This window comes from Augochlora pura, chromosome 10, assembly GCF_028453695.1.
Source record: "Augochlora pura isolate Apur16 chromosome 10, APUR_v2.2.1, whole genome shotgun sequence".
Taxonomy (NCBI): Eukaryota; Metazoa; Arthropoda; class Insecta; order Hymenoptera; family Halictidae; genus Augochlora; species Augochlora pura.
Window position 1 is genome coordinate 11,277,548 of NC_135781.1, and position 144,179 is coordinate 11,421,726.

The 144,179-nt window shown below is 36.6% G+C and overlaps 11 protein-coding genes and 4 long non-coding RNA genes across 25 annotated transcripts; 10 read left to right on the forward strand and 5 right to left on the reverse strand.

Annotated features, from left to right (window-relative positions):
• Positions 1-787: 787 nt before the first annotated feature.
• On the forward strand, positions 788-2,497 carry LOC144475553 (uncharacterized). Its single transcript, XM_078191552.1, has 4 exons — positions 788-989; positions 1,606-1,775; positions 1,851-1,988; positions 2,063-2,497. Exons 1-4 carry the CDS (start codon positions 899-901, stop codon positions 2,324-2,326), a joined length of 663 nt encoding a protein of 220 aa, XP_078047678.1. The 5' UTR covers positions 788-898; the 3' UTR covers positions 2,327-2,497.
• Positions 2,498-3,831: 1,334 nt separating this feature from the next.
• Edc3 (enhancer of mRNA-decapping protein 3) lies at positions 3,832-6,802 on the forward strand. Its single transcript, XM_078191549.1, has 6 exons — positions 3,832-4,056; positions 4,251-4,418; positions 4,526-4,776; positions 4,891-5,039; positions 5,130-5,390; positions 5,470-6,802. The coding sequence occupies exons 2-6, from the start codon at positions 4,261-4,263 to the stop codon at positions 6,061-6,063; spliced, it is 1,413 nt and encodes a 470-aa protein (XP_078047675.1). The 5' UTR covers positions 3,832-4,056; positions 4,251-4,260; the 3' UTR covers positions 6,064-6,802.
• Positions 6,803-6,935: 133 nt separating this feature from the next.
• Positions 6,936-19,011, reverse strand: Mapk-ak2 (MAP kinase-activated protein kinase 2). 2 transcript variants are annotated; one of them, XM_078191551.1, is made up of 9 exons: positions 18,633-19,011; positions 16,287-16,581; positions 11,764-11,903; positions 11,616-11,680; positions 11,431-11,538; positions 11,252-11,350; positions 11,083-11,158; positions 10,797-11,007; positions 6,936-10,548 (listed from the first exon to the last, which is right to left on the reverse strand). In XM_078191551.1, exons 2-9 carry the CDS (start codon positions 16,440-16,442, stop codon positions 10,309-10,311), a joined length of 1,095 nt encoding a protein of 364 aa, XP_078047677.1. In that variant the 5' UTR covers positions 16,443-16,581; positions 18,633-19,011; the 3' UTR covers positions 6,936-10,308. The 2 variants fall into 2 exon arrangements, with proteins under 2 accessions (XP_078047677.1, XP_078047676.1); XM_078191550.1 differs by lacking the exon at positions 18,633-19,011 and adding an exon at positions 17,598-17,738.
• On the forward strand, positions 16,570-18,566 carry LOC144475556 (uncharacterized). Its single transcript, XR_013494887.1, has 3 exons — positions 16,570-16,813; positions 17,238-18,354; positions 18,452-18,566. It is a non-coding gene; the product is annotated as an uncharacterized LOC144475556 (long non-coding RNA).
• A 752-nt stretch (positions 19,012-19,763) lies between the features above and the next one.
• Positions 19,764-24,294, reverse strand: LOC144475549 (orphan steroid hormone receptor 2-like). 2 transcript variants are annotated; one of them, XM_078191545.1, is made up of 8 exons: positions 24,202-24,294; positions 23,984-24,091; positions 23,759-23,914; positions 23,404-23,668; positions 23,066-23,328; positions 22,802-22,998; positions 22,449-22,726; positions 19,764-22,368 (listed from the first exon to the last, which is right to left on the reverse strand). In XM_078191545.1, the coding sequence occupies exons 1-8, from the start codon at positions 24,262-24,264 to the stop codon at positions 22,109-22,111; spliced, it is 1,590 nt and encodes a 529-aa protein (XP_078047671.1). In that variant the 5' UTR covers positions 24,265-24,294; the 3' UTR covers positions 19,764-22,108. The 2 variants fall into 2 exon arrangements, with proteins under 2 accessions (XP_078047671.1, XP_078047673.1); XM_078191547.1 differs by having other exon boundaries at positions 19,765-22,368; positions 23,066-23,313.
• An 11-nt stretch (positions 24,295-24,305) lies between these two features.
• LOC144475554 (microtubule-associated protein 1 light chain 3 alpha) lies at positions 24,306-31,601 on the reverse strand. Of its 2 annotated transcripts, none has more exons than XM_078191554.1 (5): positions 31,261-31,601; positions 30,783-30,945; positions 30,519-30,690; positions 28,303-30,387; positions 24,306-24,320 (listed from the first exon to the last, which is right to left on the reverse strand). In XM_078191554.1, the coding sequence occupies exons 1-3, from the start codon at positions 31,301-31,303 to the stop codon at positions 30,528-30,530; spliced, it is 369 nt and encodes a 122-aa protein (XP_078047680.1). In that variant the 5' UTR covers positions 31,304-31,601; the 3' UTR covers positions 24,306-24,320; positions 28,303-30,387; positions 30,519-30,527. The 2 variants fall into 2 exon arrangements, with proteins under 2 accessions (XP_078047680.1, XP_078047679.1); XM_078191553.1 differs by having other exon boundaries at positions 30,506-30,690; positions 31,261-31,594.
• A 360-nt stretch (positions 31,602-31,961) lies between these two features.
• On the forward strand, positions 31,962-91,778 carry LOC144475548 (dual specificity tyrosine-phosphorylation-regulated kinase 2). 3 transcript variants are annotated; one of them, XR_013494886.1, is made up of 3 exons: positions 31,962-35,919; positions 78,428-84,344; positions 85,685-91,778. XR_013494886.1 is itself a non-coding variant. In XM_078191544.1 (2 exons), exons 1-2 carry the CDS (start codon positions 34,789-34,791, stop codon positions 79,613-79,615), a joined length of 2,319 nt encoding a protein of 772 aa, XP_078047670.1. In that variant the 5' UTR covers positions 31,962-34,788; the 3' UTR covers positions 79,616-91,778. The 3 variants fall into 3 exon arrangements, 1 of the variants encoding a protein (XP_078047670.1); XR_013494885.1 differs by having other exon boundaries at positions 78,428-84,104; positions 84,172-91,778; XM_078191544.1 differs by having other exon boundaries at positions 78,428-91,778.
• A 10,758-nt stretch (positions 91,779-102,536) lies between these two features.
• LOC144476296 (uncharacterized) lies at positions 102,537-104,114 on the forward strand. The gene is made up of 7 exons (XM_078193024.1): positions 102,537-102,636; positions 102,713-102,899; positions 102,974-103,102; positions 103,163-103,348; positions 103,425-103,692; positions 103,769-103,958; positions 104,031-104,114. The coding sequence occupies exons 1-7, from the start codon at positions 102,537-102,539 to the stop codon at positions 104,087-104,089; spliced, it is 1,119 nt and encodes a 372-aa protein (XP_078049150.1). The 3' UTR covers positions 104,090-104,114.
• Positions 104,115-104,122: 8 nt separating this feature from the next.
• LOC144476295 (small ribosomal subunit protein mS37) lies at positions 104,123-106,012 on the reverse strand. 2 transcript variants are annotated; one of them, XM_078193022.1, is made up of 3 exons: positions 104,931-106,012; positions 104,635-104,767; positions 104,123-104,572 (listed from the first exon to the last, which is right to left on the reverse strand). In XM_078193022.1, the coding sequence occupies exons 2-3, from the start codon at positions 104,762-104,764 to the stop codon at positions 104,340-104,342; spliced, it is 363 nt and encodes a 120-aa protein (XP_078049148.1). In that variant the 5' UTR covers positions 104,765-104,767; positions 104,931-106,012; the 3' UTR covers positions 104,123-104,339. The 2 variants fall into 2 exon arrangements, with proteins under 2 accessions (XP_078049148.1, XP_078049149.1); XM_078193023.1 differs by having other exon boundaries at positions 104,635-104,781.
• A 90-nt stretch (positions 106,013-106,102) lies between these two features.
• Zw (glucose-6-phosphate 1-dehydrogenase Zw) lies at positions 106,103-116,074 on the forward strand. 2 transcript variants are annotated; one of them, XM_078193020.1, is made up of 7 exons: positions 106,103-106,243; positions 113,089-113,213; positions 113,507-113,874; positions 114,105-114,703; positions 114,912-115,117; positions 115,210-115,370; positions 115,449-116,074. In XM_078193020.1, the coding sequence occupies exons 1-7, from the start codon at positions 106,225-106,227 to the stop codon at positions 115,540-115,542; spliced, it is 1,572 nt and encodes a 523-aa protein (XP_078049146.1). In that variant the 5' UTR covers positions 106,103-106,224; the 3' UTR covers positions 115,543-116,074. The 2 variants fall into 2 exon arrangements, with proteins under 2 accessions (XP_078049146.1, XP_078049147.1); XM_078193021.1 differs by lacking the exon at positions 106,103-106,243 and adding an exon at positions 110,949-111,107.
• Positions 116,075-116,569: 495 nt separating this feature from the next.
• Positions 116,570-120,944, reverse strand: Strip (striatin interacting protein). Its single transcript, XM_078193019.1, has 12 exons — positions 120,915-120,944; positions 120,392-120,813; positions 120,190-120,309; positions 119,537-119,820; positions 118,967-119,459; positions 118,736-118,889; positions 118,496-118,650; positions 118,174-118,418; positions 117,864-118,091; positions 117,618-117,789; positions 117,342-117,546; positions 116,570-117,262 (listed from the first exon to the last, which is right to left on the reverse strand). The coding sequence occupies exons 2-12, from the start codon at positions 120,392-120,394 to the stop codon at positions 116,997-116,999; spliced, it is 2,325 nt and encodes a 774-aa protein (XP_078049145.1). The 5' UTR covers positions 120,395-120,813; positions 120,915-120,944; the 3' UTR covers positions 116,570-116,996.
• Positions 120,945-122,330: 1,386 nt separating this feature from the next.
• LOC144476361 (uncharacterized) lies at positions 122,331-126,169 on the forward strand. 4 transcript variants are annotated; one of them, XM_078193185.1, is made up of 6 exons: positions 122,331-123,118; positions 123,205-123,615; positions 123,700-125,459; positions 125,567-125,656; positions 125,729-125,816; positions 125,914-126,169. In XM_078193185.1, the coding sequence occupies exons 1-6, from the start codon at positions 123,067-123,069 to the stop codon at positions 126,054-126,056; spliced, it is 2,544 nt and encodes an 847-aa protein (XP_078049311.1). In that variant the 5' UTR covers positions 122,331-123,066; the 3' UTR covers positions 126,057-126,169. The 4 variants fall into 4 exon arrangements, with proteins under 4 accessions (XP_078049311.1, XP_078049310.1, XP_078049309.1 ...); XM_078193184.1 differs by having other exon boundaries at positions 122,331-122,546; positions 122,663-123,118; positions 123,205-125,459; XM_078193183.1 differs by having other exon boundaries at positions 123,205-125,459.
• Positions 126,170-126,931: 762 nt separating this feature from the next.
• LOC144475828 (uncharacterized) lies at positions 126,932-129,002 on the forward strand. The gene is made up of 3 exons (XR_013494930.1): positions 126,932-127,054; positions 127,658-127,717; positions 128,577-129,002. It is a non-coding gene; the product is annotated as an uncharacterized LOC144475828 (long non-coding RNA).
• A 2,011-nt stretch (positions 129,003-131,013) lies between these two features.
• Positions 131,014-132,359, forward strand: LOC144475876 (uncharacterized). The gene is made up of 3 exons (XR_013494936.1): positions 131,014-131,143; positions 131,615-131,674; positions 132,030-132,359. It is a non-coding gene; the product is annotated as an uncharacterized LOC144475876 (long non-coding RNA).
• Positions 132,360-134,044: 1,685 nt separating this feature from the next.
• On the forward strand, positions 134,045-137,378 carry LOC144476588 (uncharacterized). The gene is made up of 5 exons (XR_013495050.1): positions 134,045-134,059; positions 134,141-134,152; positions 134,776-134,846; positions 135,402-135,462; positions 136,214-137,378. It is a non-coding gene; the product is annotated as an uncharacterized LOC144476588 (long non-coding RNA).
• The last annotated feature ends 6,801 nt before the right edge of the window (positions 137,379-144,179 follow it).

Genomic DNA, 144,179 nt, shown 5'->3' on the forward strand with positions numbered 1-144,179 from the left:
TTGAAGAAAGCAAATGACAACACTGCAAAACATAATTAATTAACATAATAGTTAATAAAACTTTAAAGAGCAATTAATTATGATTTATAGAGTCGTCATATATATATTTATATATCATATTCATGCAATAAACTTTCCTGAACAATGATGTGCATTTCGATGGGTTTTTTTACTTAATTTTACCACAATTAGTTATTTTCGACTACCCTATATTCTGCATATAAGAGTGATTTAGTTCACCTTTTTACCACTATGCGGTGATAGTGTTTCGATACCCTTAAGAGGCTCTTTTTTTGAAAAATCATCAATTGTGGTATAAAAACGATAACCGACGTTTACAAAGAATTTAAAAATATTATTTGAATGTTCTTCTTATTATGGAAATTAAAAGTATACTTTAGTTTAATTCCTCCACAAAATAGCGACTGCCCCGCCATCTCTCGGTATAATCATGAAACCCTTTGGAGGCAACTTTATCTAATTACGCGAAATACGAAAGATCAAGTGCACGGAAAAAGAAACTTTCCAGCTCGGGATAAATAAATATTGTTGCGACAACTGTTGCTGCATGAATGCGCACAGAAGAATATAAATAAGAAGAGGCCTAAGTATTTTCCGGTGTAGCTCGAATAACGAACTTTCCGTGGCAAATGCCGTCATGTGATTGGTCGGTTTTGAAACGACAACCAATCCCGCGAAGAAATCCGGATGCGTTAGCGAACACGAAGGGACAAAGGACGCTGTCGTACGCAAGCAGATAGACGCCATGTTCATTTGTCAACGGACGTCAAGGTGTGATCATCGGAGGGAACGAGGTTGCTTCGATGAAGTATAAAAATTAATCCAGTGCTTGCTCGAAATTACTGTACAGTTCGCGTGTATTCGGACCCGGTTTACGATGATGTCGTCCACGGAGTCGCGAAAACGCAAACGGGAAGAATACGAAATGCAGCTGTTTGGCTTTCATTCAAGATCCGTGTACGCTACCAGTAAGGCCGCCGCCGGTTTTGATTTCTTGTCCGAATGCTTTTCAGATTATACAGCATTTCGATCGCACAGAACATTATATTCCGGTCGTTGGACGGGTGCACTCCAGTTTCATGTGGATTCGATCATGACTAGAGTCACACTCGTCCATTGCTTGGAATACTTTCACCGGCCCATCGCGGACCAAGTTAATCACAAAGGCAAACGCTTCTTCTCTATCTTTCTTTCTCGCTCACTCGTTCTCTGTCTCTCTCGCTCTCCCTCTCTCTCCCCTTTTCTTTTTCTCTTCTCTCTTACGCTTCAAATTGAAGCAAATAAAAGTTGACCTTGTATCGAAATGTATACACGTCGAGTGAGTTTCGTTTGTATCTTGTTTTTGTTTCCTCTTGTATTCGATTTCTCCATATAATGGGGAGTGCTAAAACATTTTAACACGAGCAAATGTAGTGACGAATCTACCGAGCCGTTTTTGTTGTATGAACCGCTTCTTTGTTCAAATTTTTGTATAACTGCTGAATTATTTAAATAAAGCTGTTCATGAATTTTGTATTGTTGTAGTTTTGTTTTCTTTTGCATAGTTTGTAGATTGTAAATGTATTCTCTATTGTATTCTTGCAGTACAAGACCTTATCGTTAAAAGGATTTGTAACACTGCTGAAAAACTCTGTGTTACTATTGAGAAAAAGTATAAGCTAGATTCAGACAATATAGAGCTACTTAAAAAGATAAAGAAGAAATTACAGAGAGCCTACTGTAAAGGAGCTTTGTTACATTTGAAAAGTGTTGAGGTAATTGTTTTAGTCTAACAAGAAAACTGATATAGCCTTCCCTTATTCTATTCATTCTTTATTCCTCATGTTTAGGATATTATAAACAAATCCGTTGCTGTACCAAATAATATTTTGCTGGATGAAGACAAGTGTCAAAGGAGGCAATACACAGATACAGAATTTAATAGTATAAAGGATAAATTGGAACATTTGCAACAAAAAGCAAAAAGAGTATGTATTTACAACCATTCAAATCTATTAAAAATATCATATCTGGTAAATATAATTTTATATAAACGTTTCAGGCCACCATTTTAAACTCTGCACTAAAGGAAGAATTACAAATTGTGGAAAAATATCAAATATCTGAAAACAATGTGAATGAAATTTGTAAGATTGTTGAAACTGGACTTACATGTCCGGATATAAGCAATGAAGCTTATCAATTGGTGGACGATTACAAAGAATTTTACACAGATCTATATGGTGCAATATCAATTTCAGAAAAATTAAAATATAATACGATAGAAAATCTTCACTGCGAAGAGATAGACTTAAATAACTTGTGAAACAAGATAAGCTAAGGCAAAGAATATTCTATGTTCAAAAAAATACTTTGGACAGTAAATGTACATATTTAGTACGACATTCTGTGAATGTAAATTGATACTCATATATATTGTATTTTTAATTAATTATAATTTGTACAACATACAAATAAAATCTTTTTATGATACGTATACGATTATTTATAAATTATAAAATTTATGAAACAGAGAATGCACATTTCAATAATTATTTGAACAGATTAATTTCACACTGAAGGCTGAAATTATATCAAGCGCATTATTCCGTGTTTCTTATGCTATGCTCAACATGAAATCATGAGAAATTTCCGTACAATAATTTTTGAGCCTACAGTTATTAATAATCTTTGATTATCTAAAATGTGTTTACATAACAAACTGCAAATTAGAAATGACTTAAAAATAAATTGAACATGTATACATAAGTTCTTATGTCCTAAAATAAAATTGAACAAATAATCGAAAACCTTGAAGAACTCAAATAATTACAAGATTAATTTGCCGTTAACTCGTTTTTCTTTCAGAGTAAGGTCACTTACACAACTCCCTTCATCAGTAGTAAACATAGTGGGGATTTAGCAGTAACATAGAAAATTTTTACAGAAACGAAACTCCAACGTTTTTCAGAAACTAACTACAGTAATGGGTCCTACTTTTGCACAGCTCCAAGCCGCAGCTCGTTCCGTTAGCGAGTGTACCTATTTTCTTTGCTCTGATTTGTTGGCAATTTACGTTTGTTGGTGTAACTTGTTCGACATGAAATTGTGCTGATTTTACGTTCTCTTGCTTACTCGCTATTTTCCCTCTTTTTCTTTGACTGTGACGGTAGCACTGTCTCACCAGTAAATGGCCAACCAATTGGAGTAAAGAAAATTTCTATAGTTACCCTCGCTAACGGAACGAGCTCCGACCTGGAGGTTTACAGAAGTAGAAACCATTATGGTACATGTTATCCTTAATTAACTACTTAACATTCCTGAAAAAACCCTACGTATAAATAATAAAAGGAGAAAGTGTATGAACAAATAGGCATCGATTGGCAATACTATAAGTAACTAATTCTACCAAAAAATTTTAGAATTTCTTATATAACTAGTTTAGTGTAAGAAAATCCGTTATTATTTAATAAATTAATTTTATGTTCTCAATGAAACATGTTTTATAGAGAAATATTAGCTATATATGTATATATACATATATGTATGGTATTAACACTTTAACTGTATCACAATTGGTTTTCTCAACAAATTAAGTCTTTTTAGTTAAGGTATGTTATTGAAGTAGAAATCTACGAAGGAATTAAAAATTTAAATTTGGATGCAAGTTAAGTATTTATTTAATACCGGATATCATTTTTGAGAATATTTTAAGGATTTGCTAGAAGCCTTAAAAAGTTTTAATATTTTTTGTTAGATATGAATCGATTGTATGAATACGCCAATGGTATGAAGTTATATCAGTTTTCCGTTGCATGTTGTGTTTGTAGTCCCATGTCCTATGTAGTCCTTTATAAACCGTCCGCGGTTAGAGTAGGGATGAAAATGCATGAAAATTTTATGCTCGTACATATTACACATTGATGAATGTAATGTTATACTTATGTTTTGCATCGTATCTTTAAAATAATTACGGCATTTTAAATTCATCGTAATACCGTTAAAAGGAACAATCGTTTTTAAAAGTTCGTTGTGTTTACGTATTACTTGCGTTAGGTACGTATGTTTTCCATTTTCTAATAAGCACCGATTTTCTATAGCGAATAATTTATAATTTTCGGCACATTTGGTAATCATATTATACGAGCCGTATTTATAACTGGTTTCTACACGTATTAACAATTTTATTATAAATAAATGCTGAGAATAAACTAACTCTTTTTATTGATGAATTTTACATTTAAAAACAGGGTAATCAAGATGTCAGAAGAATTTGTGGGTTGCACAGTCTCTGTGAAATGTATTGAGGAGATTGGAATATACCAGGGACGAATAGTTGATTTAAATAAAGATTATGTTACGTTATCAAAAGCTTTTTGTAACGGAGTGCCTCATTCATCATCTGTAGTTGTTTTAAGGTAACATCTTCATATTTTCATTATAAATGCAAACAGTATTCAGAATGAACACATTTACAATTTAAATCGTTTAGAGAATAAACATACTTATCATTTTATATTTTTAGTACAAAAGATATTATAAATGTAGAAATTATATCAATCAACGATACAGGATCCAATTCAAATGATAATAATCAATCGCAAAATAAAGTAACAGTGAAGAGACCTATCGCTAAAAGAGCTGGCAGATCATTTCCAGAAAGTGGACCATCATGTACTGAGTCAACATCATCCCAAACACAATCCAATTTTAAAAAACCTGATGCAAATGTCCATTGCACCACGGAACAAGCTACGAATGGAAAAGTTTCATTAGGTAAATAGGGTAAATGACAATAATAAGCACAAAATTACTGGCAAATAATAGAGATCTTTTATAATTTAAGGAGAAACACTTTATTTATATGATACATATAAAATATATTTTTAGCTGAATCTGCTAGTAAACCAATACAAAAAAAACTGAATCACAAACAAAGAGCCTTAGAACGAGATGAACACACGTTTGGTACACCAATAGATCAATCACTGAATCAAGACTTTGATTTTGAGAAGAATTTAGCATTATTTAATAAAGAGGTTTGTTTACAAATATACGAAATTTATAAGAATGATATATGATAACAGTTTTGTTAGAACAATGTTAAAAGTTCTACATTTTCTGTACAGGCTGTATGGCAAGAAATAAATTCTTTGAAGCCTGATCTTGTCAGGCAATCTGAAAATAACAAGAGTACCACTGGAAGATACAGACATGACGAAAATGTTATTGTTTCTAAACCGACCGTTTTCAGACAAATTATAGTGCCCAGTCCTAGTGGTAAAGAATACGTAACAGATAATGGCTTGATTATTCCCAGTATAACACTTAGTCTTCATCGTCAATTAATGGGAGCAGCAGATCGTTTTGGAATCAGTTGGGAACGTAGGGTATGTGTTGAAGAATGTATTAGAAGATAAAAGGATAAATAATAATTTAAATAAATTTGTTTTTGTTTATTTTGATTAGGTGGAGCTTTTCGGTCGCGCTGGCGCAGAAATTATATTGCAGTTACTAGGAGGAAGTCATCGACTTAACCCAAACAACGCACATCAATGGCCAACAGTCGTTGCTCTATGCGGACCTCATCGTTCTGGTGCTGTTGGTGTAAATTGCGCTAGACAATTGTCTAGTCATGGCGTTAAAACAATAGTATTCGTAGAAAATTCTGAAGATTTCTCCCTTTTGCAAGAATTATCTTTATACAAATTGACTGGAAATAAGGTAGAAACTAAAGTTAAGAACTTACCATCGGTAGTAGACTTAATACTAGTGTCTCTTTGTGATGAAAATTCTCCAAGAATGATTACACCTATAGCCAGATGGGCAAACAGCAATAGAGCACCTATTTTAGCCATTGAACCGCCAGCTACTGGCACACCGGGAATTATTAGTAAATTTAGTTTGCTTGGTGGATTACCATTGTCCCATAGTGTTGATAATGGCAGATTATACTTATGTAATCTTGCACTTCCAAACAAAGTATACGCGGATGTCGATATATCATACATGTCGCCTTTTGGACCTAAATTTGTCATTCCTTTGCATTCTAATAATTCTTAGTAAATTTATATAAAGGACGATACTTCTAATAAAATATTTTAATTTACTGTAACTTTAATTTTATATCTTGCGACTATAATACAATGTTCACTTTAGCATGCGTCCAAATTTATTTATATAACAAAAATGATGATGTCGCATTTAATGTTATAATGTTGAAATATAATTTGTGTATAGACCGTTATAACTTATATCATGTGTAAAGTCATATTTTTAATAGCATAAGTGTACAAGAAATTAAACAGGCAAACAGAAAACATACAAATAATAACTACAAGTACAGTAGACGCAATAAATTTAGCGGGTCCTAAACATAAATTGTGATGATTTGATATTATACATGTTTGGTCCATCTCAATAAGTGTAAGTATTGTTTGCCATTACAACACGTTTATAATATTTTTTTGCTAAATGTAACTAGATAAATGGCATCACTCAGTTGCAACAAAAATAAATCTGGCGTTATTTTAAATTTTAAGAACCTATCTTAAAGAAGTCTGTTATATTTTCAGATTTTATCATGTGATATACTGACATACAAAAAATTTGTCATAAACTTTGTTTTAAATGATTTATCTTATAAAAGTGAACTAGCATTTAAATTCACCGTTAACTTTTTCAGTAACCATTAGAAGGCACGTGATACAAGACAAAACACTGAATCGTTCAGGGCACAAAATAAAACATGGTTGATTATTGTGTTTTAACACCTTACTTGTCACTGTAATTTACATTTAGAAAATTGTTTTACTTCTACCAGAACGTACCGTAAACGTGGTTATATATTTTATTATATTTTGTGCCCGACTGTGTATTACAATTTAATGAAATGTTGTTTCAACTATAATAATGAAACTAAAACAGATGGTTATAAAAAACATTTGTACAGCATTTATTTTAACTATAATTAGCTTAAGTTATTTATAATTTATATGTAAATACATGTTTATATTTTTGAGAAAGTATTTTTGACACGTAATAACGATAGTTTTTACACATGGTAATGCAATTTTTCAAACGTTCATAAAAATCGAACAACTTTGATCAAATGGATCTACTCAACTAGCAAATGGATCGTGTTTACACAAAGATAGCTATATTTTAATTACATACACAAAGAAGCGTGATAGATCAATTTAAATGATAATTATTTAAATTTTTATGATACTATTGTAACAGGAAAATATACGGAAAAAGTGTAACTAAAATTTTGTAGTACCAGTGATGCTATATTTGTTTTCTTTTCACGTAACCATAACTTATAGAATTTCCGTTATAATTTTTAACGCTGAAATAATACCGTTTTATTAGAATAATATTACAAAGTTGCATTAAACTAATAAGTTGATTTTTTTTTTAATTAACTTTACATTGTATATTTATTGTCAAGTTTTATAAATGCAATGCATATCAACAAACCTAAAGTCGTGTATAAAAATATTTTAGCAGTCTCTAGTTCAGCTCGAATTGAATTTAAATTTAATTTTTATCTATTGTACAATTAGTTTAACGTCTGAAAATTTGTCTATCACAATATCATCAGTTTAGTGACAACAATCTTAATAGAATCAAGACAATGTAACGACTTTTATACTATACGAGAAACCTATATGTATATAGGTACAGGGTGTTCAAAATTATTGTAATTCCGGAAATGAGAGGTTTTTAAGGACATTTCCAATAACTTTTTCCTTTGCGAAAATGCAATCCGCGGCTTTGTTAAAGTGTTATTAATGAAAAACAGTATCGAATGAGAGGCTAGCGCTGCGATAATTCAACCTGTTGCTACGCGCGCGAGCCAGCAAGGTGAAGCCTACTTCACTCCGGGGCACGACGGAAGGAGAGGGCTGTGCTCAGGCTTTGAGCCGCGTTCGAACAAGATGTTCAATCGATGAAAAATAGTTAAACTTCGCATCTAAGAAACCGAAGTATTGTTGGCCATCGTGCAGTATCCTGCAATTCCTTCTACGAGTCCACAGACCATACGTATTAAACCAGGAATAATTATTTTCATCCATAATTATTACTGAATTATTAATTATCAGTATTTAATCAAAGTGCAGTGAAAATGAACGTTAGTGTAACCTATGCTCTTTTACTCCACATTTACAACTGAATGGGTGAGTTTTTTTATTAATAATATTTGTGAGATTTTTGAAATTAATAGAAAATTCATAAAATCCTTGTTCGTTACATCGAACGCGACTCAAAGCCTGAGCGCAGCCCTCTCCTTTCGTCGCGCCCCGGGCTGAGGTAGGCTTCAGCTCGCGCGCGTAGCAGCAGGTTAAACTCATGCACGCTTGCCTCTCATTCGCTCCTTTTTTCGTTAATATAAACTCGTTAACAAAGCCGCGGATTAGATTTCGAAAAGGAAAGTGTTATTCGAAATGCCCTCAAGAACACTTCTTTTCCCGGAGTTACAATAATTTTTATACACATTCTGTATATTTTTTTATGTGGAAATGTGCTTTATAGTTTCTTCCTTTTGTTATAATTATTACTTATATTTAATAGTTACTAGTTACCTTGATGTTTTCAAGTATGAGAGCTGAATGATCATTACATCATACCTAGCTTGCCAAAAATTGTTTCCACATTTACATTATTGTACTACATTTGCAAGAACCATGATATCGTTACAATTAAAATATTATAGAAATTCGTAGCTGCAAAAAGATTATAATTAACATTAAGCTGTGGAAACAATTGTAGAATCAGTCGGATTTATTCCTTTGCTGTTTATCAGTCACCAAATTCAGTTTGAATTGTAGAAATCTAATTTATAGGACTGCTAGTAATATTACTAACCTTACTAATTCTAATAAGTTTACCCCTATTGAAATGATAAAATCATACAATATTTACAATTTTTATTATCAGTCGTATCTGAAAACAATCTAACATGTTCATGAGATTTGATCACCCCTTGACTGAAGTTAAATTTGCACATATTAAAAGTGCTTAATTGCTATAGATGAAATTAGATCAATCTAAAAATAGACCTTATATTGATTAAGGCCTCGTATTAATTTTACCAATCTAAATTAATTTCATCTATATTTAATTATATATCTAAAAAAATAGAATTAATACATTTGTTTAATAAATTTTACATCTCTATTTTTAAATTTAATTATATCTATTATAAGTTACCCTTTTTCTATAAAGTTGCTTATTGCCATACCGCGTTCTTTTCATATTCTGAAATTAATTAGAGCAATATGTATTTGTAAGCACAATGGTTTCAAAATTTTAAGTATATTTGAAATGAATATTCAGCCTCAGTCAAAACGTCACTTAAAACGATATTTTTCGTATTATTTTGCAATTAATCTGTGCTTTTGTGATTCGATTGCGATACTATTACGATAAATAGAACCGATATAATAATTTAAAAATACTAGGTAGACATATTGTTAAAAAAAAGGTTTTAAGTAAAGACGTACTAATGAATTTATTATAGTTGCTAAATTAGGTGTTCAGTAATTTTAGATAATAAATTTTCATTATAAAGTCTAATTTGTGTAGGCCACAAAACTTCAAACTGTTATGTCAGTGCGCAACATTATTCCTTCAATTAAGGACATTATCTTTTATTGCCTGCATACTTCCTGTAGGCATGGATTTAGTTAGATATTTTACTTGATCATCATGTTATATTAATTAACTTGCTACTAGTTGTTCAATTCCATTAACTGGTATTTTTACTGAAAACGTAAAAAAATGCACCATAACTAAAACGTTGTGAAGTACTCTCTACATATACATATGCATCTATTACTATTTCCTTCATCCATTATGATGATAATAGCAATTTTAAAATTAAAAATCGTGTTTACTTTCAAGTAACTATCGTCCTTGCTTTCTAAAATGTATTAAATCTGTAAGATCTTTGCTGTAAGTTTAAATAGTGATTACATACTCTGCCTCTCCGCCGATTATCTGTGAGCACCGTCTCTATGATAAAAATAATTTTCAAGTCAACTTAATAATTAGCCTACAGCAACAGAAATGAATGAATTATAAAACCACCGTCTTCAAGTTTCCTTTCCTACAATTTGAAGTTCAAATATAATTTTACCAGTGTGAACTCCGATACGTATATATCTTTTCTTTGAATAAAGTCCTGTTCTGTAGTCTTTTATCTTTCGTGCAACATAATTGTCAAAAAACAATTCTCACTGTAATTAGACTATGCCTTAAACATCTACGTAAAAAAATACGCCAGTGTTGCCTAGCGTTCCCCTAGGAAGCAGGTGTAGGATTAGCAGGCTGCGGTACGGCATTAGATTGCTTCGCCCTCCTGCGTTTATTTAATAATGCGTTGTTCGTGTGATCTAATTGTTTCAAATTAGCTGTGTCATAGTCCACGCGCATTGTCGCTAAAGACCGTGTCATTTCCTCTTGAACTTCTGGCCAAAGTTCTTCACCTTCTCTGAGCACTCGCCCAGTGTGTAAAGGAGTGGCTGGCACCTCTGTGTGTTTCTATGAAAGAAACACATTATTATGTTAAGTGTATTCGATTTGTCTGGCTCAATAGTTACGGAAAATTAACATTATTACAGCCATCTGTATACAAAATGTCTGATAACTTCGGATTAGATTCTGCACGTAAAAACGGTAGAATTAGTTAAATCACTTCTATTTTTATTTTCATATACAGAAATCCACCGATGAAGCAGTTCATTCAATATGTGAGACAGCTTGTACATCACACAGAATAAAGTACTTACAGAGATCCATTTGTTTCGCATAACTTCATCGATCTGGAGTCTTCTCGCAGGATCTGTGCACAACATTCCCTTGATAAGATCTTGCGCTTCCGTGCTCACGTGAGACCATTCAGGAGCTGGGAAGTCATATTGACCTAATCGAATTCTCTTTTTCATTCCTGGCGAAATTGCTAGGCCATGATTACTATAAAAAGGTGGGAAACCACACAGTCTAAAACAGTAAACAATGATTTATTATACATTATCTTCAATAGACTTGTAACTGTTCACAAATACAGATACTTACAGTATGTACATAATTACTCCAAGTGACCAAATATCACAGCTTTTATCATACTTCTCTGGACCCAAAACCTCAGGAGCTTAAGAACGAAAAAGTCATGTTTTAGTGACCTTCAAGGTTAATGCTAACTACACTCAAGAATAATGAACATAGAATTAATATTATTACTTACCTACATAATATGGTGTGTAACAAGGAGTTTGTAATGTATCTTTTGAATGTGTTTCCTTTGCAAACCCAAAATCTGTGAGTTTCAAAGTTCCAGTGCTATCTAAAAAACGACGTACATCTTGTGTGAATAGATTTATAACAATATCGACACAATATTCCTTAACATACAATAAAACATACCTGGCCTAGAATAAAGAAGATTTTCTGGTTTAAGATCTCTATGTGCAATGTTCATGTCATGCAGGTGCTTTACAGCAACACAAATTTCATACATTATTTGTGCAGCTTCTGCAGATAAATTATACAAAATAATTTCAAAAGGTTTACAATTGTTAAAATATTCTATGTAAATTAAAGTTTCTTACCCCTTTCTGTAAAAGCACCATCTTGTCTGTCTTGTATCCTCTCGAACAGCTCTCCTCCTTCCATGCTGCAGATTTTATTCGGTGTTAATCAGTACTAATATCATAATAGAATCTCAAAATATATGTACTTATATGCTTAGAACCTTACCATTCCATAACAACTAATAAACATTTATTTTCACTGTATGTGTTTTCGTATACATCTTTCACTTGTACTATGTGTCTACAATTGGATGCCCTCCAATGTAGTTCAACTTCTCTTCTCGCTTTTACACAATCATACAACACCTGGAAACAAAAATATGTTTAGAAAAATATAAACTTGCATCAATTACTCCTATTCTCATACATTTACATCTATAGAACTAAATCAAATCGCAAAAACGCAATCCTTGAAAACATGATGTTATATAGAATAAACATGAGAGATATGACTTGCAAATATTATGGCATTGTATAACTTATAGATTTGTCGTAAAAAAAATACACGCAAAAGCGATACCAATCTTTTAAGTAAAACTGCTCAAATTGCGCAAGTCAATTTCTACATCGCTTGTAAAATTGTTGGCGAATGACACAAAAAAAACAGCTGACGCATCGATGGCATTAAATCGAAGAATCTTATTGCACTACATATCGCCCAGCTACATGATATAATAGGATATACGATCGATGTGTTCGATCCATTTACGATATTGAATTAATTAGGGATACACGTATATCATTATCACAGAATTTCGCATCAAATTGATTTAATGCTGAAATTAGCTGAATACTTGTGAGTTCAGCCAAAAACTTGTCTAGCAACAAAAGATATTCGTTTCACTATGACAACGATATAGGAAAGTTGTACGTACATTGAACATAAAGAATTGGCAAAGCGTACAGACATTATCTAACGTTCCAAAACTATTATTGGCATGCAATGAATGTCTCATAACTCCCGGATTGGGAAAGTAGCGCGATACATTTGTTACTTTTCATTATCGTTGGCAGCAGCTGTAAGCAAAAAGATCTTACAGCGATGATACGCTACTGTCGAGAAGAAAAGAAAAATGTGCCTCGCGTTAAGTGATATATTTTTAGAACACCGGGTATATCGCACACTCTAAAAATATTCAAATACAATTAACGGCCCGGGAAACCGACTGAAAAGAAAGTGGAAACCAATTCTGATTCATATTCGTTTCACGGAGTACAATTAGCAATGGTGACATTTAAATACATGATATTTAAATAACTGATTGAAATAATGAATTTGATTTTACGTAATTATTAATTTCGCATCGAACACAAATCACGAGAAACTCGCCTAAACGATTGCTTTTTAAACCATTGAATAATTCCTTAATCGTTAATAGGCTTGAATGTTTGTAATTTTCAACAATGGTCTACTACCTTCGCTCTGAAATGAAAATACATTAGTCATGCGCTCTGAGCACTCGTCTAGCATTATTCCGTGATAATGAGATTAGTGTTTCGCCGATTGACATATACGAACTACTAGGCAAGCGGATAAATGTGCATGAGAAATTACGGTTGATAGGATCCACAATTAAATAACATTCCCTGTTTTATGCCATCGAATTCAATGGGGAAAATTAAACGTGCGCGTCACGGCTGATCCGAATGTGACGCAAATGCGTGCGAAAATGCATATTGAATTATTTAGTATTTCCTTTCCTCGTCACAGCTGTGAATAAGTTTGCCACCTCTCTCGTTTTCAGTGGAAGATTCCAGCTTGAATTTCCCATTTCCAGCAGCACGGTTTTAACTTCAATTCCTCGAAAACTCTGACGGATGATAACATTTCTTACGTTTTCTACTCCTCTTATTTTAACCTAATCTATTTAATGATTTAGATACAAATGAAAAATATAATAAATGCGTGGTAATATTTCTCGAAATTCCTCTGACCTTTGTTGCAAGATGAACATTCATGACGGCCAAGAAAAACAATGAAACATACAACAGTGCAGAGTAACAGATCAGTTCATCTGGCAGACTGTTAGTAATCAATCATGAATTGATAATGGTAAAACCAGCCTGCATAGGTGTATCATAACATGACGACCGTAGATATTGATTTTTTTTGTAACCACGTTAGCTGCACGGAAATATGATTCGATAACTTTCTCTTGAACTATGCTTGGGGCCATTCTGCTTAAATCGGTGCGGCGAAACCGTTGTACTATTTTATCAACTGTGTAAGCGTTGCAATAATCTACAGATCCATTAAAATTGTTACACGCCAATCGCATCGATCCAATTTGCCTGTAGACCAGTAGTGACATTGCCTGGCAAGGTCTGAACGAAAAGTTTCCAATTATCTTGTCCATATAGTAGATTTATTGCCCTCGCTGTCGGATCTCTTCACGGTCGAACAAGAGAATTCGAATCGTTTCGTAATCTTACACGGGCTTGGTTCCAATAATTCGATTTACTTGATGGAACGGATTACCCTCGCAGTTGGATTTATGTAAATCCTATATTCTTAATTAACAATTTTACAGTTTGAAACAAATGTTTTCTTTAATGCAGAATGCCGTTGTTACGTATACCTACACCAAGTATTCTACGGCGATCTACACTACGCTAGTCAACCTGTTACCTTTTTATTTCTCGAGATTCTATTATGTAATCTTATTTCACTGGTTATCTAACTTAGATAAGAGACTTTAGTGATTATTCATGATGTCATGAAATATATATTCTATATATAAGTGCAATTAGCTTAGAAGTAATAAGTGACGGCGATGAATAAAATCACTCGAAACTTAACCCTTTGTAGTTAAATCATTTGTATTTCAATATCTGAAACTCGTATATGTAGTAGTATCTGAATAATCTGCATTTTCAAGACAGTATTTGAACAATAGGCTAGTGTTACGTAAAAAACGAGTGATAAGGTTCGCGATAGTTTCCACATTAATTGTTCTGATAACTGATTATAGATGCAAATAGGAAGATATTAAGCTCGAACTATTCGTTATAGTAGAATAAATCAATACTGTCAAGTATACCAATGGTATTAACGTTGGCAAATATGAGATCATCATTTCTATATAAACAATGATATATTTCTGTTGAACTTTATCAGTTATTTTTGCCGGACACATGCACACATCGTCACTACGTTGTACGTATTTACTTTTCCAAACATACAAAGCATAGCAAATGCTATTAGATTCACAAATTGAACGAGCTTTGAAGATTATGCACCAAAGCAATCGATCATATCAGTCGAGAATGTTACATTGGCAAAATTCAGCCAAGCAAACGATGGCACGTCACAAAATATTGTGTGCACAACTGCATACTGGATTACACAACCGTATCTTTTCTTTACGCGTGTCATGAACGCTTCAATTTTATTTATATTTTGTATTTTCGGAGGTTACGTAAACAAGCTACACTTCCGGTCACGTATGTTTCGTTGACAGTAACGTCAGACATAAGTACGAAATTCATCAGACGAAAAAAATAGATTTGAACAATTCGTTATCAAGTACTGTGGCCATTGACCGAATACTATGAACCTAAGATGATAAAAATAATATAAACAATGTAACAATTATCAGTATACCTACCCAGCTATATTTACAACTCGGCATATCAATCAAATGATAGTTTGTAATATTCTGTCAATTGTTCTACATTTTTTGAAGACGAAAAGTAATCAGTTGATCTCTTTTAACCTTTTAATTAACAATATCCAATATAAATTTTTCATATTTCAGGAATTCTGTTGTATAGTGGATTGATATTGACTCTAGAGTAGCTAGGATAGACTTGGCAACGCTTCCGTCTAACGTTTGAAATTTTGCGCGCGAACCGTCGGGCCAAGAACAACATATCATTCGTGAAGACTATCAAATCTGCAACTCCGCGAATTTTTCCAAGAAGATGCAGTAAAAATAAGAGGTAAAGACTAGGTTAGCCGATACACCGCATGGTCGGAATCGCCGAACGGAAAATCATCGAGTATAAATAGAGGATGACTCGCGGTCTGGTCTCGCTTGGACATCGTTAGTCCATGATCGTGCTTTGTCGTGTTAAGGAGGTATCGACAGATCGTGTAATCAGTGATCCCCAAAACCTGGGAATTACAAATGTCCTTTCAAAAATAATCAAGAACGACCATGTCATGTTACATATAACAGAATACAAATATATTTTTTAGTATCTCGATAAGAACCCTCGTAAAAGTTCTTCGTTCTATCCATCAAAAACATACATAATGCCAAACGACAACATAAAAATGTCCGACTATTTCCGGATAAGCGTTTAATGTACGCTAGCTTCTTTGTAACCATGCAGTCAAACACTGTTTCGCCGAACGTGTGTAAAATTTTAATTAAGTTGTACGAGGTACCAAATCATAATAAAAAAACATAATGGTAATCTCCAGGTTTACACATCCCTACATACATATAGACAACAGACAAAGTATCTGTTTAAGCCACACTCGATTGGTTGCCTTGTAGCCGAAAAAAAGTAACAATACTAAGTAAGCTATAGTCTTTCTCCACTTTCAAGCATTCTTAAATCGCGATGTACTGCCAAGCTCATTGACGTTATATTTTCCCGCTTATTTCCGCTCAGTTATCGGATGTAAAAACAAAAGGCACTCGATTTCCGTAACGGAATTCGATTTCAATCACGTCTCACCTTGAGCGCATACTTTTCCCTGGTATTCTTGTCATAACATTGAACGACTTTTCCGTTGATCCCAAGACCGAGCACGAGATTGCTGATCTCGTAGTCATCTGTGATTGGCGTGACTTTCGGTACCCTGGTGTCACATCTTGTCAGCGCGTGTTCCATGTTTTTTCGTTTGATTTCCAGGACCGGGACGACGATTTCCTTCTCTTTCGTCGGCGGCTGGATCTCCGTTTCCGCTGCCCGTTTCCGCTTTCCCTTTTTATTCACCTCGGCCTCTTCGCCTGCCGACCTCTTGCACTTTCTAAAATGGTAATTTCACCGTTAATCATCCTCACGGCGCGATCCGTTTCGTCGATACCCGGTGTTTGGTGTACGAACAGGAGAAATATATCGAGCAAACTGAGCCACTTCATGGGAAACTCGGAAACGTACGACAGCTCAACTGGAGTATAGATAAGGAGAACCTTAGAACGATAGTATGGTACTGTGTCGACACTTCTGAACACGGTACACAAGTGACACATAACACACAGGTAAAAAAAAAATCATTGGCGAACGAAATTATCGCTCGTACGGAACGACGTTCACTTTATCTTTGAAATTATTGGAACACATTCCTGACGTATTTACGCGAATCTCGTTCCCTGCGTCAGGTTGGAGAACATGTACAATAACTATTTTTATTTATATATTTCTTACAACTAATAACAGATTTGTCATCGGGCATGATACTGTTTTTAAAACATTGTCTGCACTATCAAATCTAGTGTTATTGCACAATAAATAAATCTAAGCGAACGTAAATTTATTGTTCCGTACATAATTGCTCAAAGACATAAAATGTATAGCGATTATACAAATATTTTAACGTACACGCTATTTAAAAATCATTTTACACATCTTTATATTTTTATGTCGATATCTTTTTCGATTGTAACCGCTTGCAATCGATTTCAGTTAAAAATCGTAGCGATAGAAGTCAATAATGGATATGCGTAAATAATTTAAAAAGGCATTAGGCATGTTCGATTAGAAAATGGAAAAAGAAGATAATGAGAAAATATGGCAAACTAATTGTTAAAGTGCTGACACGAATTATATTCTCGATCGTAGTGCATCACGTTATAAGGTAATAATATGCATCTGTTATGATCGTCACGGTAGAAGTGTACGAACGACGCGACGGAGGGGCTTCGGTGCTACTTATCGTTAAATATGACTCGAAATATCCAGATAAATCTTGAATTGGCGTTTATCGTTATCGTTATAATACCAGAAGATGGATGCGAGAAAAATAAAAATAAATGTGACAGAGACCTCCAGAACGTCCACTTGCGTGCCGATTTCGGCATTTGCGTAGCTTTTTAAGTTTTAAGTGTCTAATCAGATCGTTGACGGGAGGAGAAAAAGCATCGCCTTCCGGGAAAGCCGAGGCTCCAAAGAATTCTCGGAGGCGTGGAGAGAACAGCCAGTGACGGTGGTTATGGGTATACTGTGAGCTCCGCGTCCTCGAATAAATTAAGAAAACTTTTTTTTCCTAATCGCAACTGAAAATCTCGATAGTTGAAGGATAATCACGGAGGAAGGCCAGCTGAAAACTGAAGATAAAAAAAACTAGTGTAACTCATAGTTTGTAATGAAAGGGTGGTTTTTTGACGGTAAGAAGCGTGCACGAGAAAGCCATTGTTTTGAAAAAAATAAAAGCAGTTTTATGGATGAACACACGTAACTGCCACATGTCTCCCCGATACATCCATGACATGAATCGCGTTTCTGTTACGCAAGCTGTACACTGATAGGTGCTATAATTGACAACATAAACACGAAAAAGAGGGAAACAAAACACAAAGGGATTTATCGAATAATGTATGTATTTGCACAGGTATACACGCAATGCAAAATTCGCCATCTACATATACGTATACGATTTAAACGATTGGCTTGACTGAATTTACTTATAAATAGCGATTGCACATGATATCTGTGCAAATGAAATAGTGCACCAAACACACACACCGAGACTGTCCAGAGCAGAAATAAAAAAATGGAATAATAAGTTTTAGCATGATCATGTGTAAGCTGATTTTGCGTGGAAGCTCAACATACCTGATGACGTTTGCTTCTTTAAAATCAATTTCCCGCCACGATATAATAATGCATTATTTTTACAGATGAACACCACTGTTATAACATTGAGTCTCACAATATCACGAGAACACTAAATAATTTTTCTTCTACGGATTACGACTATCACAACCTATGTAACACTAATTCACAATACGTAAGTGTGCGTGAAGGTGACAGAATTAATGTTCATGAGATGTTTATTGAGATGATTCAGGATTTTTTTACTTGTATTTCTATGGTAGATAAGGTTCCCTGGAGGTGTGTCACTCAACTTCCAAACGACCGTATAGATTGGAATACCTGTCTACCTGTCCGTGGAATAGCCGGTTTTACACAAGTACTAAAATATTTGGTGGCGCTGTTCGGGAGACATGAATTTTCTCACCGAGAGGAACAGAACAGTGGCGTGACTTAACTAGCCGCGATCTTTCCCATGCCCATACTTTCCGTGCATTCGACCGACTACAACTGAACCTCGAAGCTCGGGCTCGAGTCCACTCATCGACTCGGACTTTCATACGAAAAACCAATTCACAAACACTAGTGGGTAAAACGGCTATGGCGGTAAAGCGCCTCCACAAGCAATCTTAGGATGTGACTCACTGCACAGGGACGACTCTATGCCGTGCGCATTTGGGTTCTTTCGTAACCGTGTTCCTTTCCCCCTCCATATTTTCCGCGCCGATTCATCGCACTGTGATCCAGAAAGTCATAATTTATAATCAAAAAAACAAGTTTTAAACTACAACTTCACGATTCATTTTTCTTGAATAAATCAACTATTTTTTACACATTTGTTTCTACTATATAAAGACAAAGTCGTGAAATTTTATACTTAATTAATTTAATTACTTATAGCACACGATCTAAGTACGGATTTGTATTATACAATTATATACATAGACAATTTTGGAGATTTGTCTAGAAAAAAATACGAAATATTTTGACCTCTTGAACATGTAACACTGCATGCATTGCTGATGATTTATCTAACATGGAAATATTTAGACAATTAGAACTGATTTTTTTTGTAGTTTCTTTTTGAACAACGCCAATATGTCTTTTACAAAAATATAATGATAGATACGCTGTTCTAGTAGTTACAATAGTTCTAATTGAATTCTGGGATAAAATTATAATTTGTACAAAAAAATTGATAGCAAGTTTTGGTTCTGTTTATCATTCAGTAATTTATAATAATTAGTTATATAAGAAAAAAAGCCAATATAAAAGTATTTATAATTTTGTCTATAAATTACTGCTTCCTGGACAACAATGCATCGTTGAGGAAATTTAAACGATTTTACAAGCTAATCGTTATTTATTTTTCTCCTTAGTTTCAGTTTATGTGTTAATTAAAATTATATATATATATATATATATATACATATATACATATACAGAACACGTCGATATAATAAAATTGAAGGTGCAACAAACTTCAAGTCTCTTGCCATTTTTTAACTTATATAATTACAAAACTACTATATATTTAATATAAATATTCATCTTTTTTCTCATCAGGCACATGTCTTATATTTACATACAATTCTCTTTGTTATACACATCAATCTTTCCTAATTGTATTGTCTGTTTAAGTATTTCACACACAAAAATTGTATCACATTGAATTTACCAACTTTCGAATAGGTAATTTGCATTTGCGGCTTGTTGTGTGGAACATTGTATACCGTAACATTTAGCAAAGATTTTGTCTGCTATGAAGTACAAATGTAGTAAAGTAAATATCACGTATGAAGATGCAAGAAAATGATCATTGACAATATACAGCACTTTGAGGTGCCGCTTCTAAGAAAACATTTGCCTCTTACTCATAATGAACATATAATTGTTACGTATTATTTGTAACAGTTAAATCAGAATTTAGTTAATAAGTATAATTTACATGAATATCTGTAAAAAAATGTATTGTTGTTTAATCTTTGGATTATCGAATTAAAAAGGATGCTTAAATTTAACTAGATATAGAACATTGCTAAAAGTATAGTACAAGCTTATGAATTATTAAGATATTGATGGAAATATCATAACCAGCTGAACAGTTTCTATGAACATTAACAATTCTGAATAGCTTAACAATATTTAACGACTCTGCTCAACATTTCTTGCAAAAATATCAATAATCTAAACATTATTATTAACATTAAATACATAAGATATACAATATCTTTATCCTACAAACACTAATCTTATCTTCACTGCTTCATAATCGAATAGATATAAATAATTGTATATGTAATTATATCTACGATTATTGAATATTACTTGATATTATATGTATACAATTATAAGTAATGATATTAAATGTACATCCATTCAAGTAAATGTCACTTGTTTTTTTCTAACTCGATAAGAATTACTGCTTTCATAAAAATATACTTTTATTGTCCTTTTCAGAGGAAGTAAATAATACTTGATTGCATAATAAATATAACTAATGTTGTATCACGTTAATCATACAAACGTCAATTCAATTTAGTTGACGGCATTGAACTATCTGTTTCACTTCTTTTTTTCTAAAATAAGGCTATTTTCTGTATTTAATTTTGCATAATTTCTGTTTTATTATTGCACATTTTCTATTTCTAATTAAAACGCATAGTACAATGCTCGTCTCTCTTTCTTAATAGTGTAACAAGAAAACAGTCTAGTAATATGTCCAGTATTTCAATCGAGTTCTAGAAAATAAGACATTTGTAACGAAATTTAAGAAATATGCGATTTCTTTGTACTAATACTTTTATACTGTTATCTTTTCATCTTTCCTTGAAATAACAATTTTTACAGAATAATTTTACATAATAAAAAATAAAGTATATTTTTTGATTTCTCTGGGCGGACGGAAATGTAGCGCTCAGTATCCACAAAGAAATCATCTTATTACTGGTTTGATTTTCTCGAAAGATACCAATTTACAAACTATTTGATTTGTTTTGTATTGTTCAGTTTGTATGACAACCCTGCTAAACGGCAAAAGAAAGACTTAAATTGTTTTAATAATTTTGTACAAAAGTAATTATAATTTTCGTATAGAACTCTTAATTAATACAATTCAAAATTACTAATTCGGTTAAGGGCTAATCTTTTACTACTAATAAACTACAAGTGAAATCATATTGCCCCTTAGTCTTTTAATCTAGATGCCAATACAAAACTTTCCAGATATACTCTTTTACAACTTTTTAAACAAAATCATTTCTTGCTTTTACATTACCATGCTACGTGTAATATTATTTTATTCCTATTGTTTATAATACTGTTACAATTTAAGTGAAACAATAAATCTATAAAACGGGCAATGATATTAAGTCGCTTCTAATAACGAATGTTTACATTATTAATAGTAACATATTTTCGCTGATGAAAGGTCTTTGTACAGCATGGAAAGTTTTGTACATTAGGCAGTGAATTTACAATAAATAAAGAAAGAAAATGTTCAAACATGAGAATATTGTAAACTAGACATTATATCTGAATAACAAGTTAAAATACTACCCTGAGTTTCAACACCTTTATCTGAAATGAGGCACGCAGTCCTTTCATGAAAAATAAACATTAACATTGCCATGTCTAGTATTCTCTTTCTCTGTTCCTCAGCGTATAAAAATATTTAAGGCATTCAGCACTAACGTATATATCACTTTGTTAGGTCACGACTTACATTGCACAGGTAGTAATTGTCACCCCATGTGACTCTCAGGTTCAGTTTTGTAATCGTGCATAGTAAGAATATAAGGCACTACACTAGCTACACTTACTCTACCGATTAGACCAGCGAAAAATAAATCTTCCAAAACCCTAGGGTTAATTGAGCGCAGTGGCGCGAGCCTTAAAAGAAGGCGAGGTAACCGGTCAGATCCCACACGTTGTTGCAACTCTGTCCAAGCAGCTTCTTGTAAAACTTCAACCTTCTTACGCCAAACACCAGCTAGGATATTATCTATAGAAAGAAACAACTACTTATTAACAAAATTTTTATATTTTCTTGGCTCAGTTAACAATTCTTTCAATTTTACTTACCGGCACTAAATAGAGTTAACGCCTTAAGGTATGCGTATTCAACGGAATCCACTTGTAATTTATGAAGCGAACTAACACAATCTTGCAATCTGCATATATGCTCCGTAACAGACTTTACTTTGCTGGCTGTGATTTTTTCCTGGGTGATACTTGCTTGTAAATGATTTATTATTGATGTTAGAATACTAGGAAGCGACAACGTGTACGCGCATTGTGCAAGGCCTAACGTGAAGAGCTGCCCCCAGGAACTGCGCACTAACGTTGTTTGAACTTCAGACCTACAAATGCATCGTTTAATTTAATATTCATAGTGTTGATTTTACTTCAAATATGTGCATCGACCGATTACTCACGGTAATGCTTGAAATGCAGGAATTCCTCTTGCCCAATGAACGGACAGGAAAAGTAATCTCGCTGCACTTTCGCAAATATAATGTATTGATAAATATGCAGGAGCTGGACTAGGTGCTCTCAACTCGAAAAGCGTATGCCTTTCCGATATTAACTGACCAGTCCATTCTTCTTCTGGTTCACTTGAACCGTTAACACTCTGGAAAATGATATATTCGTTCAAAAATATAGGAAACATATAAAATGAATAAAAAAATGAAACATACGTCTCCAATAAGTTTTGCCATGCTATCCAGAGCATGTGAGATAAGTAAACGTTCTCTTGCTAACGTTAAAGCATCACTAAGATCGCTATCACTACTTTGGTCTTCCATACTAGGACTTTCCGGTTGTTCCCAGGTTGGAGGTGCTTCAGATACTGGTTGTTGTGGTTCTGGTTTAACTCTGGGACTTCGATTTCCCACCTTTGTTCCTGCCGACTCACCTAATACTGGTTTCCTTTCGTGTTGAACAGCTGTAAAGAATTTATCTTAAAAATTCATTTTCTTTTCTCTCTATTTTACCTATTACACATGAAGATTTCTGAGAAACATGAAAGACTCACAGTCACTTCGCATGCCCATAGCAAGACATTTCTGAAGTCTACAATACTGACACCGATTTCTATGATGCTTAGTAACTTCACAACTTTTGCTACCTCTGCATTGATAACCCAACTGCTTTCGAATACTACGTTTAAAGAAACCTTTACAGCCTTCGCAGCTTATTGCTCCATAGTGTCTTCCACTAGCTCTATCACCACAGACTACACATAATTCTAGTGACAACCCAAGGCCTAAAGAACCACGGACATCTCTTGCTAATTTTACCTGCAAATAGATATAGATATATACAAAGACATTAACAGATATATAAAATTACAAGAGTAATTAATAAAAATAAGTAGGTAAAAATCTCACCTCTACATCAACATTATTTAAATGTTCAATTCCAGAGTGTAAATGAGCCATTCCTGCATGAGGTCCTAAATTACGAAAATCTCTTCCGATTTTGTGATCCACTTTCTCATCGTGAACGTTGTCAACGTGATTATTCTGATCTCTTTCCATGTCCCGCTAACAATATAATGGACGATTTAAAATTTTAATATTCAATTTCTAATTTAAAGGAAAAGTAAAACGTACCAATGCGGGATGGTGCGCCAAATTATGAAAATTCCTGCCAATATTTTGATCGATTTTATCGTCGTGAAGATTCTCAACACGATCATTCTGGTCTACATCCATCTCCCGCTGTAATAAAATGAAACAAAACAATTTAGTTCGTCACTTTTATTTAAAAGAAAGCAGGTATTTCTGTTTTTTTCGAACAAAAAGGATAAAAACGGGAAAATGATAAGCACCTCCGCATCAGCGTCAGCCGCATGATCCACGCCTCGGTGATGGGATAAATTACGAAAATCCATTCCTACTTTTCGTTCAGTCTCGTTTTCATTTAAATTGAAAATGTCCATGTCTATGTCTGAAAACAAATCATAGCCACGCTATCGTGAGATTCTTGAAATTACCCACACCTCGAAAAAATATTTCTACACTAATGTCACGGTTCACGGTGTTACGTATGTACCACCTAAATAATCAGTGTCCTCCTATTGTGTAATGATGTAAAAACGTCGATAAGTATACCGGTGAGATTCCGTAAGTAACATTCAAAAAGAAATATAAACGAGGAAAATTTGAATCGTTAAAATATTTCTATGTGTTTGTACACTTTTATGGAAAACTAAAACTTTTATTCATGTAATCCATTAAGCAATTATCGAATAAATTACGAAAAAGTAATTGCCACCGATGGCGAAAATTTTTGTTACTGTTACAATAAATCCTGAAACTGCTAAATTCCCAAAGTTGAAATTTTACATTTCGGGTCCTCTCTCTCACCTGCACTTCTACTCTACGTATCGTCTTGATCAACCATAGATTATTGAAAGTATAACGCATTTATCAAACAATAATTACATCAGTTTTAGTCGTGGGAGAAGAATTTTTTCAACGAGTTACTTAACATTCGGATAGTAGAGCAAAGCATCGTGTTGAACGTAATCGACTAACAGTCGTGATTATGTATAGTCTGATCAGCATCTAGGCAAACAGAGTATATCTTATAAAGGCCTAAGCATCGGCCCAGTAGAAAAATGAAAACTAGAGCATTTGCCGGCCGCCCCTACTTGCCGTAACCCTTTTCCCCCCTACCATTTTAAGAAGTGAAAGAGATGGGTCCTCGAGTTGTTCGATTCGTAGGTTGCTACGTGGTTAGGCGCATGCCGATACCACGGCCATGCTACTCTAGCTGTCATAGAGCGAATGGTCCATTTCCATACACCCGTGATCCGACTTCGTCACCACTGGTGCAGTGCAGTAACACGAGAAAACGGTGCCTGTACCGTTGCACCAAAATAGTTAACATTCTTAGACCTCGCGCTCGTTACATCGTATTACAGGAACGTTCTCTTTCACCCTTTCTAATCACGACGATAAACTTTCAACTTAGGAAGCATGTCTGCTTTCGAATACAGCGGTACATGTACATTTACGAAAATTTTCCCTATATGACTTCATTTTATTCACATATAAACGGCCGAAGGGCATTTTGTGTTATCTTCTATCTTCGTGATCAATACTACCAGGCATATCTAATCATGCGGAAGTGTCACACTTCAAATTAACGTCATTTCTTCATTCGCCTTTTTTTGTTTGCGAACAAGAATCTCACGGTTGTAACTTGACACCTGTTCTTTCTTCGGTTCGTTTTCTTTTTTCAAACCCCAGCCATTGACCCGTTTAGACACGTGTCATCGTTAAATATTACTGTATTTTATGGTGTTCGTATTATATCACGAGTGTTCTCGAGAACAATATTATCGGCTGTGAAATTTAGTGCGACTAAATCAGAAGCTTGACGGGCAGCAGCAATTCAAAATACGATTATTAATGAAAGGTCAACTCAGATCGGAGTGTGTTAAATTCTGAACGTGATTCTCTGAGAAATTTGTCGCCTAGTCGTTCCGTCCGCATTGATTCGAACGAGTGTTGTCCAACATATTTAATCAAACGGTTCCCTTTGCATCGACTTCAGAAAACACGCGATCAGTCTTACATTAAAGTTCGAGGACAAGTACACACAATACACTACCTGTTGGGTCGACCTGTATCACCGCATTTACGTGTCGGCGGTGGCGCTCTCACAGGTCACGCACGATTCTGAAAATATAACGTAGCCAGCCACGCGGTAATACGCGCGGAAAACTATCTATTTGCGATGACGAGAAATAGATGTACGTATATATCTCTTTTCTTTAACCAAAACTAACGGCGCACGGAACGACAATGAGGATTGACGGATTTCCAACGAACAAGATCTTTTCACTGGTCGTTCGAACGGTCGGACACGAAAACACCACGTCGAAGTTTAAAGGCAACCTTGCGCAGGTGAACGCAGCCAGACCGTTCACAGTACTGGCAGGTTGGCAGGTCACTCTCTTGTGTACTGCCAAGACACACCAGCCAGGTGCATTCTCGCCCCGCTTGCCTGCTTTTCTACCTGAGCGAGAGCATTCGCCGTGGAGGAACGCATAGTGGCCTCTCGACGAGCGTTACAGGTTATGTCACGTAATACACGCCCGCGATGACTTATCGGTTGAGGCTCGAGGTCGCAGCGTCGATCGAGAATAGGTCAAACACGAACTGTTCATGGCAAAAATGTAGATACGCGCTTTTAGGCGTACTTCAGGTACGAATGTTACGCTTGCTGAAATTCTTCGTTCAACGTGCTTATTATTGGTTCTAGCAACAGGTAAAACTCGGAACGTTACTAGTAGTATTTCATAGTTTTCCAGAAAGCGACAATTTGTGGTCAAAATTGAAAATATTTTTATATTGACTTTTGTCTACTATAAATCGAATTTGATATATAATTTAATGATTTATCGGAAATTATTGAATAAGAAACAAGACTGAAATTTAATACTAGTTTTTCTTGCATAAATCGAAATTTTATCATGAAATTAAATCACAACAATTATATTTATAACAGCACATATTCCGTTATATTTTTATAAAAGGCACACTCATTTTGTCCAAAAAGGAAATAGACAAAGATCAGTTCTAGTACCTTATTTTAATCTAATTTATTTAGAAAAATAAAAATTATTACTATGTGTAGAGATTATTAATAACAATAATTAAAATATTAATAACGTCTATTTCAAAACGTCTGCATAAAGTTGAAGACGGCAGAAAACTGTTTTTATAATTTATGTGTTCTTGTATATAAAAACTATCATCGTAAAATGAAAGTTGGAAAATTAGATTTTAGCCACCTGTTCCTGCTTTCTAGACCACTATGCATCGGGACATCCGTTTCAAAATTAGTAATTAATGCTGCTTCAATATGAAGATCACTTTTCCGTTAATGTTGAGAATGTTTGTTAAAAATAATTTGCGATTATATGTTTGCATGTCACGTGAATCATTTGAAACAATTGAGAACATTTAACAAAATTCTATCTATTATTAAATATATTACGATGTTCGTAGATACAAGTGATTATGCAGATTTTACTTCATTATCTTTTTTTTATAAATTATGTGACGTTTACATTTTTTTTAAATAATGGACATATTTTTGTCAGTTAAAATGACTGGTTTTAAAAATACTACGTGACCTTATAACCTTTCGAGTGGTCATTCCAAGTCACCTACAGACTTCTTGGAACAGCTTCAGTGAAGAAGAATAGTCACTTGAGAGTAATTATTTCTATACGACCGGACTTCACAGGTAAAGGTCGCTTGTGGGTCCGAAGGTTACCTCCTACCTACTCGATCACAGCATCGACACAGATTTAACTTGTAATCCTACTCGCAGCGTTGAACTGCATTACTAATTTTGTAACATTCTCTTTTTTTATCTACTCATTGTATGCCGTTTTCGTACGTTTTAGATTTCAAGAATTTTCAATGACGTCATCGCTTTTGTTCGTAAAGATAAGAAATAATGACCAATTCTTCCGTACATAAAAAAATGTTATTCTTTGTTTTCGCGATCAAGAAACGTGAATGCTCTAAAATGTAATTTAAGATAAATCATAATTATTTAAAATTGAAATCGCAAAATAAATAGAAAATTTATCTCTACAGAAATTAAATGAAATGTCTTGCAATAATGTGACTTATCATCGATGGGACGCAATATTGCACAATGGTATTGTCAAAATAACATGATCACTGAATCGCCATTAAGAAATTCGTATCTTTCATTTACCGATGGTTCAAAAACATGGAAACATGCAAACAATTAATGTTTTGTAACACAGTAAACGATATGTGTATGCATAAATTGGTACATCGTGGGCGAGCCAATGTTCGAGACTTCATGTATCGTTATCGGTGGAAGGGTGACGACAAAACTAAACAAAGGTAAACAAGTAATTGTAGGCCAAACTCACCTTTACAATTAATAACGACGTCTGGTCCGACTACACGTCATTTGGACAGTTCATACCAACAACTAGGCTTCGTCAACTATCCGTGGGTTAGAGTTCATAACCTCTTCTAACCTTTACCTTTTCTTTACCTCTTTCCCCCCGTATCTAACCCTACCGCTCACCTTTATACCCGCCCGACATTGCATCTACTGGCATCGATACGCAGTTGTATGCAGATCGTCGATTTCGAATCTATATTGTAGAATTTGTATGCTGCGCCAGGTTTTCGGCAAACTTGAGAACTTCTTGTAGGATGTATCGCCATGATGGAACCGGAAGTTATATGATCATCGGTTTATTTCAAATTTCATTCAAAATAAAAAAAATGTGAATTATCAGTTTATGATATTAAATGTGAGAAGTCATAGTGAAACAATATTATGTACTGCAAAAGAGTCTTTATTGCAAATGATTTTTCATGTGATGCATGTAATACACTAATTCATTGTACAAGAATTAATAAAGCATTTTATATTGCCAATATTCATAATAGCTAATACTATATGTATATCAAATTTTTGTCACTATTGAAATATACATTTACTTATTGTTAATAGACTGACCTATTATTATTATTATTGTATCACTATCATATTGTTACAGATGTATAGTAATATTCGCAGAAAGCCTTGCTTGTTTTGTTATTTACCTATAAATTTTAGTGTGCCCAAACGAAATTTTGAATAATATCGTAATTCGAGAAGAAAGACACTGTATTACTTAAATTAATGAGAATAATATACTATCGTTCCTTTGAAATCTAGCATTTAATTTCCAATGATAGCTAGCAAAACAGAACGTTCTACGATTGATAGTCGTTTTAAATATTACCTTTTTACCATTCAAATCATAAAAATGTTATAACTTATTTACAATCAGAAAAAATAAATGTTTAACAAATGATTAACAAAATTAGCCAAGATTCAAGTTACTTTCTACTATTGATTTTTCAAGTCTTGTAGAAGTGTCTTATTGATACAATCATTAATTGTATGCGATATTAATCATAATGCCAGGTACTTTTGTTTCTTAATTTACTTCTATATAACTCAAAGATAACTGTGCTTGTAACATTTTCAAATTTAGGATGTAAATAAAAATATGTTTTCATATATTTTCTATGTATCAAATAGCAGAAGATACTACTAGTAATATTAAGTGCATAATTATTCATCCTATTTGGAAATAAGTATGGATGAACCGATAGTTCATAATACAAGTATGGTTAGTAAAATTGTTTCAAATCTAGTAACATTATCACATACCAACACATGTTACATATTGTGTAGTAATACACATGAACACTTTCTTTAATGTTTCAGTACCTATGGGCAATACCTTCATTGTAAAGTTGTTTACATTCGCAGATATAGCTCTGAACTCAAAAAACTTTACACTTTGTTATCTAAAATTCCACATATTCATTTCAACCTTGAACTGTTTACTCCATTAATTAGTAGTAAGTAAACCTATTACAATTTCCATTGCATAAATCACATACCAGTAGCAAACATATGGAAACTATTGGACTTCCCACTGTTTTGTAGGTACAATGTACAATTTGCTGAGTATGACTGGCTACTACTTGTATAATAATATTTATACAGTTATATTTGCTCATATATATGTTCAAAATTGTTTACATTGACAAGATGTGTATTGGAGTGAACAAATCCTGACATGTAATAAAATTTCTATAGGTAATTTTGTTACCTATTAAAAATGGTTTCACTAGATATGTCTAATACCTCATTGCTTCAACATTTGTCATTTCTTTAAACCAGAAAATATAGTCATTAATAAGAAATAAAATTAAAATTACTGTTGAACATATAAAATATGAATGATGCACATATTAAAGGCCCAAAACACCTTAATAATTTCACACAGAAGTGTCAATTGTGATTGTTCTGTCAATTATTTCAGCAGGTACCGCAGGTTGATCACAAAGATTCTCCATAATCAGTTAAAGGCAGGTATAATTAATAGCAGATCTAAAATCCTTTCTAAAGGTCTCTTAAAAATATTTAGCACGCAGTGTATATCCTAAAAAAAAAAAACTTTTTACCTATAAGTCATAGTTGAATAAAAGCATTAGTGTTATTTCCACATATGAGCAGTGTAAACTAAATGAGTATTTTCATGCTGATTATTTAAAACCTACATTTATACTATACCAGTGAATTTTAATGTCCAAATACTTCTTGGCTGGCAAACACTATGTAAAGAAAGCCATCTTCATCTTTCTCTCTTTGATGCAGCTGTGCCATAGTCATACTACCGCTTACCATACTTCTTTGGTTTGCTAATAGGAAAAATGCTTGTGTTGGATGCAGCTGTAGCCTACGTCTGTTAATTGTGATCAGCAAAACAATATGTTATTAATCAACATCAAATGTCCTTGTTTTGTTAGCTTTGATAGAAACATTGTTAATGCATACCTAATAATTTTTATAAGTTCTGCTACTGTCAAATAATCTGGTACCAAAAATTTAGTCTTATCCAAGACAGGTAATTGTTTTTCTCCATTATATCGTTCAACAATAATGGGTATTTTATTGGGATGCCGCTCCTTAATCAATTCTACATCTGCTACCCGTTGTGCTAAAGTTTAAAGAATATTATTTCTATATGAACTGTCAAAAAAAGTTAAATAGTTGAGGAATATTTAAAATAATCTGTTGAACTTATTATATAACTTATTCATACAAATGAAAATAATTAACAAGCCTACATATTATTAAATAGTGTTTTTCTTAATACATAATAATATCTTATCAATCAACAGACCAATAAAACAAAAATATACTGTGCTGCAGAGTAAGGAAAACATAGCCAAGCAATATTTCGTCTACATTTTGTTTAGTTTTTATTCAACATCACGAAACATATATAACTTAAAATAATAAATATTCTTACCAAAAGAACGTCTTTCTTTAAACGATGTCGTCTTTAAACTCATTTTGGTTTCACTATCGGTTATTACGACGTATTTCTCACGATATCAGCTCAACGCTTATGAAAGTATATTCCTGACGGGTCAAAATAACGCCAGTATCTGATTGCTTCAAGCTTAGGTTAGGTTTTGTAGACACTGAAGATAACATATGTTCGTATTGCCAAGTGCTGCCCTCTACGAACTGCATCTCACTTTTTGTATTCGACCGCAACCAATTCTACTTTCATTGTTCTTTGACAAGTGAATCTTTACCATGAACAATACAGAACGGCGGCAGGAATCGTTGAGATGAATCAGACCAACATAATTTCTTGTGCAAGTACTGCAAGAATGTAGCATATCTTTTATCGTTCATATAAAAAGAAAATTCCACGTAAAAGTATCTTTTACTCGGTGATGAATCAAGATGAGGTAAGAAAATGAAAATTTCGTTCAGTGGAAGAACGGTAAACTAAAACAAGACAGTGGCGCCATGATCTAGGTGTGGTTGCAGTCTATGGCCTCTTCTTTGCTTCGAAACAGGAGTATGTGTCGGAGTATGAGATCTTTTTTACTTGTTCGTCCACCCACGCCAACGACTCTTTGTCTTAACAACTAACTTAACCTAAGGGCTTAAAATTAACAATACTAATGATTAGTTACATTTAGATTTAATGTAATTATATTTATCTTCATTTAGTTACGCTAGGTGGCGCGTCGTACTTACCGCTACAAGTACGTGATACGTGCGGACATCTGTGCGTGCGAAAAGCACAACCGTTCGTGTACGTGAGAGTGCACGCGTGGGTGTCGCAGCAGGCGTTCCTTTATGAATAGAGAAGTAGTGCTCGCGCCTTGAGTGGTTCGATGAGTCGGTGAGTGGTGAATATTTTTTAGTGGAAACGTGTGCCGGGTTTGGGTCGAGATTAATGTTATTAAACGCAAACACAAGAAGCATACCTGCCGCTCATCGGAAACGAACGTGTGCAGCTTCTCGGTAGATGCACGCACGCTAGGCAGATCGAATGGAAGGGGGAGGTAGCAACAAAAACACCTGTATACGAAATCTATAGTCATACGAGTGGGGGGCAGGATTGAGCACTGCACGAATGAAAGACAGTCGCGCGTCTCAATAATCGTAAAAATTACGATGGAGGGCTCCTCACCACCGGAAGCGTCGTGCTACGTTGCCTAACTTGCGTCGGTTTCCACCGTGATTTTTTGTAAACGCAAAGAAGAAATTACACAGGAAGAGACTTGTGTGCATCCAGCCAGCTAGTCTGGCCGTTCATCCGTTTGCCTGGTCGTCTACCCCTTCTAAACCGTCCTGACCAAACGTTTAACGGGGGTACAAAAAGAATAAACATAATGGCGTCGTGAGAGAGATAGAAGACTTGGAGACCGGGAGAGAGGAAGAAGGACGACGACATCGGAGAAGAAGGGAGAGTAAGAGAGAGAGAAGTCAACCAGTCAGCCAGCCAGCCAGCCAACCAGTCAGTGTGCCAGAAGCGAGGAACTTCGTCTCGTGCTTTGTTTCTATGACAAAAAAAAACGAATAAACTCGTCGTTCCTGAATCGTCCACCCATTTTCGCATTTGTCCGCGTTCGAACGATACCAAGCCGCCGGAAGTGCCAGCGGCCGTTGTCCGATTAACGTCGAACGAATAGAGAAGTCCGCTTGTAAACAGTTATCAAGGTGCGGCCACGTTCTTCGTGTTTGCTTCGATTTTCATGGGCGGCGGGGTCCACGACCGAGCCACCAGAGAAATTCGACGTATCGTCCGGCAACACAGTGCCTCGATTTTGGCGTCAGGCCGCTGCGATGGTTTAACATCGCCGTCATAGCGATATCGCATAGCTCGACGCCGGTGATCGGGATTAACAACCATAGGATTCTGTGAATACGCATTTCAGCTAGCTAGTGCCTCGCGAAGACGCGAGAAGCTTTGCCAATTAGTCGAGGGAAGATTTGTCGTCCAGTGAGCGGTCGAATCGCGACTCAAGACAATCAGATAATGACCCATGGAGGGTAGGAGAACATTGGACGAGGATGTACGGCCGATTCGAATTTCCCTGGAACGTCGATCGGTGACCGGTTCGAATTGATCGAGATTGCGATATATCTGTATCGATACAAGCTCGCGGAAAGGGTGTCCGAATGGAGCGATGTGGTGAAACTCGACCGGCCCGATGGTGCCAATAACCTCCGGCCAGGAGAGGCGTAGACAGTTCCCGCACGATGCGTTTGCCCTCGTGCGCGATAGATTACAAAATTAGACGTTCGAAGGCCCGCACAAAGGTAAAAGGAGCAACGCGTCGTTTCCTGCGGTAAAGAAGGTGGAGACACTGGCCGATGGTAACGAGGGACGAAGGGTCAAGCGGCGAAGGGAATTGATGCAAGTCGGATGAATAATTTCGACCGGCGACGGTTAGACAGCTGTGCGTTGTAGTCGGGAAGTGACGTCAGACACGACCGGCGGGTTCATAGTTCCTCTTGTTTTTCTCTTTCTCTCTGGCTGTGCAAGGCAGAGGTGTGGTGGAGGTTGTGTGTGTGCTCGTGGCGACGAAAGCATATCGAAAAACCCACAACCGGAACGGGTCTGCCCTGCCGTGTGCGTGTTCTCCTCCTCATCGCAGCAAGGATTGCATCGCAGCTTCTAGTCTGTTGCATTTACACAAGCGCACATACACTTACGTACAGGTGTTAACACAGAAACACCGAGGAGGGTCCACATTTCTTTCATATATTCTCTCCGGTCGTTTGGAGAAAATATTTTTAGACGATCGATCATCTTTTGAACCGTTGAGATTGTTTGCCTACGTCGTGCAGCGATCGAAGGCGGTTTTCAGCCAACAACACAACTTTTTACGGAAATGGAACTGAATTTTATTTATTCCCTCGGAACGCCGATGAGACATACGAAACATTTTAGGTAATTTAGACGTCGAGTAATAACAGCATAAGATTAACGTCAACGAACTGATTTTTATCCAACCGACAATATATTGTAGGGTATTAAGAGATATGGTGATTGGAAAATATAGCGATCGGCCTCTTATCGGAGGATCCATCTACCAGTCATCCAGTGACCACGAGTGGAATCTAGGAAGACATAACCTGACATAATTTGACATAGACACGGAAGTGGACGTCGTTAAGAATCTGTCTCGACCCGAGTCGGTCCTTGGCCCGAAAACTGTCGCGCGCGATTCAAATCGATCGTCGTACGGACACCAATGTGGAGGCTAAGGTGTTCGCCGGCAGGGTGCTCGCCAGGATCGTCCTTGGAGCAGAATCGTAATCGGGGTGGTGAGGTGTATTGCAAATGTTGCCGGTGTCGTCGGAGCCTGTCTCGTTGTCAGCGATGCATCAGCGGCGTGATCACGTAGACCCATGTGGTTGTGTAGTATGATCGTTCTAGTTCTCTCAGCGAACATCGGAGCGTCGTCGTTCACCATCGGCGCTCGTGGCGGTGGACGTGTTGTCGGTATCGGTAACCGCTGGCGAGATGCCCCTGTCAAGGCCGAACCCGTTCATGCCGGCGAGCGCGATCTCGACGCAGACGTATATATCGTCGAGCGAGAACAATCATCTGCCGCCGCTGAAGGCGAGCACGTTGTCCCTGAAACAGCCGGCCGGTGAGTCGTCCCCGAGCCACTTGGCCCACGCCGCTCACATGGTCGGCACACACCTGCCTAGCTTGAGCTCCAGCGCGAACAATAGTCTGCTGAGCCTGACCGGAAACTCGGACAGTCTGAACCTGAGTCTGAGCTCGCACGCGAGTCACAATTCGAGCCACAACTCCAGTCACAACTCCAGTCACAACTCGAGTCACAATTCCAGTCACAATTCCAGTCACAATTCTAGCCATAACTCTGGCCACAATTCGCACGCGCAACCGAATGGCCAGTCGAGTACCGCGATGGTGAAGAACGCCAGGACGGACGCCAGGGCGGACGCCAGTTCGCTCAATGGGGTGCCCTTCAAGCCGAAGACCATTACAGTCACGCCAAATCTGGTCATGAAGGTCTACAAGGACAAGCTGACGGAATATGAACACCAGGAAATTTACAGGTATCCGGAGATCTATTTCATTGGCGCGACCGCGAAGAAGCGTGAAGGCATCATCGGCTGGCGGAATAACTGCGACTATGACAACGACCAAGGTTCCTACATTCACGTGGCGCACGATCACGTAGCCTACAGGTACGAGGTGCTCAGAGGTATTGGACGCGGATCCTTCGGCCAGGTGGTCAAGGCGTACGACCACAAGATGCACGAGCACGTCGCCCTCAAGATGGTCAGGAACGAGAAGAGGTTCCATCGACAAGCCCAGGAGGAGATCAGGATACTGAGGAAACTACGGGAACAGGACAAGGACGATACCATGAACGTCATACACATGTTCGACTCGTTCACCTTCCGCTCCCACATGTGCATCACTTTTGAGCTGCTCAGCATCAACCTTTACGAGCTCATCAAGAAAAACAAGTTCCAGGGGTTTAGCATGCAGCTCGTCAGGAGGTTCGCACATTCGCTAGTGCAATGCCTCGACGCCCTGTACAAGAACAAGATCATCCACTGTGACATGAAGCCGGAGAATGTTCTTTTGAAGCAGCAGGGACGTACCGGTATCAAGGTGAGTCTCTTTCTTTAGGGCAAACGGTTTTTCGTTTAATCATTGTTTAAAAAGTTCTTTAAGTTAAATAACATTGGCTTAATTATTTTCTGTATGTACTATATAATGTCGTTAACAACATATCTCTTTTAAAAAAATACTTACTTTCCTCCTACATGCTTAATTACATATCTGAACTGATAGAAAGAACAGAGCTGGAAAATGCTCCTTCGATCAGAGATTAGAGGACTATCTTAGGCATGAATTGTATATCTAATCTGCAACGGGAATTTCATCGAAGTAGCAGTATCTTTTGACGTGGAAAATAATCATTCCTCTTCGTGCGTCGCAGACAGAAATATTGGTCTCAACCAATCGGCGCAGATTACGTATGGCTGACTGATGATACACTTCCTAGTTCCATGAGTAATCCGCGTATAGAAATAGCTTCTGGAAAGTCTGACTGAGAAATTAATTCTTATAGGACGATCGTTATGAATTATTCCGTTTTTTCTTTTCAGGAATATTCCATTCTCGAAAGCTCGTAACGCATTCTATTCCGTTGCATCGTGCAAGGTCACTTAAAGTTACTAGTTTAGAAAAGTCCTTCAAAGTATATTTTACATCATCGATTTTCACTCGACTGACACTTGATCGAGCCTCTTGAGCGAGTCGTACAAAACGTGTCTCGGAAAATCGCTTTGTTATATGTTTTCTACGTTTTCGATTGGCTCAGGGTAGCCCCTTTTAGACGGTTGACTCCTCCCACGGGTCTTGGGTTAGGTAACCTCATACCGGCTCTAAAATCCTATGGTTTTCACGAAAGAGCTATCTTTTGGGTTCGTAGAGTAGCTGTCTCGTGACATGAGACGAGATATGACAAACAAGATAACACATGGGCTCAGCCGATGGTAGACACCGCGAACGAGAGGGTGGAAAATCGGTACATCTCCCGCGAGGGAAGAAGGTATTATCTGACAAAGCAAAGTAGCTGGTTTCACGGTGGGACAGGCCAGGAAGGGTGGGTCAATAGCGAGGGAACGCTACCTGTTCTACTATTTCACCCCCTAGAACGTCTACTCCGATTTGATGGACCTCTGTCGCATTGTTGACGAGCTCTCTGACTCTGTCTTGTTCATTTGGAGGCCTCATCCTTTGTGAAGATTACAAGACAATCTCGAACTTAGATTCTAATTTGTTTACTTTCAACACATGTTCCTCCGGGGTTACAGGTATACACTGTGAATAACTTCAGTACCAACTAAAGTCATACAATAACAATATTTCCTAAAGTATTCGGCATAAGATTTAATGCAACCAAACATACATGTGTTAATACTATAATTTTGTTATACTATATTATCATTCAATTAGATATGGTAGTCTAAAATTAAAATTTAGGTACTCTATCATTACTCTATCATTTACCTCTTCTTACGTAACATTGATTTGAATAATTATTGACTTAAAGTAACTTTTTCGTTTTTAGTGATATTCGAACAAAAACTTAACGAAACACTATATTTGCATGTTTCTATATTAGAAATAATAGAACATAGAAATATACAGACATAGTTTTCTTTATTTCAATATCAGTGAAAATATGGAAGTTACGTCAAGCGTATAATTATGCATAACATTGCATTGCACTGATAAAATTCATATAGAATTCAATAATCTTGACAACACTCTTTCCGACAAAAATGTAAGCAAAATCTGCTCGTAACAGCTTCGAGTTTTGAGCCAGAACGTAAAGGAATTATACGATTTTAGCAAAAAATACAGATTGTTCATTTGGTCTGCATCCGAGTTCAATCGAGTTCACGGTGCATCAACCTTTCACCTAAATGGCCCTGTAGGTCCTCGCATTTCCAGGACACATAAAGGGCCCCCTTAAAGGCCCGTATCGATCAGCGGTTGCTCGCCAGGAGGATCTTCTGGTTCGTTGTGCGAACGACCGTCTCGTGCCAATATCGAATACGTCCATGGCGGAATTTTTGTCGGCGCAAAAAGCGTGATTAACCGGGAAGTTCGCGGCGTACAACAAACCCGTCGTTAGACCGAATACCGCAAGGTATAAACAGAATAAACGCCGCGACAAGCTGGCTCGCGTGCTCGCGATACGCTTTAACACATAGCACGGTTCACCGGCATACATCCGTATGCCGGACACGTCTTGCGTTCGCTTATACACGGTGTTGACGAAGACTCTGGTCGTCTCTCTCCTTTTTTTCACGAGCACAAAAGCATCTGACTGCTACACACGCCAAAATGAATTTCATCAGGCGAGAGATGAGAGGAAAAGTTGCGTGACGCTCGGTGCAGATCCAACGAAGAATAAAGACTATGACTGCTGCGTGACGGACGATCACTTGACACTTGTGGATTATCGCTTCGCGACCAATGATTGCCGTTTCGGCATTGAACGTCATGATTATTTATGTAAGTGCATTATGTTCGTAAATGGATTCAAAATTTACGGACTACGCAAATGTGTATTGAAAATTTGTATAGTCTGTGATTTTAGTTGTAGAATTCATTGGAAACAATGGATTAAAAATGTGTAGAATAAACATAGATTATAACATTTGCTTTTACCTTATATTGCATTATATCATGAAATCCTATTAGGCTCCGTGGTAAAACGAAATAATGGTCAACTTAATGACAATAACAGCAGTAGTTTATTAACATAATTATGACTAGAGTATAGGATACAACTTCTAATGAATAACAGCAATAATAGCAACAATAACTTCAACAACGATAATGACTTCAACAACAACGACAACGCATGAGTTCACTAGGTCACGGTTCTTTTTCAAATGCTCGATCTTTCCCTTCAGCTCTTTCACCCTTACTGATATTTTTTTCACTACTTTCTTCTCTTTCCTGCGTTATTCCAGTATTTTCTCCCTCTTGCATACACTCTGTCTCATTCTACCTTAGTCGTTGTTGCACTCTTACTCTTACTCTCACTCACTCACTCACTCACTCACTCACTCACTCATTCACTCATTCACTTATGATCTAGTTTTCAGCTACCCAGAATTTCGAGGAACTTAAGCAATAAATTCAGGTTATTCGAATCCAAATACCCAATACTCTACCCAAAATATACCCGATACCCAATACTCGATATCCAAATACTCTACAGACATTTCTCTTATTCATTCAGTATTTTACGAGTTCACTTTTCTGAAGAAAAATGAATAATCGAAACTTTTATTGCGGTATTGTCTACTACACACTGCTATTGTTTACTACTATCGTCACATCAGTAAACTAATCGAAGCTAAATTAAAGTGAACGTATTTGTAATCGGTAAACTGCGGATTTCATGCATTTTCAACATAAATAATTAGGTTAAAAACAAAACGTAGACGTCAGACAAATTTGAGAATATTCTTAAATTGTGTATAACTTAGTTATTCAAGGAGGTTATTCAATTTTATAAACATCCGCAGTCGAGTAACAAGTTATACGTTCTTCATTCTACATATAACAATTTTTGATATAATTACCGATGCGAAAGAAAAATTGTGAATATATTATCGATCTGTTTAATTATGGGGAATCATGGGCATGTAATTTCTGCAACGATTTCCGGTGCACCCAGTATGTTTATGATACGCAGGAGCGAGAGCGCGCGCGCGCACAGCCGCGGAACCACAACAATGCGCGGAGATTAGCGTATTGACAAATGCAATCGCACTGACCAAGTGTCCTTGTCCTCTGGTATAAACTCGACGGCCGATGCGCGTCCAGCCAAAGCTGTATTATCTCGCCAGGTCTATAGAATTCGCACGCAATATCGTGAAGTCTCGAGTAAAGCCGCTTTCCTAGCGACCTTGCCTTGCTGAGTCGAGTGCATTATAGACTGCACCGGCCGGTATCCCTAATGTTCGCTATAATTGGACCGAATTATTAACGATCCGATCGCTGCAGTCTTCTTGGATAGGAACGTAAAGATTGCTGTCTCTGCTAGTAGAATAATTCGAAAGGACATGTAGACGTTAATTGTGGTTGAAAAATGTCTCGCAGAATCAAAATAATTTTCTGAAACTGCATTACATAGGAGGTTATATCATTATCATCGTTGGATTATTTCTTTGATATTTTGGCCTAATTAATTTGTTTAAATACTACAAAACGCATTTTTAAATTTTAATTATAGGCTCAGATAAAATAGATAAAATAACTAGAGCACTTTATCTTTTTTTTTTTGCTATTTTAAGTAATAATAAAATTGAAAAAGTATTTTATTTTATATTTTATGCTGTTTAATAGGTGTTCGAATACTTTTTCCTTTACTGTGTATTTTTAAACCTAGATAGAGAATATGTGACTGAAGCGACAATCAATGTGTTGAATAATTGATATGAATTTAATGCGAATGGCATCTGTCTCTCTATGGTGTACATAAACTACTTGGATGCTTTTATGTTTCTCAGTCTTTGTTGCTATGCTTCGTTGCTCGCTTTAGCTTGGTCGTTCAGATCCACAATTTAGTTTCACAGTTGTTCCGCAGATTTTATGTGTTTGTGACGGAATAGATGCAACTTGAAACAGCAGAAAGATTAAGGAAAGGATAAAAGGTTTATGTGGATTCGTTTATTACAATGTAGGACAATTTTATTATAGGAAAGCGTTATTTGCAATGTCGATGGTAGCTGTAAACCACCTGATGGAATACAGGGCATAAAAGAGCATTTAATTTCATTATCCAAACCACGACATCGTCAAATACAGATTTCAGAATTAACGCAAGATTAATGCAACGCCGCATTGATCTTTATAAATGAAATGGGAGTTTATTCTCGTAGTAGAGAAATACCGAGGTCGCGTGAAAATTGCAATGCATATAAATTAGGCCGTGCATTTACATGTTAGCAGGTTCTTTCGAATACACATTGCTGCAGTCTCTAAACTTTATACAGGGTGGTCCATCTTAACATCACCACCTAAATGTCTCCTATATTTGCAATGGTAAAAAAATATTTCTTATGCAAGGTTACATTGTTCCAACTTCCTTAAAAATATTTGCAATATTTCTGTTCCTCCTTTCTGCTTTTGTAAAGCTCATGGAGTTTTCTAATGACCTTCCCAAGACTCGATTTTTCGTTATTTCTTGTGTCAATTCTTGCTGCCATTATCGAGATTAACTTGGCGAAATAATCGCGAGGCGGAAGTGTGAAGAGCAGCGGTGCGAAGCCTAACAAAATCATGCTTTCCGGAGCAAGTTGAGGCTCATTACGCACCGCTAATAATATTTATCAGTCGCACGGATACTTCTTGGACCGTGCTCGGATCAGGCTACAGGTATTATATCGGATACTTCGAATAAGGTCGCGGATGAATGGTATCGCGGCGCGATCGAGCTGCATATTGGAATCAACGGTTCGCGAATCGAGTGCGAATCGAGCGCGAACGCTCGTGGAAATAAGTTTAAATTTCCGCGAGAGTATTGCCTCGAGCCGACGGGGAAACTTAATTTTATCCGAGCAATTTCAATTGACGTCTTTCGACCAGTCTTGCTGAGTTTGCTGCGCATTCACGACATCTTGCGTGTAAACGAATCGTGATTTTTTATTTTTCAACTTATATTTCCACGCTGCAGGAGAATTTAGTAAAATCGCGATCCTTCGGATTTAATTGCTGCGGGCATGTTCAATACGGAAATTAATTTTTTACCGAAATTTTTACCTGGATGTGGAATGAATATTTTGAGGATCAAATATATTTATTGTCTGCAACGGAATTAGTATGGTTTGACGCAGAAATGAATTTCAATGCCGAAGACTTTAAGTTTTTGATTCGATTCATTTTAAAGATGTTTCTCAGTAGAACAGAAATACTCTATCTTAGTTGCAGAAATTAATTCAGCACCTTTTCGTTGAATCAACAAACACGGTACTTGAAGTTCATACATTTTAAAGTTTCAATTCGTAAATTTCCTAAAGGATGGACCAAATATTGCAAGAATGTAGTTAAGTTACTGGTAGAATAGAATAGTTTTTGCATTTTCACATTGCCAAAAAATGGATATTAATGCTGTTTTATTTAACTGTCAAACTAACTTTTTTTTTGGATATTTTATTAAATCTTTCAACAATTTGTTCAAAGAGTCAATCCTAATCCAGCTCAAAACATTAAATTTTGGAAAGAAGGAAAAACAAAGAAAAATGATATATTAAAATAGAAAAGAAGAAAAGAAAACAAGGTAATTGAGTTAATGATCTGATCCGAGTGCAAAAGTTAAGCTGCACGTCACCGAAACCAGGCAACTTTCAATCGAACTCTGCGACTACTTTCGAATTCACTTCGAAAAGATGAACAGAATTCGGTCAGTAATTTTTCTGGAAACATTCGACTGTGAACGGAGTCGGAGGCTGCTCGTGTTTATGTGGCGCGTGAATATTCATCGATATTTCGCCGGAAGGGATCGTTCCGAGGACGCCGACCACTTTTCACGTAATTGCGTTCACCGTTTGTATTCCATTGTTGTCGACCGGCGCGGTGACTTATTGCCTCGTTTCTCTTTTCGCGGCGAACAGGCCGAAACTTCGTTGAAGAACGAAGAAATAAATAGCCAGAACCGGGAGCAAGAGAGACATTGCTACGTCTTCTTCGTCTTCTCTCGCCCTTTTCGTAGAGTTTCCCCGAGCGATCGACCGCGAGACGAACGCGTTGCACCACTCGTAAATAACAAGATACGAACGCACGAAGGAAACATATCTAACGAGGAAATACTGCGTCGACGCGCGCCTCGTCTCGCAGGAAGCACGAGTTTACGGCGATTTGCTCGAAGAGGTTGCAGTCGCGACCTACTCGCGGCGAAACGTATATCTTCTACGGTGAAAAACTTGCCGCAGGTTTCTTATTCGGCTCGTAACTCAAAATAAAGTCGCCTCGTAAATATCGTTTCTCGTTCTGCTTGAAAGAAATACCGAAACAATTTCTTGATGGCAGAGAAACGTTTCGAAACGTACGCGACATAACAGACAATGATACTGCGGATCGTTGAACTCTAAATTGCTTGGCGTCTGTCGGGATTTTTAGTCTTCTGATTCCTCTCGCGAAATTCGAATCGAACAGTTCTGGAACGACGGAATTAAACGTTTCCATTTCAATTCTAGAATGATCCGGTCCTGTGTGTGTGTGCGAGATTGTCAGTCACAAAGAAGACAGCCCTGATTTCGCAAAATTTAGTTCGAAAATTTTTTTTCGAACTTATTTCCTGAAGATTTTGATAATGATATAAAAATCGTAAGTTGAATTCGTACGAATATTTTATCGAAAGATTGACATTCAATACCGAATTAAATAAACTCTTATCAACAAATGATTGATGTGTCTGCGAAAGCGATGCTCAGTTATACGTCCATTTACACTTTCCCTGTTTTCAAATAAAGTGGAGAAACGATGTTTCCAAATCATATAATTTTCTCAAAAATTTCTTTACTCGTTTGGAAAAATCAAGCCATTTGATAGAGTTTTAAAGTTATCGTGTTTAAACCAATTAGCTGTTTTTGACGAGTATACTCGACGTGTGTAAGAAGTATTTGAAATTTACCGTTTAAATTGCAATTTTAATGAAACCTCCTATATTTGGGGGTTAAAACAAAATAAAACCAAACAATTAAAGAAATAAAAATAATTATTACGACAATGCTGTATATTAGTATGAACGAAGTATACTATGCTTCGTTAGTCATCGCTACGTCGCTTACTTTTCGCGATACATTTTAGATAGACACTTTTCAAAGTATCACAACAGTTGACTGGTTTAGAGATATCCTTGTATTATCGTTGATCACCGTCGTTGAAAATCTTTGTTGCGCACTGTAGATCGAGACTGAAACGTTAAAAGGAATGCTGATCGAGCGACGACCCTCAAAGAACCACCAAAGGTGGATCATGCTATACAGCAGCGACGCAGCTTTCCAGTTCGCAAAACTCGGCACGGTATAACAAGATCGTGTCGGAGCTTTCCGCGCGGTTCGTTTCGATTCGATAAAAGCGCAGAAAGCTGGTTGCCTCGGCGAGATGAGTTCGTTCCATGATAGAACTTTCCGAGAAGGTGGCGAACAACCTCTGCTCCTATCTTTGCCGATCGATAGGGGTACACAGGGTATCCATTATTACTGGTCCGGTAATCACCCAGATGGATCTGCTCCAGCGTCACTCCGACTACCGTTATATCCATTGGTAGAAATAAATATTTCACGTCCGCCTCGTTGCTACGCGGATCCGTTCTGATGTGTCTGCTCGGAAAACAGCCCTGCTACAGGGAGAATTCTTCATTCGTGTCTACTGCACATGGATGATGATAGATTCTCGACACCACCACTGGAACTCAAAGAGATCAAAAGTAGCAAATTCGCTATACAAATTGCAGTCCTCTCATTACGTTCTCTTTTTTCGAGCTTAACATTTTAACAATTCGTTTGCTAATATTTTTGGGTACTTTTGTGTTTAAAAACAATATCCCTGTTTGTCCAGCAGGATGATCATGAATCATTGAAACAGGAAAGTACTTTTACGTTAGAAAAGTGTACAGAGAATTAACCTTTATCGTAGGGCGAAAATTCTCTTCGGACTACCAATACCGGTTACAAAACAAGCGAAATCTCTTACGTCAAGACGAGTCCGACATATTAACGATTTACCGTGTTATCTTGTTAGCCAAATTAGCTTTGTGACCCCGTAATTTAGTGACTTACACCCAGGTCCCTCATTTTTGCGTAGTCCTGTACGAATCGAACAGCCGGTACGCCAAAGAAACGATCGGCTTTGCCACTCGTTTGCAGCCACAGGAGAGAAAGAAGCGTAATCGGAAGCATCGTCGTGCTCCTGGGATAATTGAAACGGTACTCGCGATTAGATTAAAAGCCGGGGGAATTCATCTCGGGGAAAAGAGTGGCTGGGAGAGGGAGGGGTGGCCAATTAATCGTAATATTATTAAATCGACTCCCGACGAGAGTTTATGAATTCGATACGAGGCGTAAGTACCTATTACTTGTAGCCGCTCGACGGATACCGCGGGACTGATACGCTTGTGCATGTGCAGTCCGTGTGCATACAGCACAACACCCTGCAGCACCCTTCTTTTGCCGATCGATTTCCAGATGCACCTCGAGGTGCACTCTCGAGAAGGTGCTACGACGATGGGGGTTGCGTGCACACGTTCCGATGACTCAATTTTTCGTGGCGGTGAATAACCAGGCGTGGCCGAACCTAAACGGAAATCGTTCGAATGGTCGTCTACCCCTCCTGCAACCAGTTGTTGCGTTGTTTTAACTTCAAATTAGTTTATTTCTTGCCAATTTAAGAAAGTAGATCTTGCACAGTATTCTCATCTTTATTTATTTTATTACTTTAACAGTGTGACGAACAAGTTCGTTGCGTTGTTGCAACTTCGAGTTTGTTTATATGTTTGTTTATCTAGAAAAGTCAATCTTAGAGTTTTTACTAATTTGCGTTAACAGTATACAAATGAATGAAATGCAATTGGGTTGCGAGTTTGCTTTAACAGGAGTAGGTATATCTTGTTTGAGAAAGTCAACCTTGTTCACCTTTGATGTAATTTTGTTAGGATTTGTCCTTATTTCCTTTAATAGCATATCCAAGCTAATAAAGAACAGTTCACTATCGCTTCTTCTGTATCGGTAGACCTGTGATCTTTATGCAATTTCCCATTTACATAGCTCATTATACGTGTAAAGAATAGTGTATGAGAAAAATTTTTGTCAACAATTAGGAGATTCTTCGTGGTAGTAATTAATGAAGCATGTTGATACTTCCGGTTAATATGCACGTGTTACAAACTCATAAAGATGGAATTTGTTTTGTCCATGTTTTTGTAAATTATACCAAATTGTGTGTAAGAGCGAATGATCTATTAATGATAATATTCTTTGTGTGACTTTTCCTGTTAAATATGGAAGAACAAAATGGATTCGAAGGAAATTTACTGTTGAATTAGAATTACTAGATTACCTGGTATTACCCGTGTCCTATATTTGATTAGTATTAGAGAAATCTTCGAGAGATGACTTGTATCCAGCAGCTTATGTTAACGGACACAGACACCCGTAGTACGATAACTCGTAATTGGGTCAGAACGATCATTCCTTGAGCACCTACTTATCTATAGTTCAATAATATACTGCCTGTAATCATCGGATGCATCGCTGGTAAAAATAAAATTAAGACACCGACGTGATCGTCTTTCGTTGCTATTGAAACCATTGATCTCTTGCGGTAGCAATTATGACCTGGAGTGTCTGTATTATTGAAACGATGTTCCAGTCTTGGTTTAAAAAATCTGGCGGTAATAAAATATTGCGATACATCAAACGTTCTGTTCGATCAGTTTTCTCGAGTATTTTATTCAATATGCAGATTATTCCAGGTTAAATATTTCTGTTTACTTCAACGTCTTCACAAAATGTGAAATCGAGAAAAAGTGCAAAGTGAAATAATAAAGAAAGCGTAAAGATTAATAAAAGTGACATGGACGTAGTTTCAACGTCAGTTTCAATGTTCTTAAAATCTACAATAAAAGAGAGAACAGGAGCAATGTGTCCGTTTCTATAATTTTCAAACTTTCGTTTCCTTCGGAAATGTATGAACAGTTTCTAAAGTGGAAGCACGCTATCTATGCAAACTTCTAGGGCACTAACAGTAATTCGTGATAACTGGATGGTAGCCTGTATATGAGAAACAGAAGTTTTCGTGGAGTCGCTGCGACTTTCTTTGCTAGCTCTTTTCATTTTGGCTGCAGGTTCTAAAGTGGATTATAAATTCAAGCAGTATATGATTCGGCAAGGCTTCCTCGGTTTTACTCTCTGTAGATATTTTAATTGAACCGCGGCACGGGTTCTCTTTTACACCCACATTGTACGTCTTCTTCGCTTCCCAGCCTAAATATAAGCCTACCGTTCGCTCCCCTACGTCTATTTTCGAATTCGTTTCTACGGTGGGCTTTCCCTTCTTCCGATATATCGGTCTATTCTAAACCAGTGTCACCGTTTCCCCTGGTTTATTCTATATTCGAAAATAGTCGGACAGTTCCGGTAAACACCCCTTCCCCAGCCATTTCTAACGACCATCGCGGTCAAAAACATTTAATTAACCTCCGATAAGAGGTGGAATATTTAAAAATAAGAGGAAGATTAACAAAAAATGTACCTGGAAAAAGTTTCTAGGAAAAACATTGAACGTCAAAAAAAAAGGTAAATTTTCTTTCAAATCCTGGAGTTCAATTTTTTTTGCTTATCTTTTGAAAACAAATACAATAAATTATATAACTATATAACGTTGCAGAAATTGTTATCCTCTTATACAACGAAGAGGATTTCTACGATAAATATAATAGTACGAAGAAATAAAAACAATTTCCAAAGGAAGAGCGAGGAAGGAGTAAAATTAAGAAGAGTTTACGGTAAAAATAAAAGTATTAGACACGAGAAGAGTTTCATTAGAAATAAAAGCACTAAATCCAAGAAAAGTTTGAATAAGAAAAAATCATTCATGTATTTCAAAAGTACAAAAAACTCTACGCTATCAATACCCGTTTCAAATTAAAATCCATAAAAATTCCTGGGGTTTCATTGCAGCAGAGGAGAATCCTCGAAACAAACAGAAATTAGTTCGCCACCGTTGGGTTTCCAAGTCCGGTCTGGAACGAAGAGAAAATTAAACGCAACGCGGAAAGTATTCTGCAGGATGACTAATCTAGAATCGAGAAACTTGGGGGTTTATTGTCCACTTGAAAGCCAGGGGAAGAAGTTCGAAGCCGGTGCTCGTCACACAAATTAAGTGGCAATAACCGTCGGGCGGGATTCCTTCTCTAGGGAAGGAAATAAGTCACAGAGCGGGCGCACCTTCTTCGGGGCCATTGTCTGGCCGGTTGGTTCGTGTTTCCGAAACTTCGAAAATCGCTTCTCGTCCGAGTACCTCCATGCGGACTCTTAAAACAGCCTCTTCCTCGACCCTTTATTTCACTCCGCATTGTCCGTCATGGCAAACTTGCTTGCTGAATGGGTAAATCACGGACAAGGGAAAACTTTCGAAACGTTATAAGAAAGAAACGAGGCCCCGGCGTCATCGGGAAACAAAGAAGGAACGACGAGGGTAGGCGTTCCACGTACAAAGTGATGCGAATATAATCTTGGGAAATTTCTGACACTTTGTAATTGATACTGTTCTCCGGGAAATTAGATTATTTTGCCCCTTGTATTTGAAATGTGAAGCAATATGTGTTTGTTTGAAGAATTATTTTCTACTACTTACTTTATACCACCAATTTTGTATATAAGCTACGTACGTTACTAAATGTGATTTGCGACAAATGGCACAAAAAGTACAGAAAATTCTCTGCAATTATTCCTCAGTTTGTAAAAAAAATGTACAATTTGGGAGGAGGACACATGATTATTTGAGTCTCGCGTCTTGTATTTATAATTATATTTGTCGAATGATTTTCGACAAATAACGAATTAAATATCCAATAAAATATGAGCATCTACTTATCTACAAAATGCCGAATGCTTCAAACGATCGGATCGCGCTGTATACAAGAAATTTTAGTTTAGTCTTACGTAAGCGCAGATAAAACGTATTGAATAGGAGCGGTTCGAACGGCGTGCAATCGCAAGCATGCAGGAGGAGTTACGTTACTAAAAGGGTAGTAGGAAGAAACAGAAAGAGAAAGAGGAGGAGGAGTGGGATCACCAGCAGAAAATCTTCTAACGACTCTATTTATTTTCGTGTGGCTGCGTTCACGGGGACATTTTACTCGGATGCGTTTTAAATAGCCGGCGCGTCGGTAATTATGCGGAAAACAACGTAATGGGACCTCGTATAGACGAACCACGTTTATACGAATTGATTTATAGTCAACTCATAACGTCTATTATCCGAACTACGATACAGCGTACTTTATCTTGTTCATTGTGTATATGTATATCTTAGTACTTTTTTTCGAGACTAAGTAGATAAATAAAGATCCTAAATATCATAGCAGATAATTTAGTCTGGAATAATACTCTAGAAAGTATACGCTGTGCCTCAAAACTGTAAAACTAGTTAAAAATTTTCAGTTTTTATACATTGTAATGATTACCAATATTAACTTTTATGTGCAAAAACTGAAAACTTTTGGGTGATTTTATAATTATGAGATGCAGTGTAGTTCACCACTTGTTATACGCATACTTCCAGCGTTAAATTAAGGGACAGGTCAGGGCAGCATAAATATTCGGGGTCTTCAGCGTATCGTTTAATCGCGGGACTGGCTGTTCAACGGGGGAGGGGGAGGGGGGGGGGGACTGTTCCTTGTGACGTCACCGTCTCGGTAAGGTGAACAGACTCTCGCCTGTCCTTGTGGAAACAATAAACGGCGAACTTACGTCGACCGAATGAGAAGTTCCGTCGCGATCGATCCGGCTTTGCGGTGGTTGCGTTGCTTAAACGAGACACGGCCTAAATGTAATTGGCGAGGAGGCACGAGGAACGAGACGAGAGAGAATAGCCGCTACCATGAGGAGAGAGATCCGCTGACTAGAAGCAGAGAGAGCTCGGTCGTAAAAATAGGGGACGAATGGGTTCCTCTCTGTTACGCTATTAATAGGTCGGTGCGTCGATACCAAACACTTTAATTCGCGATTTCTAGTTTATCGGAAATTCACTTCGCTACGAAATCAGCGGTTTGCCGCCGTGCCGCGCCACGCCGTTGTAACCGCGGGAGTACCAGTTGCAATTCAATTCTTCCCTCCTGCGCGCACCTTATTTGGAATTGCGGGGCTACTGGTCGATGCAACATCCGTGGCATTAGGTGAATTAATTATTTCGTATTATATGAACTATGGAAGATCAGTTTATGTTCGAAACGTAGCTGGAGATATGGTTTCTTGGTTCTTAATTGCTGTGCTACAGGATGTTCTAAAATCTGTGCTCGCTTAGGTCATCCTATAGTTATTTTTGCAAACAGGATAATAATTTTGACGACTCTACTGTGCAATTCTATGGTTAAAGCAGAGTAGAACTGTTTTTACGAATAAAATTATTATTTGGTGAAATTAAAGTGTCGTTTTAGATTTGAACACAATAGGAGAGATATTTGCTTTGTTCTTAATTACGGAGCTATAGCTTCTTACCAACTGTATTGCCCAAAAAAACCCGACAGGTATTGCAAAAGAAGTACAAGTTTGGTGGAACTACAGCAAGTTTCAGTATTCTTATTCTGTACTGTTATAGGCTGTTTTAAACTTTACAAGTGCGCAACATATTCTTGCAAATAAAGTATAAGATCAATGTCGTCTTAACACGTGAATATTCAGAACACAACGAGATAAATAATTCTCTGCATTCTAAATTATGAAGCTACAGGGCGTTTCAAACGTCATGATAACATAACCTCGATCAATTATTGCGAACATGGTGCAGATCGAGTGCACCCATCTCGACATCAACAAACAGAAAAAGAAGCAACAACATAAGCAGAGATAATTTCGAGAACTAATTTAACTGATAAATCTTAAGGGATGTTTAAAGCCCTGAACAGTCCGAGAATTCATTACGAAAAAATTTAAGCGTCATTACGACCCAGCAAAAATCGTTCTAGAATCCAGTTTTTCAGCGAAAATGGTCGTTACGTCTTCATCGGGTTCTGCATACTACCACCGAACCATTTGCGCATCTTTTTCTCGATCCGACGAAGAAAAATCATCGTGCGTGTAATTAACAGGCAACCTCCGTGGGGGGATTGGTGAACGCAAAAGAAGTATCGTCGGACCACGCGAATAGCATATTATCATTTTAATTCACTGCGAATGAATTTTAATGTTTCGCTCGTTCTATGGGTTCTCTCTTATTGAACGCTTAATGAGTACCGTAATAATGATAACCGGTACCTCGTTTTACGGTTTGTTACAGTATCTATGCAGAAGCACGCGTGTGTGCGCAGGTTCAGTGGACTCCGATAGGTAAAAATAGCGGAAGAAAGTTAATAGAATGGTGCGCAACAACGTCTTCGTTGGGTGCCATTCTAATTACACCTCTATCAATCGCGCTCATCGGATTCTTTCGATAACAATCACCCCGAGCGTAACGAATCCAGTTCGTCTTTTTAGTTTTATTGCTGAGCTCGTAAATCTACTGAATCCTATAGGGAATAGTTTAGTTCCTTTTCGTAGGGAACTATGATTGCGTCATCCTGTTTTTGTATCGATCAGATAAATTGCAACAAATTACTTGAAATATTTTGTATTACCAACAACGATTCTATAATACATATTAAGTTGCTCTGTTATGTTCGTTGGTGAAAACTCTCATTTTCCTAGGTTATTTAATTCTTTCATACTACAAAAGATTCTTCAGGTAACAAAATATACTAAACACATTATCATATGCACGTATATTTCTTTCTATCGTTATTATTATTCATAAAATTAAAGAATTTAGTTCAATTAAATTGAAATTGTATAGCACAGTTATATGACTTTTTCAGCATGCTCATAAATTATAATGGATTTTTATAATGGAGATATTTATAATGGAGAAATTATAATGGATTAGTATAGAAATTAATTGGAAAGAATTAAATTTGAAATAATTCTGTCACTCACATTTGGGTGACACGACATTTAAATATTGCTAAATAAAATTCTGTTTCAATTTTTAAAAAAGATATAACATTCGCATGTAGTAAACTCTATTTGGATTTTCATTACGAGTTTGATTTTATATGACGAGAGTAATTAACACGTATATTTTACAGAATTTCTCACGCCATAAGTCCGCAAAGGTTTCCAGATCAGCAACCTATGGCGAACAGTAGCAAATACTCATTGAAATGGTTTTGTACGAGCGACGAACCGATGCAGGATCAACCTCGATATTTACTCGTGTCGTTAATGGAAAAATGAGCGAAAGCGTGAACGAAGTAGTATCGCAGCGTGTAACAGCGCGTTCCACCTTTTCCCAGAAATTCGCTCACGGCTCCCTTCGCGTGGACGATTAAAACTTCCCGATTATCGACCCTGCTCCCAGGGCAAGCTGTCCCGGCGGAAACACCGGAAAATAATTTAGCGACTCACTCCGAGTAATTAGTGGATCGCTTTTATACCGTCAACTCTGTTTACATGCGAACCATTTAATTTTAATCTAGACCTCTGATTTCGTGGCTTTTCCTTCGGCCAGGCAAACAATTTCATTATTGGTGATTTCTCCGTGTTTATATCTGTTTTTTTTTCGCTATTCATACAAATCCAGATCTAAGTTTAGAACATTCTCATTATTCAAAGTTACGATATTTCAGGCTTGCGATTTTTCTATTAACGTGAAAAAATTGGTGCTAATGAATTTTTTAATTATGACTGTTATTATCTTTACCATAATTGCGAATTTATAAGAATTTCTTTGTTGAGGGTGGTTACTGTATGACTGAACGATATAAAAGGAAAATGCAACATTTCTTTACCTTTTTAAATTCTGTAGTAATATTTTTATATTGTCGGCTGTAATGCAGAGAGGGGGGGGGGGGGGGCAAATAACAATAGAAACGGTGAAAGGCCCAGAAAGAAAATAAATTTCTACGAAGCTTCATTTTCCGGAAAAACGAATTCGTAATTCGCCGTACCGCTCACAGAAACGGTCACGGTTGCGATTTCCAGTGAAATCCTCGTTACGCCAGGTATCGGGTCAGCTCCGCGAGTGCTTGGTTGACTTTCAAATTCGTTTTTCTGGAAAACCGATGCTCCCTTCTTGTTCGTCGGCAATTTCTTCTCACGCGTCCGCTCCATAAGAGAACCACAAGTTCAACGATCCCATTTTATCGAATAATTAACTTAGAGACCATAAATATAACAATAGCGTCTAAAGAAAATGAAACATAAAGATTCGGTACACATTCAGTGGCCTCAAAAAGTTATTGAACCGAAAATTTATAATTACCGATTTTCCAAAAACAACCAAGTTGAAGTTGTTGTAACTTCGTAGAATGTAATCGTACAACAATAGACTTGGTTTTGTTTGAAAGCTAGAAGATCCAATGTTTTAGGAAATCCTAGATCGAAAAGTCTGTAGAAACATTAAACGTATAAACAGAGTCGGGAATCGTTTAAGTAACTAATCATTTAAATAATTTATTTCTAATTTATACATATAATTTTAATCGTTATGCATTAATTACCATTTAATTGCTAATTATGTTTTTCGATTGCTTATGCGATATTAAATTAAATAAAAAATTTAATTATAATTGCACAAGAAATTTTAATGTAATTAGTGCAAATTGAATATTTAATAAGAGATCCTTTGATTTCTGCATTGTTTTTTTCCTTTTTTTGGAAAGATTGTAATCTACAGCATTTACTAAAAATATTTTGAAACAGCAGTTTTCCCATTAATAATTCAAACATTTCTTGTAATGAGGTTAAGATTTTTACGAGAATTTCGGTTCAGTGTTTACCGCAGATGGAAGATAAAACTATGCCCGCTTTATCCCTGAACGATCTTTGTTTTTCGGATCGACAGAGATGTTCTCAGTCTGTTAGCATTAGATAACGAGGAATTACAATCGATTTTAGAATCCCCCATGTTTGCGAGCATCTACCCCGTCTGTTTGGCAAATCTTTCTGTTTACCCGCCGTCCCTTTCTCTTCCACGGTTTTAATCCGTTTCAAAAATATTATACTCCATCGCGTTTTACAATTCTTTTGTTCACCCCGGGTTGCTTTCTATAGATTACCCCGGTTGAATCACTCTTCGAGTTTGATTACGGATAGGAAGAAACAGCCGAGTGGTTTAACTAGCTCCGCTTCCTACTTTTACTTATTTACATAGCAGACGAATCACTGTAATTATGGAAGAATGATGGTCTTGCAGTGCCGGACTTCGAGCGCGTTCGCTGTTGTCGAAGGACGCCGTATTTCTTCGATCAAGTCGCCGAGTTGTTTCGGATGAAGTTTTTTCGCTGTTTCACCGGTCAAAAAACAGTTCATTCTTCGTTCAGGAGTTTGGTACGCATTATGGTTTTTACTGCGAGCATACATTTGGATGAAATACTACACCGTTATACGTGCTACGAAGAGCCCGATTGGAATTTAGATAGCGTTATTTTTAATTCATTCTTCTGTTGTAATGATATTGGATATAGTTTAAAAACTTCTTTTAAGTTAGAGTTACTCGTGGTGATATTCGGTCTTCTTTTAAAATAGAACTTCCAAGTTGAACGAGAGGACTTATTTTTTGGAGATGTTGGAGAGATTAGTTTACTGTGCAATAACGAAAACAATTTTTTAAAAAAATGCGTTTTGTAGATCTAGTTAACTTATACGTATGCATGTCACAAATGTTGCTGCAATTGGTTAACGTTATTATATGAGTTACGAATAATTAAAGATAGGGAAAATTGCAGTTGAGAGCTGATTGCAGATGAGCTGCGCAAATAAAAAATTCCATAACGTTGAAGTAAATATTTCTTAGATAATGTTGTTATTAATTTTGTTACAGTAAGGAAACAGTGCGTGACGGTAACGTAGAAATTAAACTAGTCATTATAACTCATTTATTTTCTTGACAAATGATACGCGCAGCTTTCCCCAGTCACATTTTTCAACGGCGTACCATAGAAACCTCGATCACTTTTTCAGAAATAATTCTGCGTTTAAAATGTTTTATGCAGAGTTGATCATTATTCGAATTCATTCAAATAAATGTTTAACTAAGATAATTATTCGAATGAATACTTTCTAGTCAAATATTTTATTCAAATAACAATTATTCACTGTTCGTCATAAATTATTCTATCTATTTATTCGAATAGGTTATACAAATAGAAATTGTAAAATTATTCGAATCAGTTTAATTTCAACTGCTCATAGATTAATTATAAAATTACTGATGCCCTCTTCTGCACCTGTAGGAAGATTATTTAGTTACGCATCAATGAGTAATCTATCCAAAGGTAACGAACTTTCCGATACAATATTTGGAAAAAAGTTAATTAGAAACCTGAAGCATAAAAAAAAAATAAATCGATAAACCACAAACAGAAACACTTTCTGGTCCATGATTTTTATTCAAAACGATTCGTTTTTGTATGAATTCCTGTAAGAATAAATTCTTTTTAGAATTAAATCTTATTCGATTTTGATAATAATATAAACTATATATAGTTTATATATTGGATAAAAACTTTGAATTTTTAATAAAATTTTGCTCAGTTCTGATTTCGTACAATCAGGATGTAATTCATCAATGTACGTATTAGTTCAAGCAAAAAGATGTTTAAATAAAAATATTACGTATTTCGTCTACAATAACGAAGCGCCCTTAAACTGTAACTCAAAGTCCTAACATCAATCGCACCCGTGTTCTAGAAAAATGGCCCGCGTCAATAAAACTCTGTAATAGCCGCTGCTCGCAACGCTGTAGCATCGTGCGCATAGTGGAAACTCGAGTAACAAACTTTCGCTTTTAAGCTTTGCTGTTCGTACGCGATCGCCGGATACGAATGCGTCAGACGATCGCTTTTCCTTCGGCATAGTTCTCTTTGTCCTAACGAAAGATGCCGGTTGCAACTGCGAGGAGTGACTCAGCCGGTGCATTGGATAAATAAAAACCAGACCGCATTAAGTGCACACGGATCCCCTTTTATCTTCAATAAAAATTGATTCACCGGCTCGGCCAAAGGACCCCTATCGGCTAATTGCACCGAGCAGAATACAAATTAACAGTCTTCGAGACGCTCACCATAGAAAATAAGATATGATTCGAGATCCGACGAATGGCCGCACTGACGCATATGTACACACGCACACATCTTACAATCTCTCTCGGTCTCTCTCTTTCATTTGCTTTCTATGTATCGTTGTTTAGTGTCTCGAACGCTGAATGAACCTCTACTCTCCTCATTGTTCCGAGGCTAATTGAGCTGCGCCCACTTGAAGTGCTGTTACACGAGCGATAGCACTTCCGCGACACTTAAATCAGAACATAAAGTAGTCACGTAAACGCATCGCACGTGTTATCGGGCTTTATGGGCATTTTTACAGCTTCGTTGATGTAATAGACACGTGTCTCACAGAACAAGTACAGATTTTCGAGCGTTTTGGTCGTCGGAAAATGTTCATCGTTCCATTTAGCCGTAGCGCACGTTCAGTTCAATGCTTTTGGGGAGAATGTATATCTGATAAATATACAAAAATTATAATACTTCTTTGTATTCTTAAGATAGTGGTACTTTTTAGCTCTTGATTGGGTCTTTATCTCGGATGTTTATATTAGAACCGATAAGGTCTGTGGACAGAGTTGGGTTTGTTCGGCTATCATTTTATTCGAGAAATATTTCGAATAAAGTTTCATCCAAACAATTAACAAGATAGCTTGATGCAGATTTATAAAATGCAAGAAAATGTGTAAATTAATAAGAGCTGATTGCAGTTTTATTATGTAGTATTTTTATAAGAGAAATAAATTATTGTCTATTGAAAAATTTTCTAAAACGTCATATGCAAATGGCTTCGCATAAAAATCTGGAATATATTTATGAGCATTGAATTACTTTCGCCGATCGAAAGGGAAAATTGCATACGAAATTGAGAATGCTAATTAGGAAAATGTTCTCAGTTTCTACAAATGATAAATCAGAAGCGTCACAGTCTTGAGAAAATGATTATAAATATTGAAAACCTCAGATACGAATCGGTGACTTTGAAAGTTCGCTGAACAAATCCGCGTTCTACAGCCTGTGAGAAGTAGATTTCTAATTGCGTTTTGGTAACTCTTCGATCATACAGTCGAGTGCAGAGACAGGTCATTATTCGTCTAGGCTCCAGAGAAATTCATAGAGATCCGAATGCTGCGCGTTAGCGTGAAGCACAACTAATTGACTAACATTAAGACTATCAACTTTCAATCTAAACTTACGCGTGTTAGCAGGTCTCGTTTCACCGGAGATTCCAGATTCTCGTTCAGCAGATTCAGTTACAATAATTAGCAATACATTTGCAATACCTGCTTAGATATTAGAAATACTTTTTTATCCGTCGTTGAAATCTGTAGTTAATTTAACAAAAAAAACAAAACGTAGTTTTCACATGTCATGTCTACCACTTTCACCTACATGAAACAAGTTTAAATCGATTGTTAATCTCTTTAATTCTTTTCTATATAAAAATTTCTGCGGTAAAAAGCAATTCCAAGTAGTCGGTATAAAATATTGCAGTTTCACACTGTTAATTATCTGCAAAAAGAGCACTAAATTTTCATAGAACATAAGAATGATTTGCGAGCACTCAAATGGTGTACCAGGGTTATTACCAATCCTATAATCGTTCGCTACCGCGTCTTGTAACGGGAATGTAAATTATTCACACCATGAGAAAAATCTCTCTCCATCTCTTTCTGGGTGTCATATCTCTAAAAACTTTCGGATCATCCGTTTCAAGCTAAAACCGGAACATTGACATCGAAATAGCCAAAATGGGATTCGCTGGCGAAGGTAATGGGACTGTTTGAACGTCTAAACTTTCCAACTCAAAAATGTAGCGCAACGAGGCGGAGCCGTGGAAAATGTCGTTTATGCCATCGGGACGCGCATCTACGAAGAAACGTGAGACTTTTCAATGAAGAAAATGGAGTAGCAAAATCAGAGCGGAAAAAATCACGTTCGCGTGCGAGAAGACACGCGGCTGCGAATTAAGTTGTATTTTCGACACGGAAGAACAATGTAGTGAAGTTGAGATCGTTTTCTAGGAGAAGATAGCAGAAGAATGCTAGCAACAATTCTCCAAAAATCATAGACGTTTAAATTATTATAGATTTTCCTGTATAATGTAGTCAATAGAAAAGCGAGGACATGATTTTCCTCGAAAACGTGCTTATTGAAAAGTCTGCGAAGAGATTCAATTTCATTGTTATAACTGAAACATTTTTCTCGTGACTAAATTGAACGGATTTATAAATTAAAGCTCATACTTCACAACGACACATCGAAATTTAATTAACCTACTATTTTCTCCTCGCTTTATCTTGCGTGAATATGCTGTGAGAAAATGAACAATGGATCACAAATATAGAAAGTCTAGGCTTAAAAATTCCTCAATCGTTGTTATTAATGTTATTATTATTATTGTATTGTTGTATGCATACAATTCGATATACAAATCAATTTTAATAGATTAAGTATGCATTAAATTACAATACCTCAACTGATAACATTAACATTTTTTTGACGACATTCATTACTTAAAAATGACTGTAGAGTAATCATTGTGTTACTACTTTTAACGAAATTATAACAGCTCAAATATCAACAATTATTCCAAAATTACTGCTGGATCACAATGAACCACGCTAACAGCGATTTCGAAATTCGAAAATTCAGTATCCGAATCGTTTTGCAAGTGACGGTATAGGCTGGTGCTGTTGCTGTGCTATGGTGCATGGAGAGCCAGCAAAAAGACGATCGGGCAATTCGTATCCAGCATGGAAAACCGGTCCGGTCTCCGTGTCGCGGAAGTGCCACGGGCTGGTCTGCGGTAACGTCCCGAGTCGAACGTCGTATGCTCGATTAACGTATCGAAACAATGAACAGGCTGGGATTCATTCAACGATCGACCGTGTTCCGCTAACTTCCGAGATCACTGGACCGAGGCGCGGAAGCTACCGATCCTCGACTCGCAGTCTCGCACTGATTTCCGAACGCCAGTATTTTCATTTCTTTGCAAAATGGACCAGCCAGGGAAGATCGCCAACCTATAAATTCACAATGTTATTGAACTGAGGGTATGCAGAGGTCATCTAAGTTCTAGACAAACTGATACTGTGAAACCACCACCACTGTCTAGCAACCAAAATCTCGACTAACCGAGCGTTCGATAATTGAAGTTTCTGTTGGATAAATATGTTTCATATTTAAACTGTTCAATCCGGGACAGTCGATAGATAACAGGATTATTGTACAAATCAATAAGGACTTAGCTGGCACTTCAACTATGGAACTGTTCGAATGATAAAACCGCTCCTTTTTTTTTATTCTTTCGGTTAACCAAGGTTGCATTTTGCTGTTTTAAACTGTTCGATTCTATGGTGTTTAGAAATCAGATGCTTCCATGTTACAGTACGATGATTAAATTGTTATTAAAGAGATCGTTTAAAATTCACTAATTATCCAACGTTCTTTATCAAGACGAAGACTTAACTGCACTGCAACACGCACATTTCAATATGTATTAACTGTTTTTAAAGAAGCACGTAACTTCTATACTGTTTCAGATGATCTCCTAACTTACAGTAATTAAAGCTCCTTTGTCGCTAATCATTTTCAATACAAAAAAAAAACAAAATTTATATTTACTGTAAAAGTATGTTCACTCTAATGACTAAATATTGTTATTTAAAAAATTAGATCTTATTTGGATTATAACAGAAGTAATGACTCGATTTGACAATTAGACTAGGAATTTTATACATTTATATCAAAAACGAGTAGGTCAAATAAAAAAATGGAAACATTTAAAGAATTGCAAAGTACATGTTTGTCTGATTAATCCCTTGACCTGCAGTATCGTGTCAGACTCGAAATAAAATTCTACCCTTATATAGCAATATTTAAACATTGGAGTAAATGCTGTCAAAAGATGAACATGAATCATTTGTCTCTCGTAAAAATTTATTAATGACAAGTAAATTTTAATGAAAGGGTTAAATCTATTGAGAAAAAGAAATGAGAGTGTGTGTAGCTCTCGCATCTTTCAATTAACGCCCACAGTTTTTATTTCGCACAAAAATCCGCAGTCTAATGATAAAGCAACAGGTTAAATACAAAAGGTAGGTAAAATCAGCCAGCTTTCCAGAAATTTCGAGTTTTAATAACCGTTCTTGCTTTTCCAAAGAATCCTCTCGACGTCGGAGGTGTCCCGTGTCCGTTGAATTACGGAAGCGACGCAAAATTAGTCCCGGAGGCGCGGCCTACTTCTTTAACTCGATCCTGGCGAAGTCGCGATTAATTTAAAAATTCATCAGCGTGCATCCCGACCGGAAGCGACGAATCCACGTTTCCCAGGGCCGAACGGGAGCACGGCGGTCTGGGGGAACAGCTTGGAACTTCTTCGAGCCCGTGTTTCCCCATCCGCCCACCTGGAATTTACGAGTCGGAGGGGAAAGGGGCGTGGAATTAGCTCCCGGTCGATGGAATTGTCCTCATTGTCGTCGTGCTCGTCCTCCCCGCCCGTCTGACACTCGCCTCTTCTCCCGTTGAGTATTTCTTATTTTCTGTCTCGCGGGAAACACAGCCCCAATTAATTTTCAATTACACTCCCCGGGTAATCCAACCTCCCCACCACCCTTGATCTTCGTCCCTCGTACCTCGACACGGGCATGGATATCCGGTAGTCACGCGAGTTTACCACTCGACGCACGATCGGGTTCTATATCATCGTCGAGTGGAGCACTTTGAACTGAAGAAGGCTTCGTTCGACTCGTACCGGGGTACACTACAGCTCACAAGTATTTGTCCACCGATGTTTCGACGACTTTATTCGTGCCTGTGTGCGCGCGTCGATGTTAATGACTTCGGCGCAGTGTGCTGGATCTCATGCTCCGACCGGCATAACGATACGAGTGTTTGGACAACGCAGATCATCCGATGAGACAGTTTTGTTTATTTAACTTGCGACGACATAGACTGTTCAAATATCTCGGATTTCGGATTTGCCTTTGTTTCGAGGTGTTTGAGAATGTCCGACAGGTTGTTTGCCAGCTTGTTCCAGAAACATTAGAATTTAATTATTTAATTTGAATCTGTTGAGACTGTACGTCCACGAAAAGATGGCATAGAGAAATTCTTAGTGATCTATCATCCGTCACTCGATGTCACATCTACGTATTATAGGGTAAATCTTCCAATTATCGTTCCAGCAAGCTACTTTTTGCTTTGCTGAAACCTACCCATGTTAACGTCCTCGCAAAAGTAGGTAAACGCGTTTCCCTTATTGACAGAAATGATCCCTTCCTGTTAGCTCGAATTTCCAGGAAACGAAAGGCTTGAGCCTGATCGATTGTAAACAAACAACTCCTCCTGACTCCCGTCACCGTTCCGCTTTCCCGCGATCGGTCGTCATTTTCACATTGCACGCGTGTGCCTGTGCTTTGTTAGGTGTGTGCATACGTATTATTTACGCGACCACTGGCATCAGGTGTAGAACAATCCAGACTAAATCTAACAGACGCAATAATTACAAGATGCAAGAGCGGTGACTTTAAGACGCAACTTACCTCGAGTCTTTAGGAAACTTATTGACCAATTATTAAAGATTTATAGTGCTAATTTGAACTTGTTGTACATCACTTTGTTGAGGTTAGAATTCGTCGCATGGTATTCTTACATTAAAGTTCACCCGGTCCATGCGTCATTACAGATTTCTAGTCCGAGGTTCGAGAAATTGCATCGGGTTTAACACGGCCTAAAATTTATAATTCATGCTGTTGTTTTTTTTCAAGCCTAGGGTAGTGAACTTTATTCTTTTATCGAATAAAACATATTTAATTTCTTTACTCTTTTATTTCGTTTATTTCTGAATAAAAAATTCTTTTACCTTTAATTTTGTCAATTTTCGAATAAAATGTCCCTTTATTCTTTCCGCAGTAACGCTGGTTCAACTATCCAATACCACGAATCGGACAATATCTCTATCAATGTTCTACAGGTTCAGAACAACCGCGGACCCTTTATCGGTCTCCCGCGGGTTCAAGGCAGACTATAGCGCATTATACAATCCTGGTGACATCTGTATCAGTTTGAAACGGGCCCCAGGAGAACTATATTACATTGTGCACACCTAGCGTTATCCCTGTCGCAATTTTCCGAGTCGCAGTTACATTACGAATCCGCTCTATCCGCGTTCACAGGTTTTGCATAAACGCGTTCCGTGTATAGCCTCGTAATTTCTCTGATAATCCCACGCAGCTTATCATAGATTCAGTGTCATTTCTATCAACGTTCCATGGTTCCGCGACCGACTGTATCGTGCTCTATCTATCTCTAACCGTTCTCTATCGGCATCTTACGGATCTGGGACATGCTATAACATATTCTATGTATCCGGAGTTATCTGTTTCCTTGTTCACTGGTGCCGGGAACGTCGTCGGTTCACGGGAGGTTGTATCGTATCTTATGTACTCGGAGTCGTCAGCATCGGGTTCTTACACGTGTGCGACAGAATGCCTCGTGTGTCCTACATGTCTGGTGTCTGGTGACTCGGGGCTGATACGCGTCTAAGTGTTCGAAGCCATTGACATTAACTCCTGCAACTAGATTGTCGTTATCGTAGTCATTCGAAAATTCCTGTCGAACCGTTTCCTATTCTTTTTGACAATCCCATAAATGATTCGAACAATCATCACACTTCTGTCAACAATGCCTTGTCCCTTAATACTATATCAATCTGAGTACTAACTTTTGCAGTTGTATATTCGATGCTGTGGTCATTTCTTTCGTAGTCGTTTAAAAAATTCCGGGGGTGTTAGAAACAATTAGTCGTACTACTATCGTCAACCTTTTGTCCTTTAATCAATCATTTAATATTCTTTATTAAATTATACACATTATAAAAGTATTGTGTTTAAACAAAAAATATGAAGAAAATCAAACATATACAGTATAATTACAGATTCGTTATTATAGTTATAGGTATTATATAGTATAATTTGATTATATAATTATAGATTCGTTATGAAAGTACATTCTTTCGAACAAACACAATATTTTATTCTCAAAAATACAAGTATAGTTTAAAATGAAATATCTACTTATTATATTCTATTTAAATTAGGTACTGTTTTACCAGCTCTGCTGGTATCTGTTCTATTATCCGAACAGGCATGCCTGTCGATAAGCTTGCATACTCGAGATTCCGCCGTATCGTAGAACGATCACTTTTAGTGCTGCGTAGATCCAGTGTAGACGATTAAGGCTACCCCTAATTTCGCACGAGACAAGCTCAATCTGATTGAGATACCAGGTCGTCGACCGTAGCGAGTGATCGATTTGTCGTGGAATGACCCCACCGTAAGTCTGCATTGAACATAAGAAGGTTTTCTCTCTCTTTCTTCGTTCATTCCCTTGGTTTCTTCTCAGCCCGATGGGTCGCCAGAATCGTTGCATAACTCTTGGACGATATTGGATATACGGGCCAGATAGATAAGTGGTTCGATACACGTTTATCGTGGGCATGCCCCTGGATCGAGATAGAGTGCATTCGCGCTTATCTTCTCGCGGGAAACCTGGAATCGGAGCAGCTAAGTTGAAGACTTCGTTATCGCGGGAGCTACTGTATACGTACGTTCGCATCATAATATCCCAGCGTAGCTGTTGCGTTCTGTTATCGCTACCGTGTTGCAAAAATATAGGTGAACACGAGCTTGTTTAGACTAAGGTGGATGATCCTGATGCGACCTCTGTAATCATACCTTTGCGGGCGGATAACTTCTCGGATACCATGCCAGTGAATGCATTTAATTGTGAATACGATGTTGGCAATAATTATTAATGGGTAATGGAATAAATTACTTTAGACCAACTAATTGCTAGGCATATTGCTTATATTGTTTATTTTTTAATACAAAAATTTAGTACCTCTTACTAGATAAATTGGCAGTGACTTCAGTTTTTTTGTAATGTTAATATATTTATTAAATAAGACATATTAGGTTTCTTTTTATTAAAAAGTAATCGGAATAAAATAAAAAAAATTTAGATAACATGAATCTAATGACAAGCAATCTCTATACGTTTTCTCCAAGAAAATTTAATTAATTACAATTTTGAAGGAATACTAAATACGATTGCATGGTTTTCAGTTTCTGCAGTGTCGAATCTATCTGTGTCCTAGAAATTGCTTAAACATTTAGATTGTGAACAAAATCCGTCTCAGTTCTATTTATACATGCTTGCAGTCTGTTTGGAGTCTCAGTTCAACGAAGAGTGCAAATGATCGAGCTAAAACTGTACAAAATGCAAAAACTTCGAAGGTGAAATACAGTTAAACCTTCGAACTATTCTTGTAAATTTTGAGCAATTATTTAAGATACATTACTATAGAATAGTATGTTTAAAAAAAATATGTAGTACGTTTTTATTGTATATCAAGCTTTCTCTTTATCTTTGTTTAATTCTTTCTGCAATAACTAGACTGTAAATATTTATGCAAAATAAAAATTGTGTACATAAATTATATTGATATAGCCAAGTGCAGTTTTGTTTCTTTTAACTTTTTTATTGTTCTACTTTCCACCTACACATTTTTCATATAAAAACATAAAATCCTCAGTTTGGTAATAACAGTTTCAAACTACAAACATCGCCGAGTTCGAAAACCATTACTTCCCGGTTGGGATGAGGAAGGTTTTACCGTGTTAGCTTATTTAACAAGCCCATAAAACGCGGAATTATTCTCCCAAAATATTTGATATCGTACTAAAAAGCTCTTTAAACCGTATACGGTGTTCGAGTCAGCCGTTATATACGCAGCGGTGTCATCGAATTTGCATTTCCGCGATTTAATAATTCCACTGCGAAGCGTGTTCTAATGCCCGGCGAGCCGTTAATTATCCCGATCATTGGACGGCTCGTAAATAACGTTAACTGCTTAACCGTAGAAGGCACCGAACATAATTGATACTCGAGGCTTGTTTGTAACCCGCAACGCAGACGCTTTTCGATCGGGGTTCGTTTCTCTCTCATTTCCCCACTCTCGCTTTCTCTCTTTCTCTTCCTCCATCTCTCTCTCTCTCTCTCTCTCTCTCTCTCTCTCTCTCTCTCTCATGCATACATACTCTACTCGTGTTTTCGAGTGGATCATTGTCGAGTATACAGTGCCGTCCGCAAGTATACGGGGATGATTCAGATCTCTCAATTTATTTGCCGTCTACGCACCGAGCAAAAAAATATTCTCTTCTCGCGAGCTTAACAACATTAATTAAGCCTTGTCTATTGTCTAATCGATGTTTGAATATCGTCCGATTCATTATCGGTAGAATTTATTTAATGAAGGAATCTAGTGCAAAGTGCGTTTTTCTTTAACTTTCTTTGATATTTTTGTGAAGAAAATGTGACACGTGTTGCAGTTACATTTACCAGGTTTATTTACATACGTTTCGACAACATTTACAAATTTTTGGGTTGAAAGAAGTATTAAAAGACTATTTTTTTTCATCTGAAATGAGGAAGTGTAGGATTTAGAATCAGTATAAGTTCGGCTGTTGCGGCAATTATATAAAAAATAAGAGGTTGGTAACTAAACATTTTGAAATTTAATTGTCGATTTTCCCTGCTAATATTTTAATATCGAGAATCTAGAAAGATGTAAAAAAAAATTAGTATTTTTTATTGCTCCAAAGAGAAGAATTTTCCAAAAGAAGATCGTTCATATCATGAACGAGAATATCCCTGTTCGTCCAATGAGAAAAAAGAATCTATCGAAAATCTTAATTGGCCAGTTTTATCGTCGACTAAAATAGGATTCAGTATGCATAAACCCGTTTCCGGTGGCGAGTATTGTGGTTAAAAATTCCCGGATCCCGTTACGGCCAGCGCCGTTCGCACAATGGATCTGTTTGAAATTCTATGGAAGTTTTTACGCTATAATTGTTTCGGAGATTTTCATAGGCGGCGAATCGCGGATATTTCCGCAGTCTGCTCATGGCCGCGATCGCACATACGCGCGGAACGTGCACGTGCGTGTCGATGAATCGATTGTAACCGGACGATTGTGCGAATCGGACACGGATTCGCACGGGGCAGAGAACCGGAGGAAAAATAACGTAAACTTTCGACGGAAACAATGTCTGTATTCGTACCTTATCCGGTCGACCAGTGTCAACGCCAGCAAACCTTGTCGTTTGTAATACCGTGACGACTCGTTAAACATTGTTACCTCGACTGTATTACTTTAATCAGCTGAGAATAATAAACTTTCTCTAAACGTTGTTATACATAAGTAAAATCCGCACTTTAGTGGAGTTAATTCTCCGTACCAGGTTAATATCCTGTATAATATACCTTGAACGAACAATAGACGTGGAATTAATTTAATTACCTCTACGAAAATAGAAAATCCTAATCGCCATACCATGACGCATTGCCTTGAAAGTAACGCTCTCAATTTATTTCATCCGAAATCTGAAGAGCTTGTATATATGTATAATTAACATGCACCGCAGTCTACGCATATTTTAAAACTGTTTTACCGGATGAGATCGTGACCCACGATTTGACTCGCAGCTAGCGATTCAAAATGATTCGCCGCGCCGGTAAACCCAGCATTGTCAGAGCGAAAGAGTACTGCCAGCAGGTTGGTTACAATCTACGACGGTAAATTATTGTGAAGGTCGGGCATTACATCGGACCGGAAATACTTGGACTGCTTCGCAGTCGTTTCATCTTCGGAGGATAATTGAAGCGCGTATATCGTATCAAGTGCCGGAGTACACCATGGAATTTTAAACTTCCCTGATTCTCGTTATATTCATATTAGAAGAAACATAGAATGCGATTTTGTTGTGTGGAACGACGATACAATACTCGTAGTGTGCAGAGGGAAAATAGAGCAACAGCGCGCTGTTAATTACAAAAGGAAACGTTGATTGCCGTGGAAGCGTGACTGATGTAATATTTAGAGAGCTTTTGTTCGAGAAATTTGTGGTTTTAGTACAGTTTAGGGCTTAAGGACCGAGCTTGTGATTTAAGAGATAAATATTTTCCTTGGAGATCAACTATTTTTGTAGCTTATTAATCAAATTATCAATAGTTGTATCGAACGCTGCGTTTAAGTAATTTTGAACGATAGATGATAGGCAATAAAATGAATCGTGCTTCCAATACAATGGTCTGATCTTCTGAGACCTTTTTAATAGAGTTAACACAATGGAGTGTTAAATAGCTGACTGGCATGGCAACATCATTTACCCTCATTATTCCACGTTCATTTCACGCAGAAGCTTCGCGGCTGATTAGTAAAACACGTGACCCAGGTGCTTAGAGAATCAAGGTAGCAAATGAGGCAAAAATGGCACACTCAGATCACCAGGTAGGTAGGCAGGTAGGCAGGCGGGAAAGCAGGCAGGCAAGCAGGCGGCAGACAGGCAGACTGACAGACAGACAGGGGTTGTTAATCGATCAATAACTGAAAAACACAGAGTAGAAACGCAACGAGGTAGCTGGCACTTCGGCTTTTCCTGCAGTCCCCGCCGGTGACTCATGCTATTCCCTGCGGTTATGGTCCCCTGCGGACGCGGATTCAACAATAAACTGGATCGTCGAGCTGGTGCACAACAGAGAACGTTCCTCGTCGGTTATACTATCATAATATCACGGGTTCGTTCGACCGAAACAAACGACACACCGCGATACTAACGACGCGTGCACCACGAAAGTGTCAAAGGGTTTCCCCAAATCCGAGTTTCGCAAGTTCTATCCCTTGAGCCTGTCTCTTGTCTAACGTGAACTGACGCCTAAATGCTAACTGGCTTACAGTTTGATATAAAACGATATCGTTGGAGATTTAAGCAGTCTACAATTGTGATTTACTACTCGGATAATATTTTGGTACATTTTTAATACAACGTTATACGATTCCCAATAGACATAGTACACTGCTAATAATTTTTCTAATAAAATTTTGGAGATGTATATATATATATATATATGTATTTTTTATAGCATCTTTTATACTGAATCGAATTATGTAAAAATTAATTTTCCAACTTCCATTGTTACTAAATTTATTACTTGAAAGAATACACTTTTATTCTTTTTCTATTAGCTCGCAATCGAGGTAGAAAATTTTTATTCTGCATAAACATCCGCTCTCTAATTATAATACATATTGGAAGGGTAGCATATTAGCGGAAGGTAACAAAATGACGAATCGAGGAAAGACTGTTTTCAATCTTACAGAAACCTTGATCTCTAAAAAATGTATTGTTTATAAAAATAGCGTAGAAGACTTTTAATTTCATAATGTTTACCTATTCAGATAATTGTAAACGACTAGGTTTTAGATATCTCTGTGTTTTTCCTTCCATTAAGCGAACCGTGTAATCGCTGTGAACGCCGCCGGATCAATACAATATACTTTACCTTCAGTACATTCAGTCCTACAATCTCCACAATTATACAAATATCTACACAATACTTGATCTGGGATATTCACAAAGAACTAACCTTTCGATATGAACAATAAAAAAATCTATTTGTTCGAAGTTCCAATACTGTCATAGTCTTTTAATGTTCACAGACAAAGTATGTCGTGACCTAGATGTCTTGAGTCTTCTCCATCGTTCAGGGATAAGACGTATTAAGGGATCATGCTCGGTCAAAGGCTGGAAATAAATATTTATAAATAATCAAATTATTAGATACCTGTCAAAGTTGAGTACAATTTTATTCGAATGACGAACGAGAGATAAAGGCTAACGAATAAAACTTTAATCAAATGAAAATTTGTTCGTACAGGAATTCGTGCGAGTCGAATAAATAGTATATTAATAATAACAATTTATTATAATAAATAGAATAATTTGCGATGATTAATGTATTTTATAAAATTTATTCGTAACAATTCGAATAATGCCTAATTCTGCTCCCGACATTAGATCGTGTGAAATCCACAAAGATAATTTAAGGAAGCTCTTACAGATTTTCATAAAAATATACCCAATGCCACACTGTTCCGACGACCAAATCTAGTATGACTTCCACGTGCGCATCACACTCATTCATAAATCTGTTTTATGATCGGTCCGTCCCGATTCCTCTATTTTTAGGGCACTATCGACGCGCCTATTTAAGTCCATGGTCATTCAGTTTTCTGTACCAGGAACTGTAATAATTCCGCAATCGAAATCGATCTTTGCCTTCGCGTGCAACCCTCATCCGCGTTCGTCCTATATCGGTTCGAATACTGTCGCCTAGTAACGTCGAATGGAATTGATTGTTTATTAATTATTATTGCGGTAATGCACGCCGACACGTCCAATTTTGATTTCGTAGGAACGACAACGAATCGCTGTACGTATCGGCCGACACAATTTGCTTAAAAGATACTCTTCGCTGGCGCGTGTCGCGGTAAATTGATTTGTCGTGTTATCATCGCCTATGCATTTCAATTAGGTCGCACTGTCAACGATTGATACCGGCTTAATTCTACAGTTGCTGCCGGCTAATACAGTACTCACTAAGTTGTTACATAAATAACCGAAACGCCTGTTCCATCGATAATACAGAAATTTTTGGAAAAAGCAAGTTTACTTTTTACATCTCCCACGCAAACTGAATTTCTAATAATTAATTCGGTATTTCGTTGCACCGACTATTTTGCATCGATCAGTTCGGGGCAATCAGTAATAATTTCATGTGTTACGATTTTTATTGCCTTAATTAATATTCGTAATTTTAGTAATATCTCGTACAGATCAAAATTCTATTAATTAAATTGGCGCGTCGCTCCATCGGCAATCAATAGCCCCTCTGAGAAATTACGCAATTGGCAATCGAATGACAATTTTTCGAGTTGCGACCAATATCCAGAATTTTCAGTTAAAATGTAATATTCTGAAAATAGTTGCGGTAAAAAAATTATCAAGTGAAGTAGCATTTTCTTAAGACGTGCTCAAAATAATTATTTGAAGAAGTATATCATCTGTACTTTTCTTGCAGTGGCCTGGTCGGTAAAATTTCATGGCACAACGAAGAAAATATTTGTTTTAATTAAGTTGTTTAGGGTCATTTAATATTAAAATAAATTTTCTTAGTAAAAACTGATCTTAGTTGAAATAGCTGAATCCAGATCTGTTTGCAATATGACAAAGAGAAGACTTTAGATTCTACGTTTCCTTGCCCGGTAGATCAAGAACAGAGGTGATCACGCGACTGCAAACAAACAATTGTAAGCTGTGAACTTGTTAGTAGTTACCGAGTGATGCATAGATACTGATAGCAGGTCGCGGCAGCCTGAATGTAACGGCGCATGGCAATCAAAGTCCGCTTGTTGCGACGGTGTTCGCAATAAAATAGAATTTCGACAAAGGTCAAGGTTCGTCGGAGGTCTCTAATTCGATCGATCGAGAAAAAAAAATCGTTGGCCAGACGATGGTGCGGCCGTGTTACCGTACACACCAGTGATTACGGACATGTCAAAGCCAGCCGTAGCCACTGCTCGAAGTCTCTTTGAGCGTTGTGCACGCTCTGTGGCCTCAAACTAGCAACGGGAAATTGCAACCCGGTCGTGGCCATTCAGAGAAAATTGCTCGAAATTTCGGCGGTAAACTATGACTCTTATGTTCCTTTATGGCAAACGTGAACGTTCCTCACGTGGCACGGTCGAATATATAATCGACTGTTCGAAAGTTTAAAACGGTAATTTGATAACAATTTGGTTTTTAATATAGTAAAATTCAATTATTTTAACCCTTTACTCTGGATATCACTATATGTATATGCGTGTCAAAGTGGCATTTCTGTTTAATTCTTTGCTTTGTTCATACTGTAAGGTAATAATCAAACATAAAACTTAATATAACAAACTTACAATTTTTACAAAATTTGCTTTGAGTTATACTAAGTGATAGGTATTTATTGGGGAAACCAGCAAGGATTTTTTAATCTAACACTATGTCTAAGTAATTGCTTTATTATGCGAACACTTGTGTGTCCCCGAATCGTTTGGTTAACCGCGATTCTACAGTATTTAATAATTAAATTGAGGATTCTAAATTTCAATTTCTATTAACGAATTTATTTTAGTATTTTCATACGTAATGTGACGAGAAAAATGTTCTTATTGCGTTAAGAAAATTATTAAAAATGACATAAAATTGGACTGGTTGCATGTACGGCCGTTGCACTGACTTTCCGAGATTTTCAACAGGTAAATGTAAATGGTGTAGAAAAAAAACCGCAAACTGTTCTATGCATAGCTGTCTCTTTGATAAGACATTCACAAAGCGTACGATCAAATTCCCGCGACCGACGTTCGAATTTTTCGACGCGGCACTCTCGAACTAAATTAAATCGGATCGGTGTTTTCATCAACGATTTTTCCTCCTGTTTTTCCTCTCTCTCTCTCTCTCTCTTTCTCTTTCTGTTTCCCTATTTTTTGCACATAAAAAGAATCCGAGTTGACGGTAGCTCAAACAATCCACCGAAGGGGGACGACGAAGCAGATACAAGTGCTCCGGCGCTCTCCCGTCGTTTGTTTTTCTCCGATAAAATATTGAAAACAATTCTGATGCCACGCTCGATATCGGATGGATAATCCGCCGGCTGTTCGACCGAATCATTCCGCTATCGGGAAACATTCGGATCGATGAGAAACGGATAATTCCGTGTCGTCGATGGTGCTCGAGTTGAAACAATCGTTCTAGCTCGGTGAATTTATACGGGGTGTGTTCGGTGGAACGAACGGGAAAGGATTCTACGTGAAGAATTTAGACGAAAGTATATAACGAAATTTTGTTCTATGGCGCGTCGTTCCGAGGATAATTGAGCTTGAAAGTTTGGGTGGCGTCGAGAAAGATGGCGGCGCGCTGTGATCGTGACACGCTGGTTTCGACATTCGATTATCTGGGGACGAAAGAATAGTTTAGGAAAAAGTTTACGCTCCACGTTTCGGTTCGATTTTTCGCGGAGATACGATACAATTAGTGTCAGAACTGAGTAATTTTTATTACGATTATAAATAATAAATAACTATTTCAAGTAATTGAAATTGAGATTTGAGATAATATCCTTCCATTTGAAATAATAGCAGCTTCAAATAATTATTTCATTCTTTTTTTATTTCAAATATAACAAAAGAAATAATCTTCAAAATAATATGCAACGCAAAAGATTTTACTTTATATCGATTTGATTCAAAAAGATTTTATTTGAAGGTATCTGGAAAATTCATCTTCAAGCGATATCGGCGTACATGTAATATCGTCGCGAAAGAAAGTAATCGTTGCAGTGGCGCGGAAGATGAAAGAGTGATGTTATTCCGCAGAAAAACATAGTTAGATTGTTCCTATTATCTCACAGGAACGTCAGCGAGAATGCCATAACAAATAAGACGCAGTGTAGAGGTAGCAATTAGATCAGGATATAATTTCTCAGAAACATTTCCCAATCGTCTCAAATAATTATTTTTAATAATTAAAAAATAAAGCAACACGTTATTTAAAATAATATTTTTCCATTATTAGATCACAGGTTTGGAAATAATTCTGAAATAAAGTAACACGATACTTGAAACGATGTTTCAAATAATGCTATTTCAAATGAGCGCATGGCTCTGCGTGTTTTTACAGTATCTCCGAAAACTGACTCGAATCGACCTAAATAATGTTCGCGAGGTAAAGAAACGTCTCTAGTAATTAGACAACCGTACCGTGTCCAAAAAAGGCTGTCGCAAGCCGTTCGTGGAGGTTCAGAAAAGCCGTCCCCAGAAAAAGAGCCTGGAGCAGTTGCATCGCAGTTGCAGCCGCGCGCGGTACATTGTCGCCGGCAGCAACGAGGAAAAGTCTCGAACGGCTGATCTTCTCCAGGTCGGCGTGCTCGCGTGAATAAGTAGCGCAAGGCACGAGCACACCACCTGTTACCTCGGAAGCTAAACAGCCGTTCCAATTAAGGGAATGAGCTTCTTTTTATCGTCGCCGCGTCCGAACGAAAGCGAAACCGCGAATAAACATTTATACTTGTAGAGACCCCGCCCATCTGTGTCGTGTCTTATTTCGCACGGTGATAAAGCGGGGGGCGGGGAGGGGGGGGGATGATAGTTCCTGACCCCTTTCCGCGAAAACGAAACGCACATGCCTCGTGCGCTTTTCTAATTATTCGCGACAGAAGCCAGGCCTGCAATTACGCCGGCAAATAAATCCGCGTTAAACGCTACGACGCTCTCGTGCCAACGATCCCGCGCGATACGTAATTAACGAAAACGGCCGACGACGATTGGCCCGTGATATCTCGTTGCGGACCCATCGCCGGAAACGAATTAACGAGCGCTAATTGGTTTGCGGAACGTCCGACTATTTCGATTATTCTCTCCCAGCGTTCTCCGTGCTTTCGTGTGCGAAATCTTTGCTGTGCGATCACTGGATCAGTTTTCAAATCATGCTGCGCGGAAGATCGTAATTGTATTTGCTAGCCTTCGAAATCGATTATTGTTGTATCGTAGTAGGCAAAAGATATAATCTGATTATTGATTAACCACTCCAAGTCTTTAGTTGTGATAAATTGATCATTAATCATTGATCAGATTATTTTTTTTAAGACAGAATAATTTTTTTAAAAGTGAACGAAACTACCTATATTTTTGTAGATGCTAGAAAGAATAATTTACTAGCCAACGTATGCAAATTTTTGTTTTAAATTGCGATTCGTCGGAACGAAAGAAAAACTAAGAAACTTGCGTTTTTCGATATTTTATCTGAGATTTTAACGAAAATTGTATCGCAATCGATGGACGTTGTAATGAGTTACGAATTAAGAACTAAAGAACGTTGGATTAAATTCTGGAGCTGTTTATCGTTAAATGACAATCTTGAAATATGTGTTAATTACTTATTTACTGTAACTAAACTGTGCGTTCATTAAGAAGTCTCTCGCCTAATTAACAGTTGTAGAAAGTACATACGCTGAAAACGTGCAAATCATTTGAACAAACATTAAACCGCTAGTCTGCTCCCGGTTCAACGGGAAAATTTTCAGGGATTATAAACAACTGCACGTGAGCGTCAATTCAAGGCCGAAACGTAATTAAATATTTATGTGATACCGTTAATGCAATATTATTAATACAATAACGTAAACATAGAGGCAAATGAAAATATTAAAATATACTTTTCTAAAATAAAAATACCATACATAATACTTTGAAAATATTTAAAAAAAATTAAGAATACTATCGTATTGGTGTCAACGGAACAGAATAATTGAAGAAAGAAAGAAATGTCAACGTAGGTTCTCGATCTTGGAAATAATGTAAATAATTTTTATTTTGCACAAAAATCTGGTCTAGTCCTAAGTCACTGTCATATAATCAGATTTAGTGGATGATAGATCTAATGTTAGCGGCACTGGTAATCCTTCTGGCGCTATTTGGTGCGCGTTAACGTGTCTATTAAAAAAATTGTGGCATCCGCCGGTAATTCATAGCGCCACGGTTCGACAAATTGGGAATATAGTTAGCTCGGCAGCAGGTCGTGCAGAGCCGGATGCTCGGGCATGTTTACATTGTTACATAAAGCAATTTCACGGTAAGAGCCCGACCGAGTGCGACGTACGATCATTGAACGAGACAGCAGACCCAGATTCGACTTGCGGCATTTCCTAGCTGGAACCAGGACGCCCCACGCTGGGCTACTTCCGTCGCGAAAATCCGCCCTTCGGATCGCTTCCGCTGCGACGCCCCTCCGGAATCGATCCATCGCGTGTTTGCTTACCATCTACGAAGCCTCATGAAAAACCTCCGTTGCCGCCCATATTACCCCCCCCCCCCTCCTCCCCTGCACCCTTTCTAGAGGTAATCATAATCAACAAGCATTAGCTACTCCTCTTAGCGTCGTTCATACTAAAAGGATAGAGACCGCAGCCACTGATAGTGCCGCCGCTGGTAGATCTGGTTGAAAATCTTTGGAAAATTCTTCTTTGCATGAAATAATATTTCAAGATATATTTGACATCGTAGACATAAATCCATGCATTGAAAATAGTTATTTTCGTCATACTAAAGAAGATTATTAATTCGGATTGTATTTTCTTAAAGCATGCTGAAAGTAATGATTTGAAATTGTATTTCATATGTCTACATTTCTGATAATTATTTGAAATTCTACTTTTCACGATTAATATTTATCAGAGAAAATAAACATGTAGAGAAACACTAACACGTACTGTTTTGAAAAATAAGCTTCTTCTTATATTTCTCTTAATTAATGGATACGTGGCAGGTGGAAGAGAATCGATACATACAGGAATTGGAACATTCAACGTTTTCTTGTACCATAATTAAGTCGAGTTGCCTGAACTACTTAATTTTGAATATGTCGCAGATAGCACAATTTCTAAAACCTGATATTTCTACTATTTTGTGTTTCATGTATTCATTTTCAACATGTATACATATGAAAGCTGCAGTCTGTTCATACCTATTAGATATATCTGGCTTGCTGTCTTCATCCTCTTCAACTGAAACTTCACCCATTTTCTATTTTAAACACTGTGAAAATTCCCTGCTTCTCCTCTGCCATCGCGTAACAATTTCATTTACTTCTGTTACGTGTAATATCATAAATAGAACAAAATTGATTAAAGGATATTCCGTTCTAAATGTTGCATGATCAATTTTATTAGCCACTATATGTATGGATATTTCGTGCAATTTCGTAATATTTCTGAGAATCATACAAGGTTTAACTCTTGATCGTCTACCAAGTTTAGATTTATCCACCAACTACCGTGCTCCTAACAACGAAATGAAATTGTTAGTTGTTAAATCAGAGGCGACAGAAACACCGTTATAAACGGAATAAACGATATCAATTAAAGAAATAAATATATCAGAGTCTAAATGCACACGAGCGTCGCCAAGTTAGTTCTCTTAGAGCGACGGCTGTTGAGGACAGAAGCTAGAATTAGGGAACCCCGATAATATTATAGCTTATTGAACTCTGCATAGAGACGCCTGTTTGCCAATAACTAGGCGAACCACTATAATCCTGGATAAATTCCAAGGTGGCGTTTCTGTTGGCCACACGTGAGCCGCTCTACGTTACCCGAAATATTAAAGTAGGCCGGTAGAAAATGGAAACGATCGCACAAAATTATCCTCGACTTTTAGCCGATCCTCTAACAGAACCGTTCGCTCTTACATGTCGGTGTGTTAATAAATTACGGCACGACGGAAACGATCAGAGTCTTCCGGCTATAAGTGTTTTCATCATGAGTCCGTTGGTTTCTTTTGATCCGGTCTGCCGCTTGGAGTTCGAAGATTTTGTTCGAACGATAAACTACACGTTAAGCCTTTTACAGTTTTAATCGGCCATGTTCAGCTCATTTTAAAAGGAAAATAAAAATAATTCCATCGAAACGAATTCTTTGCCGTATCCTTTCATTGAAGTTTTTTACAGCATAAATGTGCTTTTAATGTCACTTCAAACAACCGAGAAAAATTAAGTATGATATTTTAGACTGTGGATCTTCATGTGAAATAAAAATTGTTATAATTTGCAATAGCTTGGTATAAAATGGAACTTTAGTTCCCTTCCAGTACCATAATTTCTATTGAGGAACGAGTGTCGTTGAACAGATTGAAGAATAATACGATATAAAATTTTCAATGAGACGAATGTGGATACTCGTTTCCTCAGTAAACATTGTGACATCATTTAACGGTGAAAATGCGAAAATATTTTTACTTCGTATGAGGTTGTCGCAATCCAGATAATGTTCTTATTGTTTTCGAATGCATGAAGTCCACAGTACGGTTTGCGCAAGACAGATAGAACATACGTAAATTTCATAAATGTCCGTGGTATCGTTGTTGCTCGGGTTAACGTGTCGCCGATGAAGATTCTTCCGCAAGAATTTCCGAGTGCCTTATCGATTTCCATGTTACGGTTGGGAAACGTTTATCAGCAGCAGTTTCTCGCTGAGGAAGTATATTATTTTGTCACGTTCCGTTGCCAAATGCGTCGTAAAGGATACACGGGGTCTCGTTTCATGCAGACCACGTACGTTATTCATGATACACTTCAGACGGATGTGTATCCGAGATTTCGCGTATCCAACTGGAGCAAATAATGTACCATTCCGTCAGTATGACCGATCCCATGGAATCTCTTGGAAGCTGTTGAAACTCCTCAGCTTTCTTTTAATAAAATAAGAAACTATTAACTTTCATCTACTACCAAACAAATTATATTCGAAATTGTTTCCGTTTCCTCGATCGATAGCTAATTCGATCAACAGCAGGTATTACTTTTCAGAACGATAAATAGAAGAGGTAATTGGAGGTATGAAAATTGGAGCTTGAAATTTGTAATTACTAGACTGCGAACTTTTATGTAAAATTACATCAATAACAATTTGAATGACTTGAAAGTAATGGTCTTGTTAGCTTGTCTTTATTATAAATGAATAAAATCATTGGTCTAGTCAGAAAAATTATGTCTTTAATCGGTTTTATACCTCCGATCAGTTTTTATCGAATATACGGTTTTGCTAATGAAAATTAGTCTAGTGAGAATCTGTACAAATGTTGCAGTCGCTAATTAATGTTTCCGTCCGACATGTTGTAAGTCACTAGCGATCGATGGGGGGCAACTATTGACAGTGGTATAATTTGCTTAATGTCAGTCGTGACGACTTACTCGATCATCGGCATAACGACGCGATATAATTGAGTGCCATAGAGAATAAATCATTCGGACATGAAAGATGTACACCAGTAGATTGGAGTTGGTCAGCGTTTTCTCGGCGACGCATACCGTAGGGACCTTAGCTGCTATTTTCAAGCGTGTCATCATCGGCTAACTAGGTTTTAGATATTTATATAAACCCGGTTTTTCATCCCTTGCTAGCAAAATTTCATTTTATTTCCGACGAGACAAGTAATTTGCAATACAATTCCAACACAATCGATCAATCTATTTTGTTTAAATTCTTTTGAGGCCGGGCAAGTATTTTCGTCTGGTGGTTCTCAATAGAGATGACAGTATCTCCAATCGGCGATAAGAGATTATTTTGCGAGAAGTGATAGCTAAGCAGATACAGTTTGACTGCGAAAGTTGTTAAAAAGAAAGGTACACAACCTGATGATAATGGTTGTAGACTTAGGTCAAATAAAGTTCTACGTTTGATATAGAACTCTATTTATAGGTGTAATTAGCAGCTCAAGTTAATTACGGTGCAATGCTGTCTTCTCAATACTTTGCTCAATACGTCAACGACTCTGAAAATTTCACGACTTCACTTTAGTTTCGATGATAATAAATAGACATATTTACATAGTCGAACTACAAGATATGTAAAATCAAAATCAATCTTCAGGAAAAGGAAGAAGAAATCCTTTAACAAAGTTAGAATGTATTCGCGCTACTTTAACAATTTTTTCTTTATTTTAAAAATAATGTCTATTTCTTGATAATTATTACAGGTCTTTGGTTTTACTGCAACGAGAAATAACGTACAGAAACAATCCAACAATAAACAATCCAATAAATATTATTTTTTTATATAAATGTTTATATAAATGTTTAAACTTATGTCCTTAACCAAGAGGCACTTTAAGCTATTTAATATGTCTAAGAAAATAATGTAAGAGAATAGATATAATTTAATATTTAGTTATCAAATTTATACTTGACTTCAATAGGGACTAGTTAGTTATTTACACAAACAAGTACGTTTATAAGTGATCGATCACTATTCCTCGATGAGACCGCAGACGTTAACTTGTTGTATGTTTGGTTCCAGGTGATAGATTTCGGTTCGAGCTGCTACGAGAACCAGCGCGTCTACACCTACATCCAGAGCCGGTTCTACCGTGCGCCGGAAGTGATCCTGGGTGCTAAGTACGGCATGCCGATCGACATGTGGAGCCTTGGTTGCATCATCGCGGAGTTGGTGACTGGTTGTCCGTTGTTGCCGGGCGAGGACGAGGCGGATCAGCTTGCCTGTATAATCGAACTACTGGGCATGCCACCTCCGCGATTGCTAGAATCGGCGAAACGATCCCGCCATTTCATCAGCTCGAAGGGCTATCCACGCTACTGCACCGGCACGATGATGCTGGACGGTACTTACGTGTTAGGCGGTGGTTATTCGCGGAAAGGTAAGCGCCGGGGTCCGCCAGGATCTCGTGATCTACGTCGGATCCTGGTTAGCGAGGACCTATACTTCATGGACTTTATTCACCGATGCCTGGAGTGGGATCCGGAGCTGAGAATGACGCCTAGCATGGCGTTGAAACACGCCTGGTTGCGACGCCGATTACCGAAACCACCCGAGAAGACTGCTAGTAGCAACGACAATGCCTTGCCAGCTGTGCCAGCTGCTGCGGCACCACCGTCATCGGCCACCGGCTTGAGGATCTCCGCGTCCGGCAGTCGGAGCTCCAGTAAAATGAACACTTTGCAGAGTAATAATATTGAGAACACCGGAAAAATGTTGAACAATATGTTCCAGACGATGAACATCATCTACTCGGCACTGCAACGTAAGTACGGGTGTCAGCCGGATTCTACTGTCTGCGGCGGCAACCTCCAACCCAGCAGCAGTAGCCATCCGATGCTGATCTCTGTAGCTGGTGGCAGTGTCAGTGGTGATGTTGTTTGTACTGGTGGTGGTGGTAGTGGCAGTAGCGGTGCCGGTGGTGGTGGTGACGCTAGCAGCAGTAGTACTAGTGGTGATCAGCAGCAGCAGCAGCAGCAGCAACAACAACAGCAGCAGCAGCAACAGCAGCAGCAACAACAGACAGCAGCAGCAACAACAACAGCAACAACAACAACAACAACCGCAATCGCAACTCCAGCAGCAGCAGCAGCAGCAACCGCCACAGCAGCCGCACAGCCATCAGCTGCAAGGACAACAGCACAACAACGGGCCCCGAAGGTCCCGCGGGTCCCACGGCTCCCACGGAACCCACAGACCTTCGCACGATAGTCACGGCTCGAGGATAGTACTGTGATCGACGCGTTACGTCGCCAAACGGCTGCTGAACGAACTGACCAGTCGTTCAAGGCAACGACAACACTCCGTCTCGCCAGCCAGGCGACGATGCGTCTCCTCTAGCTCCCCGGCACGCTTCCCCAGGTTCCGCGTTTCATCGCCGAGTCCCGAGAGAACCGATCACTTGCGCTGCGTCACTTAGTACGAACTCGACGTTCATGGTCGACCTGACTAGAATACGATCTCGCGACTCCCGATGGATCAACAACAGACTTTACACTCTTTGGCATTTTCGTCAGGGGCCGGCGAAGTCGCAAATCGAGTAGCCAGGCACAACGGGAAGAAGCTGTATCCCATTCGCCCGGAATCTTATTGTTCGCGCTGCGAACTTTATCTGTTCGACGACTTCGCCGAGTTGTCTCGTCGCACTGAAGACGCACGTTGTTCTGACGGTAGCATGGCCCGGAAACGCGATTCCTATTATAAAGCGGGTGTTCGAGAGACAGCTCTGCTCTAGATCGATCTAGCCATTATCCAGAGCAAGGTGGTGCTTGCCGCCTGTGATACAACCGATCACCTTTCATTTTATACCAAGAAATTCAAGACGACGCGACGCGAATACAGTCGCGCCAAGATTTCGATGCACCGGATCGTCTACGGGTCAGACAGGACTGCGACCTCGATTATGTTGTCCTAGCCTAGATGGTCGAGAATTACCAGGTGGTGATTGTGCCGAGGGGAACCAAAGACTGGCGCGATATCGACGAACCGATCCTCCTTTTCACACGAAGCCTCTAGCATCCAGAGGCCTTCCGATCGAAGGGCACGCGCTACGGTGAACAGAGCCATGGAGACACTTCCGGGTCGTTGGAGGATCTCGTTAGACTGTCGAAGACCGGCTCTCTTCGCCTTGTGCCGTCTCTCTCCCTCTCTCTTTCTCTCTCTCTCCCTCTCTCTCTCTCTCTCTCTCTCTCTCTCCCTTTCTCCCTTTTTCCCTCCCTATCTCTATCTATCTATCCATCTACCTATCTATCTATCTATCTATCCATCTACCTATCTATCTATTTATCTCTCTATCTCTTCCCCCCTCTGTCTCTCTCAGTTTCGAGCCGACGAAGCGGGTCAGCGGACAAGAAATCTCGCGGAGACACGGGTTAGGAGCATTTGCGGGCGAAGTCGATCCAGCAAGATCATCGAATCAAGACGTTTGCTGTTTCTTTCTCTGTTTTCTTTAGTTTGCTAGTCGTTGAACGATTGAGGTTGCGTACTAACCTTCAGGAATTGCGAATAGACTAAGGCTACGGATGTCCTGATCCAACGTCGCAGCGACAAGATCGTTGCTAAATCGGCTAAGATACAAATCGCATTTCATGATCCTCACGATCGGGCGGTAGCGTTACAGGAATCAGCTCGCAACTCCGCAATCAACTGTACAGGAATTAAAACCGAACTGAACTCACATCTAGTTAAGTGGTATACACTATACGTAATTAGTCATTTATACGGATAGATTATACACGTCTGACTCTTAGGATCCATTACGACACACTCAGATACTTAATCCTCTGTCCCGCAACTCTTTCTGGGCATCATTGTAATTGTTCATTTCTATTTCTTCAAGTGCAATCTTTTCCATTTCGACTTACTCTTGACTGCCCTCTCAGAAGTTTTTTTTCCAGTTTTAATCGTAGCATTAAGTTCCGATCGGTAACACGGTCGACCTACTCACGTGTAAATACTCGGTGATTGTTCTGCATTTTTATCACTGCCTTCTGTTTGTTCGTTTTGTTTTGTCTGCCGTTTTTTTTTTAATTAGTATTTTTGATCGGTCGGTTTGTTCAGCCGACCCGATCCGCCTGGTCGGCGAAGATAAATCATGTCGCGAGACCGGAGATCCAGCTCGTGCGACGTTGTTAGTATTTCAATTTGAACAGAACAGTACTCTCTCAAATACTCGATCTATACTTAATCGATGCATCATCTCGGGAAGCGGTCCGGTTCGTGTTTCGATTTTCGGTCTTCGAAACTACGCATATTTTTGTATCGAATATGCAACCCGCCCATAGTTTCGCGATATTCCTGACGAGCGTTTTTTTTTCTAAGCCCAGCAGTATTCTTTTAACGTGACCTCTTGCATTTTCTTTTTCTTAATCGTGGATTTTCGAGAAATAGGAAATCGAGACGAGATTTCCTGTCGCGTTGCATTTTCATCGCATCTTCTTCAAAGAAATGAAAATCTGAGATTTTGTATCGAATGGAACTCGACGCGTGAAACGCCGATTTTTCTTCCGCGAACACAGACTCTTGTGGACCAATTTACAGAATCCGGAATCGTGGAGCTCGTTTACGATTTGATAAAACAAAATTTTACCGATTCACCAACCACTCGAGTTGCACGATTCTTATTCACACTTAGCATTTAAACGGTCGAAAAGCTGGCCGATTTCAAATCGAAATGCACTTTGAACACACTGAAGCTCTTGATTGAATCAATCAAGAACCAAACTCCATTTCGAGACAAATCAATGATACACGGTTCGGAGCATCGAACCGTGACTGAAATTCATGTAGAAAGCTACGAAACATCGCCTGTTATTGGCTCGGCAAGCACAGTCGGTAGAATTTATGCGCATACTCAGACGAAAAGGAAATGACAGGCAGCTGTTCTTTATCTATTTGTACACCTTTCTCTCTTCATTATCGGGGCGCTGCCCTAAACAGGGACTCTCATGGCCACCGGCACCCACTGCGTAGTCGATCAATACAAAATCGATGACGCATCGTGTGCATTCTATTTTATTTGTCCGATGCAATCGCTGACGCATAATCCAATTTGTCACTGAATGCAATTTCGATTCTTAGGTATTTTAAATTAACCGTACCCTGTTAAACTACTAAAAAGAACTGTAACTTGGGTCTTGATCGAATCATGCAGAACCTGAATTCTTTATCAACTAAACTGTTGTATACATCAACAATGATTTAATCTTGCACTTGATTAACTGTTCTATCATCCGAACTTTAATGTTTGTCACATTAGTTCGGATAAACGACAATTCTGCTGTCTTTTAAGAATCAGAAATACTTGCAGCGTATATTAACAGAATTAATTGATCATTCACTGTGCTTAGACCTTGTCCATTTATCGTTTCATCGTAAATTATAAAGTAGGTCAAATTTGTTTATTATCCTATATGTATAGCATTGCTTTCCTGAGTTGCATTATCGGCTGTGCTTAGGTCAATGATGGAGTTTATTACAGATCCCCGTTCAGGGTGGTTTTATAGTTACACTTTTACATCGAAGTACTTGATCCCTAAGGGGTGCATACAATACAAAATAGGTTACACTCTTCACTCTGTGTTCGCTTAACCCTCAGTTCGCGGCGATGCCATGAAACTTGCGGGGTAAATAATAACCTCGCTATATCCGTTACCGATAACATTTTACAATGGAAAAGCTATTCAACACTCTTGCTAAATCGATGCTTCGTCCCGAGAGGATGAATCCGTTGCGCCGGTTAACCCGTTTGCATCTTGGAGCGGAAAACGTCTGCTGAACGTTCCGCGAAGTGGTTACAGCGATAGTATCCTACGATAACCAGGTCCATTGTTGTGATTATAAATTACAAGAATAATGCAAACGGGCTAGGGGCTGACAAAAATACATTGCCAAGGCATAATAAGAGCATAATTAAATCTGCCCTCCATTCCCCTGGAAAAGAATATAGTAATGGGGTCTACTCCTGCACGCTTTTCTTCCAAAGTTGGCTTGCACATCCTCATAATTTGTGATCCTGTCTCAACAGCGAATTGTCAGCCAGTCAGAGCAAAGAAAATTTCTATATTGGCAGTCGCTAACGGATCAAGTTGCAGCCTGGAGGTGTGCGGGAGTAAGACCCATTACTGTATTGCATGTAAGAGCTTTTCGCAATAACAATTGAACGTTGGTATTATCCCTTGAATTCGTCCAATAAATGACTCGTTAGATCATTTTACAACGCTATCGCATGACATAAAGTCTACGGTCCAAATTTCTGGAGATAGAATGTTTCCTCTTTAGCATCGCTGGGCAAGCGAAGCGCTACAAAGCAAGACGCTATTTCCTATTGATTAGCGCTTCATCGCTGGATAAAATATTCCAATGCTATTGGTGAAATATTGCTGTAAAAGTGCACAGTCAAGGCTGGCGAGATATCAAGGGAGGGGAGGGGGATGCTGTATTCGTCATCTGCCCATCCAATGGGTTTCACGAACGAATCGGCTCGGGAGCAGAGCGAGGAGAGACGGTTCCGCGACGAACGGTCTGGAAGGTGACAATTACTTAGCATTTTTGTGTTCCCATAGGGTAAAGATCGCATTTAACCAAATCTCGCGTCCCGCTGAGAGCGACTGAAAATCCACGAGAGGACCCGCTTCGCGACTTGAGACAAACGCGTGTGTCCAAATAATGATGATCATCGACCGCGAGAGCGAGATTAAACGTGCGCGAATCTTCGATGCGAATTGTCGCGAGCGACCCTGGCACAAACAAATTCACGCTAATTTTAGTTACAGAACGAATGAGCGGCGTGCAAAGAAAGACAGAAAACGAGTGATCGAGCGAGCAAGCGAAAGAGAGAGAGAGAGAGAGAGAGAGAGAGAGAAAGAGAGAGTACGTTTCCACGTTGTGAAGGAGTTATGTGGATGAACAACGACCGAGTAAAGAGTTGAACGACAACGCGGTGAGTGATGCGAATAAAGAATAATTTTGCTGTTCCCTCGTTACACGCTTGGATCCGCCGGCGAGCCTGTAAGGGGGGAGAGTCGCGTTTCTGTTTTTGGAATCGTTGCCTGTCTGTTAAACGCCTCCGAGAATTTGTTCGAGGCTCGACTTCCATTGTTGTTAATGGAACAAAGATAGTGGCTTCGGAGCATGGCATAAACGAGGTTTGATCCTTCAAGAGCAACACGGATTTGACGTACTCTTGACAGAGTTTGCGGGTCGCTATCCCTTCTTAGTATCTAGCCGTTGCCTACAGGACTACGAGGAAGTATGTTTGTTCCAATGGCGATCGAGCTAGAAGGACACTAGAGACGAACTAAGGTAGGACTCTCGATTAGGTCTCGCGGTTTGTACTCGGAGGCTCATGAATATTCACTTTGCGTACGTGTTGAGCAGGACAGGTCGAAGTCGTAAAATTTCGTTTAGCAGGGACCTCCGTCGATGCGACGTCGTAGTATTTGCTGTGTCAGAGGTTCCCAGACAGCCAAGAATCTCCATAACTGCTCCTTTTCTGATACCAGGTACCTTGTTGCGATTCAAAGGACCACACAGTGGTCAGAGCAGAATGGAGGTTCGACTGATTAAGCCCGGAGCTGCAGAGATCAATTCTATAAATCAAATAGACTTCATGCAGATCAGCGCCATAAACGTAAACTACGATATTGAAAACATGTGAAGAGTTTCATGCTGATCCTTCGAACCATGATTGAGAGACAAATTTTAACAGCATTTTGGAATACAATTTTTTGAGAAACCACTTGGACTGCGCGTACAATTCGTAGCAGGAGATCAGTCAATCGAGTGATTGCGAAAAGTAGTGGGGGACAGTCGACGAGCAATCGTAAATGTTCGAAGGTGTGCCCTAGCGAGAGTCCCGCCCTAGCTTTTTCGATTTGACGGTCGAGTTGTCGCCGTAGCCCGCTCTCCGCAACTTTATCGAACATAAAGCCAAGTTGCCTATGAGCCGGTGAACGTGCGATTGATAATTCAACGAATTATCGTGTGATTCGCACGAACACGCGTTAATCCTAATGAGAGACTGATAAAAAAATGCTAACGGGGTAAACAACGACAGGCACGATCCAAGAATGAGAAACTAGGAGGGGGGATGGCAGGCGGGATATTGTTAAAGCAAAGTGAACAAAATAAGGAAATGAAAAAATCGTGATACTGAACAGAAATATCTTGTGATATGGAACTTAGGCATACATCGGGGTTACACCCCGATGGGTATAGATGAATATATATAAATATATATAAATATGAAGTGCGTATAATAATTATATCACGATGTAACAGGTGAGAAAATCCAGAAAAGAAAAAAAGCGATGGAGCAAAGAACGGCGGGAGTTATTGTAAAAGCGCGTGGGCGAGAGAAGTATAGAACCAGGTGAGATGCGTTACGAGGAGCGAGAAAGAACAACGGTCTCGTGAAACGTTGCACGACACATGCATGACTGTCTTTCAGGATTCCTTCCTCTTCTGTTACCCAGGCCTTCTCAATTTTCCGTTTGTCTTTTTAATTTTTATTTTTGTGATCACGCTCGGTCGTGCGCGCGCCTCGAGAAAATGAAACGCTTCTCTACTTTCCCGTTGCATGTCGAAACCTATGAACCTCATCGATCGAGAAAAACGCGTTAATAATCTTCACGTCCGGATTTTTGTCATCATGGATATCGATTCCTTGGAGTGTAGTCTCCTGTTCACATTTTCTCGACGGCGCTCAACGACTACGTATGTATTATTTACGAACCTAGTCCCTTCCGGCGAAATTTCAACAATCGTGCGTTGCCCACACAAGATTCTTCCAATCTGAGGGACCAAATTTTATAGCGACGTTCCAAACACGACACTTCAAACTTTAATGTACGACAAATGCGTCGTATTATAAAGTAAATCGCTTCTTTTGTATCGATTTAATAGTCCTTTCTTTTTGAAATGGAGACTATGATCAGACTGCGGATTTTATGCATTTATAACAGTCAAAATACAAAACAGTAAAAAAAATTGCAACTTAAAACATTACGACTTAAAAACGATTGTCGTATTACTTTTAACTCATTAAAATGATTAAGAAACGAAATGAATGACTACGTAGCGCCTGTATCTTGCAACTAGTGAAGGCGATTTTTATCTTCCATAAAGGTTTAACTAATTTAAATTAAATTAAACGAAAATTACGAGCATTTTAATTAATTTCTAATACCATTAGAAAAACATCACATTCTCTGTGTGCAGATATTGTACATTTTGTTACCTCTTTTTTATTTCAACGAATCTCAAGAAGATTCGTTGCTACGAAATGAATAATTCAGTCAAATTTTTGATTCCTTTATTGTGTTTACAATTTTTTTGAAAATCAAAAATTAAGAATTGAGCGTTCGACGTCCGCTTGGAACTACAATATGGAACCAGTTAAGAAATCACATTTTTTTTTAACGGAAGCAAACTGTACGGAATAAACTCAATAATCTTTTCTTAGAAGCGTCTAAGAATTAAGAAAATATCTAACACTCCTGTGCATTTATAAAATAATGAAAAATGTAAAAAGAAACGACGAACGCTTCCAAACATTCACTCATAAGATTTGGTCCCTTGTTTCCGCAGTACCTTGTGCACTGTCATTTCAGCAGCACCCTGTGCACCGCCGCTTCAATCGAAAGTCAGCTTCGCAGTCGCAAACGGACCCCGATAAATGCATGCAACGCGCGCGAACGTTGTTCACGCAGCTCTCCGGTTTTATTATTAACAAATATTGCTCTAGTTTACTTTCGTTCACTTAATTTATCGATCACTTACACCGACATACGTACAACCACACGTACACACACACACACATACACAGAAAAGACTACACGTTCGCTCGTCTGCGAACGACAGACCCCGCACACTCATCCAAACATACACAAACACACAACTCACTCACTTACTACTCCGCTTTATTACTGTGATCAACGTGTATGTACAAACGACACGTTCGTTGTTCGTGCAACTTCGGCTCAAAACTCCACTCTGTGTGTATATCGTCGACTGATCTCGAAGAAGATTGCGCAAAAATTAATTAATACGAGTATCGTTCGTTCCCGAATGATACCTCAATTATGTGACTAAGCGATCTACGATATTCTCCTCCTTTTTTTTTTCGTTTGTTTTTTCCTTTTACTATTACGATCATTATGATAATTGATATTATTATTATGATTACTATTATCATCACCTTATTATTCTCATTATTCTTACGATTATTATTACATAATTATTACGATTAGTCCTTCTTTTAATCTAGTGCTTTTTATCGCACTCACGCAACGCGTCCCGACGAGAAAGGAAAACTAATGTTTAAGTGATAGCTTTAGGCTTTATAATGCGTAAACCAGCATGAAATTGTAAGCGCGGACGGTTTCAGAGTCGAGGCTTTAAATCAAGGCGGACGAGGGTGTGTGTGTGTTCCGATTGTCTGGAATCCGTGTCCGAGGATTCCTCTTCCCGCGGAAAGAATAAAGGTTCGATAAGGAAGGTACGCGGTACGCTTCCCCTTCTCGCCTCTTCATCTTCGCACTCTTCGCTCTTCTTCGCGCCAATCCCGGTTCGTTGGCCCTTTCTAACTAGCCCAACGACTGTGCTGAAAGATAATAGACGCCGGTAGGAAACACTGCAAGTGTCAAGTCGTTGCAACTGCGTCTGCAAATTTCTGTAAATGGCGCGTATACTCCGTATGAAAGGCGTGCACGGGATTTCCTGCAAATGTAATTTCCTGCTCAATGAGTTTCTACCATATTGATAACAGTCTTTAATAGAAGACTTCCGAATCAATTGGCCAACGATAACATCAATTTCGTTCAACTCGGTTTATTAGCCTATGCCCGTTTTGTTATGTAAGAGATGATCAAGCTTCTCTTAATACCAGATCGACCGAGCTAAAATCGCTTCCAGTTTCCACAACAAACTATCATCTTTACAATCTAAGCATACATGAAATAATCTACGATCCGTTATTTTGACGGGTTTGGTTGTTCTAGCGTCGAATAGGACATCTCGAGTACCGGCTTATAGTATCATTATTTTTAATGAAAATTTTGAAATTTGTCACTCACAGTATTTTCTAGGAGGACCGCGTCTAGAAAAATATTTCTCATGCGAATATAAAGTCTGACGAATTGAGAACGATCCGGAACGCGCGTAACTTTCAAAGGCACCTCGCGAAGCAGGGATTGCTGTTCGAAACATTCATTTTATTCTGTAAAGGGAGGTGGGGGAGGGTTGTAGCGAGGAAGTGTCGTATTTCCGGTTTGCATTGACCGTGCAAACATACTCGATCAGCGCCGTTTCTGCATCCCCGGTGGCGGGGCACGTCGAAACACGTTTTTCACCCTCTCGCGATCGAGAAACCGGCTCGATGCCGGGACGCATATTTATAGGCGGTCGCGCGCGACCCGGTCGGACGCATTGAATTTTCTAAAAGGACCTCGGCGAACATCAAAGCCCCCTATTAAAAATAAACGTGTCGCCACCGGTTCCCGGTGACACGCTCCGGGGACGTACGTGCTAATGCTTCGCCGATACATATCGTCGCACGGAAACTAGACTAATTATTTACAAAATAATATCTGGGGAAATCGGCGAAATGATCGACACTTCCTCTGGAAATGGCCGCGTGAAAGATTTCAGTACGGTACTCTATCCGTTTTTATTTGATTTTTTATAGGAAGGAATTATGTTACGTCTAGAATACCACTGTTTAGAGAAGTATTTATTAGGACGCAATAGCGGGGAGATTCTGTTTTCCGTAGTCATTCTTGCCTTGTTTTCGAAGTAAGCAAATATGAACGTTTTAGAGCGTCACATTTTAATGAAACAACGAACACAGTGGAGGATTTTACAATGTTTGGAAAATGGATGACATTTTATCTCGAAGAACGTGTGAAGATCAAACTTTGATCAATTTTAATTGTTTAGTCTTGGTTTCGTTAAGTTCGTCGACTTGGCGGACTGTTTTAAAATGTTTTAAAAATTTTTTATCAAATTGACAGGAAGCATGAATGAGATGGACGGCTCGATCTTGCAAGCGCAAATTTTTATAAATTCTGTACCGAAAGTCGGACGGAGTAAAAAATCTATCTACCGAGTAGAAAATTTCTTACTATAAAACGGTCGTGAAAATGGTACGTTTCCCACGGTACCGTTTTGTAAATATTCGCCGAATCCGGGTCGATGATTTCAAACGAAAAGCGAAGAGAAGAGAAAGAGAGAGGGAAGCTCGTAAAAGTTATCGACATTGAATCGGTGTCTCGTCGCGTCCAATATAATGGTGGTTTCAACGCCGAGCTGCGTAGGACGTCGACAAGGCACCGGAAACGACAGTGTCCGCAACGAAACAAGACGGAGGAAGCGTCGTGTTCACGTGACGAAGCAAGTCGCGATCGTGAGTTAGGTGCGAACGATGAATCGGAAACGGACAGAGAGATAGATCGATTCCACACAGGGTTAGTCAAAATTAACACTGCCGTTCATAAGTTACTAGACACTTGCTCCCGAGAACGAACCTCGTGCACGCCGAACCGTCCGCTCTTGCATCCCTCGCGAATCAGTTCGTTTCTCGTATTACTTTTTCAAGCGGCGACGATTCGTGTATCTAATCTAGTTAAAATGTAACGGAAACGAAAAAGAAAAGAAAAATGGAAACGTTAAGGCTTCTTCGAGCGTGGAGAATCCGGAACGGAAGTAATCGACGGATCCCAAGACTACTTTCTACGTTCATTGAACATAAAGTGTCCGGCAGCTTGTGGACTTGTAATCTCGTACATCTAGTCCCGCTTCTTTTTCAATTCTTTCGTGTCTCCTTTGTGAATCATCCTCGATTAGTTTTCCATTGTGAAATTTTTGCGACCTGGTCGGGTGATTAGCGACCGACGAACCCCGACGATCCCTGATATACTATACATGTATACATAAATTACAGAAATATGTTTTGCGTCGCGCGGCGTACGTTTGTATGAACTTTTTTCGTTGTCGTTCCGAGCGCATCATTGTACATACAGAATATGTGTATGCGGCGTGCATTGCATCACACATCGGTTTTCGATACGCATATCGTATGAACGAAGAAACGCGTCTTGTAGACTTTAATTTTACTTCAGCTTCGAATAACAAGGTCGGAGATACGACGCCATTGTTCCTTGTGGTAATAATAAATTTTTAGATCATTAAAAAATAACACCTTGTGGCAGTTTACGTTCACAGCCTGCGTTTCGATCCTCCAACATTTTTACCACGTTTTGAAGTTCGCCCTGATTTGGTCGGGGCTACGTTTGTCGATGCTGCTGGAAGTTGCGCAGTTCAAGAGGCATCCGCCATTTTGTTTCCATTCGTTAATTGCGCCTACGGCATCCCCGGGAAAGTTCTGCGGGTTTAATTCACTCCGCGGATGTTAATATTCGTTTCCGACCAAACTCCGTTCCCAGTTTACAAACGAACCTCTCCCTCCCGATAACAGTAGGTCACCAAAAGTATCGACCACGAAATTAATATACTTAATTAACTCGGTCGTTGGAAAATATTTAAAATGAATATTATTGTAGGTCGTAACGCGGTTTCGAGTAATTCTGAAACTTTACCTTGGAACGTTATCGATTCATGTGTTAAATGAATTTCGCCGACTTCATTTGGTTTCGCAGTCGGTAAAATTGTGAAATCCGAAACAAAAAAAAAACAATTTATAATGTAGGTAGGTTGCGCTAAGTTTATATAACAACGTTAATGTAGAAAACACCGTGTACATTTGTACAGAGCACCACCATGCAAAATATGAAAGTAATCATTGTGTATGCATGCAGTTCCGGTTTGGACGAACAAACTTAACCGTTTAAGCGCGAACCAAGCTAATAAACGATTTGTAAAGTGATTTCGATAATTCGTTCTTACCGTACAATCTATTTAGCGGCTACAGTGAACGGATATTTTTATTACCACTGAATCTACGTCATCCTTTATTCTCGCCCCGTTGTCTATTTCATACTAGCAAAAGCACCATTTTAATCTTTTCAAACCTTGAAGCAACAGACGCCTACGATTTTGAACAAATTATTTCGTAATGTTATCGGGACAATTTCGCTCTGTTGTTGAAATTCGAGTGTTGAATAAACATGTAAATCTTAAAAGACGAAGAGAAAGAGAGAAAAATTTGAATCCAAATCCTGGATAAATTAGGTTTAAGTTTTGAAAAATTTCCTATTCATTGCTAAATTAGTGTTACTACGTTGCAACTTGAATCTTCAGCGTTTAAGAATTTTAATTTAACAATCTCAATTTTTGTTTTGCGTAAATCAGATTGGTCAATAAATAAGTAAATAAATTCTACTTAAAACATTTGCACAATGATGTTCTTATACATCCCAAAAAGTTTATTCCAATATCGTAAATTACTTTTTTCGGTGAAAAATTCAGAAAAATCATTTCCTTTTATTAAAAAGAAAGACTTAAAGCAGCTTCGATACTTTCGTAGCTACTTAAGACTGCAAGTAGTCGCAAAGTTTATCAGTCAATCTACTTGGCCAACGCAAATTCCGATGCTCGTGGATAGAATTTTGCAGCGGATTGTATATAGGTTCCCATGATATGTATGTGACTCTCAAGCGTTCGTACGGTAATTAAAGAGTTCGTAATTAATCTCCAGGGACGAAGATTTATTGAACAGATCGGCGTGGCTCCAAGTTCGTTGAACACGACCGCCTCGTTCCGTGACCTTCCCCTCTTTCGATCTCGCCATTCCGTTCAATCGATCCTTCTCCCTCTCTCTCTTTCTCTCTTTCTCTCTTTTGCTTCTCCGATCGAAATTTTTGAACAGATTCCGTTTTAGAAAATCCGTACTAGAAAATTTTGTGTACATTCTTGCCGATAAATAAGAAAATTACAATAGCTGTTCTATTTTTTGGATAATTAGAAATTCATTTACATTGGAGATATACAGGTATGATCTAAAACTACGATGTTCGATAACTAAAATATCAATAAATTCTCAACAGCAAAATCTTTTCGGTATTGTACGCATTTTTGTCGCATAGCATCTGCAGTCTATTAGCGATCGATTCAAGTCTTAAATAAATAAGGGACGGCGATTATCGAGCCGATAACGTGTCGAGGTTAAAGAGAAAGGGAGGACAATACAAGAGAGTCGATCGTCAGCTGCTCTTCTTTCATTCCTCCTTTCGGTTTCCTTCGATCAACGATGGTCGACGAGTTTCGGCGCGTGTTCGCCGCATCTCCGTTTGTCTCTTTCAAGCAGTGATGATATCGATATTTATATTATTGATGGGACTGAGTCAATTTCTTTTTAAGTATTTTATAGTAGGTATTGAAATTTTAAGAACTTAGTCTTGATACCGGAACTTATTAAAATTGAAAATTATGTATTGAAACGAAATTCCTTTGATACTTTCCGGAAGTATCGACAGTCGTTCGATACTGCGCGAATAATCGTGTGACAGAAAACATTTACGTATATACAACGGCAACTTCCATCTAGCCGAACGAGTTTTTTCAAAGGCCGGAGAATTGATTACACAACAAAGAGATCGTTTAAAAGACAACGCCGTAGATATAATAATATTTCTTAATAATGTTTTATGTTAAAGAGGAATGTGAAGATGATATACATACATACACGTATACATTATATATAGATATATTTACGCGTATGTAATATAACATTATTTAATAATAAAAAAGTAAAGACTAAGAAGAGCACACACGAGATTTTTTTCATAAAGTAAAAGTATTTATAAATCAGATATTACCAATTCCTATTTTCTTGTGTATTGTGCGTGAATTAATACTTTTGCTCTATATAATTTGATACTTTTATAAATAGTATTTTTGTAGGAATATCAATTGTGTATCGATACTTTAAATTAAGTATCGAAGATGTACCGATCTGTTTCATACCTTTCGCCTTTGATACAGTTCAGTATTTTATCGAAATTTGTCAATTGGTATCGGTAGGTATCGATACGGTATCAGTCTCAACGCTATTTCCGAAGGGAACAATATCGAAACATACTCGTACAGACGTTTCGACGGACTCAAGAACTAAAGGCTGAAAAATTCGCTTGAAAGGAACTGCGCGTGTGGAGAGAATCGTTTCTCACAATCCAGCGCGAGGGTGGAAGTTGTAGCTTTCTTCTGTCTGCGAAAAAAAAAAATTAAATTTTCGGACTTGCAGTTCGTTTCCTTCTCCGTGGGTGAACTTCCGGAAGCCTGGGTCGAGGGAGAAACCTAAACGCTTTATCGCCGAAGGATCCATGCTCCGTAAGGAGTGCAATAAGAGGAAAGTACTCTCACTTCATAGTCAGGTTGTTACTGTTTAAGTTCGAGGATAGAAGTAATTAAAGGTGCGTGTATAGTCATGTATGCGATTAAGAAATCGACTAGCCCCCACACACGCGCGCGCGCGCAACAGTGCTATGCTTCTTTCCAACTGTGGTTCATCTTTCCGTGAGTCTTTTGAGTGCAAGGCGTCCGCAACCTGCTGATCGTAAATTCTCGCGAGTCGTCTTTGTTCAATTTACACCGTTGTACCAGAGATGCGTGTGCGCGTATTGCGCACCCGCGGATTCGTGGGAGAGAAGGGGAGAGAATAATTGTCTTTCACGCGTCACGATGTTTTATCCTATCATCCCATTCACACGCATAAATTGTATCACAATTCCTCAGATTATACACGTATACATACATATACTCATGAGTGTCTGTATTTGATTGTGTAACTCAATTTGTGTGTATACATATAGATATACATACAATATAAAAAAGGAATTGACACACGGGACACGGGGGAACAATTTGAAAAAGCAAAAGTTGCCCGAGTTTTTCGTAATTTTCCAGCATCCTGATCCGTCGCGCCGGCTAATTAAAATTCGACCGGAGCTCGTTAAATTATTGTTCGCAGGCGTGTAATTTATTCATTCGGTTGAATAACAAATGAAAATGTCAGTCGGCCGTTTTAACGAGATCAGTGTCTCGCGCATTTACAGAGTTTATTTATTTCATCCGTAACTGAAATAAGCTTTCGTAATTAGAATTATTAACTGATCAGTAATGCAGATTTCGGTTTATACTATAGTCAGTAGTATAGTAGTTAATTAACTATACTGAATAACTTCGCCACTGTTCGTACTCGTTGTGCTATCAGATTACGGATTTTAAGCGCATGTTCTCTGTTCGCAGAATATCGTAAAAAAAGTGTTTAACACTTGGACAGTGCTTGGATTCAATTACACAGAAGATAACGATTCACCAAATTACGCTCGACAGTTTCAAACGATAAAACGGATATACGTACATTTTCTAACACAAAAAATACATTAAAGATCATACGATGTCTAAAGGCAGGAATTTTCACTGTGCAGAACTTGTTAGTCTTAAAATAGTATAATAAAATTTCTTAACCTATTTGGCATTTGACAAAATCATTAATAGAGTAATCAAAGTTTCTCTCGATTTCTTCTATGCACACAAAATTTTACATTTGCATAAAGATTCGAAGTTTGTATGCTACATTAATAATTAAATAATACAAGTACCACTTTGAAAACATTCAGGATAAACGATTTCTATTTCCTTTGTAGAAAATAATTTGTGATCAATGCGCAAAGACATAAAAAGCTATAACGATATCCTCCCATTGTTTTTGTCTCACAATATCGATTATAATTAACGTTTACCATTGTTCTCTTCGTTGAACGGACTGTTGCGAGGAACGGTCTACGAACTGCATTAAAAATCGTGTTAAAGAATCGCTAATCTCATTAAAACAGAAAGGTATGATTCTTTTGTAGCAGTTCTGTGCACAACGCAAATATTAAACGCGGCTCGAGCACACCGTATTCATCAAACTCACGGCAGACTTTCATTTCGACCGAAGTCTCGGTGATCTTTTTCCTCCCGAAACAAAGCAATCGCGAGAAGCTTGGTGAAACAACACAAAGGAGCGCGCGAAGCAATCGTTTCGGTGGAATAGACGAAGTTATAATAACGATCTGTGCCTTCCATTCGAACTTTCCGACACCGGCTTTTCCAGGAGGTTCGTATCCGGCAACCGGAAGTGCCCCGGCGCCGCAGAATCGCAACTTCTTCCTCTCCATCGTTTCAACGTGCTAAAGTATTTGTAACACGGAAATGTGAATCCGGGTTCTTTTTTTTTTAGAGTGAACTGCTCCCTCTCGATTCAGAAACGAAATAAACGCTGCTCGGATGCGGTGCAATGTCCAATGGTGGTCGATCAATGCCTTGTTTTCTTTCTGGGGTCTGTCTGGAGAAAAATATTTAACACAAAGCTTTATAGCAATAAAATCTGCTGCGAAGATTTTCGATAAGTAACTAAACTCTGCGTTATTACTTTGCTGGTTTGCATGATATTCATGTCTCGATTACGTAATACGAATAAAACAAATTGTTATATTCTCAAGTGTTCCAAATAAATGGCGCGAACACATATGGTAGTAAATTTTATCGTAACCATGGCCGGGGAAAATTTGATAGAATTTAATACAGACATTTCGTTAAATATTTAAATCATCAGAACATATTATTTACTACTTACACTCGGATTCAAATATAGAAAATAATTAGCTGATGCCTGTTTGAAAAGTGTGTTCTGTTTAAAGCAAATTACGTAAAATAGTAACTTATATAAATTACTCTCCTATAAGGATTTTAGTTATTTACACAGAAAATAAATGTTTTATGTTATCGAGAATTGTAATATCATTATTTTAAATACTATTCTGTGAAATATTATTTTCCTATATTTTAATGAAATACTTATTTCACAATGCTATTTCCATATACGTATAACTACACACGTGAGAAAAGAAAAATATTTCCATCAAGAGAACATTTTAAGAAAGTATTTTGTACTATACAAATGTACTATAATTGCTTCTGACAAATAGATGATACCAGGTGGTTTCTTGATTAAACTCTAGGAAACAATTGCTAATTAAGTTCTCTATAGAGAAAAAGAGGGGCAACTCGCGTAAGTGTGTTCCCGAGTCTTGCAAGCGGCTGAAGACAAAAAGCACTTTCTTTCCGTGCACCTCGCCGCGAATTTATCGTCTCGTTTATTTCTGGTGAAAGGGGATCGACGGGAATGAATTGGAGGAGTTTTATGAAGTGCTCTTGAACGCATAAAAAAAGAAGAAGCGCCGTCGTGTCGGATGTACTGTGACATCTGGCGAAACGCAGGCTTCTTGCCAAAAAACATTAAATCGTCGACGCACGTCGTATGCGGGGATTTCCGTTCGTTGATCGTTGTTAGGTGCGCGAGAGATCGTTATCCCTCCGCCACGGTTACTTTTTAAAAAAGGTCTGATTGCAGTGGCTGCGAAGGCAACGGGATAATGAAAACACAATTGTCCTTGTCACGGAGACAAACGATAAGCATGTTTGTCCAAGGATTATGCGTTCAGAACGTCCTCCGGTGGATTGATGGAGGTGTAAATCAACGAAGGATCCACGGACACGAACATCATCCGCAATTCCTCAATGTTCGTCCCTTGGTTTCCACCTACTTCCGGTTCCTTCGCTGTCTACGCTGCCAAGACGGATAGCTTGCCATCCAGCTCGCTGCTACAACCCCTATCGAATCCGAACTATTGGATAATTATTGTATTACGATAACGATCACGCGTCGCTCGGCGCAGCCACGCATTATTGGATCGCGAAAATAACTGTATTCATTATCCCATTAATTGGTTAGCTTTATTATCTCACCTTTTGGTGGTGCGCGCCGCCAGAAATATTGATCGTGCTACGAGGTTCTAAATAGTTAACTCGGCAATAGTGCGGTATAAAAATACGATGCAATAATTGTGCTGTGGTACTACATAACCCGAACAATTTTATTAACAAAACGTTTAATAGAATAATTTCAGTAAGGAAATCTTTAATTCAAACAATTGTCAATAATGTTGAAAAAAATACAAGGATATGCGTTATGCATTATTATTATTATTATTATTATTATTATCATTATCATGATCATGAATACTATCACAGTTATTGTCATTTTGTTTAAAGTAGGTTATTCCAGTGACATTCTATATTCCAGGCATATCGCATTTCATACAGGTGAACAAATTCTTTCAATCTGTACACTACAGCCCTCATGCATTAAACCTAAGCTAACACCTTGTCCACTTTTGTTTTACACATTAACCAAACAAATCATATTTCATTTACGATATCATATTACAAACGAATGTCGTGCTCAAACTTTTTGCGTTACCTAATAAAAAAAACGACTATATCTTCATCTCCGGTATCACATAACTAAACGTTGCAGCATCTATCAACCCGAAAACTCGTTAGACATTCAATTATTATCTCACGGTGCCAAGAAAAAACTGTTCGCTGGTACCAAAACGGTTTTAATTATTGCGTGGTTGTCCGTCTTGATCAGAGCGATTTGCATATCTCATTAGAGCAGACTGTAAGCTCTGTATCTCGGTTAGGTGTTCAATTTCCGACCCGGTGTGCAGCACACGACCATCTCGCAGAGAATTTATGCTCGAGCGCGATACCGTATTGAAAGCCGCCGATAGCGAGCCTCGATAGTTGATTCATCATTTCGACCTTCGTCATCGATGAGCACCCGTTGTAATTTAATGACCCAACGCGCTATCGAGTTGCCGGCGATCCGATTCTTCGCCGCTCGAGATTCGAGGGTTAATTAATCATGGTAACGGCGTCCGTCTCCGGTTACTCTTCGCGCCACACCGACCGACGCAGTCGTTAGTAAACGAGTCGTTAATCATTGACACCCGAAATGGCGCGACATCGATTCTCATGCCCACCTAACTGTGTCACAACTTATCGCCTGTGTTTTCATCCCGCCGACGACGCTGGATCGCGGATACCGATGCACAATAAAAACCTTTTCAATCGGTTGCAACAATTAGAAACAAAACGGAAAACACAATATTTCTTCAACCCTTTGCCGTACCGAACGAGTCTGGGTCGCGATAAAGATTTCTATTAATAAGCTATTCAATATGAATATCTTTCCATTTTTTTAAATGAAAATTCACTTCTATTGTCAATATTGAATCGTTCAAGCAAATTTAGGCACCCAATAAATATTAGTTTTCTTTATCTCTGGAGAAATAATTTAAGGTTAATAATATTAATTGTAAAATTTAAATTTTATAAATTCTCCCACTGTTTTAAATACCACCTGATCATCTTCATCCCTCCTAAATGTAAAAAAGAGGAAAAAAATGCTTTCAACAGTCTTATACATAAATTTTTCTTTATCCATTTTTTTAATATACCTAGTGTAAGTAGCTGACCATTTAATCTGGCTCCAGGTTTACTTCAACTTGTGGTAATCACAATATGATCTGAACCAGCAAAGATAGGGGTTGTAGAATGTGGTAAAAGTTCATTAACAGATAAGATATAGATTGTACACGAACCAGCATAAAATGAACCTTACCTTAAGAACCAATATCTTCTTAAGCTCTGGTTATTTAGAAATTTACAAAAATGTGAAAGAAAATTAGTGAACACAAATACGATTAACCCCTTGACGTACCATTTTCTTCACAGTCACTGCGATTAAAAATTTTTCAATTGGCACAATTTCTTAGAAGAGACAGCACATTAATGGTCATTTCATGCCTCAATTTACTTGTATGCTTAAATATTAGTAACAAGGGACTAGAATTTTATTCCAAGTTTAAAGAACAGAATAACATGAATATTTAATTATTTATTACTAGTAACTTCCATCACGAGTCGGACTCGTCAAAGTACGGCAAGGGGTTAAATTGAATTTTTAAGAAACATTTATGTAAAAGTAAATTAAAAAGTACCCTAAAGACGAACAGAATTTGCTTGGAGGACGCACTGTCTCCGTCAATCTGCGAGCAAAGTAAGTAGTAGGGATTGATCAATAAAGAGTGCAACGGCTGAAATTCAGTGGTTTCGATGCCGGACCAGTGACGCGTCGGAAGTTTGTTCGAAAATAGTATTGTTAGTCAGGATGATGAGTTTCGGAGCCGGTCGGGGATGGCAGAGCGTTTCAATTTTGTGGACCGGGGCGTGCGACAATGCTGGGAGTCCTGATCGACCCATCGCGGCCTCGAGTGAGAACGGGAAACTCTGGAATAGATCGGATTGCAATTATCCGGCATTCACTGGTTTTCCGGGTCGCATTTATTTTTAATCCCGACGGCGCGATGAGCGGCAGTTTACGAGGCTGACGTCAAGCTGCCTAGGCGTGGATGATTCGCTCCCGTGCACTTCGGCAAATCGCCAGTGTGCCGGTGATCGATTGATCACCCCCTCGTTCCGATATTGTATACCCCACGTAAATAGTGCTCGGTATCCGAGGATGTTGTTTCCGAATCCCGTAACGTGTAATAGACATTTGATCCGCGTGACTGGCTCAAAGGTCTCCGCTATCTTCTGGCAAGACGGTGCTTCTATCTGCTTCCATAATGCTGCAAATCTCTAACCCCATCGTTACCAAAATAATTTGTTTACGTTATTCTCCGAAGATTAGGGGTTTAGCTCAATCGGTACAGGATGTATCAACCTTTAAGGAGATATTAAATATAATAAATTAAACAACAGTTAAACTTGATCCCTCAATAAAGTTTAAGTTAATTTAATTTTTTGGTGAATAGTTTTGTAACGAGCATTAGGATTAAATGGTTTTCAAAATTTTTTATACGCTATCCTTATTAAACGAATTTATAGAAATATATACCTATACCGCTACAATGCAAAATCGAGAAAATTTTTCAAAAGCACAAATTATAAATATGCATTGGAGTAAAATGATTTCTTGGCAGTTTCGTGAGTATTATTGATTACAAAGGAATGCCAAGGAACGAAAGTATTATTTTCACACAACCCCTAACACGACAATAATGAAAAGAAAGAAACATTGTTGCTACAGGGCTACTAAGGTCTATAAAACCAAGTGTCTCAAGGATAAGAAGATAAAAGTGTCGATGCTACTACCACCGAGCGCTAAGGGTATTTAGGTCAAGTGATCCTTCAATAAGGATCTCCAGGGGGCCTCTTAATGAGAAAAAAGGAGTATCGATGACGTGAAGCTGCTGAGGATTATGGCAGCAAATGATTCAGTGCTGAGACCATCTTCGAGGAAGATGCGAAAGAGAATTCTAAATTTTCCATATTATCTTAACTAATAATAGCATCATCATTAGAGGTCAATTGGTACGAGTGCCTGATTGGTACTTACTGATATATTAGCGAATTTAAGAACTGAAAAAGATACATCTAAAATAGTGTAAAAGGATACGTTTATTAGCAGAAAGTTTTATATATATATAAAATATTTCTCTGTTTACTACAGCTTTCAACAATAAATCATTCCTTAAACTGCAAATCTTGAATAAATAGCTAAAATATAAAATGATAAAACAGCTAAAATAAATTTGTTAGTTATTATATCTATTCTGATAACTATGTATATCTTGCCAACGACTTATGAAATGTTTATTTTATACATAAATCCACAGATTATATAAAGTAATGTAAAATAATAAAATAGTACAATGTTCTTTAACATTGTCTTTAAAATATAAAATCAAATGAATATATAAGATGTATTATTACACTCTCAGATCTAAGTAAAACGCATAAGACAGTATATTTTTAGAATAATTATTGTTATTATAATTTCTGCTTAACCAAGGAGGTAATCGACGAAATAATGTATTGTTTCGTAGCGTTAAGCTCAATATTTAAAGAACTGATTTTAGTTACGAAACGTTAAAAAAATTCGACAATAAAATTGTTAAAACTTCTAAAAATAATGTTTACTGATTTAGCCAGTAAACAGTTTACATACTAATGTAGAAAAAGATAATCTGACCGTAAGGTATTGATTATCAGTGTGCAATCTAGCAGACTATCAATAGAGTTGTCATCGAGAAACCGCCGGATCATCGGGAACCCGTGTTAACGCCGCTGACTTTTTCTCGGCGCGAGCACGTCGCTGGAGAGCTGGTTCGAACAATGATCCCGTGAACTGTTTCGATGTTCGTCGGAGGATAAACCGGTCTTTAAGACGGGAACGAGGAGATCGAACCTGTGTCACTGTTCCTGCCTCTGTGCCGACCACTTATTTTCGCTTCGTCCAAATTCAATGGCAGAAGTGGCTGGCCGATTGCCAGTGACTTTCCAACGTTGCCTTTTTACAACCCCCTTGGAAGACGCGTACAAAACACCGGCCCGTGTTGTTCATTTCGGGAGAATCATCGTTCCTGATCAAATAAACAGCTTCTATAAACTGCCCGTTAAAATTCTTCGATCGAGTCTCTGTTGTTTTTTGAAGATTGTTTTAGACCGAAGGACTTCCGGTTTCAGAGTCACTATAAATTTCCATTTAATATTCACAAATTTTCTTTTGTATATTTTCGGATAAGATAAGGTTATATAGGAAAATATATATTGACAACTAAATCAGTAATTAATTCGCAAATTAATATTTATCTGCATCGTGATATGTAACGTTTTCATAAAATATCAACCGTTGCTTTCTTTTAGAGAAACATTTGTATAGTTAAATAATCCAACCAGATAGTATTAGTAACATTGATATACTCTTATCGTTGTAATTCAATTTTGCAAAGAATAAATAATTTAACGATATTCGTTCACGTTTGAAAAACATTTTTAAATAGCCCGCCGGATAGCGTGTGATTCGAAATTAGTTCGATGCGACTGCGTAGTATATAGTAAGCGAAAAGATTTTGTTTATGTTTTGGAAAACTTTTCTAATCGAATAATTAGCTCCGGATTTAATTAGTAACTAAACGTTAGTTCATTTTTATACAATAACGTGTGATGAATATTCGTGTTCATAAAACTATAAAATTTTGATGAGCGTGATTGAGAATGCGCCTTAAATAATTCTTGTTCCATGCTGATAAATTGGCGCACGCGTCAGCTACATTTGTTTTTCGTGTGTAAAGTACAAATTTAAATTTGAACGTTCCAAAGTAAAGAATACCTAATCTATAGAATTTGAGTTACCAAACCTAAAAAGTTGGTTTCAAAATTGTGTGTGAAGCGAACAGAAGTCTGTTTGCATACAGTCACTTTGAAATTATATGTAATGATCCGTTTAATATTTTTGCCAGTGGTTTATTCGCTTGCATTTGATGGACGTGAAGTATTGAAACAAGTAGGAGAAAAACAATATCATATAATACAAAGTACGTATCAAATATTTTAATATTCGCTATGGATATCATTTCCACCTGGGTGCTTATATATTTAAAATTTTTCCAGAAAAAACTTCAGTTTCACAACATGGAATATGTTGGCATGATGCTCTTACATCAATGAAACACGACTGTAATAATTTAAACGATGAGCAACACTCTATTCTTGCTTTGAAACTGATGAATTGCTTTTTGGAAGATTCTGGTCATACAACTTATAATTGTGATCTCAGTGATTCAGAAGCAAAGAGGCGGTAAATATTTGTAACTAATATCATATTTTAATAATTATTATGCTGAAATATATTTGTTACAATTTATTTTACAGGAATTGCATCAATGATATGTCAGACAGAGCATTTAATGCATATAATGAATTTTATATACATACTACTCATATGTGCTTTTATTTAAACTACGAAGCTTGGCAAGCTGAGACCGATAGCACCATTAAACAGTAAGTTTTATAGAAGTAATAAAGTTATATTTTCAAATAATTTGTATTCAATGTAACTAGATTATTTCAAGTTTCCACACGCATGAAAGATCAATTACTAGAAGCTTCAGAAATGCAAGGGGCTATGCTTGAAAGTCAAAAAGATAGCTTAAAAATGCAAAATGAGCTTTTAGACCATGGAAAAGAGCTTGGTTCAGTATTAAAATCATCCTCAGAAAGTGTTAACAATATGGTGAAAGATTTTAAGTGAGTTTATACAATGTAGTGTATAGATAACCAGGTATAAATGTTTTCACAAATTTGAAATTATTATTAATTACAGAGAAACAGCAAAAGATCAAAAAGAACTATTATTTGAAATATTCTCTTACTTACGTACTTTTCAAAATTGGATTATTGGTGAAGTTTCATGGTTTCAGTCCATCATGTATTATACAATTAGCTGTATTCTATGTGCATTGTTTAGTTCCTCTAGGAGGACAGTGGATGCTAGAATAACACTCTTCACAATATTAAGCATGAATGTAATAGTAGAACGTATGCTGGTTCAGTATTATGGTAAAACTATGTTTTCTGATGAAGATAGCAAGGTAATATAAAATTTGTTTTAGGTATGTTACTAATTTTTGCTTTAAGAATAAATAAAACTGTAATTGTTTAATTTAGGAGAATTTGGTGAGCACAACATGGATGTACAGAAAAATGGCTCTTACTCTGTGTGCAGTTATATTATTTTGCACATACTACCATTATAAGGATGAACAAGTAGAAAACTATAAAGCTTTAAAACGTATCGAACATCAGTTGAGTACTATCCAAGAGATTACATCAATTTCTAACACAAATCATTCAATCCGTATGTATACCTAATTGTAATCAGTTTATGATGCAAGAAAGAAATTCAAATTAACAGTATTTGTATGTTCAGGTTACTCAACTCGATTGGCTATAAAGCGTATGCAATCTCAAACAAGTAAACAGAGTTGAATGGAACATTCTTTACAAGGTATCGTTACATAATTACAGTGACAGATTTCAATTTTATTGATTTGTACAAAAACTCATACTATATATAGATAGCCTTAAATTTAGCACATAGCAACTATGACATACACCACATATGTAATATATTTGGACAATACAGATTTTTTATATTGGTGAACTGGACAGTCGAAGTAAAACTAATAAACTCTACTAATAAATATAGTTGTTTCTATAACACAATATTTATGATCAGTTATTTTGTTGGGAATTTCTTCAAAAGATACGTAAGCTGTGACCCCGTAAAGCTCGTAGTGTCAGGTGTAGGAATTCCTACCTGTTGCAGATGCTTTTGGTACTTCATATTTGCTTCATATTCTTTTATGCATGAACTGAAATTATTGAACTGTTCCTTACATGAATTATTATCAAAATGACTTGCCTGCATACAAGCAAACAGTAACGACATTTCATATAAACAGTTGTTTCCTGTAATATTTAAACAATGCTAAACTATACTTCAAAAATATACATTGACGAGTATAGGTTACCTTTCGCTGCACTTGATCGTCCCTTAATGGAATCTTTCAATGAAAGAGGAGTCAATTCTTTGAATGGCACTTTTTTCTCATTTTGTGGAGCCCTTGGATTCCTTTTAGCCAAGCATGCAGTCAATCTCATTTTCTACAGAAAAAGTACTGTGGAATATTAGTAAACTCGATTTGAGGTTAAGGAGCATAAAAGTAAATTGAAGATAAAATACATATAATATTATATTACAATATACATCCTAAAATATATGGACTAATATAAACAAAGCATTGTTTTTTTCTACTACTTTACGTACCAGGCTATGAAATATTTCCAGTATTTACGTTAAAAAATTGTCAACAATAAATGGTGTGACCATCAATTCATATCATTCCTAAATATATATAATAGGTCTTATTCCTACACATTTCTAGGCCGTAGCTCGTTCCGTTAGTGAGGGTCCATACAGAAATTTTATTTACTCTGATTGGTTGATGAGGCAGTGGTGTTCTCGCAATCAAAGGAAAAGAGGAAGAGAGCCAGAGAGTTTGAAATCGACCCAACTACATGTGAAACAAGTCACACCGATGAACGATACAGCTTGTTCATTCTACCGCGTTTGCGATCTCACTCTTTTTACTCGTCCGTATGCCTGGCGCTCCATTTGAAACATGTGGTACGATATTCGGACTTGTACTGTTCTCCTCGTAGGATTCTCAACCACATTTGCTAGCAAATTTGCGAACGATGATCAATGCAAGTTGAGATATACTTCAAATGCATATGTTTGTCCCTGAATGTTAATACAAAAGATGAAAGAATGTTGTAAGTTTTCTGAAAGATGAAATACAACAGTATGGATGCGTGAAAAGAGTGGGATCGCAAGCACAGTGAAGTGAGGCAATCTACAATAGTTGCCGATATAACTTTTTCGTATGTGGGTTGATATCGTGCGGTCTTGCTCGCTCGCTATTTTCTCTCTTTGTCCTTGACTATGAGGGCAGCACTGATCAGCTGTGAACCGTCAGCCAATTAGAGCACAGCATTTCACTGCGTTCTCCCAATTCAAGAGCTTTGTTGCTCTTTGATATGATTCTTGAATAGAGAGTTTACTGCATATGTTTATAAATGTTTAATTTGAAAGAATTTTCGAAAAACTACGACTATTTACGGTAATGAATAATTTGTACTGTATATACACAGACTTCTATGTAATAGAAATCTGATACAAATTTAAAAATCTGTGTACATTGCTGATCCATAGATTTTATTTGTGAAGTTAGTACAAGTACTAATAAGAAGGGAACCTTTGATCAAAATGGAGGGGACGTAAAGACCTCGAAGAGATGAATAGGCTTTTATACTTAGCTTCAGCTTTTCAAAATGCCAGTCGATCAGCGTCACGCGTATGATTCCATTTTAGTTTTTTATGATTAACCTCAACTATTATAAGAGGAAACCATCTATAACATTGTTATTTGGCGGTAGATCTAAGACCACCTGTTACGTGTTCCGTTTACTTTGTGACCTTCAAAGACACCGAATTGTTATCGAGGCGATCTACAACAGAGCCAATTGAACATTTTTATCTCTCGTATCGTTAAAAATCTATGATGGACAGAGTTAGAAGTAAGTGAAATATTTTTTAATAACTAATAATTTATTCCTTAATCTTAACAAATACCTTAACTGATATTTTACATTTAACATTTTAAAACTTTCCTGATATTGTTTATTTCATAATGGCGAACCTCGATGCGTTCTGAAACAAGTGATACTTATGTGATAAACTCGTACGAGCAATTTTTCTTTCGTTCATTAATAAACACCAAGAAGCAATATTAACACTTGTCTCGAGATTTTATGTCTTGTAAGGTTCCTGAGTACCTTGTCATCTATTTATTCCGTGAAATAAAAATGTATTAAACGCCAATATATGTATAACACGTATACATATGTATATGTATATAACACGTATACATTTCAGTCAAATCAGATAACAAAAATCGGTGACCGATTTGCACACAGCTATTTTACGCTTGCTTATCTATTTACACAATGCCACGAGCGATTATCATTGCAGGCAGAATTGCTAGGAAATTGATGGCGCATAGAACTCTCCGGACATCGTCACCTTCCAGTAATCGTCCACTAGCTCCTTTTTCCTCCCATGCCTACTGTGAAATCTCCGATTGGAAAATCGTCACGTGACGATCTAGTTTGTTTGCGATTGCAGGTCATGTGGCAAGGGGAGAGCAAAAAGATTCCCCTCGAGCCATCACTTTCCTGGCAACACTGCAGGTTACATTGAAAACTAGGTCTCCATCATAATACAATTCTACAAAATTCTACATAATGAGAAACTCATAAATCATTTCATTTTTTATTATATTCATTTCAACTCAATACATTTCCAGCATATTTCATTTTATTTGTAAATAAAAATCGTTCTTAGGAAAGAATATTTGTAGAGCCGTTACCAATTACAGATAAACAGCCTGTGAGTTTAGATAGGAACGAGTAACGATTGTGCGACTCTCCGTCGTGCAGAAGCTCGAAGTTAAGGACGAATAACGTGACTCAAATGTATCGCGTGATGCTGTTGATAAGTCTGCGAGAAAAAGTATTATCAGTACACGCGTATTTGTAATCATACTATTCTCTAAATTCGTACACATCACGTGTATACACGAACAGACTAATGTTATCGCTGTCACAAAAATATTCCATCAATAATTGATTAAGTATAGTCTATATAATTTTATCGGATTTATTTGGCTAATATCAACAATTTTTAATTCGAACAATTTTGTAACTACTAATGAAGTGATTATACGAATTTAACCTTTTGCACTCAGAAGATTTTTCTGATATAGCTAACAGCAACTCGGAGTAAATTTTGCTAAAATTATGATTTTACAATACAAAGTTGAATTCAAATAAAAATGATTATACTCCGGTAAAATTGTATAGGAATTAATAAATAAATGATTTGGTGTTTTTATTTCTGTACTTTACATAATTACCTTACAGTATTAATAATTTAGTGTCGCTTATTTGCGACATACGAGTGCAGTGATAAAAAGAGTAATTTCTCTTTGTGTCTTGCAGCTTGGTTAAACATTTTCATGAGTGATTGTATGTATTTAATAGTGGCGTCAAAGGTCAAGAGCATGCCAGGTTTCTTGTAGCAGATTTAAATGACGTTCCTTTCTAAACAGAACTTCGTTCACGTTCGTTTTTTAGTCAATTTACAGTTTACAACGACATCGCTCTATTAACTGCAACCAGATATCGATACCATCGCAATTCACGCGAGTTATCAGAACGTTAATATAATTTTTAAGATTTACTCAGTCGCTTACTGGTACTTAATATCAGATAAATCTGCGCCTGTTATCACGAGAATATTATTACACTATTACAAAATAACAAACTGAGATTTCTACAAGTCATTCGATTTATAATACTATTATTTTATGCAATTTGAATTAAAATTGACGCATGCAATAAAATCGATTGATGCTGATTTATTTACTAACCTTTATTTATTAAAACATGATTCACGATTATAAAAATTAGTAAATATTTATTTAGAATATTTGCATAGTATATTTTATTCATTTAGGAATTAAATGGACTCATCCATGTTGTAATTATTAACCTCCAGAACATCTCTTGCAACTGTGGCTAATAGCAATTCTGTTTCAATTGCATGCCAACAAAGTTGTCTCAATTGATGTGTCATGGCATAAAATACTAGTTTTATATCAGAAACGTGATCGCGATAAAGTAGTATACGAAATCGTCGAGAGTTACGTTAATTTCTGCATTTTTGGAACGAAGAATCGCGGGACATCGTTGAAGAAATCGCGATGAAAATTGAAACCATTTCGAATCTAGCGATGTAGTTCAAGGACCACATGTGATAACTCAATCGTCTAATAATTCACGCGTTACTTGCCGAATCATTGACACTCGCTAGGTTTGCACACGCACTATTTTACGTGCGCGTGTTTCACGTGCTTTACAATGGACGCTCATTGTGTACACGTAATACTCAATGTCACGGTAAATGCGTAATACATTCACCTTAATAGATTTGCGAAGCATACGTCCGTAAACTGCATAAAGAGAACTAAAAGTACAGAAAAAATTATTTCATCCAATAAAAATTCACCTATGAACACGCAAACTAGGTAAACATACGAATTTAGTAATAGGGTATGTCTTTTTTCATTAAAAACAATTTTTAAACAAAGGTACTTGATTTGTATTAGCAAGTAGAAGGATTAGTGAAAGATTATAATACTGTAGTATTAAATTTTATTACTGCTAATAAAACTAGCAGTATGATTGGTCGCTGGTAGTGATATTAGAATATGCTGTTATCTCCTGCCACGAATTTGTTTAAAGAGAAAGAACGGACACGCCGTTTTTTAGATCCTAATGGACAATGATTCATAGAAATAAAATTTTGATTTAAGCTTAGTGAGGGTATAGTGCAAACATGTTGGATGCAAATTCGATTTGAATAACATCCGAAGTAGCCGTTTGAATGTGTCTAACTGAAAATTGCATGAAGTATACATAGTGAAGAATGCATTCTTTTTTGCTTCGGCAGCATTTTTTAACATTTCACAATGCATCGGTATGTAAATCACGACATATTCTATGTACACTGTTACACTGCAGATTTTATATATTTAGGGCAAACATGTATAAATCAAATATAAAACAATTAGAAAACGTCAGAATTAATATACCATTGTGTTCCATTATTTGCTTAAATTACTCACTTGTATGTCACAAGTCTTGATTATTGTTAGCTATAGAATGAGTTTCAAGAAAACATTGTCCACCTTGATCATAGAGGTTCGCTAAGGCGGCCGATTTTTGCCAATTATTTTTCGCATCGGAATGTCCTTGACTATTGAGATTGCAATAGCTATGATGCGCTCGCTTCTCTTCAATGCTAGATGCTCGTAGCACAATTAAATATTGCTCACGCTATGCCAATGACAATCCAGTCCTGGACAAGTTCCCGTCTTCGCAACCAAAATACTCAGATTGAGATTGTAGACGCGTTCAAATCGAAAATGATAATCTGGATTGTGTCTGCTGTACAACGTTTTTACTGTTTCTGTAAAGTAAGACTTAAATTATTTAAAAATCATCGTTTGACGCATCTCTTCATTGTTACATGATAATGTCATCTTCTGCCAATTTATATGCCGAGCAAAATAATTAATTATAGAATAGAAGAATAAATGTATAAACTCTATTTAGAAATATTTTTACACATACTATACTAGTACTCTAATATAACACAAGCGAAAAGTGCAAAGTCATTTGAATAAAAAACTAGATGAACGAGAATTTGCTATCCATATCATGTCTTTTATTATTTTTCAACTGGAACAAAAACCACATTAAACTTAATGAAGCATATGATTATACGAGAATATCGAAACGCAATACATACTGCGGAAGATGTATGTGACTCGATGTCGTTTTTCATGGTTTATGTATAAGATGAAGTGTACGAATATTTTTGTCGCTCGTTGTATTTATTTTAGTCACTCAATGGTCAATGTTCAGCACCTACATCCAGACACAACCGGAAGCTTTTTTTCAATTTTTCAAATCATTTCCATTCAACGCGTGCCGTAATAGAGGAGACAATATTAACTAACAAACCGTGAATACCGTGTTTGGGTAGAATTTACTTTGAAGTAGCAACATAGCCTTGAGTTATACAACCGATCTAAAAAGTAGCTCCTGAGCTGCAGTTCCCTCATTTACTAACGGGTTCAACGTAATATCGAGTCGTACGAAAATGTTTGCAAAATTTAAACTAGAATTTGTATATTTAAAAGTAGTCCAATGTCGTATGATAAAATCTGAAGGATATTTGAAGTTTAAAAAAGATAAAATATAAAACCTGTTATTAATGTCTATTCATGTGTACTGTGTACGTGATAACAAATGGATAACTATGCAGTTTTCTAGCATGGCCTTGCGTTAACGATATGTGAAAAGTAATTACAAATTACTCGAATTCAATGTAATACAATTTTAACTACTCCTATTTTACAAACAAGTAACTAAACAACATCAATAGTCGTCGTTGAGTGTAGAAGGATCACTCTTCCGGCATTAGAAGTAAAGGATAATCGTTATCGTGTTCTGTGCATATAACGTGGGCAAGAACGGATTACGGATTATCTAGAATCGTACACTATACGTAATAGCTGTCATTCTCGCACCTGAGCGTTTGAGCGCTCTTGTACTTCGGAACCGTACATCTTTCTGAAGATGGGAAGTACTGTCTTGGCAGTGAATATCGCGATCAGTCGGTGTCGAATAGTTGACGCGATCAGTTCGGGCATTGGCTGGACTTTCGGTTGAGTTCGTTTTCGGAAAATCTCACGGTTCTTCAAATTCGTTTTCGATTTAGACTACGACAGTGCTATCCTCGTAATTATGTTGAGTAAGTTATCCAGTGCTTGTGATAATCATTATTTTTCCGAACGATTTATCATTATCAACAACGTTAAATATTTGACAATCGTACTTGTCCGTCATTGGAATCACTGTAGAAACGAAAACAGTTTTCTCTCTCCAATAGTTTCTGACAATTTTCTGGTACAATTAATATTTTACGATCTTCGCAACTTTAAATCGCCTCAGAAACAACACAATCGTTACTTAAGTTCGGATCTGTTGTCAGTATTAAAAATTATCAAATAACAGTCAAAGCTGAATAATGTGATGTCAATGACTCGCCAGGAAAAAACAATAGGAAGATATCGCGTAGCTGGATAAAAAATTGAATAAACAGTGGGGTTGTAATGATTTGAGACTGTAGTCCGAGCGTATATTCTTTATTTAACATTTCTTTCACTTTTCGCTTCTTTTCATTTCGATGTTTACCATAGAAGTCCCTGTGATCTTGCATTTTTGAAATGTACGCGGTCGTTCTTGACGTATTAAGTTTGTAATATAACTTTCTGCGACATCGGTTGTGTTTATACGGTGTCACGTAAAAAGTGTCGTTGCCATGATATGGTCAGTTCTCTAATGTTACGTAAGATTTGTGGAAGCAGTTGCTAGTTTGAATATGAAGTAACACGTGTGTACCTATGCGTGATTCACGATATGTGCGTACTCAGTACCCGCGTGATTTTATACTTATTAATTCAAGTTGTGACGGAGTAATTCTATGATTGATTATTATTCTGACAGTGAATCAAATTCGTTTTCACTGACACTGTTGGAGAACGGTACGATGTTCGCAAAATTTCGTTTCACTGTTGAAAATAACGATTTCAAACTCACAAATTTTACAGCAGAAGAAATTTATTTCTAAGGTGCTTTGAGTAGAAATAAATGAAATGATTAGTACTGCGCATAATTTTGGTTTTAGTATAATACAATATAGAATTATTTTTCGGTATAAATTAGTACAATTCAATATGATTGTACAAATTGTTTTTCTAAAGTCCACTTTTCAAATGCTACTCGAAAACACACAATTTCTAACAGAAATCTGAATAATAAAATCTTCGAAGTACTTATTATTCAGCATAACTTCCGGTTACGTTGTTAATACGCACAACCATAAGCTATTTTTATTAACATGACTTCGTTGATTCTCAAAAAACATCCGGAATTGATTGTCACTGTTGATTATCTCGCAACAATTTCAATATTTAAATTACGTGAATTTATAAACGCTATCTCGTTTCCACCTAGAAAGCAGAATTGTAGTTTCGAGTATTCGAATTTACATGAGATTTAAAGACTCTCCAGAAAATGTTCTAATGTCCAATGTCACTTTAAAGTCACAGTGTCACGGGTCCTTGACCTCTTCTTGATACCGACTGTGCGACATTATGAAAAACATATGTAAAAATGAAGGAAGAAATATCGATGACCTTGGAATGACTTTCTAAACGACGTTGAAAACACTTTCTTTTGCTGGATTTTAATTATTTTTTCTTACTTTCAATACGAGCGCAACTTTAATTTTCACTATGATATTTTGCTTAGTGATCACTTGATTAAGCAGTTAATAAAAGTATTGTTTGCTCCATAAAGAATGTCATTAGGAACCAAAGAAGTTCGAAAGTACATCTAATTCGTATTTTAGCGATTATTCTTGCTAGCAGTAGAAATGGCCAGCAATTGACAGACATGCCGAATTCTACTGTAACTCAGCCTTTAGCGAAAATAATCTATTTCTGTATTTTTACATCAGTAATTACGCTGTTTCCGCTTATCCCATTATTTCAGCGGTATTTATAATTTAATTCTAATTTTATACAGTTTATTTACAGAGACAACCTTTTATAGTAAATGTTATATTAATATGAAAACAAAACAAATTATTCTTATTTATATAAAAAGTATTTATTTTTAAATGTATTCGCGATCAATGTAATTTTTGTTTTCACGTTTTCTTGCCGCAGAGACGTCTACAGAGGAAAGCCTGCGCTTTATCAGGCAATCCCTGAAGTCGGAGGAAATGGATCACCTGGAAGGTACTCATTTCGATGGACTATTCCCTCATGTTTTCGTCACACTCGGTGCCTCTGTAAGTAATCATTTCTGTAACTACTTATCCTGAAAATACTTACACTTTTGCAACGTGTTTGATAAGATTAAAAAGATGATAAGGAGACTGTTAAAACAATTTCAATTACTACTTTCGTAAAGAGGAACGTTATAGGTCTAATCTAGCATATGTATAGCTGATGGAACCACGATTTGAACGCTCTCAAAAAAGTGACGATCTAAGAATAATGTAAAATGTTGGGCATTTTTTGTCATAAATTCATGCTCCTCTAAAATAAACAAACTAATTAACAAATTTTATGATGAATACAGGGCGATTTGGCCAGGAAGAAGATCTATCCGACGCTATGGTGGTTGTTCAGGGACAATCTTCTGCCAAAGACTACAACGTTCGTCGGTTATGCGAGAACCAACATGACCGTAACTCAATTACGGTTGAAGTGCCATCCCTTCATGAAGGTGAAACCAGATGAGAAAGAGAAGTACGAGGAATTTTGGAGACTGAATCACTATGTCGCTGGCTCGTACGACACGCCCGAACCGTTCCAGCTGTTGAACAACGAGCTGAAGAAACACGAGCATGGCTACCAGAATGCTCACCGATTGTTCTACTTGGCTTTGCCACCAAGCGTTTTCGAAAGCGTCACTGTGCACATCAAAAACATTTGCATGGGCGAGAAGTGAGTTCACTTATCAAGCAAGTATTATATGTTCGCTCTCTTTTCAAAAACTTTTAACATAGCTCTTTCACACTCCTAATAGTTTTAGTTGCTCCTTTGGTGAATACATAGCTTCATAATTCAATAAAACTTTTATACTATGCAGAGATATGTTTATCTTTAACTACCTATATGTGTCCTACTTTACTTAATATTTAAATACTTTATATTTAATATCTTTCACATTGTAGGGGCTGGACACGAGTAATTATAGAGAAACCATTTGGCAAGGACGCGATAACATCGCAGCTTCTGTCTGATCACCTGGCGAAACTTTTCAAAGAAGAACAAATTTATCGTATCGATCATTACCTGGGAAAGGAGATGGTGCAGAACTTAATGACCATCAGATTTGGCAATAGAATATTCAGTCCCACCTGGAACAGGGACAACGTAGCCTCCGTACAGATCACTTTCAAAGAGCCGTTTGGTACCCAAGGCAGGGGTGGTTATTTCGACGAATTCGGAATCATCAGGGATGTGATGCAGAATCACTTGTTGCAAATTTTGTCTTTGGTTGCGATGGAGAAACCTGCATCCTGCCATCCGGATGATATCCGAAACGAGAAAGTTAAAGTTTTGAAGTGTATGAAACCTTTAGAACTAGAGGACGTAGTGTTAGGTCAATATGTCGGGGATCCCGAGTCGGAGGATCCCGAAGCACACTCGGGATATTTAGACGATCCAACTGTACCAGCTGGTTCTAATACACCCACATTCGCTACAGCTGTTTTAAAAATTAATAACGAACGGTGGGACGGTGTGCCCTTCATCCTTAGATGCGGAAAAGGTAAATGTTATCATGTTGATCGTTACAGTACGCGCCGCTAATGGGAGCATTTTTGTGTAAAACAATGCTTAATGTTATGTAGAATACATTCTTTAAGCAAATCAGTTTTTTAGAAGTTATACATTCATAGACACAATTATTATCGGTGCTGCATAATATATTTTGATATTGTACTTAATATTTAAGTAGATTATTTATTATTCATCAGCGCTAAATGAACGGAAGGCGGAAGTTAGAATACAGTATCAAGATGTGCCTGGCGATATTTTTGATGGAAAGGCGAAAAGAAATGAATTAGTGATAAGAGTACAACCTGGTGAAGCTCTATACATTAAGATGATGACAAAATCTCCTGGTATCACGTTCGATATGGAGGAAACTGAATTAGATCTCACTTATGGAAATAGATACAAGGTACGCAAGTGTAGTCGAACGAGTATAATTAAATTGGATTAAATGTTATCATATGTAAGATAATCTTAAATGTGGTAATATATCCGTTTTAGAATTTGAAACTACCTGATGCATACGAACGATTAATATTAGATGTATTTTGTGGATCACAAATGCATTTCGTACGTAGCGACGAGCTTTCAGAAGCGTGGCGAATTTTCACACCATTGCTCCATCAAATAGAGAATGAACATATTAAACCAGTTCCTTACAAGTAAGTTTTAATAGATTTAAAAATCATTTTCAATGCATTGAATCTTATGTTTATTAATATTTTATTATTTTTATTCAGATACGGTTCTCGTGGACCAAAGGAAGCTGATGAAATAGCAAAACAAAACAACTTTGCCTATTATGGTTCCTACAAATGGATAAAGCCAGAATAATTTAACATATCCAATATTATCAATGTCACAAACCTCAGAAATCTGTACTTCATCTGTGATCATAGAATTCCATATTTTTATACCAATAGATACACGGTACTTACCCGAAATTTGATATATATATATATATGTAATTAAGTTATTGAAGAATCGAATCATTTTTAACAACTTTTAAGTATAAAGTGGAAAAAGTGTGCATTTTACATGACAAACGAGAACTGTAAGTGCCTTCGAATAAAATACGATCGTTCGATTTGTAACTTTCTCTCAAAGTAATTTATATTAATTGTTATAAAATCTTTTATACACTTTTATACAAAAAATGTAACTTATGTTATGATAACGTAAGGAACAATTTAAGGATTACAACTTGTATGTAAACCATTATTTTATTTAATTTTGACGATTTAAACATTATGCCAATCTTGCATGAAATATTATGTACAGTAGCCAAAGTATTATAAATTGTACACAATGAGTACGCCTCGTCAAAACCATTTAATAATACATTGCAATAAATAAATAAGGGAAAGTTGAATTGTTCAGTCAACAAGTTACACGCTCTACATTCTGCACGGATCATGACAAGTCATATTAATTTTTAAATTATTGAATTTATAAATTTATTAAAGACTGTGTCTTTTGTTCAGCTCTCTCTTTTTGCACTAAGAGATTAACCAAATGCAAGGACACAGATCAGGCACATATTATTGCCACATTTAATGATGAGCCAACAAAATTCATATATAAAATTAGCAAAGTCTTCTTTAAAAAAACGCAGTTCCAATCACATTTATATATTGTACGCGTTAAAATTTATATTCGTTTTGTTTCATTTGTAAATATTGTAAAGTTCATAATCGTATATATTAATCCTATAATAATGAAAAAATCGAGTACATATAAAAATTATACAAAATACAGGAAGATTAAGTTGATGCGCAATTTGTGAAATATATGTCACATCGAAAATTAATTTACAGAAACTTAGACGATTAAGTGTGAATGATACATTTATAAACCTACATATATCTGAACAAATTTATTCTAGTTCACTGTAAATACATAAGAAACGATTATATATGCTTATTTATAACTATGTAATCGTAAAGTATTGCTACCAACAATAACCATAGCACAAGTTAAATACACATAAAAGAAATGTAAAAAGAGGAAAGGTTACACACGTTATCTTCTAAACAGTCGTTTCTCCTTTTGTGTTCACTAATTTGTTTTTCTTTTTACTAAACGTCTGTTCGATTAGGACCATTCACAGTTCCAATGTACATAAACCAAATAGAAATTCAGTTTCGGTTGTATCGATATGGCAATGTTTCTTTCACTTTTAACACTTCACAATAGTGCATAATATGTAAAAATGTCGAAATATCATCCAAATCTATTTGTCAGTGGCAATACCATTTTTTAATGTGTGTTTAACACTCATTAAAATTTTAAAGTTCACACGTTTCAGGATTCAACAGTAAGTCCCAGTTAATGCTCTTCTCAAATACTTCCTTTTGTAACCATAGCTCACAATGTTGTTTAAACTCTTCGCTCAGTTCAACTTTTGCACCGAGTACTGATATAATAGAGTTATCAACAGGTTCCATGTCTTTGTTCTTAGGAGCATTAGAATATCGGCGATTGTTAAATTGATCAACACACGTACGTAAGTCGCATTCTTCTACTTGAAAATCCCAAGGTCGTGCTTCTAAATCTAAAATATGATAGAAATTTTCAATTTCTTCCAATGACATTTAGAATATGGTACTATGTGTAAACAGTAATTATCTTACCATTGCCATAAGCCCAATCATCGTTTAGACGATGTCTTACTTTTGCATAAATTACGCTAATAGTTTTCATGTTACCTTTCCGCCATTGGCGTCCTAAATATTTGGTTTGCATCTTTAATAATTTTAATACATATAATTGCATCATTGCATGTTTAACTTTCAATGTACGCTTTAATATAGGAGCAGATTTAAAGACGACCAGCATCTGATAAAAAAAAATGGAGTTAAGATTTGCTAACAAGTGAGACCAGTATCTAAAACAAACGTAGTATTTACCATAATCCTACTATGCTTCCATTTCGTTAGTTTGTTAATAATTCGTAATAAATTAATACTGGAGAAAACATTTCGCCAAGAGTACGCTTGACTGTTCTCAATCTCAAGGCTTTCTATGGTTAGTTCTGGTTGATCTCCAATAACACACATAGGGAAATCCAAAATAGGAATACTGTAATAGAAAGACAAGTAATAAGGATAATCCCAGTAAATCAAATGAAGTGCTAGTCGTAGATAAATACATACACATTCTTAGCTTCAATGTAAGCCACAATGTTCTGATTTAAAAATTTTAAAACAAGTGGTATACAGTTGGCAAATACCAAATGCTGTGACATAAATTCGAATTGATATATGTGATTCAGTTTGAAATGTTTTAACAAGAGTAACAGAATTGCAGAAACTGCTTTAACAATAATTTCCTTGTGTCTGTTCACATCGATACCAAGTGACATTGATTGAATAACCGTCATACTGAAAAAAAAATCGTGTATAAATTAGGACATTAATGGTAAAAAGAAATTAGATGATGACAGATTGAAGGATTTATTCCTACGGCATTTGTCCAGGTAAAACATCAGCCATGATATTTGTGCTGTCTGTCTTGGCTTTGCTGGCCGGTGCAGCCGAGAGTAAAATTTTCAACAATGCGATCATATACTGTGGAAGATTCGGCAACATGGCTTGATATAATATTTCTGTTGGTGTTTGACGAATCGGAGGCTCTGGTGTACTCATTGGATTCCTAGCTATTTCCTCTTCTTTTTTTATCTGAACTTCAGCTAAAGACGTATACATATGCTAAAAATATAATAATTTGTATATATTCAACTAGCCTTCGAATTAAAAAATGAAAAGCTCATGGTTACTGAACTTACTCGTTTTAGTGTATTAATACCTTCAAGTATCGGTTGTGGCAAGCCAACCAAACTTTCTCTGTCTCCTTGTACTTTGTAGCCAACAAATTTTAGTCTAGCTACTTCAAGGAATTGATCAATATCCTTTTGTCTGACTTTCGGTGTCCATGGTAAACCTATGGAAATAAGTTATTATATATAATCACTTTACATGAAATGATTCGTAATTGAAAATAAACAATTATAATATACAGATTATACCTTTTCCCTTAGTAACTGGTGGAGTACTAGGCCTTACTTCTACATGATTATCTTCAAAGTAAGGCTCATTCCAACCTGGATTTTTCAATTCTGAAATATCAAATACCATTTCTGATAATGGTTCGTCCAATGACCTTTGTTTCATCAAACATTGCTGGAATAAGTTACAAGATTATAATGCTCATGTTTATACAATACATTGCTATAATTAAATATGTAAAAGAAACATACTCGTCGGTATTTATATGGTGTCTTTTGGTTATTATGTATCTCAATTAGATCTCCAGCATTAATTGGAGGTGAACTAGCTCTCATAGTCTTAGCAACTTCTATGGTATCTTCTTGATGCGTATCAAGACCAGCTTCCTCGCGATACTGTTTCTTTAATTTCCTTAGTGTATCAATTCCACCGAGGGACACCAAGATTAATTTCCACAAGAGTAGAAGTACCTTTTTCATTGCAAAATTCGGCGCTGATCCACTGCAAAAGCATGTTACCATACCAAGAAGCTTAATTATGAGCAGTTCTTCACCATATGGGTTTATTAAATCTTCTTTAAAAGATTCAACATGATTCTTATAAATACTGTGCTCTAAATTCTTTGTTTCTTCTCTCATTACTTCAGTTATAATATATAAAACAGATAGGATTACCCTTAAATCGATAGAATCATCAAGACTAACAGTTATCTTCCTCATTGCTGAGGTAACTGTGGTACTGTTCCTAAATCAAAAAAGACGTGAATGTAGAATTTCTGTTAAGTGCGATAGAAAATTATTCACATAGATATAAGAACTCACTCAATTTCAATATTAAGAAGCTGAACAAATGCTGGAAAAGCTCCAGCTTCATACAATAACATTACATTTGTTCTAGTCCAGTCTTGCTGCTCCTTATCAGATTGAACTTCGGCCCAACAGCCTTGAGCTAAATACAAGATACATCTTGCAGCCTTCATTCTCAACTGTTTATTGGAGACCTCCAACTGATCTAACAGCTTTGAAATCACTGACTTCTGTTCTGTTTCCGTCAAGTTTTGCCACCATGGTCGTAATATATAAAACTCCATTTGTTCTTCAAAAGCCTGAGAACAGGCATATTCATATTTTATTAGTTTTATTGCAGACAAGGTCTAAATATATCAAGGATTTAGATTTGAACTGTTTAATGTGGTGATTATTATATCACCCGCATTTGGATGTTAAAATCATTTGTTCAAACTTAAAAATTATTTTAAGTATACAATGATTAAGGGAGTAATTAATATCACAGATCTTATCTTCTTAGTATATGTTTTCTTAAGTAAAGTGCTTTGATCTTATTGAGTTTTACGGTTATTAAATGAGCAGTCAACAAGTTCAACAAATACATAATTAGATGTCTACTATACAAAAATTATATATATATAGTATTATATTACTTTAGTAGATCTGTTAACTGTCTCTATACTCACAGTAAGATTAACATGCAATTCATATTGTTCTGTATAACTGTATAATTCTGCAATTTCATTAGCATGTGTATCTGCATCATCATAAACAAAGTCTAAATCTCCATTTGATTTAAGTGTTTCCTAAATGAGAAAAAAAGTTTATAATGATTTAATGTTAGTTTTCTCGAATAGAAAAGCAGAAAAGTACAAATAAGTTACTCACCATTTTGTGAATGTCAAATTTAACGAGTATTGCACAAGCAAGCGTATGAGTCGTTGTTGACAAATTGTGGTCTATGATATATAAATTGTAACAATTCAAGCGATAAAGGATGGCAAATGTATCTGCCAAAAAAGGTTAGAGACGATTTGGTCCTCGCGATACTAGCCGCTCCTTACGTCCGTCAGATATTTTTCACTCAATTCGCAAAACATTTATTCACATCACTAGCAGAATATATAACTAATAGGAGGGTGGTCGTGCTTGCCGTATCCATTATTAACGTAGGATAACATTTTCCAACAAGATTAAAAACGTTTCACACACTGCACACCTAGCGCAATTTATGAATCGATACCTCTTTTAAGCAATCATTAAAACTGTTTTCATGAATCGATCAATTTTTGTTATACACACTTGTCTATCTGAAAATATGCATATATCCTTTCTTTATTCGATAATATTGAGGAATTTCATCGACGTAAACGTAAACCGATTACAACAGATTACATATCAAAATACGTACATACATATACACACAGTTGTCCACCTGGCCATAAACTATGTACAACAAAGAAACGAATTCCTGCTGGAATTTTTAATGTTCATATCCTCAAATTCGACGTCCTTGATTATCAGACGCATTGCTGTTTATTAATGACGATATTTTATGAAGTTCTTAAGCGTAATATTTTATTTCATGCAGTAATCTCTGAATTCATGATCTATATCCAGGGGTAACAAAGCTTTTGAATTGAGAAAATGCAGCGAATTGCTACATTCTGATTGGTTAACGATTCAAATTGAACCGTGCTGCACTAATAGCCGATGACAAAAAGAGCAAATAGTGAGTGAGCAAGAGAGCACGATATCAGTACAACATGTGCGAGCTAAGTCACACTTGTCACAGGGAAATTGTTGATTCTCCGTAAAACAAAGAACTATCGTTTAAAATTCAATAGAACATTTACGATAGATTCAAACTTTGCTTTATTGTTTTAATATCTTATTTCATTAGGGAACTTGTGTATTTGATTTATATACCACACAGCTGAATTTCTTAGAGAAAATGAATTGGACAGAGGCAGGTAATGAATTATAGTTGTAAATAACATACTTGTATACATATACCTATAATACAATAATGTACTTGTAATAGTTATACTTATAAATACTTGTGAGCGAATGAACCTTTAATTACTATCTATGATGCTTTTTATGCACCTTGTAGCCATTGGATAAGAAAGAGTTGAACATATCAATCAAAAAGAAAAAGTGATATGCATTGTTTCTATGAGAATATCGATACTTGCCTGTAGCTATTGTCCATTATTAATTATTGATTGGTACGTTACATCATGTCTCGCCGAACTACAATTAGATTATCGGTTGCTTTTTATATTACGGATAATATTTTGTTGCACAGCCAGTCCCTCTTGTAAAAATGTTTGGTCCCCAAAACATAATTTTTTGAATCGATTTACAGCAGTAGTTTCTAAAGGTCAATTATTGTTTATTTGTTCCAGACGGACAAGCGTTTTATATGATAGAAATGTTAGTCCTGGGTCCTCAATACAAATGACAGGTGTTATAGTTGTTGGCTGTTGAGTTATAATTAGATTGTTTTGATTGGCGACACAGTCTAGTAAACTAAGTCGGGAACATCATTAGTGCATATATGGAATTGAACTTCTTTCAATAGACGTCTTATTTCTGACTTTCTAATATTTGAATTTATACTTATGTTTTACGGATCCTTTGGACTAATATATTTAAATGTAGATAGTTAACGTCTTCTATTTTCTTGAAAATTTTTGATATTGTTCACGTTTATGAATTGTGCTAACGAAGACCCTGCCACCTTGTACTATATATAAAGTCAATTATTACTGTTTTCTACCAATGTGTAATTCAATTCACGATAAATCTTCGTAGAGAGAACACAGCGAATCGACAACCAATCAGAACAAAGAAAATTTCTATGTCGATACTCTATAACAGATCATATTGCCGCCTGGAAATATATGTCGTATTATTATACAATTAAATTCTGTTTATACGTGCATAACGTGGTTCAATGTACGTGAGCTAACAGCCGTTGTTTATGCACTGTATTATTTCAAATACGATAATGCATCAGCAAGGACTATTATAACGGGTAGGAATTATGCGAATTACGGCAGTATGTTTTATACATTATTTCAGAAATTTTGTATTATTAAAAGTCATCAACCTCTCATGAAAGTCCCTAGTCTTGTTATCAATTTTGTTTAGATATTTCTCGAAGACGATACGTGACCAATTAACACTAATTGGTAAGCAATTATGGATAATTAAAGAGCAATTTTTTAAGGTATGTTTTATTAATATTGGTTACTACAGTAAGCAACTTCAATAATGTTATTGAAGTTAATGTTCAGTGCGTTGGCTATATTGACTGTTTAAAATGGTAGCGTGGAACGTTACAACTATGCTTTGAAAAAGTGATTTTTGAATTTCATATACAATAAATATTAGTTGTATTCGTTACTATTATTATTATCGTTATTATTATTTTATTACACTATCCAGAGATAGAATTCTTGAATGGACAAATCGACTTCTATAAATTACGTATACATTAAATCATCTTATGTCAGTAATATTAGTTGTAGTTTACATTTTAATAAGGAATTAACATGAGTCGACAAAGAAGACATGCTGATTTTACGGATTCGTTAAACAGTTTCAGTAAGTAAATATAACATAGATTTTAAATTAACATAATAAATATTTGCATGTGTTGTATTGATTGTCAAATAATTCGTTTTTTTCAGTAACTACTACTGGCTCTGATACTCATTCCGGATTTCAAGATAGTTTAGACCAGATAAAAGAATGTAATATTCTGTCTAATACATCTACACGCAGTAGTAAACATTCACTTATTCTAGCAGGTAGCTGCACAAAAAATCCATCAAATACATCTACTACATCTGTTACACCTACTCGATCAGTACCAGATTTAAATAAATGTATTGATTTATTTCAAAATGATAGCTTAAAAGAGGAATTCGTATTTAATAATGAATTTAGTCATACATGTAAGAAAGTTGATGCATTAATATCAACTCCATCAGAGACAAAAAAGAGAGATACCAACTACAACATTCGTCGCATGACTGAGAAAAATTTAATTACATCAACAGCAAAGTCATGGCCAAGAGATACCAATTGCAAATCAAAAAGTATGAATATTTCTAATGTACAATGTGAATATGATAAAGAAGCTGTTGGAATAAATAAATTTGAAAAAATACTTTGTTCTTTAGACAATCAGCTCAATAAAATAAAAGAAGCTTCAGGAACAGAATCAGTGTTAAAACGTTTATCTGATACATTTGTGACTGCTCCTAAAAATTTCACACAACAGTTAATGACTATTATTGAAGAATCAGTTATAAACAACAATGATGATACATGTAATGCTGCAGCATTCAATTTGAGCAGATTAACAACAGAATTTCGGAAAATGTGTAAATTTATAGAAGATGAATCGTGGCCTGACTGGGCTCCATCGTTGTCTTCAACAAACATAAGCTCAGAAGATACAGTGAGTCCAGATAGCAATAAATTGGATGATGAAGCATTTAGACAAGAAAAATTATTATCTAAATCTATGAGTACAGCTTCCTTGCCTAGTACACCATTGTCAGCAACATGTGTACTTAAGAAAAGGTTCTTCCAAAAGATCTCAAAAAACCGATTTAACAGAAGTGCAGATAATGTAACAAATTTATCTCCAAATTTGTCTAGTGTTGAATCTTTTGAACGTTTGGAGGCACAGTGCAAGAAATTGTTTCCAGAGGAGAAGGAATCTTTTGAAACTTTAAATAGAAGTCTTTCAATGCCTTCATTGTTAAGTATGTCCCATCTTGAAGATATTTGCGACCAACAAATGGCTTCATTGAATAGTTCTGATGCTTACAAAAAAGACAAAATTATATCAAGTACACCCAATTTATATAATAAATGTTTAGAACAACCTTTGATAAATAAACTTGATTTTAAGTTTAATAAATCACAACAAGAATCAGATTGTAAATCTACAGATTTTGAACAAGACAATATTTCATATTCTAAGAAAAGATCTATAAGATCTAACAAAAGATCCGAGTTTAGTACCATAAATACTGATAAAATCATAAATGATTATAGAACATTTGATACAGATGAGTTAGAGAAAACACTTTTACAAGATATAGCTGAAAAGAGGAAAAGATGTCTTGATACAGCAAGGCTCATCACAGAAATCAATGCAAATACTAATGTTGTGGAAGAAAAAAGATCACTAGGAGAGTCGTCTTTATCTTCTACTTTAACTGATTCAAATTCATCAGTTAATAATGAAGCTGAGTTTATAAAAACTTTGATGTCATGTAAAGATTATTTGACATATTTGGAAAGGCAGAAACCCATTATTAATTTATTTAAGAAGTTCAAACCAAGTACACCTAAAACTCCGCCAAAAAGTGAAGAAGAAATTATTATACAAAATATAGAAGTAAAGGAGGATTCTGCAAAAAAATATTCAACATCGAAATCACATACATCGAGAGAAAGTCCATTAAATCCGAACGGGAACATTTATAATATACGTAATTCACCATTATCGAGAGAGATAAATAAAGATAATACAAAAAAGACGGAGCATTTAACACCAAAACTCTTTGTTACACCAGGTAAAAGTCCTCAAACTTCAAAATACAAAAAGAAGAAGGAATATTTTCCTAATATAGGTAGCCCGTCAAAAAATGGTTTGGGAGACCATATCTTGAAAAGTCCACATGCGAAAGGATTGTATAGATTGAATTATAATACTATAGTATCACCGGTTGGAATGTACATACGAGGCACAGATATGCAACTTATAAAAAATGTGCATGCTAAAACTGATGATATGCTACTTACACCTACAAGAAAGATCATTAAACCACTACAAGGTGAAAATTCAAAATCATCTATCCAAAAGGCTTCACTAAAGCTGAATTTATCTCCTAGATTAGGAGTAAATCAAATGCATAAACAGGAGGTATATTAATTATGAATTAGATAAATTAATAAGTTTTTAATGTAGAATCAACTTTATGAAAAATATTTGCTTCTGTATATTAAAGCATTTATTTTAATTTTTTATAGGTGATCGTAAATAAAGAGAATACTAACACCCCTAAAAGCCATTTTATACTTCCCAAGGTTTCTTATGAGCTTCCTTCACGGGTAAAAATAGTATGTATTATGAAGTGATTACTTTTGAGTTACAGATATGTACATCATACTCATATATTACATTTTCAATAGATAAAAGAAGACAGTACATCCAAAATGGGAAATCGAGTAAAAAAATTGGTGGAATCAGCACAAAGTAAAGTAGTGATTCGACATGAAGGTATTATAAAAGCAGAATCTATGTATACATACTGTATATAAAGTAAGAATATAAAATTTTACAAATGATGATACTCAAATTTTAATAATATTTTTAGCTAGGATTAAATCACAACATAAACAGGAGGCTACTGGATTAACACCAACTGAAGAAGGATTCGAAATACAGTATAAACCAGAAGATATATCAATACATGTAGAACAGGCAGCTAGCAGAACGAATTTTATTCATAAAAAATAATACATGTAACTAGTATTTTATAATTGCAAATAAATTGATATCTTCTATTCCTGTTGCGGGTAAATTGCGAAAATTAAGGAGAAATACTTTCTAATAAAGTTTGTATTTTCTTATGCTCGTGTTTCATTACATTTTGTCCCTAATTATATTGCAATACAAGTTATTCTAAAGTATATAATTTTTACTTTCCATACTGAATGTGGAAAAATAGAAAAATACGAAAACACTTTCTCTGGCTGTGCTTTCTAATAGATTGCAAGAAACAGTTCCAGAGAATAGCGGTTCTTTACTATACTAATTACGAAATGAGTCATACTATTACTTCTTCGCGTAAAATTTCTAGAACGTATTTACGCGGTATAAATTCGAAGATTGCGTTGTTATCTCTCGTTGAGTAACGTGTGGAACGTTCACCATTGGGTTCGTGCTGCATTTGCACAGAGACGTACGATTCGTTTTGCACCCCATTACTACCGTCGCTACTTCTTAAAGTATATCAGATCAAAAAAGTCCTGTACAAAGTCAAAAATAGCAAGAAGCATCAGTTACTTGTATACCAAGCACAGAAAATTAAAAATTTATACCACAGATTTAGAAAAAATTTTAGATTGAAACAATAATATCTAATCTCAATTACATTAGCTGGCATTAAAATCAAATCACTTATGTCTGCCCATTAAAATAGAGATTCTTTTACTTCAATTTCCTTCCTTTGTACAATTGCAAAATGAATGGAACGAAAATTTTAATAACCGATGCGACATATACAAATGTATACAGCCCTGGTTTGCGCATAGCACAGGCACAAACTATACTCGTTGCACACGCCACGCAGATACTTACCTATAAAAGAGGTCATGGTAGGGGAAGGTCGATAAATTCAAAGCAACTCAGTAGAACTGGTCAGTAATCGCTGTGCTTTCACGAAACTCGTTGATTCCGCAATCAAGATCAAATACCAATCAAAATGAAGGGACCAAGCTGTGAAAAGTGCTCCAGTAAGTATTACTATCACACAAATATCTAAAAGCATCATTTCCATAGGCCAAATTAATTTCAAAACCTGCAATTATATGTACTGATATATTGAATTACCCTTAAAATACATTTATACTTATTTATTGAATACTTGATTTTTCAGTGTTCAAATATACTTGAGTTAACTGATCATCAATTTTTATTCATTTAAATAGTACAAGTTAAATTACTTTCTTCCTTAGATAAAAGATGATTCGTTTTTCATCGAACCGGCATAGTAACGTTTCTAAATCATTTTTACAAACACACAATTGCAATGATTGTTTCGGCGAATTATTGAATAAGATTTCCGCAGCTTTGGCGATTGTGTAATTTAATAAAGGAAAATTCTTGTCCACCATAGAATTTCTTAGGAATGCACTTCGCGTAGGAAGCATTGAAATAAATTATGTATTAAGCTCTATTACTCGGATCAAAAGCAGTGGTCTCAACTGACGAGTTCAGTCAATTTATCATCCGTTCTTATCAAATACTATGTATTTTCTCAATACATTGTTTTAAACATTCTAATCATGTGGTACCTAGCATATGGATGATTCATTTTTTAATAATATTTGTTGCAGACAAATGCCAGGACTGCAAATGCGGTTCCTCGTGCAAGTGCGGCACAACCAGTTGCGGCGGTAATTATTCACAATTAATTTAATCTTACTCATTTAGTTCTATTATACAAAAGCCCTACTTGATGCCTTAAAGATAATAATTTAAGCTAACGTGACAACAAAATTAGAGGATATATACAAAATCATGACATTATATTTTTCTTATCCCTTCAATAATGTTTTATGTCAATTGTTTTCAAAACTAAACATAAAGTAATAGTCAAAATAATCTGTTTAACATTATTTATTGAAATATTGAAGGCTTTTTAATCGAAAAAAGATTTAATTTTAATGCAAGCATATGTTATAGTAAAAATGTCGAAAAGTTTAAATAAATTCTGTCGTGACAGTCTTTTGAAGCAACACGCACCACGTGTAGTGCTCGGTAGATTTAGTGTTAGACTATTTCGAAGGAATATAGCTGACAATTTCTTTTTTCTGAAAAGGTCAATAATAACCAATGAACTGTGATTTTAATTAGGAGCTCTTCCTTTCTATATATTATACCTATTTGGACAGTTCCCCATTTACAAGATTTTATTCAAAATAAGGTGTACTACGAGTGATGGATACATTCGTGACTGCTTAAAATATACAATAAACTTTATTCACAGCGCACTTTATTTTCGAGAAAAGTAAGCAGCTATTCTATAGCTACTACATTTTTCATTTTATATTTCTCCTCGCAAAACTACAATCGTGCGATCATCTGCGAGACGCCGTGTATACAATGATTAGGAGGAAACAAATGATCAATTGTAAATGCGATTGTCAGGAGGCTATACCGAGCAACAATTGTTTGAGAATTATATCGCTGTGCTTCCGTATAATTTTATCTCGATATCCCTAAATAATTATAAACATTCTATTTTTTTTGTAGATAAATGCTGTTGCAAATCTGGAGAAAAGTGCTGTTGCCAGCCCTGTAAGTGCTAATTCGGAAATGGAACGCTACTAACTTCGATCTTCAATGGGATGGACGTTGCGATGATAAATCATCAGTCAAGATTTTAGATGCCAGTATCTACGCTAAGCCCTTTCCTCTGTTTGTTGACACTATCGACGAACGGCTAATAAAATTCGACAACTTATTGTCACCATACTGCCAATGGAATTTTATTAGCGTATGAATTATAGTAGGATTGGAGCATGCTGAGGAAATAATAAATTTATGAAAATTCATTGTCCCATCTATCACATCCCACTCTGCTTATGCATTAAGTTTAATTCAATCATGATTTTTATATAATTGTTACAAAAATGTAAAAGAGAAATGCATATAATAAAGAATATCTAAGAATGTGAACTTCGAGTTATAAGAAAGTACAGAGTATAATTATCTTTATATCGTACATGTACTCGATATTAATTTAGAACCGAGATAAAGGAAACTTGTAACAGTTGAAATATGAGATATGAATACCATTGTCGCATTTCGCTGACATTATATTTTGCTTACGCTTTACAGTTTTGGTTACTTAATACCTTATTTTATATTGAAGGCGGAGAAAAATGCGTGTTGCGATTTATACTGTTAATAATCCGTACATTTTGGTTGGTTAGTAGTGTTGGGGTTATTTAAAAAAATCCTACGATATTCTGTGGTGCAATGAATAACAGTAAATATAACAGTTTATTAGAAAAAAAAACAAAAAGTCGTTTTCACAGTGCAACTTCTCCTGAACATCGATATCAACGACAGAGACTACGACAACGTATAAGTTAACTCGATCGTGACATTGCACGAAATGAACTGATTTTGCAGTTTAGATTTTTGCCTCTTACAAAATCTCCTCCATCATCATTAATTTGTGTTCCCTATATTATTTTAACACTTATTCTCTCAACATTGTACACCCGCTCTACCTTTTGATTACGCAGGACTTCGAAGAATCTACGCAATAAACTCAGATCAGCTGTCTTAATACTCTGCTGCCAATTCATCATCACTTTATGACATTTGCTTTTGATCATTTTGTTTTTTTAGACTTCGGAAAATCTTACAGTATTAATGTTAGTAAAAGTGTATACTTCATTTCTAGTAAAGTATTTGACACGGAGCGGCAGCAGCAAATATCCAGGACACGTATAATATTTAAACAATGGATGTAGCATTTATGAATTTCTTAGCAGATGCAAATTATAAATTATATATTGCAAATTAAAAATTACAAAATATAAACCACGAGGTGTCATGTTATTCTTTTTGATCGTTGATTTCATAATTGCAGAGCAAATGCTCGTACATCTCGTTACTCTAAAATATAGGAAAAAATAGGGATATACTTTTGTAAAATAGACCGCTGATAATCTAACTGCAATTTTTGAAACAGATTTCCTCCTCATAAAAATAATAATGTCATATTTGTTTTATTGTATTTATAAATCGATAAGTACGTTGCAGCACTTATGTTTATTTTTTTGTAAAGCGAAGCCTTAACAAAAATTCTAATCTATATTTTCTACACATTTCCTGATATGATGTAACGATCTTCATGATTGTACCTTAAAAATAAAGACATCAAGTTCGATTGTAGATTGTTGAAATAAGTAAACGGTTTTAATGCCAGACAAATTTATTTATTTTAATAAAGACGTTGTTAGGAGTATAATTGAAGTTATTCTAAAGCATACAACGTTTATTTTTCACGCCGAATGCAAAAAATGATTGAAATATAAAAATACTCTCTCTAGCTGTATTTCCTAACGGGTTAGGAATATCCATGACAAAGAACTGCAGTTTTTTGCTGTACTAATAGAAAAATGAATCACGCTACTACTTTTTGATGTGAAAGTTCTAGGATGAATTTACGCGGGACCAATTCGAAGTGCGTCGTTGTCTTTCGTTGTTGTGTAACGTGTGAAACGTCCACCATTGGGTTCGTGTTGCGCTTGCGTGGGTTCATATACTTTGCTTTTTTATTCCATTACTACTGTTACTAATCTTTGAAAACTTTATAGGAATTCTCAAATTATAGAAAAGTATTTGTATTTCAAGCCAATTTGTTAAATAGCGATTCTGTTCATTTATATCAAATTTTTAATTGGAAAGGTAATATGTAGTCTACATTATAATCGCCTGTTAATTGGCTTTATAATAAAATCACGTTACTACTTATTTAACTTTGTTAGAACGGCGATAGTTATTAAATTTCCTTATTCTTTGTAATTGTTTATTAACTTCAAGAAATGTTTGAATATGATGTGATGCAGAACCTGCTTTGAATGACTACAGTCCTGATTTGCGCATGGCACAAACCGTACTCGTTGCGCACGCCACGCAAATTCTTACCTATAAAAGAGATCATGGTAGGAGGAGGTAGATAAATTCAAAGCAACGCAGCGGAACTGGTCAGTAATCACTGTGCATTCGCGAATATCGTTGATTCTGCAGTCTAAAACAAATACCAATCAAAATGAAGGGACCAAACTGTGGAAAGTGCTCCAGTAAGTATTATTGTCACACAAACATCATTTTCATATGCAAGATACATAACTCTCTTCTTAACATAATAGTTGTTCCGTTTATTTTGACCGGTATTGTAACGTTTCTAAATCATTTCTTATAAACACACTAGTCCAATGAATCGTTGATTCGGCGTACTATTGAATAAGATTCTCTCAATTTGACGATCGTGCAATTTAATGAAAGAAAATTCTTGTCCTCCATAGAATTTTTTCGGAATACATATATTATATGATTCATGTTGTTACTGGGCCACGTAGGATGCATTGAAATAAATGATCTATCAAGTTCTATTGCTCGGACCAAAAGGAGGGTTTCAACAAACGAGTTTAATCAATTCGTTATCCGTTCTCATCAAATACTATATATTTCGTCAATGGATTATTCTAATCTTTCTAATCATGTGTTACCTAGCGTGCGGATCATTCATTTTTGAATAATATTTGTTGCAGACAAATGCCAAGACTGCAAATGCGGCTCTTCGTGCAAGTGCGGTACGGCAAGTAGCGGAGGTAATTATTCACAATTAATTTAATCTTACTCATTATCGCTCTATTATACAAAAACCTACTCGATGCCTGAAAGACAATAATTCAAATCAACGTGGCAACAAAATTAGAGGATGCATAAAAATTTGTCATGACATATTTTTCTACTCCCTTCAATAATGCTTTTCTGCAATCGTTTTCAATGCAAAACATAATGTACCGGTCAAAATGGCCTGTTTAATATTGTTTATTGAAATTATGATTCACATGTCAGGAGGTTATACCGAGCAAGAATTTTTTGAAAATTATATTGCCGCGCTTCCGTATAATGTGATCTCAATATCGCAAAATAATTATAAACATTCTATTTCTTTTGTAGAAAAATGCTGTTGCAAATCTGGCGAAAAGTGCTGTTGCCAACCCTGTAAGTGTTAATTTGGAAATGGAACGCTACTAACTTCGATCTACAATGGGATGGACGTCGCGATGATAAATCATCAATCAAGATTTTAGATGTCACTATCTCCATGAAGCATTCAGTAGGATTGGAGCATGCTGAGGAAATAATAAATTTATGAAAATTCATTGTCCCATCTATCACATCCCACTCTGCTTATGCATTAAGTTTAATTCGATCATGATTTTTATATAATTGTTACAAAAATGTAAAAGAGAGATACATATAATAAAGAATATTTAAGAATGTAAATCTGGAGTTATAAGAAAGTATACATTATAATTATCTTTATATCGTACATGTACTCGATATTAATTTGGAAGCGAAATAAGAGAAGCTTCTGACAGTTGAAGTGTACAATTTAAATACCATTGGCGCATATTGCTCACATTATCTTTTGCTTATACTTTACAACTTTCATCGTTTTTGTCGTATTTTAAATTGGAGTCAGAGAAAAATGCGTTTAACGGATTGTACGGTGAAGAAAATGGTTATCGCCGGTTAACTTATCTCGTGTTGATAGGGTACCACGTTTCCAGAATTCTCACAGACACACTGTAACTGTAATGTCATAATCGACGTTTCCAATAATCTGTATCTTTTGATTTGTTTGTAACAGCAAGGCCACGGACTACAATTATGACAACGACGAGCTTTTAATTCACTTGATCAGAGCTTTGACCAGAATTTACGATCTTTTAGTTTAGTTCCTCCACCCTGACAAAATCTTCTCTTTCATTACCTTTTGTTCATTTCACACCCACAAACTCCAACTTTTCGTTTCGCAGAACTTCGAGGAACCTAAGCAATAAACTCAGACCAGCTGCCTCAACACTATACTGCCAATTCATCATCATTTTATGATACTTGCTCTTGATCATTTTGTTTTTTTTTCGATTTCGGAAAATCTTACAGTATCTATATTAGCAAAAGTGTATACTTAATTCTTAGTACAGTACTTGAAACAAAATGATAGCGGCAAATGTTCAGTATAGATATATTTTTTCAGATTTCCTTTTCATAAAAATAATAATGTTATATTTATTTTATTGTATTTATAAATCGATAAGTACGTTGCAGCACTTAAATTCATTTTTCTCTAAAACGAAGCCTTAACAAAAATTCTAATCTATATTTTCTACACATTTCCTGATATGATGTAACGATCTTCAAGATTGTACCTTAAAGATAAAGATATCAAGTTCGGTTGTAGATTGTTGTAATAAGTAAACGGTTTTAATGCCAGACAAATTTATTTATTTTAATATAGACATTGTTAGGAGAATAATTGAAGTTATTCTAAAGCATACAACGTTTTTTTTCACGCCGAATGCAAAAAATGACTGAAATATAAAAATACTTTCTCTAGCTGTATTTCCTAACGGGTTAGGAGTATCAATGACAAAGAACTGTAGTTTTTTGCTGTACTAATAAAAAAGTGAATCACGCTACTACTTCTTGATGTGAAAGTTCTAGGATGAATTTACGCGGGACCAATTCGAAGCTGTGCGTCGTTGTCTTTCGTTGTTGTGTAACGTGTGCAACGTCCACCATCGGGTTCGTGTTGCGCTTGCGTGGGTTCATATACTTTGCTTTTTTATTCCATTACTACTGTTACTAATTTTTGAAATTTCACGGATTTTAAAAACTTTATATACATTCTCAACTTATAGAAAAGTATTTGTGCTTCAAGCACAGAAATATATGCATTGTTACGTCCAAGGAGTTAAGTAACGGTACCGGTGATTTATATTGATTTTTTATTTGAAATGATAACATGTAGTTAATATTGCAAAAATATATTAATTAACTTTACAATAAGATTTCGTGACTTATCTCCGTCATAACAGGGAGTTATTGAATTTCTTTTCTTTTTACAATTGCGAGTTAAATCGAAGACAAGTTTGAATTACGTCAAGATACGGAACCAGCTTCGAATGATTACAGCCCTGGTTTGCGCACGGCACGAATGATACCGGTTGCACACCGCACACTGCACACGCCGCTCAAATATTGGAGAGTAGCTGTGAAAGGGATATGAATTGGTAGAGATATTGTAAATATTTTGAAAATAACTAGTGAGAGTATTTGTTTTTTTTTCATAGAGATATTTATGCGCATGAATTTGCACCTGGTTACAAATCAATACTATATCAAGTATAGCAGTAATACACGACTTGACTTTTTTTTCGATTCAAATATGCTATCTGAAAACAAGATCGTATTTGATGTAATTAAATAGAAAATACTTTAACACAGAAAGAATGTTTCATAAGACCAAATGGAAAATCCTTTAATGTATCTTTACTTTTTAATAACTTAGGAAATGATGCTAATTTATCAAATTACTGAATTCATAGATGTCGATAGCTCATTCGATACCATCAACTTATGAAAGAGACATATTACACTTTTCGAAAAATGAAATGAAAATGACATGTAATTTTGAAACTGTTTAATGGTGCCACGACATTGCTAAACAGATATAGGTGGCCAAAATGTTGTAGAATGGTGTTTTAGCTATTTTAATATCCTGTTCTAAATAAAAGTATGTACCACTTTCATGCCACCTCTCTCTCCTTTTGTCTGGGAGAGGTCATGGTAGGAGCTGATCGATAAATTGAAAGCAGTACAACGGAACTCATAAGTAATCATTGTGCCTTCACAGAACTCGTTGACTCAGCAGCCAAGATCAAGCATCAATCAAAATGAAGGGACCAAATTGTCACAAGTGCTCCAGTAAGTGTTACTATAATGTCAACTTCCAGTAGTAATTTTCAAACATGCGACCGAACGCATTAGCAGGTTCAACTACCTTTAAAATCCGTTTAAGTTTTCTATTCATTAACTACTTACATTCTTGTATGCTCAAATACATGTATTAACTTCGTCAAATTTGAAAGCAACATTTCTTGTTTATTTAAATATTACGAATTAAATTAGTTTCTTTCTGAGGTAAATATTATTTTGTTTTATCGTTTACCGGCATAGCAGTTTAAAATCTTTCTCTATACTTACATCGTTATAAATGATCTGTTGTAAGCGACAAGATATTAGAAGGAAATTCCTGTTTGCCAAGGAATTTCTTGGGCCGCTTATAATGTACGGTTAACGTATTTATTAGTCAGCGTAGGAAGCAATGAAATAATTTATCCATCAAGCTCTATTGTTTGAATTAAAGGAGATATTTCAATGTAGAGGTTTAATCAATTTACCGTCCGTCTTTACTGATCAATACGTGTGATACCTAATGTTTCGGATAACTAATTTATTTATAATATAATTTTGTTACAGGAAAACGATCAGGGTTGGTAATGAGGTAGCTCGTGCAACTGCACTTCATTCAATTTCGGAGGTAATTATTTATAATTTATACAATTGTTTTAATATTTAGCTATATATCTATCATACGAAAATCTACTTAATACTTGACAAATGATAGTCGAAGTTTAAATGAGACAAAGATATTGTAGTCTGTTTAAATATTTGCCATAATATTTTATTAGTACTTTTCATGTGCTTTCCAGAAAGCTTCAATTTTAATTGTTTTCAGGAAAACCTAGAAACAACTTTAAAAACATGTAGTTGCTATGCTTTGCTCTGATAGTACAGTTCTATTTTTTTGGCAAAGTCGGTCAACTACCTGTTAACCATGGCTATCGCTAATACGAGTTCATTGAACGCTCCGCTGTATGCAGGTACATTATCAACAATTAGAAGTTTCTCTTTCCAACTTTCAAACAATATCCGATTAACATTTGTATGTCGGAACTTTTTCACAAAAATACAACTGACTATGCTTCGGATCATTTATAATTTTTCTAATCAATTTTTTCAACGTATTTTTGAGGTACTCTTTTTAGATACGTTAGTTTGTCTACAGGCCTTATAGTAGCGAAACAGAAGAAAATTTAAATAATTGTCAACTAGGTAGTAGTTCAAGAACAATTTTTATACTTTGGATCATTGTAATAAGTAATTAGACGGATCCGGCTGTTTGACATGCAAACCAAATTACTAGGAAATTATAAATAACAAGAATCACTTAATGATTATATTGCTATATGTCTACATAATTATACTGTAATAATCTATTTTTTTTGCAGGCAGTTGCGGTTGCAAACTTAGCAGACGGTGGTCAGTCTCGCAAGTGCTAAATTGGAAAGGGGACGCTACTAAATTTGCTCTACAATGGGATGGATATCGCAAAGATAAATCAGCAGTCGAGACTTTAGATTTTGCTATTTATTTTACGTTATTTTTATTATTATCGGGCCACGACTAATGAAATTTAATGGCTTGTTATCACGATACTGATAATGGAATTTCATTGGCGTATGAACTGTAGTAAAATATAAGCATTTATCACATTTCAGCCTGTTTATATACATTAAGTTTCATTTAGTTCTATATTCTATAACATTATTACTTTTTTTTTTAAATGGAAAAGTCATTAATTAGATTGTATTGAAGATATTGAGAAACGCTCGTTTTGAATTTATTTATAAATAAGAATGTCTTGTAAAAGATGCAGTAAATTTTTATTTTGCATAAAGATCCGCGGTTTTGTTATTATAGACAATAATCTTTGTGTTTTAATATGTTAGTGGGTACGAAGTATTGGTATACTTCATTCGATATTCGAGGATCCGGGAGCCATTACCATTTCTGTATCGTGCAACTTTATTGATAGTTACACCTGTATTAGTATGAATCGAGTGTTATGTATACTCTATTTTGACGCTATCCAATGTGTTTCGTGGTAATGGTCAAGGGTAAAACTACGGAGCAAAGCTTACTTAGCGGAATGGGGATGTCAGAAAAGAAAGAGTTAAGTGTTTATGTTTTCATTCTATCCTTCTTTTCTCATTCGCACTCATTGCCGTTATATAACAATTTCCGATGTTTATCCTATTTCATTCAATTCCGACGTTATCTACAGTCGATCTCTGTCACTGCATAGACTTATTAGTATATTTATATTTTGTAAACTTATAAGTTTTAAATTTTTTATTCACTCTTTTTAAATTACAATTATTATATATACACGTGTGCCGTTTATAACAATATTATTATTCAACTAAGCTGCCCAATAATTTGGACGTTTTCGAAAATACAGTCTGCGACATCTGTACGGATTCTGTATTTTTGGTAAATCTCTGTAATTCTATTTGGATTACATAGATAGCGCTAGCAGCTTTGGTAAAATTTCTGGTTTCACAGCAAGTTCTAGTTAGGTATTGTTAAAAAATTACAGTTGCTAGATTTAAACAGTTGTTTGTTCAGAATATTTATATTTAATTATATTTTTTTACAATGTTTGTATATTTATCTATGGTATTGTCACAGACGATACATCTAAACGTAAAATAAATGTGTTTCAACATTTACGCTCGTTTAATTTTTATATTACCAGTCAGATAATTCAGTCATTTAAAATCTTGAGTATCAACGAGTCTTTCCACAAATTTCAATTTTGAAATTATAATTGATTATTGGCAGAGGCGAATTTAAGTACAGACTAACAAGGTTATAGTCTGGAGCGGAAATATTTAGGGGGTGGCGTTTATTGAGGTAAATTTTGCTTTAGATTCTTCTGCATACGATTTATTTAAAATATTTTTTTATGAATTCAATAAGTAAGGACTCATTTTAGTTTTTTTAGGCTTTTACTGCCCGGACCTGTATGGCCATATTAACAAGCAGTTTCTTAATATTCAGTTTATTAATAATTAGTTTCGACAATGACTCCATATACAGTTACTCGTTAAAATATTTAGACATTTTTGAAAAAGGTATAAATCTTTAAAAATTGAACTAAATAATTTGAATTATTTTCGAGCTGTTAGAAAGACTAGCTTACTACAAAACAATTCCAAAATTGTTGCGGAAACTGCAATTGGTTGAAAGATCAAAGAAATTTACATTCTTTATCTCAGCTTATAAGAAAACTTTGAACAATGCATCTCAATAATTTGCCGAACAATGCTGAAAACGTTGTTGATTTCGTTGTTAGTTACATAAAATAAAAATGACTGAGATTTATACATTTTTCATGATTGTAGCTCATAATAAGTTTAAGCGATTTCGAGTAAAGTTTCAGATCTGCAAAACGCGTTAGTTAATTTATCGTTACAGTTACAGAAAAATAGTTACTTTTTTAACGTATTTATTTTGTTTTATCATTTCAATCAATTGCAACTTTCGCAAAAATTTGTTTAGACATTGTACAGTAAACTGGTCCATCAAATATCTAGAAAATAATCGAATCGGTTGGTCCAATCTTTAAAAAGTTTCTCGTTAAAAGTTTTTCAAATATTTTAGTAAGGAACTTTAAATTCCGATGTTATTTACGACAAATGCGTGTACTTACTGGGACTTTCGTATAGGGAATACGTCTTCGTGAAACTAGTTTTACCGCATAATCTAATCCCTTTATCGCGAATTGAAAATGCATCAGTTGGATCTGACGTTCGCATTAAATATCGAGCAAGGTACACCCGGTTCCCTATATTTGCACAGACTGTGTTGGCCCTGCCGTGTCGTAGAACAGAGGGAATGATTGAGTTCGCCGGTATCAAACGGAGTTTACATACCTCCGTTCGTTTCTACAAATCAGTGTATAGTCGATCAATTGATCATTGATAACCCGATCTGTACGCGGAACACATATTACCTCGAAGACCGTGAAATTGTACGTTTCAAAGTAAAACTGTCGCTCGATCGATTCAACGAATCGTAGAAACAATCGGCATTCTTGGCATATTTCACATGATACGTACATATACTGATATCACAGGAGCTCGAACGAACAAGATTCCTTTAATATCAGAAGCTCGTGTCCAAGAATTTTTTAAACATACCTTGCACACCTTAAAATTAAGAATTTAATTTCATTTCTTAACCATTCCATTTCTTGAATGCCTTACGTTAGAACTTAAAGGATTGACAGTCTTTTGTAGTTAAATTGATTAACCTCTTATTCACGATGCGCCACTATAGTGTCTTTCGCAAATGTCATTTTATATTACGATGCCGAGACAGTGGTTCACTTTACTGTGAATATATACAGTAAAGTGAATAAAGTTATATATATAATGTGTTAATATATACAGCTGGAATGTATAGTCTCCATTGTGCTCGTGTAGAGAACAGCGTGTTCGTCACACATTGCAGTGCTGCATCGTCTACGCGTCGAACTTTGTCGTATAGAGAATTAGTCCGCGCAACCTTCAGCCGTGTTTAAGAGGTTAAATTAAAAGGGCATAGCCGATTAAGATGGTCAAAACTGCCCTTAGAGGTTTTTCAATGAGTCATACACCGATCGATAGCTGACCAATAAAAACTCATCTGTGCAAAATTTTAACCCTGTAAYTTGTCCGTGAGGGTAGTTACAGGGTAAATTAGATTTCGCGGTTTTCYGGCATTTTYCCAYYTTYAGYGGCTTTCTAAAATTTYGAAARAAATATGRCTYATTTTGGACATYAMGCCGCTGTTATASATGTTATRGAAYTTTTTCAGATTTTTCAKTTGCAAGCTGTGATTATCAAAAATGAAAAACCCCCCMAAAAATYGGAAARTTKAAGATTTCTYGAMWWYTAWATTATMDKYAAMACTTTTAYATTAATTCCCTGAYAAGRTACTATCACGGYTCGTGTACTCAATTTTTCTYAGATTTTTTGCTCGCCTGCAACATTGTMAAAAAAAATGAAAACCCAATGTGTCGATGTTTTTTGCTGTCAGAATGAAGCTACTACTTTTTTAGTTTACCGCGAGTGTGGATTAAGTAATTTCAAACGTTATGGCATCGAAACAAATAATTTTTTAATTAAAAAAAAGTTGTAACGAGCGGAATATATGCCGAAATGTTTCCGCTCATGGAGAAATCTTCAACTTTCCGATTTTTTGGGGGTTTTTCATTTTTGATAGTCACAGCTTGCAACTGAAAAATCTGAAAAAATCCTATGACATCCGGCTTGATGTCCAAAATAAGCCATATTTTTTTCAAAATTTTAGAAAGCCGCTAAAGGTGGAAAAATGCCGGAAAACCGCGAAATCTAATTTACCCTGTAACTACCCTCACCGACAAGTTACAGGATTAAAATTTTGCACAGATGAGTTTTTATTGGTCAGCTATCGATCGGTGTATGACTCATTGAAAAACCTCTAAGGGCAGTTTTGACCATCTTAATCGGCTATGCCCTTTATAATTTACACATACAATAAATTGATCTCTACGAAATTTAGATCAATGCGGCAAACAATTACACGGTGTACAAAACGACAGTTCCGATATTTCGATTACTCTTTCGACCAGCAATGAAATTTCTTTACACGACTGGAGTAGATTAGATTTAACTTCGATTGTCGTCGAAAAAATACGATCGTTTATCCGTGCAACTATGGTTCAATCGTAGGATGCTGTCACGAATTGGCGACGCTCCTTTAATTGATAACCCGATTAATTATGCATTCGGACTTTGAGCGCAACACCAGTTCGCCAGTTCAAACAAGGGTGGCAAGTCGTCCGGAATGTGGCATGCAAAGTACCGCTTGCGTGCGAAACAGTTGCGAGCGAACGTGGCTTTTGTTAAAAGCGCTTAAATTTATAATCATCGTCGTTATCGGTCCTCGCGATCAAAAGGCAACGGTTACCAAAAATTCGCTACGATCGAGCAACAAATTTTGGGAATGTCCCAATACCTTGAACATAAATTCGATCTCCATAGTAATTATATTCGATCAAGTCCATTCATCGCGCACTCTAATTGGTTCATGTTTTAATCTACTTTTAGCGAATGTCAGACAATTTTGTTATCTACAAAATGATCCTTTAATCTGACATTGTTCTCGCTGGTAGGAACTTGAATGTCGAAGAATTCTTCGTTTTATTCTTACGTGATATTTCTATAACGATACAACCCCTGGCAAATGGTATTTGATCAAATAAACTAACCGTCCAACATTACAACTACTCATATATTTGACACGGAAATGTGTTTTATTCATAATGAGGCAAATGTAATGACAAATCTCGTCATATATTTTAGGTAAATGGTGATATAATCATGAACATATATTTTTTTCATCTCTATTGTAATCTTCATCGTCCAAAGCATTTATTATTCCAATAGATCTAATCTATTCTCACATTATTCTAATTGTAAATTACGCGTGCACACGTAATACTATTTTTGTCGCTGCGAATTAACGCTCAAGTTACGAGTCCAATGATCGCGTTCACGCTTTCGATAAAATATTTTCTGCCAGGTTTAGTAATAGCATCGAAGGGCCAAAATAGACAAATTACCGTCGAGGAATTGGATACGTTTTTACGAAGAGTCGTTTCGACACTGGGTGCAGCTGAAGTCGTATAACTTCGCGCAAAGTAGACGAATGGGAAACACGTTTCTTTCTTTACGTATCAAGTAGTGTGCGAAGGAAAGAGGAATTATAGCTCACGGAGGCCTATAAACGCGAAGGCGTAAGAAAACCGACGAGCAACGAGGGGGCAGCAACTTTTAGTTCGCGACCGGGAAAGCTTGAGACCGTTAACGACACCCTGCGCGGCTTTAAAAACTAATATTTCCATCATTGTTAGCTTTTATGACGTGGTAAGTAACGCGGCCTCGTATCGTTCGCTTAAACGAAAAACTACGAGCCGGAGAGCGTTTCGATTCGCTGTTGCGCGATACGGATAAAAAAGAAAATAATTTCATCGATTAGTTACCACCGGGAGGGTTTGTTTAGTTTTATGGAAACACGCGCGTTTTCCATTCGCGAGCGGAGGATAGGTAACGGTTTCCGCTCTTTTTCCGCGATGAAAAATTTACCCATCTTGTATTTGCACAGTCCAATTTGCCACTTACCATCGCATCGTGTTACCGGACAAGCTCGAAATATTTTCAGGGCTCGCTGTCAATTCGGTTAAAGATAACCGCTATAATTCCAATTCCAGCTGGCAATTTCAGTTTCACCTGTTTTTTTTTTATTTTATTCATTAATACGTTCCCCTTTCCGACAATCACGACTTTGTGTTTCACAAAAAGAATAATACCGCTGTCATGTGAATCGATTTCTAGCTTCATATCTATTCAGGGAATTGTTAATTGCCACATGTGAAAATACCTTTTTGGTCACACATAATTAAGTAGAATGTTAAAGAACTGCGAAGAGTTGTTGGAATAAACGCTGATCGTAGATTTTATGCGTGCATAACTAAAATAAAACCTGGACTTGTATATGTAATTTCTAGCGTGTCAAGTTAACGTTGAAATTTACTGTACTTATATAATGTATATTACCTATTTTGTCGCTGATAACTCATGCGGGATTTTGAAAGCGTGATAAATAAAAAAAGAAATATTATCAAAATTTAGTCACTTTTAAAATTTAATGCTTGTTATATTCTGAGGTTGTTCGAAGGGAGAAGACAATTTTGGACCGATTTGAATTTCTCGCGAATATCGTTTTGATTTTTCATAAACATGAACAGTTTATTGACAACGAACTCGTTAATTTATTATTCAATCGTGCGCTGCGCTCGCGAGTTTACTGACAGCGCGACGCTTAATTACTCATCGGTATTCCGTTGCTTCTTCTTACGACAAGTGAAAACAGTCTCCAGGACCACTACGGTGTAATGCTCGGAGCCCGGCAAGGTGAGATCGTTAGCGCGAGGAGTGTGACTTCGCATTGTGCCTTGGAGTGTGCCTTAAGTGTTAGTTTATTGTTACCCGCTACCCGGTGGGCAGACTGGTCTTACATATTTAAGGCGGTCCATTAGTGCTCAGCCGCGTTTATGTTTTGGCACGCCGTTCTACGGAACACAGGGTTCTTTCGCCTGTGTTTGATCGCGGACGGAACTGCGCCGGTTTCGTTGACACGAGCAACGACACATGGAGCCAACCGGCCCTTTGGAAATCAGCTAGCCCCGTTCTCGTATTAATTATAGGGCCGCCGCGTTGTCTCGTGGTCCTTCAAAGACCGAGGAGGCAATTTTACCGACCGAGGACACGCGGTAGGCGGGCTCATTAAACTTTTCGTCGTTTCATCCTTCGGAGGAATCGCGCCGAGAGCAACGGCTCCCGCGGGAACACCGGTGCGGCGCGATTATACCGACCGCCGAGTGAGATCTAGCAGAGCGAAGGATTGCGCGTAAAGAAGAAGGGTTAAAACCGTCCTTTTCCCGTCGAGCAATGAGAATTCGAATGGCGTGGGGCTCGTCGAAGCGGGAAAGACGGAGACGGTGGAACTGTCCCCGTCGTTCACGAAACGCGTCTTCCTTCCTCCTGTTTTCGCTTTTGTAGCTGAACTCCGCCGGGTCCAATCGGGTGAAATTAATGTCTCACCATTATTAGCAGAAGTTAACCAAGCCGTATAGCCGAGGAGCCGACACCGGCCGCGACACGGGTATATTGTTGCGGCGACTGACGGGGAGAAGCAAAAATACCGAGTTTGCGGGGAGAAGTTATAAGTTTCCGGTTTTTCTTCCTCGGCTCGTCGCCCCGGGTTTCTCCGTTAATGTAATTGACTACCAGCGAAAGCGCCGATCTGGCAAGTAAGTGACACATGAGACCAGTGTTCCCGGTGTCTCGCCGATCTCGTGTTCAAGCTGTTCGCCCGATTTATCGAATCGACGGTAAGAGGATACGACGGACGGATCGAATTATACGCGACGAGGACAGGCTCTGGATGCATTGAATTCCAACCGCAGTCTTGAATGACTTACTCGCCGTTCGCATATTCCTTTTCTGATTGATTCTCATCTTTTACCTTTTGCCCGTCGTTCGATTTTTCGCGTGTACGAGGCAATAGACGTGTCGCGTCGCCCTTCGGGAATCGGCGAGCCGTTCTTCTTCTCGTAAAAGTAAATATTCGGAGCGTTACCGGCGTGGCACGGCGAAGGTAATTAAAGCGTCTCTCCTCCCGAAAACGTTTCCTTGGTTCTTCGGTGGTGGCGAGCGAACCGAAGAGTCGGCCGTTACCATAAATTCTTAATCCGAATCAGGCGGTAAAACTGAAAGTTAACCAAGTTCGGTAACATTAGCCGTAACAATGCTCCCAGTAAGT

Bases quoted from the DNA above. Each gene is read 5' to 3' on its own strand.
- LOC144475553 (XM_078191552.1), top strand. From the start codon at position 899: ATGATGTCGTCCACGGAGTCGCGAAAACGCAAACGGGAAGAATACGAA. The intron at 990-1,605 runs GTAAGGCCGCCG...GTATTCTTGCAG, and splicing joins AAGATCCGTGTACGCTACCA to TACAAGACCTTATCGTTAAA. The intron at 1,776-1,850 runs GTAATTGTTTTA...CCTCATGTTTAG, and splicing joins TACATTTGAAAAGTGTTGAG to GATATTATAAACAAATCCGT.
- Edc3 (XM_078191549.1), top strand. From the start codon at position 4,261: ATGTCAGAAGAATTTGTGGGTTGCACAGTCTCTGTGAAATGTATTGAG. The intron at 4,777-4,890 runs GTAAATAGGGTA...ATATATTTTTAG, and splicing joins GAATGGAAAAGTTTCATTAG to CTGAATCTGCTAGTAAACCA. The intron at 5,040-5,129 runs GTTTGTTTACAA...TTTTCTGTACAG, and splicing joins TAGCATTATTTAATAAAGAG to GCTGTATGGCAAGAAATAAA.
- Mapk-ak2 (XM_078191550.1), bottom strand. From the start codon at position 17,632: ATGCCGAAATCGGCACGCAAGTGGACGTTCTGGAG. The intron at 11,904-16,286 runs GTGAGACGTGAT...TTTTGTTTCCAG, and splicing joins GGGAAAAGTATGCGCTCAAG to GTGTTGTATGATTGTGTAAA. The intron at 11,008-11,082 runs GTAAGTATCTGT...TTACTGTTTTAG, and splicing joins GGAGTAATTATGTACATACT to ACTGTGTGGTTTCCCACCTT.
- LOC144475549 (XM_078191545.1), bottom strand. From the start codon at position 24,264: ATGGATTTTCGTAATTTATCCCATCACCGAGGCGTGGATCATGCGGCT. The intron at 23,915-23,983 runs GTACGTTTTACT...TTATATTGTTAG, and splicing joins TGGCGCACCATCCCGCATTG to CGGGACATGGAAAGAGATCA. The intron at 22,727-22,801 runs GTGAGTAATCGG...ATGCATTTGTAG, and splicing joins CCTGCATTTCAAGCATTACC to GTCTGAAGTTCAAACAACGT.
- LOC144475554 (XM_078191554.1), bottom strand. From the start codon at position 31,303: ATGAGTTTAAAGACGACATCGTTTAAAGAAAGACGTTCTTTTG. The intron at 30,946-31,260 runs GTAAGAATATTT...TTTAAACTTTAG, and splicing joins TAAAGAAAGACGTTCTTTTG to CACAACGGGTAGCAGATGTA. The intron at 30,691-30,782 runs GTATGCATTAAC...CACAATTAACAG, and splicing joins GAACTTATAAAAATTATTAG to ACGTAGGCTACAGCTGCATC.
- LOC144475548 (XM_078191544.1), top strand. From the start codon at position 34,789: ATGCCCCTGTCAAGGCCGAACCCGTTCATGCCGGCGAGCGCGATCTCG. The intron at 35,920-78,427 runs GTGAGTCTCTTT...GTTTGGTTCCAG, and splicing joins AGGGACGTACCGGTATCAAG to GTGATAGATTTCGGTTCGAG.
- LOC144476296 (XM_078193024.1), top strand. From the start codon at position 102,537: ATGATCCGTTTAATATTTTTGCCAGTGGTTTATTCGCTTGCATTTGAT. The intron at 102,900-102,973 runs GTAAATATTTGT...TTTATTTTACAG, and splicing joins GATTCAGAAGCAAAGAGGCG to GAATTGCATCAATGATATGT. The intron at 103,959-104,030 runs GTATGTATACCT...TTGTATGTTCAG, and splicing joins TAACACAAATCATTCAATCC to GTTACTCAACTCGATTGGCT.
- LOC144476295 (XM_078193022.1), bottom strand. From the start codon at position 104,764: ATGAGATTGACTGCATGCTTGGCTAAAAGGAATCCAAGGGCTCCACAA. The intron at 104,573-104,634 runs GTAACCTATACT...TAAATATTACAG, and splicing joins ACGATCAAGTGCAGCGAAAG to GAAACAACTGTTTATATGAA.
- Zw (XM_078193020.1), top strand. The intron at 113,875-114,104 runs GTGAGTTCACTT...TTCACATTGTAG, and splicing joins AACATTTGCATGGGCGAGAA to GGGCTGGACACGAGTAATTA. The intron at 115,118-115,209 runs GTACGCAAGTGT...TATCCGTTTTAG, and splicing joins CTTATGGAAATAGATACAAG to AATTTGAAACTACCTGATGC.
- Strip (XM_078193019.1), bottom strand. The intron at 119,821-120,189 runs GTGAGTATAGAG...GCCTGTTCTCAG, and splicing joins AATTGCATGTTAATCTTACT to GCTTTTGAAGAACAAATGGA. The intron at 118,890-118,966 runs GTATGTTTCTTT...AACTTATTCCAG, and splicing joins CACCATATAAATACCGACGA to CAATGTTTGATGAAACAAAG.
- LOC144476361 (XM_078193183.1), top strand. From the start codon at position 123,067: ATGAGTCGACAAAGAAGACATGCTGATTTTACGGATTCGTTAAACAGT. The intron at 125,460-125,566 runs GTATATTAATTA...AATTTTTTATAG, and splicing joins ATCAAATGCATAAACAGGAG to GTGATCGTAAATAAAGAGAA. The intron at 125,817-125,913 runs GTATTATAAAAG...TAATATTTTTAG, and splicing joins AGTAGTGATTCGACATGAAG to CTAGGATTAAATCACAACAT.